This window comes from Mus musculus, chromosome 11, assembly GCF_000001635.26.
Source record: "Mus musculus strain C57BL/6J chromosome 11, GRCm38.p6 C57BL/6J".
In the NCBI taxonomy this organism is placed as follows: domain Eukaryota; kingdom Metazoa; phylum Chordata; class Mammalia; order Rodentia; family Muridae; genus Mus; species Mus musculus.
The window spans coordinates 110,908,429-111,049,120 of record NC_000077.6 but is presented as its reverse complement, the minus strand read 5'-3'; the positions used below and the strand labels follow the sequence as shown (position 1 = coordinate 111,049,120).

At 40.4% G+C, this 140,692-nt stretch overlaps 1 protein-coding gene across 5 annotated transcripts; it reads right to left on the bottom strand.

Moving 5' to 3' along the window:
- Positions 1-21,152: 21,152 nt before the first annotated feature.
- On the bottom strand, positions 21,153-81,088 carry Kcnj16 (potassium inwardly-rectifying channel, subfamily J, member 16). 5 transcript variants are annotated; one of them, NM_001252207.1, is made up of 3 exons: positions 81,026-81,088; positions 62,611-62,691; positions 21,153-24,712 (listed from the first exon to the last, which is right to left on the bottom strand). In NM_001252207.1, exon 3 carries the CDS (start codon positions 24,605-24,607, stop codon positions 23,348-23,350), a length of 1,260 nt encoding a protein of 419 aa, NP_001239136.1. In that variant the 5' UTR covers positions 24,608-24,712; positions 62,611-62,691; positions 81,026-81,088; the 3' UTR covers positions 21,153-23,347. The 5 variants fall into 5 exon arrangements, with proteins under 5 accessions (NP_001239136.1, NP_034734.3, NP_001239138.1 ...); NM_010604.3 differs by lacking the exon at positions 62,611-62,691; NM_001252209.2 differs by lacking the exons at positions 62,611-62,691; positions 81,026-81,088 and adding an exon at positions 51,524-51,634.
- Positions 81,089-140,692: the final 59,604 nt, after the last annotated feature.

Sequence of the window (140,692 nt, the reverse complement as noted above, 5' to 3'; positions counted from 1 at the left end):
TTCAGGACAAATGATGCTATAATAAAGACTATTATTTGCTTTTATCATGACTCTAAGTTATTTATGAATTCAAAAGCACTTGTGATCTGTATTTTCACTACACATTACCTTGGAAATAGTGACTGTTGGATAGGACCAATAGTAATTAACAGCCAACAATATAGGGAATTTGATATTTTCAAGAGTGATCTGCTGCCAACATTTGTCAATGAGCATAAGGATAATTGTGAGGCACTCTTACTTACATGTAATGACTTGTATTAAGATGTTCTCGACAAAAAGAACATGTAGAATGAATTTGTACCACATGGGGAGTGGATATTTGATTAGCTTTACTGATGGAGAATTTATCATCCAACCATTGGCATCTCCACACGAGAAGTCCAGAGAACTCAGTACATTCCCTCAGTCTGGGAGACTGAATGCTTCAGAAGTCCCAATTTGGTACTGAAGGCATGGAGGATTGCTGGAGAGTGGCTGGTCTTCAGTCCACATTGGAAAGCCAAGTAAGTTGGTTGTCATATCACTGAAAGATGGCAGCCACAGCAATAGGGTTGTCACACTCGAGAGCAACACTAGTTTTCCCCCAAACCTATTAATATCTAAGCTGTGGCCATAATGGGCTGTATACTGAGGGAGGGTCTTTCCCTTTTAGTTAATGCTATCCATAAATGCCCTAAAGACCCACCAAGAAGCATGTCTTTTGGTTGAGATTAGATCCCAGATCTAATCAAGTGGAAAACTGTCTTAGTTTAGTTTCCTTTCCTGTGATAAAGCAACCTTTATTTGACTTACAGGATATAATTCATCATAGATGGAATTCAGAGCAGCAACAGAAGCAGAGACCATAGAAGAGCCCTGCTTCTTGTGATATGTCCTCGGCATTGCTGAGTTACCTTTCTTTTAATGTCCTGTGGACCGCCTGCCTAGAATTGGGACCACCCACGGTGGGCTAGACTCTCCCACATCAATTATCAGTCATAAAATGCCCTCACAGACTTGCCCACAGGTCATTCTGGTAAAAGCAATTCCATAATTAAAATTTCCTCTTCCCAAGTGTGTCTAGGTTTATGTCAAGTTGACAGAAATTATGAGGTCAAGATTAGCCATCATAGAATTCAACAAAGATCAATGGTATGCTGTAATTTTACTATAAGTACTGAATCGTGTTGTGACCAGGATGATGAATGCATTAGAGTTTTGTTCAGATCATAGCTAGTTTAAGCCATACATGGAACACTGTTCATCAGTCATCACAATAGCTGCAATGCAACAGTTGCAGTACATACCCTAATATCTACTTAAGCACACTCTGCATCATGAAAAGGTTGGTACAAGACTGGAACCCACGACAGTCCCTTTTAAAAGCTCTGCCAATGAAAAGGAAGCCTTTTCAGTAGTCTCATATTCTGGTAGGTACAGTGAAAGTAGTCAGGTGGGTTTGTCATTGGAAAGCGAGCCTCTTTTATGAGTCTCAAGTTTTGGTGGATGTGTTGAGAATATTCCAATAGGTTTTAACATCATTGTGTACCCTTCAAGAGTGGCTTTTGTAATCATGAAAAATACATTTAGAATCTTACTTTAAAGTGGTATTGTTCTAAAGGGATATGAAAGGGTATACAACAAACCAAGCAGTTGTACTTAATATTTTAAAATTTTCCTTCCAAAGTCATTAGGGGAAAGGGTCAATTGATCTGAATAATGAATCTTATTGGTGAATAATCATTAATGATATTTACAATAGGAATGAGATTTGAAGTGAAGAATCAGCTTTGTACTTACACAGCAATGTATAAGAAAAATGTTCATATCCATAAATGGCAAAATGTTACATCATCATGAAGGAAAGCAAGTATTTGATGTTGTGAGATGGTTGTTGCTTCTATCTAGTACCAACCCATGCTAGCTACTGTTCATCTTGTTGAGTTTGATTTAATCTTTGTTTTGTAGTTCATATATTCACACCTGAGATTCCTTTTATTGTGTTTTAAAATTATATACTTAGAAAGCTTCTGAAATAGTATACAAACTTGTAGGCTAGGGTAATCAAATCCATATACATTTTGCAATTTCCCTTCAACAGTTGGTTGTAATAAATGACCTAATAAAGGTAGAGTTAGAATCTCTGGCAGAGGTAGAAATTCTTGCTCATTTGGCTACTAAAGTCATGGGGAAAAAGTCTTTACTCCAATGGTAGTCTAACCCCTTATATCTAGATCCTTGCAATTAATGCTTCAATCACAGATAAAATCATTTCTTGATCACTGAAGTCTTAACACCCGTGTTACTTACAAAATATGAAACAGGAGCACATAGAATGTTAGATACTTTATTCATAGGATAAGTTTTTAGTAAGCTTCAAAAAACAAATAAAGGTGAAGGAAAATCCTGATCCCCAATGCTGGGGCTGTTACTTCAGGGATAGGAAGTAAGAGCCTTTTGTGTATAAAGCCCTGGTCTCAATCATTAGCAATGATAAATAAATAAATAAATAAATAAATAAATAAATAAATAAATAAATAGAGAGGGAATAGGGATGATGCTAAACCTCCCCCAAAATTGAAATTAGCAGTAACATTAAGAAATTAAGACTTATTTGTTATTTATCTATTAGTTTATTTACGACGTATGAACAGACAATAACGTGAGAAGAGTTAATGGGCAATGAGCAGAGCATGCCTTCTCTGTGCTGTTAGATAGGACATGGGTACAACATCCCCAATCTTCATCCCACAGTGACCCACACACATGAGGGCTGATTAGGTCCCAGACTCAAGGGTCTTGATCCTTTTCTTTTTCCTGTTTACCAGAGGTTGAAGTGCAGAAAAGCCATGTCCAGCTCTTTACATTTCTGTACCACATGTTGGTCAGCCAACAAGGTGGTTTATGGGTAGAATTTGTGTTCTTCAACCTCCATCCCAACAGTTATTTGGTGACCAATTTTCAATTCTCCTATCTCAAACTCAGAGCTCTGGGATTACAGGTATGACCTTTCAACCCAGTTCCAGTCTTGTTGCTTTTCCCTTAATCCACTCAAGTTCCAAATCTCTAGGATGAGTTTGAGTATGTAAATTTTGCCTGCCCCCTTACATTTCTGATGATTCTCTTCATTATCCTATGATTATCATACTCCTCGCTGAACTTAAAAAAAAAAAGAAAAGAAAAGAAAAAAGGAAGAAAGAAAGAAAGAAAGAAAGAAAGAAAGAAAGAAAGAAAGAAAGGAAGGAAGGAAGGAAGGAAGGAAGGAAGGAAGGAAGGAAGGAAGGAAGGAAGGAAGGAAGGAAGGAAGGAAGGAATCCAGCTGTTGATGTTGTTTCCTTGTGGTATCTGCAGCTAAGGTGGTATGCCACTGTCTACTACTTATGAACCAGGTCATTAGTATTCTTCCTCCTGTGTTCAAAGGGTTGTTGTTTGTTTCTCTTTCACTTTTTCTCCTACTTGAACTATTCTCCCCCAGCAGGTCACCGTTCCCATTTGTTCATAAATACAATACACTACCTCCCAACTGACAAGAGAAAGGAATTTAGAAATAAAAAGATGTAAGTGATCATCTATCTCTCAAGCATTGGTATTTGGGGGAGGAGGGACTTTTATTTTGATACCTGTATTTTTCAAAAGTTGTCTCCACATTCTCACCTCTCTGTCAGTACAGCTCTTCAGTCAGACACCTCAGGCATTTTTATTTCAAAGACAGTGTAGTTGTATCATATCAAGCCACTCCTCTCTATGTCGTATTGTATTCTTTATCTGGGTTTTAAGCAACTCTTCTTCTCTTGTGCCTCCTCATTGTTCTTTAATACATCACTTTTTGTCTGAATCACACAGCACTCAAGGGTCTTGGCTTATACATTTCTGATTCCCTTTTGCTATTAGATTCTTAGATCTAAACCAGACTTACATTGTTAGGCAAGTACTCATGCAAATACCTTTTAAATTTGTAACTTCGGGTCTTGCACTCTCCCACAATACCAAGTTCACACATCTTCTTTCTACTTTTACCTCCCATTTGGTATTAGCTACATATTAAAACACATCCCATTCAAAACACATTTCCCCCGGTTCTAGAGTCTTGAATTCTGCATCAGGCACTTGTTCTTGTTTGGAATTCTCAGGTCTCTGCACATTTAACTCTCTCATGTCTGGGTGTTTGAGCCCATTGTACCACAAATGGGTAAATTCCTTTAAACAAATAACTCTGACATAAATATGTATATTGTTTCTGTCTTTCTTACTTCAGGTTGCAAAAGGGCAAGACTTGTTTCTATTCAGTTCATTATTGCTTTACAATGTCTGTGAATGACTCAACATACTGTTTTCATACTTAATATATAATGAATACATAAAAATGGTATTATTTTTTAAAATTGCATACCCGTACCAGTTAAAGGAATTTCACTTTTCTTATCAGCTATGTTAAGTCCAACTTGTAACTCAAAGGTAAGAAAATGATGAAGTGTGAAGGTGAAGAGATGAAGGAAGGAACTAAGAATGGGAAGAAGGAAGGGGGAGGGGGAGAGGGAAGAGGAGGAGAGGGAGGACAGGTGATGGAGAGGAGAAGAGGGGGAGAAATAATTGTGCTGCAGAAAGATAATTTGTATTCATTGCCATGAATTCTGAGTAAGAATTTAGAAGTGGAAGGCCTGAATTCTTTAATTAGTTTTGCCACTTAATAACCTATAACTACAGGCAGGGCCTCCTTCTTCAGTATGTTATGTGGATAATGATAAGGCAACTGGTTGAAAGTTTAAATGGAAAGTTTTAATTCGAGATTCTCTTTTAAAATTCTTGAGATACAGCTCTAGTTTATTGTTATATTAGATCTATAAACAAGGCTGTTAGAGTGTCTTAAGATACTAAATGGTTGCGATTTTAAAACTCCTCACTTTTTTCATATAACAAAAACAAAATAGGCTTTATATATTAGGCAATTTCCCCAGTTTTTAAAAGTATGTTTTAATTTATTTTTTTAAATTTTATTTTCAGTTTTTTTGTATATTTTTATTTTTTAATTTACATTTTAGGTAAACTTATTTACATTTTAAGTAAACTATAATTACATCAGTTGCAATGCTTTTATATTTGATGCATCACTTTAATTGTCATAATCTTGTATGGAGTTGCTTTAATCCCCATTTAACAGAACAGAAAGGCTTTAAACATTTGCATTCATTTGCCTGAGGCCACATGGGGGATCCAAAGAGTTTGGATTCACATCAAGATCACTGACTATTATAGGTTTTAGTGTAAACTAGATGGTAAAAACAAAAAGAGAGCAACTGAGAAATGAAAATACAGAGGGAGTCTAAGGCATGCATGAACCAAATAGAGAGGGCTCACGATTCAGTTACATCTATCTGTAGCGGTGATTAAAAAATAAAAACACTTTAACAAATGCAACTTACGGGAGAAAGGGGTTATTCCAGCTCATAGTTAAAGGTACAGTCAACTGTAGTAAGAGGCTGAAGGTATCCAGGTCTTCCATTAGCCGGTCACATGAATCCCAGAGTCCGGAAACAGAGAGAAGGGAATATATTCTAATGCTAAGTCCTCCTTCTCCATTTATACTCTTTACAGTTCTAGTCAGGGAGTGGTCACCACCCGCTGTGGATGGATCACCTCCTCACTTAACACAACAAAGATGATAAACAGGCAGACACAAACTCACTCAGTGGTGATTCTAGTTTCTATCAAGTTGATAGTTAACATTGTCTCAAGAGGGAATGAACAGGATAGACATAATGTCAAAGAAACAGAGATAGAGACCAAAGATGGGTGGACGAACAGATGGATGGAGGTACAGACAGATAGACAGACAGATGGATGGACATGCGGGTGGATACTTAAAGTCAATGTTAACACGATAATATACCTGGGATGTTCTCTCTATATACCTCTATCTCTTTCTCCATTCTGTATCTCCCACACACTTCTCTCTTCTCTCTTTCCTCCATAAAGTGAGAGAGTTGTTGGACTTTACTGTTATCTAATACTTTGATCCTTGTCTGTATATGCCAAAGCAAACAGGCTTTGATGCAGTAAGACCATAACTATTTCATTTCTCAATTTGAAAATATAATATTTACTCCCTAGCAAGCAGGACTCTGTAGGCAAATGGACCGTCCTATCTTTCTCCACTCTTCAGCTCTGGATGCTGACAAAGTTGGAATTTAGAAGACAAGACGGAACAAAAATATTCTGTAAGCAAGTACTACAGATCTGTGAAGTACATACAATTTACTGGAGTGGAATGAGCATGCCTACAAAGCAAATCCTACTCAGTAATGAGAATTGTGATTTGTAAGCTATTTCCCCTCTGTGTGTGTGCATGATCATTCTGTAATTTACTGGTGATTACTACATACGTTCTGACTACTTTTCTTGTAATAAATAGAACTATTAATTATTAGATTCTCGATGGACACTATCCAGACATCCTTGACTATATATGTAGACCCAGAAAAACAGCCTGTGTGAACTCCAGTTTCTTCTTCTAATGTAATCTAGGTTGAGGAAGCCAAGGGAAGAGAGAGAACATGTAATCCATACTTAGACAGGGCCACACTTGCCTTCAGTGCGTACTACTTTCTGCCTTGAATGGTCACACTTTGATTATAGCTATTACTGCTAAAATGCACTCCAAATTGGAGAGGAGGGGAAAAAAACCAAGAAACCGAAAACCATACCAGATTTACTTCATGGGAAAACTTGTGTTGTCTTGTAACCACAAGGTGGCGCAATAGGGACCAAGAATGCTCAACCCCTAATAGAAAAGCAATTACTAGAGACATTTTCATAATAATTATTAATACTATTATTATCCCAGCATGGGAGGGGAACGATTAATTAAGCCCCACCCATAGCTGGGGAGCTACTGGCAAGTGGTGGCTTCTAGAAGAGGGAGAATCAGTTTGCTTCAGGGATGAGGACCGTGAGAGACTACCCAAGGCCCTGCAAAGGGTCCTACATCCATGTAAATGCAGTCAGTACTAAGTGGATGTAGTGGCTTTTAAAAGTAGCACGTGAAGTTGTCAAGGAACGATGGAGAGTTCTGGAAAAGAAGCTAGAGATCCAGGGCTGAGGGGTGGGTTTGGTCGAAGCATGTTACATGGATACATGAAACTCTCAAGCAGTAAAAATGAAATTTGAGAATAGCATAAACAGAAGTTTGTACGGTGGATGACCTCTCTTGGTTCATGTCACATATATAAGTTGTCCTTATCACAGCACTCATGCTGTTTCTTAGAATTTCCTCTCATTGTGGTGGATAAGCGGTATTCCCATCTTTTCCACATTCAGACTTTGTGGTCTTTATATAAACTACTCAAGGAACATAGATGTACTATCATAGAAAAGGATGGGAAAATAGATCAGAAAAACAAGATCAGCAATGATCACATTAACTACACTGTCAAGTTCTTACTGTGTACATTACATGATCAGATCATGGTAGGTTACTCATTAAAGGAAGACTCCCAACTGTACAGAGAGGAACTGGACACTGGAAATGTCCAGGTAAATTCACATTGAGCCAGAATTCTGAGAAGAGAGATCATAGGCTACATACTCCCTCTATTGGCATTGTCCTACCGATGTCCTAGAAAGTAGTTGGCTAATCAGAATTAGGAATTTATCTCTACAGGTATAGAAGTCCAAGATCAAGCCAGAGTGTATCTGACCCATGAAGAATGCTTCTCTCTGAACCCCACACAGTGGGAGGAGCAAGGAGTCCCTGGTCTGTTCTACAAGAGCACTGTCATCTCTTGTGAAGTCTCTTGACTTCACTTTGGACCAAGGACTCATCTCTCACTGCTATCAACTTGGGCATTGAGATCTCCTACATAGGACTATTAGGGGCACATAGACACATACACCAGAGGAATATACTAGCAACAGTCAGCATAAAGAGTGAGGGAAGGCAAGCAACAAACAAAGTGGGCAAGATGAGAAGTAGAGTGAGGAAGAACCATGACAACTGATGGCCATAAGGAACCCAGAAATATTCAAAGGAATATCTGTATTATAAGTATTCCAAAAGAGTTGAGCAGAGAAATTGGACCATTTTCCCTCAGATTCATAATTCATCATTGATAGGACTGAGACATGAATCTATTTCACTTGGAATCAGAGCCATCAACATCCATTTAGACACATGGCTTCAAACGTTAACCACTGCATCAAGAAGAAATCATGAACATTTAACAATTGTGACAAATATTACCTAACATTTTTATCATTTCGTCATTTGAGAATTTCATTCACATATATTATGTGTTTTGATCACTTTGCCTTTTTTGTCTCCCCTGTGCCCTGAGATGGCTTTCCCCTCACATCTCCATGTGCTGTCTCTCTTTTTGTTTTAGTCCACTGAATCCACTTAGTGTTGGCTGTATGTGCACAGTCATAGAACCATCTACTGGAGCATAGATACCCTTTAAGAGACTGAATCCTTGAAGGAAACTTCTTCTTTCCCTCCCAAAAGCAATCAACTGCTAAAGACATCTCTGCTAGGGCTGGAAATTTGTGGGTTCTTTCTCCACCCAAACATTACTGTTCAGTACCTGTCTTTGTCAGGGTTTCTATTCCTGCACAAACATCATGACCAAGAAGTAAGTTGGGGAGGAAAGGGTTTATTCAGCTTACACTTCCACACTGCTGTTATAACCAAAGAAAGTCAGGACTGGAACTCAAGCAGGTTAGGAAGCAGGAGCTGATGCAGAGGACATGGAGGGATGTTACTTACTGGCTTGCTTCCACTGGCTTGCTTCCCCTGGCTTGCTCAGCCTGCTCTCTTATAGAACCCAAGACTACCAGCCCAGAGATAGTCCCACCCACAAAGGGACCTCCCCCCTTGATCACTAATTGAGAAAATACCTTATGGCTGGATCTCATGGAGCCATTTCCTCAACTGAAGCTCCTTTCTCTGTGATAATTCCAGCTTGTGTCAAGTTGACACAAAACTTGCCAGTACAATTGACCCATTGTCAACTTGACACACAAACACATTACTAGTAAGCCTCAACCCTTAGTTTCTTATTCATCCCCAAGATATAAACAACTTTAAAAGTCCCACAGTCTTTACATATTAAAAGTTCAATCATTTTAAAATATCCAGTATCTTTTAAAATCCAAAGTCTTTTTACAATCAAAAGTCTCTTAACTGTGGGATCCACTAAAATATTTTCTTCCTTCAAGAGGGAAAAATATCAGCCGGGTGTGGTGGCGCACGCCTTTAATCCCAGCACTCAGGAGGCAGAGGCAGGCAGATTTCTGAGTTCAAGACCAGCCTGGTCTACAAAGTGAGTTCCAGGACAGCCAGGGCTATACAGAGAAACCCTGTCTTGAAAAACCAAAAAAGGTGGGGGGGTTGATATCAAAAGCAAAAATTAAACTCCAACTGTCCAATGTCTGGGATCCAACTCACAATCTTCTGGGTTCCTACAAGGGCTTGGATCACTTCTCCAGCCCTGTCCTTCATAGCACACAGCTTTTCCTCTAGGCTCCAGATATCTGTACTCCATTGCTGCTGCTCTTGGTGGTCATTCATGGTCCTGGAATCTCCAAAACACTGCATGACCCCTTCAGTCCTGGTCCATCAATTGAAACTGAGGCTGCACTTTCACCAATGGCCTTCCATGGCCTCTCACAGTGCCGAGCCTCAGCTGCTCTTCATGACCCCTTCATGCCTTCAAAACCAGTACCACCTGGGTGACTCTTATACATTACTAAGTCCTGCTGCAGCACAAGGTACAACTTTGGCCATCTCTGGAACACAGCCTCTTTGTGATTTTGGGAAAACACTTCCCAGAAAATGTCACCTCAAAGATTCTGGTCTTTTCTTAATCACAGCTAAATTTTTTCCTCTAGCTAACCAGCATCAATAGTCCCAGTAATGCAAAGTTTTTGCTTTAGTAGTTCTGGTATCTTGTTAATAACAGCTGATTCTTCAGCCCAAGCTAACCACAACCACAGAATCTTCACAATCAAAATAGCAATGGCCCCGATAAGAGTTTTTAATCTTCCCTCTGAAATTTCACAAGCCAGGCCTCCATCTTCTGCACTGTTCTCAGCATTATCTTCCAAGCTTCTACACAACATCCCACAGAGCTCTTAACACCGAATGGATATTCTAGCCCAAAGTTCCAAAGTCCTTCCACAGTCCTCCCCAAAACATGGTCAGGTTGTCACAGGAAGATCCCACTTCTGGTACCAACTTCTATTAGTCAGGGTTCTCTAGAGTCACAGAACTTCTGGGTAGTCTCTATATAGTATAGGAGTTTATTGATGACTTACAGTCTTCAGTCCAACTCCCAACAATGGTCAGTAGCAGCTGTGAATGGAAGTCCAAGGATCTAGCAGTTGCTCAGTACCACGTGGCAAGCAGGCAAAAGAGCAAGAGACAGACTCTCTTCTTCCAATATCCGTATATGGTCTCCAGTAGAAGGTGTATTCCACACCTTTAATCCCAGATGACCTTGAACTTGGAGATCTCCTTGTCTTAAACTTCTGGAATCCCTAGCCAAGATCTCCATACAAAGATCCAGGTCAGAAACTTCTATCTCCCAGCCTCCAGATTAGGGTCACTGGTGAGCATTCCAATTCTGGACTGTAGTTCATTCCAAATATAGTCAAGTTGACAACCAGGAATAGCCACTAAAGTACCTAATAGCTTTACTTTCAAATGTCTATGAAATACAGTATTGTTACTGATATATTTTGGAGTAACCAGGAATGTTGATTTAATGAGCACACACACAAGTTTCTCTCTGTCTCTGTCTCTGTCACTCTCTGACTCACTGTCTCTGTCTCTGTCTATCTCTGTCTCTCTGTCTGTCTGTCTGTCTCTCTCTCTCTCGTGTGTGTGTGTGTGTGTGTGTGTGTGTGTGTGTGTGTGTATAGGTGTGTGTGTGTAGACATCTTAAAATACTTCTCACAATCTATGTTAAAATCTGGTCATTTATTCCCTCCAAACCACACTCAAATGTAATTGACTTCATAACAGTATTACAGGTAAACCTTTACAAGGTAATTATATACAGGAACTTGACCTGCGTGCATGCTGGTATTATGGAAGTGGTTAACTATGCAGGGTAACTTTGGCCCATCTCTCTCTCTCTCTCTCTCTCTCTCTCTCTCTCTCTCTCTCTCTCTCTCTTTCTCTCTCCTTCTTTCACTCTTCTGCGACAGGGTGATACAACAAAGAAGACCCTTGCCAGATGTGGGGTCCTCAGTGTTACTTCCTACTTAGCAGAGCCATTCATTATAAATTTTCTAGCCACAACCTGGGGAGGTGGCTCAGTCCATGAAGTACTTGCCACACAAGCATAAGAGCTGAGTTTGATCTCCAGAACCAATCTACCAAAGAAATGGTGGCATGTATTTATAATCCCAGTGCTATAGAGGTAGAAACAGGTGGATCCTTGAGCTTCGCTGCCCAGCCAGCCTTCCTTATTTGCAGAGAATAAGGACTAAAAAAGACCATGATCCCCAAAACAGGATAGGACCTTGGGGACACAGTACTGAAGTTGGCAACAGTACTGGTCAGTAGAATGAAATTGTTCTCTATTCATTATGAATTCCACATTTCATTTCTCATCCTCTGCAGTGAGTATGGTTCAGGTGAGCTGCTGACCTTTGGAGATCAAGTGGACTTCGCAGGCAGTGAAGTTCTTCCTGATTCAGTGAGAACACTGTATTTGAGTAGTGATGAGCAGTTTGGGATCATAAACTTGCATTTCCCAGGACCTCTCCAAATAATTGGACAGTTTGACAGTCACCAAATGAAATATAAAATAGTTGAACAAGCCTTGGCTCTAATTTAATGTTCAATGCTACTTCATGCAGGCACGCTGTCCTGTATGAGGTTTGCACTCCCTCAGTTTGGCACTATTCGCTAGGCTTATGTATCTTTGTAGAGTAGAATTTCAAAGCACCGTTTTTTTACCACACAGTGATGCTGAGAGGAAACATAACACAGAAAGCCCGAAGTGATTTCGGTACCGCTGTTCATAAACCACTTACCTGCGGGTGGTAACATCTCCTGGATTTTCTACAATTGGTTGCATCTCAGTTCATTCTTAAAATTGTTTATGTTAGTTTTGTTTTGATTTGTTTCTGATCATTGTTAAAACTTACTGAAACACTAAAAAATATGGGGAGTGTTCTACTGGCACTACTATTAGTTGCTTGTATTTGGTGAGTAGCCATTACATGCTGAAATACTGCTTTAGTTCTTTGAAATAGTTTCTAAGTGAGTCTTACAGCAATTATGAAGTGGCTAGGATTGGTTTTCTTATTCTACAGTTGAGGAAATTTGCATACAGAAAGGTTTTCCTGAAGGCTTTTATTCAAAATATAGAAATAATAGCATTCAGACTTAGGTAAGTGGTGATTAATTCCACATTCTTAGTTAGAGCTTCACACAGCAGCTGTAAACACAAATGAAGAACCACAGATCAGCAACGTTAGCTATTCTGATCAAGATTGTACCATTAATAAGTATACAATTGTGGCCACCTCTTATCTAGATGACTCAGGTGATCTTATCAATTGTGTATATGTATATAATATATAATATAGTGTATATATAAATATATAGTGTTATATATTATACTACATATTATATACTATTATATATGTTATATATAATAGTATAATATTTGTCTGTGTTGCCCATTATGATAACTACTCTCTCCTTGCCTTTGGTGATTCAGTGTTGCCACCTGGTCCCAATTTTAAGCCCACTGCATTTAATTCATCTAACTGAGCAGCAGCATTTTCATCCCTAAGGTCTGACACGAGGGCATGTGTAACAGCAAAGCTCTTCAAATGTGCTGCTGCCCCTCAGCATTTTGCATCTTAGAGGATTAGTGCAGGGCATGTCTTCTGTGATTTCCCATTGTGGAGGATTAGGTTTCAAACGGCATAGCCACACCAGCATTGCAATATTTCTGACTCTTAAAATCCCTTCAGCAACACTATGTCAAAGGATATTAGGCCCCTCCATGTTCTTTTCAGTAGGTCATCTTTTGACAAATGTTTCAGCCAACCATTCAATCTTTTCCCCTTTCTTACTCAAAACCCTGGGTTCAGACTTTAGTACCAAAGCCAAGCAAAATATGACCCTAAAAGAAAGTCCCTGCAACCTATTATAGATTATGCAGGAGATTATCAGTAACATGAAATAAATGTAAAGTAAAATAAAGAAAATTATGTCCCCAGATGTTTGTATCACCATGTCTTTCATTTAATGATTAGCCTATACAGGTGTTGGCCAGGTCTTAGGCCAGGTCAGAGCCACTTGTCAACAGGTGTGATTCATCTTAGGTCATCAATCATTGGGTATCTCTCCTCTTCTGGTCTTTGCATCTGCAAAAGAAGAGTTCCTTATCTGTAATACAAGAGGCATCTGATAGACTGTGTTGACAGCATAACCGCCTTTAGCTGTGAATTAGCAGCTAGAAGAGTTGAACAATTCCATAAACTCAGCCTGAGGGCAGCCATCTCTTCGCCAGGCAAACTAAAGTCAGAAAAAAAATGTCAACCAGAAGTATAGCAAATAATTGATCTCCATCATGTGCTTCTAATTAACCTGCATCACGTTTACTCATTGTGAGGCTTATATTTAACGAAGTCTTTTATGCAGAAATGTGAAGACTTCTGATAAATTTTTTTTTCTAAAGAAAACTTCACAGTAAATCCTTCTTGAGTTGGGGCTCTTTCTGTATCAGGTTCAAGTTTCTTAGATAGTGTTTAAGGATATTTTATAGGCCCCTAGGGTCAACATGGCAGTCTCTACTCTACTCTACTCTACTCTACAAATCATTCCATGATTATGTAATTTAGCAAGAGAATCTACTTGGGTTTTCACTCATTGGGATTACAGAAAAGCTCAGGTTAACCATTTTCTCTGCAGCCTAGGAAGTTTTCAGAGTGATCAACCTTATAGACTTAGGTTGGAAACCTCTGTTTGCCTGTTTTATCTTTACCTCCCCCCTTTTTTGATGCGCATATAGGTATATTCCTATAGCTGTGTATTCATATGTGTGCAGGTGCACATGGATGCCAGGGGACAAACTTTGGGTTGGAAAAGTTCAAAAGGTTTTGGCTACATTGTTTCTGGAGACAGAATCTCTCATTCTCTTGTGGCTTGTGACCAATGAGTCCCAGGGACCAGCCTACCTCAGTATGCTGAGCACTAGAATTACAGATGCCCCATATCATGCTCGAAATTTTTTAGTTGGGTTCTGAGAGCCTATTTTGTGTCTTCATGCTTGCAAGACATTATGGTTTGCATATGCTTGGCCCAGGCCCAGGCCCAGGGAGTGGCACTATTAGAAGGTATGGCCCTGGTGGAGTAGGTGTGTCACTGTGGGTATGGGCTTTAAGACACTCATCCTAGCTTGCTGGAAGCTAGTATTCTGCTAGCAGCCTTCAAATGATGATGTAGAACTCTCAGCCATGCCTGCCCGGATGCTGCCATGTTTGAGTCTTAATGATAATGGACTGAACATCTGAACCTGTAAGCCAGCCCCAATTAAATGTTGTCCTTACAAGAGTTGCCTTGGTCATGGTGTCTGTTCACAACAGTAAAACCCTAAGACAGAAGTTGGTGTCAGAGGTACTGTTGTGATAGGCCTGACTATGCTTTTCTTTGGCAGAATGTATATTGTGGGACTTTGGATTTGGAAAGCAATAGAATACTTTAAGTAGGGCTTAAAGGGCCATCCTAGTAGGAACATGGAAGACTTTGTTGGTGAAGGTGATTTGAACTGTGGAAGCCTGGCTCTTAAGGTTTCAGAGAAGAATTTTAATATGCAGCCAAGAGACAGTTTTTGAGATATTTTGGTAAAGAGTGTGGCTGCTTTTTGCCCTTATCTGAAGAGTCTACCTAAAGCTATGGTAAAGAGATTTATATTAATTGCATTGAAAATGGAAGTCTCAGAAACACCCAACATAGATTTTGTTCTCTGGTTAAGTCTCATGAAGAACATTTGGAACAAATGTAGCAAGGTTAGAAAGAAAAAATATAAAATATATCATATACTCCCTGAAGTAGAATGGAGCTGAATCCTATGTTCTAGGAGATAGCAGATTAAGGGAGTAGGATTTGTAGGCAAGATCCTACCCAGCTAAATTTAGATCCAGGCATGGTGGTACACACGTTTAATGCACAGAGATAAAGCCAAAGAGATCTCTGAATCTACTTATCCAAGGCCAGCCTGAGACAGAGAAAGTTCTAGGTGAAGAAAATCTTAAGTCCAAGTGTGGTGGTACACACCTTTAATCCAAGCATTGATAAAGGTAAGCAAGGGGGGGGGGCATGTTCCAGTCCCAGTAAGCAGCAGAACTCAGCAGTTTGGGCCATTTGGATCTGACTTTAGAGTTAAGAACAGAAGGGACTACTGAGACAATTGACGTTGGTTATCTGGAGCTAAGAAATTAGAGGTGATTAAGAAGAGACCAGCATCACTGAGGGAAAATCTTATGCAAAGTGTTTTCTGAGAGCACGAAGAAGCTGTGTTCCAGAGATAATCAAAGTTGTACCTCATGCTGCAGCTAAACTTGGTAATGTGTAAGAGTCACCAGGTGGTACTGGTTTTGAAGGCATGAAGGGGTCATGAAGAGCAGCTGAGGCTTTGTACTGTGAGAAGCCATGGAAGGCCATTGATGAAGGCACTGCCTCAGTTGGTGGCCCAGGACTGAAGGGGTCAAGCAAAGGAGTTGAGTCTTGGTACCATGAAGAAAACCTATGAGAGGCTATTGATGAAGCCTAGAGGAAGACTCCAGTGTGTTGGAGATGCCAGTACCATGGAGTGATCACCAAGAAGAGCAGTAGAGTGGATCAACCTGAGCTTAGAGTGCTACAGAGGGCAGAGCTGGAGAAGTGACACTATTAGAGGGTGTGGCCTTGTTGGAGTAGGTGTGTCACTGTGGTTGTGGGCTTTAAAACCCTCATTCTAATTACCTAGAAGCCAGTATTCTGTTGGCAGCCTTCAGATGAAGATGTGGAACTCTCAGCCTATCAGCTCTGTCTGCACCATGCCTGCACTATGCCTGCCAGAATGTTACCATGTTCCTACCTTGATGATAATGGACTGAACCTCTGAACCTGTAAGCTAGCCCCAATTAAATGTTGTCCTTGTAAGAGTTGCCTTGGTCATGGTGTCTGTTCACAGCAGTAAAACCCTAATTTTTGCCTAAGATACAAGGCAAGCATCTCACCACTGTGCAATCTCCCCACAACTACCTGCCTTTTCTTGAGACAACAGGCACTCTCCAGGTATCACACTTCTTTAAAGTACTATTTTAAAGATTTATTTGTTTTTATTCCATGTATCTTGCCTGCATGGATATGTGCATACCACATGCATGCTTTGTATCCAGGTATAGGGCAGAAAAGGTGTTTGGTACCCCTGAAACTACAACTGCAGACTGTTAAATATCACCACATGTGTTGCAGGAAATATTTAAAAAGAAACAGCAAGTTCCTATGCTACTCCAGCCACCAGCAGGCCACATAGCACCATCAGGGTGTTCTCATCTCAACAGACTCTCTGGCCCGGAGCTCCACCCCATTTACTAAGTTCCCTTGACTGGTCTTTGCCATGCCAGCCCATGCAATGACCTCCCACTTCTCAGTTAGCTGTCACAATACCCAGTAACCCAGTAAAATAAAAACTCTTGAAACTTATAACCAATCAGTCATGTTTATATACCAATAAATTCTCAATTCACAAGATGCACACATAATAATTTCAGAGCCAGTTGATAATGATACAAGCTGTCCACCTAGTTTAGACAAGTTATCCCAATTATTCTATCTTTTATAATATTTATACCTACCTGTGGCTATTTAAAGCCATGAGAAATCTAGATCATCTTCCTCTTGCACCATCTTCCTTCCCCTCCTGTCTCTTCCATCTCTGTCTCTGCCACTTTTCACACTGCCTCCATTTTCTTTCTCCAGTCACAGGGTTCTTGTATTAATATTTAAAGTGATTGGACAGGGAAAATTCTGCTACACCATGTGGATGATGGAAATTTGAACTCAGATCCTCCGTAAATGCTGAATCACATTGACAGCACCAATTTTACAATATTTATATAAATTTAGAGTAAGATTGAAAGAATTAAAAAGTCAGAAATATTTTATTTATATTTTTTTATTTGATATTCTCTGTTGTCCATGTTACATGTTCCTCCACCAGAAAATCTGCTGAACTTAAAGAGTATTTTCTTTCTTTCTTTTCTTTAATATGGTTATTTTATTTATTTACATTTCAATGTTGTCCCCCTTCCCAGTCTACCCTTTGCAACATCCCCCCAATCCCATCTCCTGTCCCCTTTGCCTCTATGAGGGTGCTCCTCCACCCATTCCCCCACTCCCCCCTCACCACTCTAGCATTCCCCTATGCTGGGGCATGAATCCCCCACAGGACCAAGGGCCTCCCCTCCCATTGATGCCAGATAAGGCCATCCTCTGCTATATGTGTAGCTGGAGCCACGGATCCTTCCATGTGTACTCTTTGGTTGGTGTGTTAGTCCCTAGGATCTCTGGGTGTGTGTGTGTGGGGGGGTGTAGGTCCTATTAGTTGATATTGTTCTTATCTGGGGTTAAAATCCTCCTTCAGCTCCTTCATTCCTTCCCCCGACTCTTCCATTGGGGCCCCTGGGCTCAGTCCAATCATTGACTGTGAGTATCTGCATCTGTATCGGTCAGGCTCTGGCAGAGCCTCTCAGGGGACCAGGTTCCTGTCAGCAGCAAGCACTTCTTGGCATCAGCAATAGTGTTGGGGTTTGGTGTCTGCAGATGAGATAAACCCTTAGGTGGGGCGGTCTCTGGATGGCCATCCTTCAGTCTCTGCTCCATATTTTGTCCCTGCCTTTCCTTTAGGCAGGAATAACTCTGGGTTAAAATTTTTGAGATGGGTGGGTGTTCCCAACCCTCAACTGAGGGCTGTGCCTATCTACTGGAGATGGTCTTTATAAGTTCTATCTCCCCTTTGTTAGGTATTTTGGCTAATGTCATCCCCATTGGGACCTGCGAAACTCTTGCTTCCCTAACGTCTGGGACATTCTATTGGCTAAGCCCCAGTTCCACACCCCCTGCTACATATTTCTATTCATTTTTCTGAACCTCTGTACTTCTCTCCTGTGTCTTCCCATACCTGATCTATTCCCCATTTACTTTCTAATTCATACCTAATTATTTTAGAGGTTTGGTACTCAGTCTCTGGACACTGCATGGAGAACCTTTAACTACAGTCCTGAGCCTTCTCAAGGAAGGGTGGTACAGGATGGCAGGACAGAAGAAGAATCAGCTCAGCACCCATGAGACCTCAGAGCCCAAGCACGGAGTCCTGAAAGCAGAATCGCATTAAAGCATTTCAGTGATGCAAGAACAGTGGAAGAAACACTGGAAAGGAAGTTGCTATGGCAGCGCAGACAGGTATTCAATCCCCAGGACTGTATCTTTTCGAGAAAAGGCACTGCCGGGGACCTTGCTTGCTTTCTGCCCATCCAGCTATCTAACCCAGTCCAAACGTTAGTTTCCATTTCTCCGTATCCAGAAGACTCTTGGCAGGAGATGTGCTGAAGTACTTCCCTGCCGCTTGGTCTGTTCAAGTGCTCTGTGTGAGCCCTGCTTGTGCTTTGTGCATGTGGATGGAGGCGCTTCCTTCTGGATGTGAGTTAAGTGGCTCACTGAGAAGTGGGAGTGAGAGAAAGGAAGACGCACTAGCTACAGAGTGGAGATAGGGCTAAAGGGTGATGGGTACTCTGGGTGTGTAGCCATGGCTTCACCAAGTCCTCAGGTCACAGAACGGTGTCCAAGCCTGACAAGGCCTTCGGATCAGCTTCAGCAGGCCTGCCTGTTAAGGAGACGTTTCTGCCCCATGATGTAAATACAGGTAGATGTTAGAACCTGCTGTGTTCCTGTGTATCCTGTGGCCAACTCTGATATAAGAAATTAATTTTAGAGTATATCAAACGTGTTTATGTGTATTTCATAGTATACTAAACATATTTTGCTTGCAAGTCTTGTTTGTGTACCACGTGCTCACCTGATGTCTGTGGAGGTCAGAAGAAGGCACTGAGTCCCTAGAACTGAATGGCGGACAGTTGTGAGCTGTTAGTTGGTGAACAGAATCCAACTCAGGTCCTCTGGAAGAGCAACCATTGCTCTTAATCATTGAGACAACTCTCCTGCCCCTATTTTTTTTCTTCTCTACCAAAGATTTTCATGTGGCTCAGACTGGCAAAGAACAGGCTAAATACAGCTGAGTATGATCTTAAATTTCTAATATTCATGATGCTACCTCCTAAATGCTGGGGTTACAGGTATGCCCCACCATGCCCTGTTTAGTTTCTTTGTTGGAGATAGTAGAGATGTTTTATTTATTTATTTATTTATTTATTTATTTATTTATTTATTTATCTATCTATTTATTTATTTATTATATGTAAGTACACTGTAGCTGTCTTCAGACACTCCAGAAGAGGGCATTAGATTTCGTTACAGATGGTGTGAGCCACCATGTGGTTGCTGGGATTTGAACTCAGGACCTTTGGAAGAGCAGTCGGCACTCTTAACCACTGAGCCATCTCACCAGCCCAGTTTTAATGCATTCTGGGCAAGCACGTACTCTGTCCACTGAGCTACATACTCAGTGCCCCACCCCTAAAGTAGAAATGTTCAGAATTCAGATTCCTTAAAATACCTTTAAGGTTTCTTTGAATATCCTAAATTTAAGACATTTAATCTTGCTAAGGTCTACTGAGAATTTAACCAGGATTGAGGGGGACATTTTATTTATTTATTTATTTTTGTTGTTATCACTACAGGGCTTGTCAGGCTTGTATTTATTTCAGGTAATTAGCTCCATCAAAAGTCCCACAATGACACAGAACTTATGTGATTGGGTTGTGGGAAAGACAGAACATCAAGGCAGCCTCCTATCCACGCCCCATCGGAGGTCTGGTGAATCCTGCTGTAAAGATCACTCAGCCACCAGTGTCTCAAAGGGATTTCCAGGTCAAAGACAATTCCTTTGTGTTAGTTTTACAATAATGATGGCATTTCCTCAACTCCCAAGAAAATATGTAATTTCCACGGGGACCAGATACAGCAAATGTCATATACAAGTGCAAACTGGATTTAAGCTGTTCATCTTTTTCTTTTCTTTTCTAGCCTGTCTGTTTTCAAAGTCATTCCCTAGAGACATGATTTGCCCTGTGATGGTTAGACAGTGTTTATTTTTACTCTTGCATAAAGCTAGATCCAGCCGAGTAGTGACTACTGATAGCCGACAGCTACTGGAGTAGAGAGAGTCTGGGGTTTGTTTGTTTGTTTGTTTGTTTTATTTTCATGTCTCTGGTGGGTGGTCCCTATTCCAGTGGTAAATGGGCCCAATGGGTTAAAAAAGACAAGAGAGCATGAAGTCTGGAGAGGGTATGTCGGAGGGATCTGGAACAGAGGAAGAAATCGATAAATGAATGTGACCGAAGCACACGTATATCGTATGCACGGATGAATTTTTTTCAGACTACACAGACATTTGCACGTGGAGGTTATGGTCCCTCTGTCCCTCCATTCTGTCTCCAGGAGATGTGTTTCACTTATGACATGGCTGCAGAGCCAACAGCCGTCAAGTTTGAAGTTCATGAGGGAAAGGGGGTGACAAGGGAGAGTGAAGAGATGCATGCCTGCTAAATCTGCCTCTATAAAAGTGAAAGTCACACCGAGAGACTTGCACTGATAACAACATGACCCAGAATGCAGCTATTTAATACCATCTGTGACCCGAGCTCCCCTCCCACCAGAGGAAAGGGAAACTGAGGGGCACTGTTGCATGGTCTCACCTGAGCACACTGCTGCCCCAATTAGGAATTTGTTTGTGAGGGGAAAAAAACAAAACAAAACAATGAAGAGGACCTTTGTTAAATACCCACCTTACCATTTCATCATGGAGACTAAGTACATTTTGCACAAAGCCAGTCTGTGCTGTTCATAGAAGTGACTGTCTCTTTAGGTGTGGCTGCTCCACACACTGGTAAGAGCCCCATAACAGTGTCTCATGAATTATAGGAGGCACCATTTTCAGTTTGGGGAAGCAGAATCGACATTTACAGGGAGCAGAGGGATGTACACAGCATTTGCACCAGTCTAAGATCTTTATTAAGTAAGCCATCAGGCGTGTCAAAGCATGTTATAAATCTGCACAGAAGATGAGAGATGCATGGGACCACACGTTTCACTCTGTGTATGAACACACAGTGCACCAGAATCTGTTTAATCAGAGACCTGTGATCCCTGACCACCGCCACCCCATTCTGATCTTGTCATAGGAGGACAGAGCAAAGGAAGCCTGGTGCACTGGATTGTACCTGCCTTGAAGGAAAACAAATTTAAACTGGTGGAGAAAGCATGGTTAGAGCGATGTTTTCCAGCCTTGGAAAGGGTAATATTCTAATTTAGACAAGTAATTCCTGCTAAAAAATTCGAATTTTCTCTGTGTGTCTGTCTCACCCACCTCACCCCACCGTGTGTGTGTGCGTGTGTGTGTGTGTGTGTGTGTGTGTGTGTGTGTGTGTGTGTGTGTGCATGCCAGATGTGTGGGTGTATAAATACATGGCTCTATGGTTTAACTAATGGATTCTCCATTCCCAAGTATTGCAGGTTAAACATGATTTAGGTTTCAGATATTAAGAAGTCCAGGACAGTTTTTAACATGCCCCATGAACAGATAGATCTCTTATTTATATGACAGCAGGAACGAAAGATTTATCTACACATGTGCATTAGAAAAGTTACACTGTATTCTGTATTGATCCTGGGTAACAAGGGAGAGGTAAAGAAAGAAAGGGAGTGGGAGAAAAAAAATAACAGAAAAAAAGAAGAAAAAGAGACCCCTTAGAATATCTATTTATTTGACTTAGCTTGGAAGTCTTGAATTGTGTGATTCAGTTCAGTGTGCCTATGGGATTAAATTTAAGTGTGTGTGTGTGTGTGTGTGTGTGTGTGTGTGTGTGTGTGTGTGTGTGTGAGAGAGAGAGAGAGAGAGAGAGAGAGAATAAGAGGAAGAGAGAGAAAGAAGGCACCAAAAGAATCAAAATGTGTTTGTGCTTAAATTCAATACCAGCCATATAATGTCCTCCTTCCTAGCTCAGCAACAGTGGGAAAAAATTGCTCCAGTGATGCCAAGCCATGGCTAATAATTCCTCAGTTTATAAAGCTTACGGTCTCTGTGGCTGGGTTCGTGCTAAAAAGGAATCAGCAATTAACTTAATCCTTTAATGTGAAGACAGAGAATAAACATGCATCTCTTGTCCTAAAATTTAAGCAGCCCCATAATATTCAGTTTATTCCTCTTATTTACAATCAAATCAACATCATTGTTGACAAAAGTATTCAGACCTGCAACTCAGGTCACCATACATACTGTGATCCTCTGCCTTCAGGAAAGGTTCTATCTCTTTGAATTCTCCTCAACCCACACTGTAGCCTCTCAGGATCAGGAATCAAGAGCATCTAGCATCTCTTCTCCAAAGGTCTGAGGATGCACACAGCTGCTGCCCACTCCTGCATCCCACCTTGCCTCTTCACAAATGCTTGAGCACAGTGGGATTATGAGCACAGGAACCTTCTCCAGGGAGCACACAGAAAGGCCACCGCCTCCCTTCTGCTCCCCAGTGACTCGGTTGAACCAAGGTATTTAAGAGAGAAATACTAATTTACGTAATGATGTCCCTTTTCTTCTGTCACATGGTTGGTTCTGGCTTCCAGCATTCACTAATAACACTTTAGGCAAGCATCTCTGACTTGATAGCATTTTCACTTTCCTAAAGCCACACCTCTGTCTGCAAGATACTATGAGAGGCAAATGTGGTAAACTCAAACTTCACTTGGTTTTACTTTCTCATCTCAGTGTTTCTGAGCGGAGGCATATTTCACCTGCTGTGCTTAGGTGATACAATACGGTTATAAGTTCTCATTCCATAATTAATTTATTTTTATATGCAAATATTTAGCTTATCTGCTTCTCTATATTTATCTGGTTTAACAGCCTCTTTTTCCCCCACTCCTAAATATTTCACCTTCAAGAGGAGACACAGGTATATGCAATAATGAGATTAATTGTAATCAATTAAGCTTCATAATCACTTCCCTAATACAAACTCTACTGCCAAAGCCAAATTTTAATATTGTAAAATTGTGGATTTTTTAGATAATAATTCACCAAGTTTAACCTGCTCTGCTTTCTATTCCTGTCCCAAATCACAGAACTAACACTTTGTTAAAAATCATGCTTACAGCTTCTGGCCCTTAGATAAGGGTCGGAGAGGAGGGCTACATCTGGGATTCCATGGAGATCCTATTTAAAGTCAGGAGGGCTTTCTGATAGGGCATCTCCTTACATTCATCTTGTGGGGACAGGACGGTCTCCTCTGGGTTCTCACAGCTGCTCACCACGGCAACTGCGCTGAAGGACCGCCTCCTGGTGTTGGTGTCAGAATTGCAGGATCCTCGGGCAGGGGACGTTTTCTCCAAGTTGTTGAGTTGTTGGTCCTTCCAGTCCAGTTGTTTGGCACTGCAAAAGGGGGCGTAGACTTCCACGCTTCCTTCAAACTGCAAGCAGTTCACCTTGTAGTACTTTCTCTTCACTTCCAATACATCATGAAACCTGTGGCCCCAGAGAATTTCTCTGGGGATGTAGGAACTTCTGGACTGGTGGGATGTCCCAGTGGAATCACCAGTATAAATAAATGTCACCAGAATCTCGAAATTATCTTTGGCCACTGCCTTGCGGTCAAGGGCATACAGAGGGCTCTCATGGTCAATTTCATGGACAATAGTCACTGGAGTTACCAGGATTATCTGGTCATTGACGAGTTTGAGGTCTTTAAACGCCATCGTCATCCTCCCTTCACTGTCTTCTGAATAGCGCAGAAGTTGGGCTCTCACCGTGCCCTCTACCACATGGTTTGGTCGGAAGTCACCTATGCGCCACATGAGGCAAAGCTTCCCGTCTCTCATACCAATGAGGGCAAAATAGCTGAAGCGTATGGTCTGGGCTCTCTTCCGGGCAGTTGCCATCTTTGCCAAGGCTGCTCCAATGATGAAGGTGTTTATGATGCAGCTGAGGATGGACTGAAGGATCACTGTCAGTACAGCCACAGAGCACTCTTCGGTGACACAGCGGTAACCGTATCCAATGGTGGTCTGGGTCTCCAGGGAGAATAAAAATGCAGCCGTAAATGAATGCACGTTGTCAACACAAGGGGTGATATCTGGATCGCTTAATAGGTCTCCGTGATGAAAGGCTATGAGCCAAAATATGGAGCCAAATATCAACCAGGAGAGAATGTAAGACAGAGAAAATATTACGAACATATGGCGCCACTTGGTATCCACAAGAGTGGTAAAAATATCAACCATGTAGCTCCCCCATTCTCCAAAAATGTGTTTAAAGTACACATTACAGCTGCCATCTTTGTGGAGCAAGCGCCTTCTTGCTCTTCTCTTCTCAGCGATGGCATGCTCTGGAGGATAGCCTGGATATTTGGAGTCCACATTGACGATCCTGTAGCTACTTCCGTAATAGCTCATTCTTTCTTGGTCCTTTAGGGCATTCAGAGGAGTCCGATGTCAGTTAAAAGTTCCAGGTGTATTCTAACTTCTACTTTTTTTTTTTTAAAGATTTTCTGTTAAAGCCTAAAAGTACAGAGCAAAAGAAAACAGACGATTAAACACCATTTTAGCTTTAGATTCCAATTTCCATCTTAGCAGTCTGACAAATTGGAAGCAATTTTCTGCTATCTAAAGCAGCGAAGACTTCATTTGAACCATGGAGACATTCAGTATTGATTCAACATTTTGGTAGAGAAAGCGACTCAGTTATTAAAAAGAACGAAATATCCAATTAGAGAAAATAAGATTTTTCTGTTTGCATAGTGTTTGAGTAAACACTGTGATTACTCCAAATGGTGCCTCACAGCCCAACAGGTAGAGAGAATAGTAGGTTTATATTGATATATTTTTTTTGCATGAGAAAACAAAGCAATCTATAATATACAGGGACGAAGCAGGATTTAGTTACCAGATTTCCAATTACTAAATCCAAAACAGTAAATAGTTTCTACCTTTGGCATAAAATGGGGTGTTTACCCTGGTTTCTGGAGTAGGCAGCCCCTCACTGCGGCTTCTTCTTTGTCCCACTTGGGTTTTCTTCTTGTCTACTTCCCAAAACAGAAGAGAACTAATACTGACATTGACTTCAGATTAAACTCCTTTTCACCTAGCTCCGCCCTTAACCTTGATTGGAAACAAAAGGCTTTCTTAACCCCAGAGGAGTTCAAACCACTCCCAGGTAGGCTCTAGGGTAGGTGTAAAGTTGCCTCTGCCTTTTTTTTCTCCCAGCCTCAGTCCACCCTACCAGCTTTTTGGTTTTTGACACTAACAGCTCTTCTCTTTACCCTGAATAGAAACAGAAATGTAGCCAAAGTTGCCAAGCTTGCATCACTCTTAAAGGGAGCATACTGACCATCAATAGACCACCCCCCACCCCGCCCCCTTAGTTCTGAGTGTTTTCTTTAATGCACAAGCAACCTTCCCTAGACAGAACCAGTTGGCAAGCAGAGCCATACACGTCTCATTTCAGGGCATCCATGTCTAAGGATACTCAATTCTGAAAGTAGACATCAAAAAATGTGATTGTTAAAGTAGTCCTCAGCTTTTTCTGGGTAGCAAAACCAACACATTTAATGGTTCCGTAGTTATTGGAATCTGTCTTTGGCATGATGCACCTGTGCCTAACTGAGGGGTACAGAGAAACAGGTCATGATATCTCAACGTCAGTCGCATGGGAACAAATATTATAAAAAAGACTACTCTCTGCAACTCATTAGGGGATTGATCACTTCGGATCAACTGCCTTCCCCACTGCCGAAGAGAAGAAAGAGTTAACATCTGCCCAGCCAGAAAGAATCATTTTCTCTCTCTCCAGGGATCAGAGCCACTTTACAAAGAACTCTTTGTCTAGGGGACCACTCACAAGGATGGGCTGTGCTTATGGCCAAAAGCCCGGGAAAGTATTCTCTCTCTCTCTCTCTCTCTCTCTCCTCTCTCTCCTCCTTCTCCCTCCCTCTGTCTGTCTGTCTTTGTCTCTGTCTCTCTGCCTATGCCTCACATCCTGCAGGTCTGTTTTGAGTGGTTTCAGCTTCTCTATGGGCAGTTCTTGATTTTGTTTAAGGAAAGATGTTCCAATAATTCCACGGTATCACCTACATCTCCCAAAATGCTTATAGAAAATGCATAGCATAAAATATTTTCCCAAACACTCTCTGTGATATCAGTTCATTGGTCATCAGAGGTATTTGCCTAATTAAATGTTTAATGACTCCAAAACAGAGGTCCTCTAGCGTTGCCCGTTCTTTCCTCTATACTGACTATAGAAGGCAAGAGTCTGGGGTAAATTATACTAAGTATCAGATGAGTTCAAACTAAAGAACAGATGTAGAGGCAGAATTATCTTCTTGTTAAATGTTTTCAACCAAGAAAGTTTCTTAAGGAGAACTGCCCAACACCAGGGGAGGCTGAGAATTAAAAAACAAAACAACAACAAAAAAAAAAAACAACAACAAAAAAAGTTCACAGATCAAGAGCTACTGTGTAGCTGCCAAAAGGGAGGGAAAGAGTTTTACTTGAAATGGTGTGCAGTTGGCATCTGATTTGGATTCCAGTGGTGCTAGGAACTATTATAAACAAGCCACTTTACAAACACCTTCCAAAAAGGATAATTGGTGGATTAATTTGCAATTAATACAATTTACAAGCAAGCAAAGTCTAGTATGTGGAAAATTTGTTGCTGACTACTGTTAAGAATGTCAGAGATTCAAGTTATGACTGAGAATTCTGCCCCAAATTCCCCAGGTCCTTGATAGGGTTGCCCATTGCAACCACATAGTTCAACATAGTCAGAGATACAGGCATGCAGATGCTGTGTAGGTCCCCATTCTTTCTTTATATATTTTTGACTCTTTAAACATGTCCATGAGACATGTTCTGAAACAAATCTCTGCCATCTAAAATGATAAATTATGGGACAACTTCATTCAGCCTTGTGCAACCCTCGTCTCAGCCTACAGAAGAAATAAAGGGGTTGATGGAGGGTCCATTGTCAAGACGGCTAAATGAAACAAACATGTATTCATCTCCTGGTAAGTATGTTGTGTTAACTTGTGAAAAATTTTCAAATGTTTGCCAGTAACCATCAGAGGAGTGTGATTCTGAGTTCATTAGGATTCTATGTTTAATATGTGTTTCTTAGGATGAAGATCAAGCTTTTGAAACGGCCATAATGCTCACTAGAGAGGATGCCTCAAAGATGCTTGCCACCAAGAATGGACTACTTAACTGGATTCCTGGGATACACAGGACAGAGCGGAATACTGACTTCTGCAAGTTATCCTCTAACCTCCACATAGCACACAGCACAGGCACAGGCACAGGCACACAAATAAATGTAAGCAATAAATTTGAATTGCTTCGACGTTCTTATAGTCATCTTGCCACCACAAATCCCATCCAGAGAAAGGAGATGGAATCTCCGAACTCCAGCATCTGCCCTGCATATCACTCTCTAGAAAGAAAGCAAGATGGAAGACAATTGTAAATGGATGGAATATAAAGGTCAAAGGCAGGTGCTGATTCAAGAGAAGCCCATTTTCCCACGTGGTGATTAACAGAGGCAGCAGGGGCATCCTGACTCTATAGTTGGGATTAAAACAAAGGGGTCCCCAATCACAATCAGAATGATGGATGCTTAAAATATTATCAGTGTTTCTTAAAAGATCCAAAGGTTGCAGGTAACAAGATAAATCAGAGGGGAAAAGCACTGGCTGCTCTTTCAGAGAATCCTGCTTCAATTCTCAGCACCACGCGGTGACTCTCAACTTCTGTAACTCTCGTTCTATGTCTGCTTCTGGACATAAACACCAAAGAGGCACATGGTGCCCTGATATGCACGCAGGAAATATACTTACACATGGAATAAGATAAATCCATATGAAGGTATTTAGAAAACTACTAAGAGGTACTCCAACATACTTTTTTTTTTGTGGAGATAGCCAAGGGTGTGTGGGTGGAGAGAAGACAGACAATTGGAGAGAGCATTCCTCTTCCAGATAGCCACTTCTCTGATATCTTGCTAATTATATTGAGTAGACACTTGAAAAACATTTTAATCCCTTTGACTACTGGGCTCTGCTTTTAGACTTCTATTTTGCATTGATTCAAGTCAGGGGCAACTTATACTAATTCAGTGCATTCTGAATGAGCAGTAGATATAGCAGGGGGCATTTAGAAAACACACACGACACCCCCATATTTGTTCCTGTTTCTTCACGCATAAAATTAAAACATTTTCTCTTCTATTCAGCCACATCATCCCATATTTAACTGCTTGCCAAGTAAACCCCTTTCACAGTTAGGTCTTCAAAAATAAGTTTTTCCCAGCAGGTTGAGTGTACAGCACAAAGAGACTTTGCCACCTTGTACCACATTGATGCTAAAATGCAATCTTGCCTCTACCATCCTCTTTGCATAAACACATTCATTATCTGTCTTGCATAATTCATCATACACCACAAAAATGTCCTAAAATATTTTGGTGAGATCCAATTATTGAAGCCAGTGGCTTCTGAGGTTGACAAACACTTTTTTTTCCCCTGCATAATGGATCTGAGGCGGTTGACACTTAAGTCATCAGTAATCAAATTACTCTCCTGGCAACCATTAAAGAGATAAGTTTTGATGGAAATGTGAGAGTTGGTAGGGCAGAGAGGAGAAAGGATGGCTTCATTCCGCTGGAAACTCATTGCCTAGAAAATAGTCTCTTTTGTGAAGCAAAGCAGGGAAGGCAGGGTTGTGAATAAGACACTCAGTGGGCGAGGTTGTAGTGAGGATAGGGCAGGCTCTGGTTGAAGGAAGAAGAGGGAAGGGGCGTTGAATTTGACATCAAAATAAAGGAGGGCTTTTGCTAGTTTGTTCAAAACCTTTATCTTTCCTGGACTTCCTTTTTTTATTTAAATTATATTATTTATTTACATTCCTCTCTTGCCCACTCCTCAGCCTGCCTCCCACATTTCCTCATCCCATTCCTCCTCCTCCCCCTTGTCTCAGAGAGGGTGCTCTCCCCCCTACCAGACCTTCCTGGAGGCTTCAAGGCTCTCAAGGATTAAGCACTATCTTCTTGCACTGAGGCCAGACCAAGCAGACTTCTGCTATATATGTGCCCAGACCAGGCCATGTATATGCTCCTGGTTTTGGTTGTCTCTGGAAGCTCCCTGGGGTCTGGGTTAGTTGAGACTGCTGGTCTTCCTTTGGGGTTGCTCTCCCTTGCAGCTTCTTCAATCGTTCCCCTAATTAAACCTTAGGGGTCCCCTACCTCAGTCCAATGGTCGGCTGTAAGTATCTGCATCTTTCTAATTCGGCAGCTGGTAGGGTCTCTCAGAGGACAGCCATGCCAGGCTCCCATCTGTAAGCACATCATAGCATAGCAGTGTCAGGCCTTGATGCCCCTCTCCCCCATGAGATGGATCCCAAGTTGGGCCAGTCATGGAACCTCCTTTTCTTCCGTCTCTTCTCCATGTTTGTCTCTGCTGTATTTATAAGGCACGCGGACACATTCTGACAGAGCTCCCCATTCAGCAGCAATGCTTTATCTGGAACCTAACCGGCACTTTCCATCCTTCCCCCAGTCCCCTCAGCTCCCTTCTCAGTTTCTCTTTGAGGATGATGTTGGTTCATTCTCTTGTTTCCTTCCCAGCAGATCTCTTGTTTCCTTCCCAGCAGATTCACCTCTGACTCGAAGGACTCACGAGGGACTGGAAATGGAAGTGGGAATGGGTGGCTGGGAGGCTGGGAGGCTAGGAGGCTGGGAGGCTGGGGGCACTGGGGGGCTGGGAGGCTGGGAGGCTGGGAGGCTGGAAGGCTGGGGGGCTGGCAGGCTGGGAGGCTGGGCATTTGTGCAGGGCATGCCTGCAGCTTTCCATTGTATGAAAATGTCCTTATGATACCTAGTACATGGACAATAAAAAATAAAGAGCAGTAAAGGGGACTGTAATGTGCTAAGAAGTAAGCAAGCATCCTGAAGTGTGGGCCAGGTGAGAACATGGCATTACAGGATTTGTGGGGACATTGATTTGAGGTCCTGCTTCCATCCCAGTTTGTCCTTCTGTGACATGCACAACCTAATTTAAATCCTTCCTCACCCCGAATGCTGCTCTATGGTTTTAAACATTAAAAAAAAGAAACGTATTTCGTTATTTGTCCTGTGCCTATGTGCACTGAGTGTAAGCGCACAAACATGCCAGGGTGTGCTGAGGTCAGAAGACAAACGTTATGGCATGTACAGTATGGCGGTTCTCTCCACCCATCTTATTTTCAGGCATTTCTTGGGCTTTTGGCTTCTGACTACTGTCGAGAATTTCTTCTGATTCATTTGTCTCCACTTCTCATTTTGCTAAGCATGTTGGGATTTCAGTTGCTGCTTGCACCCCGGGCTTTCTACACAGATCTCAGGGATGGAACTGAGCTCACAAGGTTTGCACAGTGAGTATGCTTACACACTGAGCTGCCCCATCAGCCCAACTGCCTTGCTGCTTTATAAATAAGCACACACTTTGAGACAAGGGCATGTTTTCTAGTTTTCTTGATGTCAACATTACATTAAAGATAATTGGATTTTTACTGATTCCATACACATGCTGAAATATCACAGTTTATCATCTAGACTGACAACATGTCTTTAAAATCAAAATTAAAGTAAAAACGATATATAATTACAAACAATCTAACTTAAAATCAAGTTATGGAAATTGGAATTGTCTAACAGGCACTATTAAAGCCGGAGTGATGTATGAGTATGAGAAATGACTATAGAAGCAAAAAGGAGGGCTCAGGAGCCAGAGCTCACATAAAAAGTTGAGCATGTCCTTGCACATGCCTATAACTGCATCGCTATATGAGACAGAGATGGAAGGATCATGGGAGATACAAGTTACCCAAGAGATTGTGTTTCCAGCAGAGAATAGAGTAGAGAATGATAGGGCAGGATACCTGACATCTACAATATCTTTGTATGACTTCTGCACAGCCTAAGTGTATAGTGGGGAGTAGAGGGTTATCACAGGGAAACCCTAAGTTTGGAGACAGACTTCAGTTCAAGGTCTATCCTCTACTCCAAGAACATCTTGTATAAGCTGCTGTTCTGAAATCTAACGTATTCACTTATGATATGGGAAGATGTAGCCCATGTCACTGGGTTACTGTTTGAATGAAATAAAGGCTGTAGAGCCAACATGTACTGTTACAGGTACAGAGACACTGTGCAGTAATCAGTGCCTGGATAAGGATTATGGGAGGGTACTTTTCTTACTGTAAAATGTCAGAACATTTATTTTCATTCTTTCAAAAAATAATTCTTTTCTGGCATGTTAGTAGCAAATCGTATGTGGTTCCCAGACAACAATTTTAGGTAAATTCACGGGTAACTCCACTGTCTTTACCACTATACCACCAGAGCTCCTTCTCTGTCCTTCCACCAGCTCCTCAAAGCCCAAAAAGCCAGTGAAAGTTTTCCATAACAAATATCTTATATGGGAGATTGTCCTTTTCACATTGTACACACATATGTGCACATATACATGCATGCATAATACATATATGCACATATGGGCACATGCACACAACACATACTCTTTCAACTCAATTTGAGAATTTTATTGTTACTTTTTCTGAGAACAACCAAAAATAAGCAAGAGCTTCCAAAGTTGGAAAACTCAACAGATGGGGTCACCAAACTACCTTCAACAATTTTGACCCAGAATTGTTTCTGTCTAAAAGAAATGCAAGGATGAAAAGGGAGCAGAGACTGAAGGAAAGGCCATCCAATGACCTGCCTAATTTGGGATTCATCCCACTGGGAACCATACCCTGACACTATTACTGATGCCATTTTGTGCTTGCAGACAGGAGCCTAGCATGGCTGTCCTCTGAGAGGCTGTACCAGCAGCTGACTGAGACAGATACAGATACTTTCAGCCAACCACTGGATTGAAAGTCAGGAATCCCATGGAAGAGTTAGGGGTGAAGATTGAAGGAGCTGAAAGGGATAGCACCCCCATAGGAAAAACAACAGTATCAACTAACCTGAATCCCAGAGAGCTTCCAGAGACTAAGCCACCACCTAAAGAGCATACATGGGCTGGTCCACCGCCCCTGGCACATATGTAGCAGAGGGCTGCCTTGCCTGGTCTCAGTGGGAGATGATGTGCCTAATCCTGTAGAGACTTGATGCACCAGGGAAGGGGGGGGCAGTGAGGTGGGGAAGTAGAGAGTGAGAGGTGGGTGGAGCACCCTCTTAGAAACACAGGGGAGAGGGGAGACGATGAAGAACTCTTGGAGGGAGCACTGGGAAGGGTGGCAACATTTGGAATGTAGATAAATAAAACAATTTAAAAAAAAAGAAATTCTCAAGGTGATTCTGCCCTTATTTTTTGACTAGAATACCTGTTGGGGTAAAACCAATCGTTGTGGTTTTTCATGGTCTTATCTTCATAACAGTCGGCCCATCCCTGTCTTGGATGGATCCTTGCACATCCCTGTCTTGGTTGGATGCTATCCCATCTTTGTCTTGGTTGGATGGTAGCCCATCCCTGCCTTGGTTGGATGCTAGCCCACCTCTGCCTTGGTTGGATGCTAGCCTGGGTTGCTTATACCTCAGTTTGATCTGGATTGAGGTAGGTACAGAAGCCGGTTGTGATAAGATCAGATGTCCCTTTAAAAGACACATTTCAATCTCTGTTGTGTAATGAAAGCATTTCTCCTATGACTTCTAAATTTCCACTGAGAGTCTACTCAAGTGACTTCTACTATATACCAGATGTAATCACTTGTGAATATGGAAGGACAGCCTGCTATTTGTAGGGAGTTTACATTTGTGGGTTTCACAAACAATGGCTATGAAGGTGATATGGGAGACAATTTACGTTACTGATAGCTTCTAGGGAAAAGGAACAGTATATGTCACTGTGCAGAAGGAGCTGCAAAGAGCAAAGTCGCTAAATGACACGGGCCACCAGAAAGGTTCTGACTCAGAAGCCGTCATTCTGGTTCTGTGCTCTGTACTCTTTGCCCCAGGTAAAATCCTTCCGAACAGACCTGGCTCCCCATACTATTTTGTTTCTCTAAGACCTAGTCACTATCTGGTTGTTAAGGCTCTCATTATTTCTAGGGGTGTTTTGGCTGATGATTCTACATGAATCTGAAGAGCTGGTTCTCACAGGAACCAAATATTACAGGAATTCATCTGCATTTCACCCCTGAACACAGGCTTTTGCTCTCTTTCACCTGGTTTCACTTGGCTTCTATAACACCTGCCTTCAAACATGTCTCTGGCTTTTTTTCTCCCAGGGAACATTTTAGACCTGAAATAAAACCTCCTGCTGCTGTGGGCACTGTCCGAAACAACAATGCAAGCCTATGTAACTGTGTGTGAAGGATAGGAACATGAAGACTGAAGACTGGAATCTATCTTTGTCTTTTACCACATTAGCAAAATAATATCACATTACAAATAATTTAGCTTTATTGAATTTATATGAAGTTTAAGAATAGCACTTGATGTTTCTCAAAAGGTTTTCATGAATAGAGAATGGAAAAGTCACTGACCCCATGAGTATTTAGTTTTTATCATAATTTCCAAACCTAATCAGATGTCTGTACTCCAATCTCGCATCGTAGTGAGTATTCACCTAGTCTATAGAGATGGATGACTAAGCTATGATGTGAACTAAGTAAGAACAAACGGTTGTTTCACACGAGGCAGAAAATTCATCATCAAAAGCTCTACAACCCAATGATGTACGAGACAACTCTGTGACAGGGGCAGGGATTAGAGAGAGAAGAATCAAGAGATGTCAAAGAAGCCTCCACTCACTGTAATGTTGCTGGAGCAGAGCCATCTGATATAAGCGTAATCAATCAGGATTTCACAGTCAAAATTGAATTAAAGAAATTACATAAAGTTTTTGAGGCTATTATTTGAGACCAGTGCTTGGGGTCAGGAGGCCAGTGGTGAGGCAGCACACACTGCAGTGTTCTAGAAGGGCTACTGTCCACTTCTTAGTGGACAGCCTCCCCCATTGCATCTTGCTTGGTCTTTTACTTCTGCCCAGAGTTCCTTGCAACCATTCTTGGATTCCCTTAGCTGAAATATTTTTATTGTTTTTCACCTTTTTTTATCAACCAGTGACAAGTTTTGTTGGTTGAAAAATAGCAAAGCATTTAGAGAATCAATTCAATACACACAGAAAATATCTTCCATTGGGGAGAACGTTACTCTAGTCAGTTTCCTTAGTAACATTTAAACTATCAGCAGATTCCAGTTAATGGAATTCCTTTTCTCGCTGTTTGCCCCTCTTTTCAAAATCTTCATATCATCAATGGACTATGTCTTCAGTAGACCATCATGAAAGCCTCCTAATAGGTCTCCTTATTTTGTTTTCCATGCTATTGTCTTGTAAAAAGCAAATTCCAAACCTGTCAGTGTTGGTTTGAGAAACAATCTTCCCACTGAGATTGAAGTATTTTGCATAATCTATACACAGACTGCCAGTGGCTTACCTCTACCTATCTCTCACTATTCTTCAATAGAAGGAGCCCTTCTTAGCATCTTTAATTGTTTATCTATGTGTGTGCAATGCCATGTGTGACATTGTGTGTGCACATGTATGTGGGCATTTGTGTGTGCATGTGTCTGTATGTGTGTGTGCATCTCTCTCTCTCTCTCTCTCTCTCTCTCTCTCTCTCTCTGTGTGTGTGTGTGTGTGTGTGTGTGTGTGTGTGTGTGTGTGCACTCAGCTGTGGATGAAGGTCTGACTTTGACAATGGGATACCTTCATAAACATTTCTCCACTTCTGTTTTGAGATAAGATCTGTCATGGAATTTAGGACTTGAAGCTACAGGCTGGCGAGCTTCTCTCTGAAAGCTGTCTCTGAATACCCTTCCTCTGTGCCTCCATGCTGAGGATATGAAGTCTGTTCTTTGTGCTTTTGAAGCAAACTTTTGCTCTTTGAGCTATTTCTCAGCCACACATATTCTTTTTCATTAACATGGAGCTGTGACCCTCAGACTGGAATGGAGACAGCAGTGTAGACATTGTGTGTGCCCACATACTCAGCAGTAGTTCAAGAGGTGCCACCTCCCAATATAGTACATGTGCTGATTAATATGAAGTATACTAGTCTGGGAGACAGAGACCCCATATACAGTTTTATATAGAACATCCTAATCGATTCAGAAATAGGTTTCCCAAAAGAGACTTAGTTGCTACAGATTCTTTCCGAAGACTTTCATTAGTAGGGAAGAGAAACTCCTATCCCAGGAAAGTATGCTAGACACCCACACTGAGCCCAAGAAAAAAATTTCAGAGCTTACCAGCAACATAACTAATGGCTCACACTAGTTCCTCATTTACAGATCTTTGGAATTCTCCCATTTTCTATATGTGGTAGAAGGGAGGCATTTACCATTCCTGAGTTGTCCAGTACATGCAAATACTCTTTCTAGTGTTCATTTGCTTATTGTATTTCACAGACTCCACGATTCTGCTCCGAGAAGGATAATCTCCCTGCCTTACATCAGGCAACGAAGGGCAGTTGTCACAAAGGACATGCAATCTGTGAGGTCTACAGTCTCAGTCTTTGGCTTATCATAGAAGTGTCTCCAACCCTGTTCTAATATGTGATTAAATTGTTGCCCTTATACATCATTGAGTTGTTGACCAGAATGCACCATGGGAAAGACTGTAAGCTCCCAGACGAAAGAACCTCATTCATCTTTTCATCCCTATATCACTTATAGCTAATACAAGATATGGCAGGCATTGGCTCACTAATTGTAGCTTGGTGGATTGAGTGAGCAAACATTGGAAAGACATTATTATTTCTTATCAAAGGAAATAATCAACACCTTATCAATCCTGACACTATTCCAAATCCCAAATCCCAAATCCCAATGATCCTTATTTGTCACTCTTTAATTCTCAATCTATAAATTTAAAAATAAATCTGTTCACAAATTTCTTTGGAACGACCATAGGCCTCAGTGTCATAGTGAAGTGTAGCTGTGTTACAGAATTCTCTAGAAATATGGAATTGAAAAATGTTCTTGGTAGTAAAGAGAGTTTACCTAAGACTAGGAATGTAGATCAGTTGAGAAGAGTTCTTGTCCAACCTGCAGGAAACCCTGGGTTCAGTCCTCACCATCACATAAAATGGGTGTAATGATGCACACCTATACTCCTAGTATATTCTTAGTAGTGGAAGAAACAGAAGTTCAAGGTCATACGTGGCTACATAGGAAGTTTGAAGACAGCCTATGCTCTACCAAATATGTCTCTAAATAAGTTAAAAAAACTAGAAAATAAGAGGTGTGTAAGTTGGTCTATCACTGAATTTTTAGAAATAGGATACTCCTGGAACCAATGCAAATTATTTTTTATAGAGATATGTCTAAATCTGCACATTTATATGTGTACATATACATTTATTGGAACTATTTCTGAAGGACAGCTAGCTATTTGTGAGAATAATCTATACAATTAGAGTGGTAGAAATAATCTCCAGGGGTGAGCCTCCTAGTTGAATATCCAGTAACAAGAGTTCAGACCAGGAAACATACACACAAGTGACAGCAAATGGGCTCATCAAGTTGTATGTATATATTTAGCCAATTTTATGTTTATATATACACATACACATATATGCATGTATGTGATAAATATGCATATATGCAGATATAAGTACACATATATGCATATACACACATAAATATCATAGTTAAAAATATAGGCTGTAGCTTTAAGAGGGAACCAGGGAGGGCCACCTGGGAGGAGTTGGAGGGAGAAAAGGAAGGAAGAAAATGATATAATTACATTTTAATTCTTAAAAATTTTTTAAAAATGCAAATCTAAATTACAGAAATGTGGACTAATTCTAGAAATTTTACTGAAAAATTTCATTCTAAAAGTTTGTCATGGATGGGCACAAAAAATCACACCAGGACAAAAAGCTGTTTGCAGTGACTTTTGGTTTTTATCAGACCATCTGTGAAGCATGGGTTTGTATAGGTAGCCAGCAGAATCACATCTACTCTGTAAACATTAAAAGAGACACAAGAAAACACGTAACATGTGATTTGGCCCAAATACAAACCTTTTGAATGACATAATTTTAATGTATTTAAACATAGGACAGGTGTGATATACAGTGAAATATAAGTTGTCACCCTATGAGTTTAGTTTGTTTATTTATTCTCTTTTTTACTTATATTTGTCATTTGTATATATACATATCTTGAATTTTACAATAGAGGCTACAGAGATACCTGAGTGAGTAGGCTGCTTGCTATGCAAGCCTGAGAACCCAAGTTCAGATTCCAGGACCCACGAAAGCAGCCTGGAACATCTCAGTGCACTTTTGACTTCAGCACAATGGTTGGAGGGACCATAGACTAGAGGATTTCTGGGACTTGCTGGTCATCAGCCTAGATCCAGATTCAGTGGGACTCCCTGTCTCAATGGAATAAGGCAGAGTGCTACATCAAGACACTTGATGTTCTGCTCTATCATACATGTGCATATGATACTCAGTTGTATCATGCTCACACACACACACACACACACACACACAGAGAGAGAGAGAGAGAGAGAGAGAGAGAGAGAGAGAGAGAGAGAGAGAGAGAGAGAGAGAATTTTTACAGTAAACATATCCTTTGCAAAAAGAAATCCAGGTATTTTTCAGTTCAAAATTTGAAACCTACCAATTCTGAGGCTCCATAAAGAAAAAATATAAACCAATAGCAATCCCTAAGCCTTTATTAGACCTTTTTTTTTAAGGAAGCTATAAATAGCTCAGAGAAGCAGACAGCCTTACAGACATCTAAAGTCAGACATCGATGCGGTAATTTTTGCTGGAACAATCCACAGAAACAAATATAGTGACATTTAATTCCTCTAAGTAAAACCAGATCTCCTTTGAAACACAGAGGTTGGGGGAAGAGGGAGTTGATCTGATCTGGCCACTGAGAAGAATGGAGGAACCCGTGAAAGTTGTCGGTAACCTACCAGGGCTACATAAAAGCAGCATTGGTTCTAAGGAGTCATGGAAGTGCACGTGTCTATTTCAGTATCAACATTCCTACCTTCCCTCATTCCAGACCCTATTAAACTGCTAATACCGCTAATTCTTGACTCAATAGAGAGGCAGGTCTGTTTTCAGAATCTTTTCTCTTAAGAAATAAAATATTAAAAACGTATTCTTAATACAGCTAATAAATAACATTAAAACCCTTTGGGTAACTGTACGGCATTGTAGTCTATAAGGACAGCCTTTGAAACTCCAAAGCTTGGGAGGTGGAAAAATGCCAGTCTCAGTTACTAAGATGTGCATTTGTCTGTAGAGTCAAAATTAGGCAATTCTTAGTGAACGCATCTTAATGCAATCTGTCCTTGTGCAAAGCCACATGCAGGATGGCATCGCCGTGTGTTTAAATGTGTGGTCCTCTAATAACTTGCCTTTAAATTTCCAGAGGAGTCCATGCCCTTGCAAATTCTGGGGTTGACTTAGCTCTATCCTTGTGCTATGATGGTACCAAGCGATTCTTGTGCACCCTTAGGATTCCAATCTCCACAACTTTTTTTTTTTTTAAACTGAGACTAGCAATGGAAAGGTAAGATTTTGAGTTCAAGCGTTTGAGGGCTCCATGGGAAGCCTTGCCATTTTTAGACTAGGTTAGGATGGGCAGAACTGAATTTGTTTCTTTGTTCACTTCTTTGGATTTTACATTAACCTTTCTAAGCTAAGCTGCTGCTTGCTCACCTGCCTGCTCCTTTGGGGACTCCTAGCCATTATGGAACCTGTTCTCAAAGACCATGGAACTTAGTGCAGGTTCAATGGCAAGGCCCGTAGGTACCATTCCTTCAAGTGAATCAAGGTCATCTTTTGCAGAACCTCACCATATTCAAGTGTAGATTTTTATATGAAGAGCATTGGGAGCCATTAGTGCGAGCATATCCATGGTGAAGGTTATGATAGGCAACTTTGAAGCCTTGTTTAAAAGTTCCCTTTCACATCTAATTGTCTTGACCTTCAGGTTACTTCAGGAAGATTTGACAGAACAGTCCAGAAGAAGTCCTAGGATTGCTAAGAATAGAAATCATGTGGTACCCAGCACTTCCCCCCACCCCCATACTCCCAAGGATAAAAAAGCATTCTTCACTGTGGTTCCAATGCCAGGTTGCCTATGACTGACCCATAATAGATTCCAGACCATTTTATTTGAAAGCTGCTTTGATTAGACCTAAGAGTGCATTCCCAAACAAACGTAACTTATGGAAAGCACATGTGGCCACCACCTTTGACCTTCTCAGTTCAGAATTAATGGTATTCCAACAGAAACCGAACTCCCATGTCTCTGTTACTATTTTCTTGTTTGTGATGAGGGCCTGTGAACTGTCCTTCTTGGCAACAGGAAGGCTATTTATTAGTCTGCTGCATCTGCCGGGAACCACAGATGTGTTATGCTTGTGGACCAGGAACTCCCTGTATAGTGTCTACAACTTCTCTGACCTTTAAATGATTCAGTTTCTGTTTTAAGTTGTCAAAAAGAAAAGTCAGGACATCTTTATTGGGGAAGAAGATTAAGCAACTGTTATCGTTTGTTGGCTCAACTCCCATTTCTCCCATGGATACAGAAAAGTGAGAGACCTCAAAATACGAGATAAGATACTTTTCCTAGATGATCCAGATCCTTAGTCTCTTGAGGATTCTGTGTGCTGCATACTGTTAGCCATTGGGATTGGCTTTCTGTCAGTGTGTGCATTCTGAAGCCTGCCTAGATGGGAAGCATGACACCTGAATAGTTTACTGCTGATTTAGGTAGATGATAAGACTAAAGTACACTTGATGGACTCTCGAATTTCCATGAATCTGATTTTTCTATGCTTTATCTTCTCATCATAGTTTTATTCTCATGATGGAGCTGTAGATTAACCCAGCCTGACCTGATTTTGAAGGTCTGAATTCATTATTCGTGAATGTGTGCATGAAGTGACAACCCGAATCAGTGTTATTTTCCTTAGAAAGGCAAGTGATATATGTCTTGGTCCCAGTGTTTCTCAGGTTAGAATATGCATTATTTTGGTACCTAGAGAGTCAGGATAAGGCTTGATACAGGCACTTTTGAATTATGTCTGCAGGAAAAGGGCTAAAACGATCTCTTAAGCCTCTGTGTCACAGCCAAATGTACTTATGCCTACGGTGGTGTTAAGAACCACAAAAATGGTTTCATGTTTTCAACTGAATCAATATTCAACTGTGTCTGTGATGGTTTGGACTAAGGATTGAGATAATTCTTTTTGCCTCTAAGAAACTTCAGCCTTGGTCTCCCTGAGATGTTCTGTTCAAACAGCCCTCTCAAAAGGCAGAGCTTTGTGGGAGAATAGGACCACAGTAACTAAGGATAGAGCTCCAGGCAAGAGAAAGGTAAGTATGCTTGAGGCCTTCCCAGCATCTAAGACTCCAGTGTGTATCTTAACATATGCCTATGTGGTTAACTCTGCTCCCCTAGCTAATGAAGTTATGGCCATACATAGATAAACTGTAAGAGGAAAATAATTAGAAATTGCATTGTGTTTGTATAGAACACCCATCCGTGTACCTGGGAGGTGATTCACACTGGCATTGTGTTCCCTTAAGTCAATGATCAGAGAAAGACCTCGAATGTAAATTGGTGAGCAGAAAGCAGCTTAGAAATTTAAACTTTAATGCCTAAGTCTACTTCATTCAACAGGCAATGGACCTACGAAAATTTGTGTGATGCTTGGCTCAAATTAATACATTTTCAGCATGCCAATCAAAACTTTTTTTTTCCACCAAGAATTTACACAACATAGCAATCTGGTGAACAAATCCTAATGTGTTTTGAAACTTCAGAAACGTTTAGCTACTAACAGTGTTAAAGATTAGATACAACAATTTTAACTGTAGTCCATCTGCCTCCCCTCCCACCTCCACCACCACCTGGTCTGATGTTACCTGGGGAAGGACACAGAGATGGACCAAGTATTTCCCTTGGAAATAAAATTTGTTTTTGCTATCACTTAGCCAAAATGCCATTTTTTACATCAATGTGGGATGAATATTATTTGCAAGAAATTCATTTAATAATTTGCGGCTCAAAATATAACTGAAAAATACATTAAGTTTATTTTTTGATTATTGTTGTTTTTTCATTCATATAATTTAGGAGCAGAGGAAGAAACACTGTTTTGATGTTTCTCAGATGCAATACTTCACTGGAATTTTTGGCTCCTGCATCTCTCTTGTAACTTTCTAGAAGGAGCAAAGTGGAGACCTTAATTGAAAAAAAAAAGTGAATGGTTGAGGCAAAGCTCAAGGGCAAGGTACTTGCCTGGCATGCGTAAGACCATACACACATAATTAGAAACCAGCCCTACACAGCAGACCTCCAGCTGGTTGTGAATGTTCCCATGCCAGCTCCCACATCCACAAACAGTTTTTTTTAAAGGACACATAGCAGGCTAAGAAAATATTTGTGCTTTTATCCATTCATATTTGGCTAAATGGCACTAAAATCTTTTGAAAGCCAAGAACTATAAAGTTGACTCTATCACCCCCTAAGCCTCTGGGGTTTCCACTTGGATACCATCTCTCTCTCCCAGAGCTGCAAAAACACAGCAAGAACATGGGTCTGCTGACTCCACTGAGCAAGGCTGGTCTCCACCTCCCATCCTGAGAAGGTCTTCTCTTTGAAGACTACCTTGTGCGGAAACAACATATTGAGACCCTCGGTCTTGCTTCTCTGTGGCCTGCTGCTCTTCTCTTTTTCCCAGAGTACATTTTACTCTCGTTCTATATAATAGCACTAATCAAATATCAGTGTATAATCAATGATGGCCAGGATGTCAAAAAGTACAACCCAGCAATGTGGTACAGCCTGGTAGGTTGTTGGTGATGCCAATCAAAATTCCTCATCGCCTGTTTCTGCTTTTAAGGACACTGCCCTCAGCCTCAGCAAATCTTCTGCTCCTCTCCCGTGGTTTCAGTGCCTAGCCGCTTACTCTGACTTCCAAATGATAATCATACAATGAAAGTGTTAGTAAATCCTTGTTTTGAAGTTACAAAGCTTTCATTTTATGTTTGTTGTGCATGTATTTCAAGAAGGAGAAGGGAGGTGGTGCCTAACACAGCACAAACGTAGAAAATCCCTGAATTAACATCCATCATCCCTTTTCTCCCTGCTTTTCTCTTCCTTCAGCTCCTTTTTGTTCTCCTGGACAGTTTTATTTCATGTGTGTGTGTGTGTGTGTGTGTGTGTGTGTGACAGAGAGAGAGAGACGGAGACAGAGACACACCAAAAGAGACAGTCAGAGACACAGAGAGAGACACACAGAGAGAGACAGAGAGAGAGACAGAGAGAGAGACAGAGAGAGACAGAGAGAGAGACAGAGAGAGAGACAGAGAGAGAGAAAGAGAGAGAGACGGAGACAGAGACACACCAAAAGAGACAGTCAGAGAGACAGAGAGAGACACACAGAGAGAGAGAGAGACACAGAGAGAGAGAGAGACAGAGAGAGAGAGACACAGAGAGAGAGAGAGAGAGAGAGAGAGGAGAGAATTTATGTACCCATATAAAGGCTGGAAACCACACATGAAAAAATACTTATCAGTCTGAGACTAGCTTAATTTGCTTAATGTGATTACCTCTATTTGGATCAATTTTCCTACAAAAAGATATTCTTCTTTGTGGCCACAAAACTTCCACAGTGCACACACACAGTAGTTTACTTATTCCTCTCTTTTCTCTGCTGTTGGACAGAACACAAGTAAAGCCGGTCCCTATGGACTAACCTTACAAAGGACTGCTCAGAAATCAGCACAGAATTCATAATCCCATTTCTGAGGTATGATGCAGAGATGTATCCAGCACTGCAAACCCTCACTTGTGAGACTAGCACCTTTTAATTTTCTGCTACTATTATTGTTCTTGTTTGGGGTTTTTTGAGACCTCACTACGTAACCCCTGGCTGTTCTTGAACTCACTATGTAGACCAGGCAAAATGCATCTGACTCTGCCTCCTAAGTGCTGGGGTTAAAGGTTGCACTACCAGAACCTACCTGTATACTATAATATTTTATATGGTATTTATATTTGTACATGTTGGCAATTAACTATTTACAAACCAAATGAAGTAGTTTTATTAAAGAGTGTGCCAAAAAACTAGCATTGCAGTCCAGTTCTCTATAACTAGACAAAAATAATACAAAGAGATCAGTGTTGGCACCGTGGATAGTCAGTCTTTTGTGTATGAGGACTGAACCTGGTTCCTAGAATTAAACAGATTCTATTCTGTTCTTCTATCTCTGGGTACCAGGTTGTGGCAAGATATTTCAGCTTGCATGAGCTGCATCTACTACACCAGTATACACATATACATTGAGTAACTATCAGCTCACAAACCCTGAGTGGATCAAATCATTGAGAATCTAAAGATTGGCAAGAGAGGGCAAAGGATGTCCAGACCCCAGACAGCGTTATCACTGGTAGCTAATTCACTGATTCCCTTTTATGGACAGTGTTTTCACATGTGAGATTAACCCATCCAGTGACTGGATGAGAGGCAGGGCTCCTTTGGAGTTAAGCCAAAACATCTGAACACAATGGGAAGAACAATTCAATGTGGGTGATGTCATCAAGGATCCTGAGGAAAGTGGCAAGGAGAAAGCTTCCTCCTGCCCACACCCAAAGTCTCCAGCCTTATCTTGCTATGGATCCCTTCTGCAGGCTGTCGTTATGCTCTCATGGATGAACCGTGCCTAGTCACAAAGACTCAAAACTGAGTGGGGTATGGTGGTTCACACTTGTAACTCTGTACTTGGGAAATGGAAGAATTATCAATCTGATGCCATCCTGAGCTAAATAAAGAGATCTTGCATCACAAACAAATCAATAAAGGCCTGGAGAGACTCTTTTGCAGACCTCAGATTTGGTTTTCTGGTCTACATGGCAGCTCACAAGCAGGAGTTCCAGAGCTGATAGCTTCTCTAACGTCTTTGCTCATTAGGCATATACATGTTGCACATACACATGTGCAGGCAAAACACTCATAGACATAAAATAAAGCAGATGTCTGTATCTGGAGTGATACCTTAGGAGTTAACACCACTTGCTCTTCCAGAGGGTCAGGGTTTGTTTCCCAGTACTCACATGATAACTTATGAGCATCTCTGACTCTAGTTCTAGGGAACCTGACTCCCCTTCTGACATCTGTGGACATCAGGCAGGCACGTGTGCACATGTATGTATACACACACACACACACACACATGTACATGCAGGTAAAAGAAGAACATATTTAAAGTATTTAAAAAACATTAAAAACAATTAATGGTCAATACAATACACACATGTGGTATGTATATGTAACATGTATGTGTGTGATGTGTGTAATGTGTGTATGTGAATGTATATGTATATGTGTATGTGACATGGGTGTGGCTGTATGTATATATGTACATGTGTATGTGTGTGTATGTATATATGTGTATGTGTATATCGTATCATGTGTATATGTGTAGGTATGTGTATGTGTGAGTGACATGTGTATGCATGTGCATGCGTGTGATGTGTGTATGTGTGTATATGCATGTATGTGTATATGATATGGGTGTATATGTGGGTATGGGTGAGAAACGTGTGCATGTGTATGTGCATCAGTACATGGTGTGTTTGTATGTGTATGACATGTGCATATGCATGTGTGGTGTGTGTGTGTGTGTGTGTGTGTGTGTGTGTGTGTGTGTGTGTGTAGGTATGAAGGATGCCAAACTGGTTCTTTTTTTTACCACTTTATTTTCTGTAGTACATTACATCCCATCCAGAGTTTCCCCTCACTTCAGTCCTCCTAGTCCCTTCCCCTTCCTCCCCTCTCTTCAGATCCACTCCTCCATTTCCCTTCAAAAAGGAGCAGGCCTCCTGGAAAATCAATCTGACATGGGACATTAACATAACATGTTACACTAAGACCTGGTAGGAGAAAAGGAGTCCCAAAAGCAGGCAAAAGAGTCAGAGACACCCTCACATGTCCACTGTTATGAGTTCAATAAAAACACTAAACAACCATAACATATATGCCCAGTACTTAGTTCAGACCCTTATAGGCTCCTTGGTTGTTGGTCTAATTTGTGTTAACCCCCGTGAGCCTTGCTTAGTGGATCCTGTGGGGCGTGTTCTTGGGGTGCCTCAACCTCTCTGGATCTTACGGTTCTTTTTCCCCTTCTTCTTTGGGGTACCCTGAACTCAGTTTAATCTTTGGTGGCTGTGGATCTCTGCATCTACCCCCATCAGTTGCTGGATCTAGCCTCTCTGATGATGATTGTGGTATGTGCCAGTGAATGAGTATAGCAGGATATCATTAGGAATCATTTCATTGACCATTTCTTTGCCAGTCATGTTTAGTTTTATCCTAGATCCCCGGGCTATCAAGCCTCTGATTCATTCATCTTTACTTGTGAGTTTCAACGAAGAAGTAAATCAATTAACATCTCAGTCCTCCTCCACATAATCTGAGATTTTCTGTGACTAGCCAAGGCCATTTTCACTAAACTAAGAAGATAATCACCTTTCTTCTCCACGGACATTCTCAAATTGTATTGTATACCTTCTAGCTATATTCAATAATGTTTTAGCTGGACTTATTAGGGTTTTCTCTGTCAGTGTCAGCCTAGCATCATTTAAATAAAAACAAATTTACACCCTAACAGATAACTGAGGAGACACTGTCAGACAAAATTAGAGAATGAAGAATTCCTGAGATTATGTAGGTCAAATGACACAAAAGATTACTTAATGAGGTTGGCTAGATGTCTCAATCAATAGAGCCCTTGGGGTCAACATAAAGGGTAGAGCTCATATCCCTAGCACCCACAGAAAAAGCCAGGAGTAGCAGCACACACCTAGAATCCTAGGCCTTGGCAGCCAGAGACAGGTAGATTCCTGCAGCTCATGGGCTAGCCAACCTAGCCAACTTGGTGAGCTCTGGCTTCATAGAGAGATGCTGTCTCAGAGTAAAATGTGGAGAGCAATAAAGGAAGATACCAGATGTTGACCTCCACATACACATGCAACACCATCAGAAACATATGCACCTCAATGTGCACACATGCACATGCAAAGGTTTCGTTAGGAGAAAAAAATACAATCTATGAACCTACCGTACAATGTGGCGTCTATGGCAAGCAATGTAGTTTAGTGCTTGAAATTTGCCAAGAAATGGATTTCAAATGCTCTTATCACAAAACTTATGGAAAAAATTGTTATTCCACTGTGTGTGTGTGTGTGTGTGTGTGTGTGTGTGTGTGTGTGTGTGTGTGTGTGACTTGTTATTTGTCAATTGAAATAAACAAATAAAGCTGGAGGTTTGGTTATAATCTGAAGAGAGACATTTCCACCATCTCCAAAGACAATGTCTCTAAAGCGTATAGAAAGAATGCAGTCATCTGTGTCTATCTTTGGGAAGTCACTGCTGATGCTGGTGAACCACTGGTCATGACACAGAGTTTCCATGGCATCTTGCATGTGGGTTTAGAAAGCTGAGCATACTGGTGTGGGGAAGGGGCACTCTTGTTAGGAGAAGCGAATAATGCTTTTCTTTTCTGAGCTACAGATCTGAAGCATTTGGATTCATAGATGCTATCATTGCCAGCACACTAAAGGGCAATGAAATGCACACTGAAGGATATTCACTGGGCATACAGAAAATTTAGATATTGAAAGACAGAAAATTCATGCACCTCCTTGGGGAAAATATATGGAACCAAACCTGACAGGTCTTTAGTTAATGGACAAGGAAAATAAGAACATATAGTTAAGGAATTTAGAGGACTCACTACACATATTATGAAGATTAAGACCTGCAAGCATTACATATCACAGGTCCTAGGTATGCAGGTGAGTCTAAGATTTCCATGTATGTAATATATGGGGGTATGGTATAATCCTCAGCCAGAGAAGAACTTAAGTGTCAGAAACTTCATCACCAGGAACATGCTTAATTCTCCCAATGACCCTGAGAACCAGGCATCAATATCATCCTCTTCCTCTGATACAGAAATGATGCTTAACTGGTTTGGGAGGCTTTCCAGGATCAACAGGAACTAGCAAGAGAAAAGGAGAATAAAAAACTCATTTCATCCCATTGCTTAAGTTTTGTGCTATGAGAAACTTTAGCAGTGAGTCTCACTCATCCTTCTGTGATGCCACTACAGCTTTAAGCTGTTATGAGATAAGAAGCTGTTAGAGGTAAAATTATTGTTAAGTTGTCTTTAGGCATTGATTCCTAACTTCAGGCTTAGATTCAGGACAGAAGTAGCTGCAAGTAATGTTGGCTGTATCCCTAGAGATAGGCTACAGAGCCTTGCTGGTAAGTCTTGGGATACTTCTGCTCAGAACCTAGAGCTGAGAGGACCACATGTGAGATCAAATGGCCCCAACTGTGGGGATTAGAGGTCACGGGCAGGAAAATTAAAGGAGCTAGTCCCTAAATGCTCATCTGAGTTAAACCCAGATACAGAGCAAACAAACTATAAGACATGGACAAAGGGAAATGGAGAGAAAAACAAGCATCTTTCCCAGAAGAGTCAAGGCAACTAACTATACAACAGAGAAAGAGAAAGAATAGATTTTGATCCTCAAAGAATTTCCAGTGTAAATAATGAAAAGTTGTTTAAGTAGAGATATTTTATACATAAAGGTCTATTGGCACTCTTGGGTTTTTTTAAGACAGGTCTCTGTCACTTTAAAATGGAAATAATACAAGAATTAGTGAAGGAGAAACTATTGAAGATATACACGCTTGTATTTAAAATCTTTATCAAGCATTATAGTAAAAGAGCTTTTTTTTCTAGGTTGGAGATGCCCATCACTATCTTGGGGCTGAGTGGCTGTCAGCACCCACAAAAAAAACCTCTTAAGATCATGGTTATTGACACTCCCTACAGAAGGAGCAGGAAGGCTCATGGGATTTGCACCGGCCTCTTTCCTTCTTCGGGTTCCAGTGATGCCTGTTGATAATGTGGCAATTGATGGAGGTGGGCTTTCTTGGTGGAGGAGCTGCCCATCAATTGTTCAAGGTACCTCTAAGTAGTATAGCTGCCTTTTGAGTCTCCCATGTTCCTATAAGTAACTATAAATAAATAAATTAACTGATTAACTAATTAATTAATTAATTAATTTAAAAAAATCCCTCATAGTTTCACTCTTCTAGACTTGAAGGGAATTCTTTCTTTGGTCTGTAGATGATATATCGAGGCACATTCGTCCTTTCCTTATGTTTTCTTAGGAAAAAATACCCAACACGTATCAACTAAGCTCTATATTTGGTGGTCTAGATTTTCTGAGATAATAAAAACATGGCTCTGCTCTAAGTAGCTGGCATACTTTGCATGTAGAAATGGCAAATCCATATATTTATGCAACAGACACAGAGTCCCTGTTTTGCGATGTTCGTCTGAGTAAGAACTGCCTACTGAATTTACAAGGTTACAGTTTAATACCCATATCAACAAGAGTGTTTTGCCACTAATATTTTAACAATAGACACCATGCTGGGACTATTTGTTTGCAATTTGTATAATCAAAGGATTTGTGAAGGAATTTCCTGCGTTTGTTAAGGAGTTGGGCTAGACAACTCTGAAGTTCTCTTTTAACAGTAAAAGGCTAAACGTTTTTTGTTCACAAGCACACAGTATTTACTCCAGTATTAGAAGACTATTCAATGGTGAATGGATGCCCAAGAGGATTAAAAATGAAACGATATTACAGAACCTCCATCCGTTCATTAGGATCCAAGCACCTGGACCTTCCGATTTAAAACGAGAAGGCATGAGCTTTACTGTCATAGCCACAGGAAAATTGTCCCCTTTCATCTCTGCTTGCTATCTTTCTGCTTGATCAATGTTGACATTTATGACTTAGTTGAGGTTTGTTTTTGTTTTTGTTTTTCTCATTTTTATTTTGTGATCTGCCTGTAGCTCAAACTTTCAAAGCAAATCAACAATAGGAAGGGAAACAGTTCACATGTGATTAGGGATTTTCAGAGCAACCATTAAGGAAAAACGTAGGGAGCTATACATGGTAGCACGTAGTAATTGATTATCACAGTACATGGGAAACAGAGGCAGAAGATTGCTAACAATCCAAGGTCGATATGGTCTACATCATGGGTTCTAGTTTAGCTACGGCTGTACAAAGAGACCGTCTTAAACAAGACAAAACAAAAGTAATGTCATATGAAATGCTCAAGAACTACAAATGATTCTGTGTCCATAACTTGTGACCTCCAGGCGCCCCTGATCCTCTTAGGAGTACTGCCTCTTATAAATGATCAAAATCCTGTTTTTATTTATCTGTATACTATGAAAGATTTCTTGTGTTCTTATCATCTGACACAGAAAATACACCATTTCTCAAATCAAACAGTGCCTTTATTTTAGTTAATTTCAGAGTTAATTTCAATGGACAGACTGATTCCCATCTGAATCTTATTGTAACCATTGACTTCTTATAACCCAGACTAATTATTTTACTCCCTAAACATAACTAATTATAAAATTAAATCCAACTGCATTGTGGAATGACAGAGATCCTGTTAATGTTTGTAAATCATACGCTTAGCTTAAGTACTTGAGTCAAACAAGGGCTGATCTGAAAGAGCTATCTGATAGGCATAGAGAAAGCCACTGGCCTAGATTAATTCAATAATGGATGCTTTAATGTGGCGCAACTTAAGAGTTCAGAATATAAAATGGTTACTCTTTATTGCATCAATACACAGAAGAAAATTTGCCTGGCCCTAAACCCATCTGACCCTGTTTCTTCCTCATGCCAGCCCACTTTAACATACCAACTCTGACTTCAGCTGCAACCCTAGTTGCAGAGACTGGGCTCATCAGCAGAGGAAGGTCCAAGGTGGAACACAGCTATCAAAAAGCAAAATCCATGGCTGCAACATATCATAGTTGATATTTTTGTTGAAACTACCTCTTTATTTTATGTTTTATTCCACCTTCCCCATTACAAAATTACAATTGCCTGGTATTTTTCTCAAATACCAAACAAAGTTTGAGTTGCTTGGACCTGAGCCATTTGTTGGTATAGCACTTTGAGTTTAGCTATTGAATCAAGTGACTCTTTGCACCATGATTTCCCTCCTCGAGAAAATGGAGCTAATAACAGTTATCTCTGCTTAGTTTGTGGTTCCTATGTGCCAGGTACCATACCAACAGAGATTATATACTATCTAGGGACAGATACTGTTAAAGGCTTTTTTCAAGGAGGTGGTTTGAAGCTGAGAACTTAGAAAGGTCACTGCTGATAGGTAGCCAATTCTGATAGGATAGAAAGCTTCCATAAGCTCTGCAGACATTGTCTCCGCCTTTTCTGATTTCTCAGGATGACTTGAAGACTCATAGGAATCAAAGAAGAAAAAAAGGAACTTTGGAAAGGCAAAGACTCACATTCTCTATAAATAAAATACTTATGGCCATTATCCATGATCCTGCACCTTCATGGCCTTAGAATTTCCACAGTCAAACTATTCTAATTGTGTCTTTTTTAAAAGTGAAATGAAAAATTACAGACATGGGGTAGCCTGAGTGCTACTTACTCCATAGCAACTCTCAGATATGAAAATTGAAATAAAATAATTAATATAAGAAAAACATTAAATAGCAAAAAGCCTAGTGATTCTTTTTTTGTTTTTTTAATCTCTAAAGCATATTTAAGTGTTTGGCAAGTAGGGGATATTTCTCCTCACTAAAGACTTCTGAGTAGCTAAAATTTTTTTACATACATTTAATAATAACGTGTGCCCACATTTTTAGCGGTGGAGATGTAATTACGACAAAACAGTACAGAGCCTGAATCGTCTTACAATTTCGTGTCCTTCCTGTTGCTTTGTTGTCCCTTGGAGACAGTGGGAGGATGGCAAAGACATACAGCATGGCTTTGTTTTATTCATGCCTGTTTGCACAGGAAATTAAAGATTCACTTCTGCCACACCAGCCATGTCAATAAGCAGCACTGATATTCCACTGATCAAGTCGCTCCCCTTTTCGCTTTCCTCTGAATTTTACTTCCCTTAAGAAATCCCTAAATGGCACTTGTCTCAGACTGTTTGCTTCAGCCCTCCTTAGAGATGATATGAAAAGGAAAAAGAATCCCAGCCATAGACTGTGTAGTAACAAAACATGACTATCTAGCCCGTGGACGATGCAATACCCAACAAAAGCTTCCCCTTAGAAAGAATGAGCTTAAAGGAACAGATAAACGAGCAAGTAGCCCAGGCTTCGATCAGTTTGTACATGACAGCAAGGTCTTACCTCAGTTACAGATCCAAGCCCTGGGGCCTTTTGATCTTCAACACGACTGCCCAGACAGAACTCATGATCTCTTCTCTGCGCTCTTCTTGTTCCCCTTCTGAGGCTGTCAGTACCTACCACCATGGAGATGAGAAACCCCACAGCAGAATCTCGTTCTGTTTTGCCTTTCCGGCCACATTCAGCACAGACAAAAGCCAGAGTTCTCAGCGTTACTTGACTGAATCGACACTTTCTTTAACTGGTTCCCATGCCTACTCATGGTAGAGACGCCTGCCAACGGAGGCTGACAGAAAACAAGAAGCTAGGAGAAATACCCTTTCTCTAAGCTCCTTTACAACTCGGTCTTTGATCACAGCTCTAGGAGCCTGTTAAATCACAAGAATCCCTCAAATTACCAAGTGGCCACATGCTGCCCCCTAAACATCGCGTTGACCCAGAAGGCTGAATCCTCTCGTGCTGACATCTCAGGGCTGGTACAACTTCATCCAAGTCTGATCTTCTTGTGTGTGGGCTTTCTTACTGTCACAGTAGAGATTTCTGTGGAAACACACACCCTGCCTGACTATGTAACCCTATACCAAAGGCAAACAGCCTCTTGCCCAACATGATTTCACATGGGTTCCAAGATAGTAGGTGACCCTAGAGAAATTATCAACAACCTTGGTATTAGTTCAAGGACATTGGATGTTCTTCAGGAAACTGCTTTCATTTGTGGTTGTTTTCTTTGCTTTCTTTTCTTTGGGGATAAGAGAAGGAATGAGTCACTTACTCACTGTCCAGTGTTCATTTTCTTTAAATGAAGGCTTAGCATCATTTTCAATAATTAGTCGATGTTGAATTTTTTTTAAGTAAATTCTGGTGAATTCACTGAGACCTGAGATAAGGAATTTTGACAAGTGACACTCAATAGTAGATTTTTACCTAGCATTATAGATATATAAGTATAGGTATAGGTATAGGAATAGGTATACACTCTTCAAACAAATGGACTTGCCAGGAGATAATACAATGATTTGGAATTTAGAAGATTCAGACTAGAAGTTAGTGCTATACATTTGGCATTTGCAGTCACGGATAATGGAAGAGACCACACAAGAAGCCAGAAGAGTTAGAAGAGAGAAAAATCCCATTGACTGAGGCCTAGGACAAAACCCAATTTGAGGTTGGAAGGAGGAAGAGAATCCATAACAGGAAGTGAGAAAACCCTTCCATGTACAGCAAAACCGTGAGCTATGGTACACCATGAAAGTTTGGCAGGGTTAGGGAATGCCATCTTGTCAGACATAGGGGACACCCTGGCATTGAGAAGTTGTATTTGACTGTGGAATGCTATTAGTAACCTTGATGAAAAATGTCATAAATTTGAAGGTAGAACCCTAGTTAAATGACAAAAAATGGGAGCAGAGTGAGAGGTGTTAGCGAGAGGAGGCAGGAAGCTTTCACATGTTCGATGCCATAGATAACTGGGATGGATGGAAAGTCATGTAGGAAAGAGGAGTTGCTTGTTATTCCGGGAAAGAGAGATTTGTCTGTCTGTTGTTAATTAATTTGTTGGTAATTTGACACATGTCTATCAGAATGCACACACCCTGTTTTACACTCTCACACATGCTGAAACCTTTCTTCTTCCCATCAGTTCCCCTCCTTATTTTGTGTTTTTGCGACCCACTGGGTTTAATTGGGATTGTTTGCATGAGCCTGGGGTGGAGTTGAGGGTTGAGGCAGGGATAAGCATCCAGTGGTGACATCTCTGAAGAAAATGATTTCTCTCAGCTAGACATTAGCTGCCAAGGGCTTCTTGGATCCTCCTACCCATGAAAGAAGTTACAATTTGCCTGAAAATGTTTTCAATTGATTAACTTCCTTAATTAAGTTCTTACACACCCTGCCGCTTGCATATCATTTGTTTTAAAACCAAGTCTTATGCTGGCGAGATGGCTCAGCAGTTAAGAGCACCGACTGCACCTCCAAAGGTTGTGAGTTCAAATCCCAGCAACCACATGATGGCTCACAACCATCCGTAATGAGATCTGACGCCCTCTTCTGGAGTATCTGAAGACAGGAACAGTGTACTTACATATAATAAATAAATAAATAAATAAATAAATAAATAAATAAATAAAACCAATTCTTTTGGTAAATAAGAAGAAGGTATCGTTTTACCCTCAGGATTTCATTGCAAATTCATAGGGAAAAAAAATACAACACCGAAATTAGAGCCATCATTGGATTCTCCTAGAGTCTAATGTTACTAACCATCTGTTTAAATGTTTGTGCAATAAGTGATTAATCTCATTCACTGTGTTTTCTTAATGGTCTATATCTTATAGAAAATACTCTTCTTACTTCTTATATAATGATTTTTTTATACATGTAAAAATAAAACAGACTATAAAGTATACATTCCATAATTTTCATTATCATTAAGATAACCCTATTATTGATGTATAAATTGATCATAATCTTTTACTAAGTCATTTAAAATACCATTAACATAAAGTCAGTGCTTAATGCCTATTTGTCAAAGGCCAGAATAACTATCTGAATAAATCAGTATTAAAGTGATCTACGATTGCAATTATTTACTGGGAGAGTAGTCTGGTTCCTTTTTTTTAAAAAGAAGCTTAAAATATACACATTTAATTACTTGACAAACCAATTATATATGTGTGTGTGTGTGTCATAGAGCTCTTAGTAAAAGTAAATGAAGTAATATTTTCAAAACAGTTAAAACAGTAGCAAAGTAAATGCTCTCAGAATCATTGTGAAATTAGTCTAATGGAAAGACTAGAGAGAAGAATGCCTACTAGGGCGTGTGTGGGGGGGTGGGATTAAATTATTTTCTGTAGTTCAAAGATTGACAGGAAATGGGGATAAACTAAAAAAAAAAACCTACACAGCAGAAGGAATGGGCAGACAAGTATCAGGTATAATTAAAGTTATGCAAATGAAACACATTGATCATGAAAACACTGCCAACTATACTTCTGGTAATGCTATAAAAACTACATACTTTGTACAAAGTAATTCTATTTTTAAAGCAATTTTTGTTTCCTTTGAGATAAGGGCTCATGCACAGCAGGCTGGACTCAAACTTGCTATGGAGCCTTGGATGTTATTAAACTTCCTTTTCTTTTTAAAACTTATACTGCTAATCCTCCTGTCTCCACAGCCCTTGTGCATCAGCACTCTGGGTTTACGTGAACCTAGGAATAGAACCAGGGCATCATTTGTAGCAAGCTGGCATGATGTCCACAAATTGACCTATGTGTCAACCCTGTTTTGGTACATTTTCTCCAACATAATATTTGTATTGATTATTTGGGAAGTTCACATCATGCACCCCGATTACACTCCCTTCCCAGGCTTCCCTGGTCCATTCCCCAACCCTTGTGACACGCCTTCAAAAAAGGAAAAAAGAAGGAAAGAGACAGACAGACAGACAGAGAGTCAGGAACATACTCAAACTACCAGTGGACCACCCCTTAAAGAAAACTAAGATCAAAACAGAAACCCTTTTCCTGCTGCACAGTGCCACATTCGTATGGATAACAGGCAGAAATGTTAGCTTTAGCCAGATTTTCAACATCCAGCGAAAATGCTTAAGTTGTTGTTGTTTCACATAGTCTTAGCCCTTGCTGAAAGTTTCCTTGTGACTGGTTGAAACAAACTGCACAGGTGCCATGTTTTGCCTGCCTGAGAACTTCCTGTTATTCTAGCTGCCGGGGCTACCCTAGGATATGGAGGAAGTGGTTAAAGTTCTCATGGGTAAACAGGGTGTCCCTCCCTAACGTCACTCCCCCTGCTTAAGATCCTCAAGCCTGGTTCTCTTTCCTGATACATTTCCTTTCCTTTGACCAGGCTGTGCTGAAGTGAACTGTGTTATCCTGAGAGATTTTTGTCTTCTGAAAGCATGCATAGGACACTGGCGAGATGCTTACTTCCTCTCAGATGAGAGACAACATTTAATTTTAGAACCAAATACAGAAGTGCCCCCCACGCACTTCTGCTTGGATATTTTATTTAAGAAATTAAATGATTTTTTTTTAGACAGCTGGCTGGTATTCCTCACAGCCAAACGCAAAGTATTAGGCAAGGCCTGCTGAGAACTGACAGAATGGCAGATCAAGGGTGGAACTGAGATGATCCAAAATATCATAGGCATCATGAGAATGTTAATGGAAGAATTTATTATCTGAGCATCCTCTGTAATGTCCCTTCCAAATGACTCTGATCTATATAGTTTTCACAGGCCAGGATCTCAGTGGCACCCGTATGTTCTGTTCTTGCTTTGTGATGAGTCTACATAATTAAAGAGGAAGTCCTTCCTCAGGCTCTGATAAAAATGCATCTTCTTGTAGCCTTCACAAACTTTCCCGTATTCACAGTGTCCCCAAATTACTGCAAAACAAGCCTTATAGGACTTCCAAAAGCTGGCTCTTCAGCTAAATAAAGAAGAGACTGGACTCGTAGTCATGGCTTACCTTCTGACACAGACTTCATATCTTCCAGAAAGAAAGAATGCCCAGTCTTTCATTATCTTCCATATCCATAGTAATCATTTAGTCTTTCATTGTGATTAAATGGGATAAATGTTGTGGTCTCAAGTCACTAAGGAAATGGGTACCAACCAGAACTGCGGATTATATGGTCAATTTATTCATGAGTTGTGGCTAGGGCCACATTAACAACAGAACTCAAGATCTTGGTCAGCCCAGCCCAATGTCCTAAAGCTGAGCCACAACTCTAGGCTGATTGGTAAAGTTTCCAATGTCTGTAGTGTACATATTCAAGTCATGGCCAGTCACAAATCATTCAATATCGGTGTTGTATATATTGCAATTATAGCTGATTTTAAGATAAACATGTGAGATTTCAGGCTAGGGCAAGTGCTGGTAACAGATCTGAATTGGGTTTTGTGAGCTGATGAATTCTTGAGGATGCCCCTTAAACTAAAATGTAAGCTGAGCACAGTAGCACATTCCCATAATTCCCAGCTTTGGAATGCTAATGAAATGTAAGAGGGACATGCACAAAGACAGGTTACAAGTCTATAGAATGTCATGTGGCACTAGGTGTAACTAACAGGCTGTTTCGTTTTGTTTTTCCTGGGGGGAAGGAAAAAGAAATGAAATTTAATAAGAACTGGATGTGCTTGCAAGAAGCACATCTTGCAAAGAGTGATACCACAAACACAAAATCATGATTGAGCTTAATGTCTTAAAATGTTTCCATAAAACCCAGCTAACGCTCAAGCCCTTATCATGAGTTATGGAAGATCCATACACATTGAACTTAAGTGTCTCCTTATGACTAATCTTATTTTTTTTATGTCCAGTCTTTTCTACTCCGGAGTAGGCTCCTCCATTCTCAAAAGCTGTGGATGTGTTTGTCTCTGCTTTCCAGGGTATCCACTCTCCAGTAGCTGCTTGTTGAGTCACACTTTCCCAAGGGTGCAATTCACACCCTTCATACTGAACAGAAATGATGGAGACAAATGGTGTGGGCCCTGAAAAGGAATCAGCAGGCAAAAGCAGCATGCCTATTTGGTTTCATCTCTAGATCAGTTAATGGGAGAAGTATCACAGAGAGCTGAGGTGGTGAGCAGTCACTGGTAAATCGTCCTAAACTGCTAAGATTGGGCTCACAAGGAATGGAAGGCTTTGATCAGGAGACTAGGGCAATCTTAACAGCATTGTGGTATAAATATCTCTCTCTGTCTCTCTGTCTCTCTGTCTCTGTCTCTGTCTGTCTCTGTGTGTACATGTGGGGTGTGTGTGTGTGTGTGTGTGGAAGGGGTGGGGAAGGTTGAAGTATGTACATGTTTCTATGGTTGTGTGCATTTGTGTACACTGAAGCCAGAAGTCAACATTGGGTGCCTTCCTCAGTTGTTTCCCCCCTTATTTTCTGAGACAGTTAACCTTGTTCAATTACTTGTCTATTGCTTGTGCAATGAGCATCAGGAATTCACCGACCTCTTCATTTCTCCCAACCAGCATTGGAATAGAGACTTTACCACATAGCTTTTTCTGTGGGTCCCAAGGAATCCCTTCTTATGCTTTCACACCAGGAAGTTTATTGAGTATACCATCTTTCTAGCCCCAAAAGCAAAGTATTAACGAGTAAAGTTACACTGAGAATTCTGGGTCTAAAGGGGTCATTAAGCTGATTACACGAGAGATGGCGATATGAGTAGGAGAATATAACATAGCTCCAGAGAACAAAGAAAGAGAGATAAATTCTAAAGATGCTTGGGAGTCAGCTATGGACTCCACAGCAGGCAGAAATCCATAGGGAAAGGAGGCAGAAGGGAAAGGCAGTGGATGAGCAGAGAGAGTAGAGGATGTGATGAGGGTCCAGATGATCCCAAGAAACTTGGTTGAGAATGTCTACAAGAGAGACATTTCAAGACAAGAGTCAGTATCTTGAAATGTAATGGGTTCAAAAGAGAACAAAGGACATTAAATAAATTGTGATTGCCATGTCTTCAGTTGGCTATACCTCTCTGAAGTTCTGAAATATCATATTTCAAATATAGGTTTTGTCTAAAGTCCAAAAGGAAGAGAAGTCCACCTGACCCACAGGGTGAGGAACAAGGGGTTCATACAAGATTCTGTGCTGTTGTAGGAAGGATATTGAACAGACGTGAGAAAGACATAAGTTTAAAGAGAAGGAAGAGAACTTGAAGAAGACAGGTTTGGAAAGTTGCCAAGTCCAGTCCATGATTCTCCTTTGATGCCCTGCACTTAGTCAGATTCCAGGTGTTTGCCCCTCCATCACCATCATGCCTTCCACATTGTGGGAACCCACCAGACTAAATTTTAATAGGTCACACATTCTGTTTTCATTTTCCAGAATGTCCGTAAAATAGCCTTTGTGACAGGTTCAACAAAACTCCCACAATCTATCTGTGGGATAAAAATTCTTGCTAAAGATCCCTAGGCACAAGCCTCTGGTGTCAGAGAAGAGGTGTTATCTCAATGGAAGGCCCTGTGACTGATGCTGTCCTCTGTGAGGAAACTGTAATTGAGTAAAAAAGCAATAACTCTCCCTGACAACCAGGTGAGGTCCTGTCTCTTTTAAGATGGAATAGCAATTTGTATCTGGAGTCACAGTTGCAGAAAACATATATAAAATACCCAGAAATGCTTCCTTTGTTTTATTCAGAATTTAAATGGGCATGTATCACGTCTCCAAAATGATCATTTTGTGGAATATGATGATGTGTTAAGTTGCTGCAGGATTCAAAACAGAATAGATGTTTTGTGCGTCAGGACATGCTTGACACTGGTTGTCTGTGCTTCTCTATTTTTCTGGAACAGTGTGTTTCAAAAGTAGGTTTGTCTCCATTCCAAAGGGTAAAGCTATTATCTAAATATCTTGACCAAAATATTGCCTGTCATTTGCTCAAACAATAGAAGCCACATAGAATGTACAAGTTAAACAAAAGACCAACAGCGTAATATCAAACTATGTTGGTTTCAAGACTGAATTCACAGTATAGTTGAGGGTCTGCCTGGACAAAATTATGTGCACAGTAAATTTATACTATATATCATGCAATATGTAGATTTTCTTTCAGCAGTCTTGTCTAATACCTAAGAAAACCCAACACATTATTCAGCTAGTGGAAAGTTTCAGGTATAAGCAGTTCTCAACTCTGAATACCGAATGAGTCACTTCAAAAATATGGCATTTGGAAATGTAAACATGGCTTCTGATGTGATGATAATATGAATAGGAACAGCTATTATTTATTTGAGTAAGTGCTGCATATTAGAACATAGGTCACTGGTTTGCACAAATTATGTCTTATTTCTTTAGAAACCTCATATACCAAGATCATTGTCACATTTTTTTACATGAGCAACACAAGGCTAAGCATATTAGTACACTATTTCTGTGTCACACAATGAACAGAAGTTATTGACTGAAACTGAATTGAAGCCATCCGATAGATGCCATACACAAAATTCTCAGTTAATAATGAAAGATCAGACCTTCTTTTTAAAAAAATAGAGCCTATCTTGTTTAGAGTTTTGATAAGGGGTATCCAAAAGAACCTTCCAAGTTAAACAGATCATTGGTGTTGTACTTGTGCCTTCCAGTAAAAGAAAGTACGCTCTACTGCTAGACACCACATGCTTCAAACACTGGACTTGGAGGAATCGTTCTGAATCTGATCTGAAGCCCTCCTCTTTGTGGGCAAGAGTTCACAGTGCTGTACAAAGTTCTATGCAAACTGTCAATGGAGAAAATAAATCAATAATCAATTCCTACCTAGCTGTACCACCTTTGAGCCACAACAGTGACAGTATGGTAAGATTCTAAAAAGTACAGTAGTGACATTTATATTCTGGAAGTAACCAAATGCTATCTAATATGACTTCCGGACTCACTCAATAGGAAGGAAGCCAATCCTGGTACTTTAAACTTCACCAAATACCCATGAATGTCAAGGCCGTGTGACCTAGAAAATACTGTCAGATTCCCAAGCCAGTGAAATCCCTAATTGCATGCTAAATTATTTATTCTTGTTTTCACAGATAAATGTAACCCTCTTCTCTTTTTCAGCAGTGGAGACCATTATAGAAAATGACAACTGGTCAAAATGCAGGGATGAACTGATCGTGGGAGACCTTCCTCTATTGCTGTATTTACAATATAACCCCTACACCTATGAATCTGGGAGCATGGAAGAGAGAGGGCTCAAAGATTGTGAAAGACAGAGGGAAAGGCCATGTGCTTTGAGATAGTCTCCTACTGAATAATTTTTTTAAAAAGATCTAAAGTAGAGGATGGAACTTAGGGAGGAAAAGGTGTATCTGAGAGAGGTTGGGGTAAGGAATACAAAGGGATGTGATCCAGATAGGATGGGTGAATTTCTCAAAGAGTATAAATATTATATTATTAAAAATAGAAATAGAGCCAAGTTGTTATTTACAGAGGACTTTCTTACAATCTCGAGTAATTCTACAAATAGCCTGTCAAATAATATTGCATGTAGGAAATTCACAGACATGTAGTTTATGCAGAGATATCTAGGAAGTCAACTGAGTCTATAAACACTAAATAATTACAAACCTCAGCTAGTCCACAGGAATCTTGTTCTAAAGGTGAACAAATTCCATCCATTTCTGCCTTTTAAAATTATTGATGCCACATTTGATATCCAATTGGCCCTAAATTATTCTCTGACTTGGTCAGAGATAATCTCCCATGTATATATTTCTGTGCAAGAAGCATAATAGACTGCAAAAATAGACAAAGACCATGCAAATCAAGACAAGCAGGGGTTATTTATTTACAGTTTGCTGTCCCAAAGAAGCAGGTATTACTTCATTCGGCAAAAGTTGCAAATGCATTTAGAGGCTTGGGAAAGCTTAATATCGTGTGTGTGTGTGCATGTGCGTGTGCGTGTGCGTGCGTGTGTGTGTGTGTGTGTGTAATCTGACCTGAGGTTCATGGTTCTTTCACAGCAAACACATTGTCCTATGAGCCATCTCTCTATTCTAATTTTCTGATTTTAAGAAATCTATTATAACAGTGATCAATGACTCTGGTATTCTGGGGACAAATTCTACTGCCCCTCCATGAAATATTTGAAAAGCAGTAGCTCCTGCTTTAAAACTCCCCCACGTCAACATGCCATGTTATTAGAAACATAAATTGCCTGGTTTGCAGTTTCTTTCAAGAGTGCTCCTGTAAAACAGACCCAAGTTCATTAAAAACCTGTGGAGGGCCATAGCATGAAAACCTTAATCTTCATAAAATCTATCAACTGAACAATTTAAATCACACAAGTTATGTAAGTCTATGTTACCATTTCCACCTTTGTGATAGCTTTTGGTCTGATTGTTTTTCACTAATAAATATGTGAATTGGAGGGTTATAATTATTCCAATTCTTTGAAGGTCTTTTTTTTCCCCAACAGATGGTGTCACCAACCATGGTTACTCACTATGATCAGCTCAAGTTCTTCTAAGTTCTGTAATTTCTTCTGACTTACAGACTAATCCCTGTGGATGCTATCTCTCTCAGGAATACTGGTCATAGTCTATCCTCATCTGGCCTGTACTGTCTACTTTTGCTCCTGTGAAAATTGGGTCCCCAAAAACAGCCTTGTCCAACCAACTTGCTTGGGAGAGGTACTCCATGCGGCATTCCTGCGAACTCAGTTTGAAGTTTTCCAAAGACTTAAGCAAATGCCAATGTTATTATTGTCATTTCTCTTTAGGCTGCGGATAGAAAATATAGAGGAACCTTCACAGTACTGGCTGTGTGAAAAGTTACAAAACAAAATCTGAGTCACGGGTACTTAAACAAACATCCAAATCACAATTTTCTCTTTCTCTATAGAAGAACTATTTAGGAGAAAGTTTGATGTGTCCCCATGCAATTGGTCATGTGTTTCTTTTATTTTCCATTTTCATTTACTCTGTCCGTGTCCTTCCATTTTGTTTATCATCATAATGAAGATGGTTCATTGACTACTAATCAGATTCAGGTAGTTAGGAGAATTACTGAAAAAGGACTCCCCTTCAAAAAATTAAGCCAGAGGTCGGAAAAGGAGTGTTTCCATCTAATGTTACTTTACAACAAAGCTAGGCTTTATTACTTGATATTTATTATCAAATAAATAATAAGTAATATTATCACATTATTTGATATTTATTTTCTTTTTATTGTGTGCTTATGGGTGCTTTGCCCAACCATAAGGTAGATAGCTGTGAATTTTAGGTCAGCATGCTGCACCTAGCATATTCTAGCCAGCCAGAGCTACATAGTGTCATAGTCCTGTCTCAAAGGTGAAAATAAAAAAAAAAAAATAATAAAAAACATATGGGAGGAAGTTACAAAGCGTCAAAAAGGGTCAAAAGAGTGGGCGGCTATAAGATTGCTTAGCATTTGTGTGAAATCCTAAGAAGGACGACAAATTACTTTTTAAAATGTTAGATGAACATATGCTCACTGCACATGATGGTTAGTACATAGGACTGTAAGGCAGAATTCAAACCAGCCCCCCCCCCAAAAAAAAGAAAAAAGAAAAAGGACCCAGGGAAATACCGTCTTAGCGCTTCATTGACCTTAATTTCTTAAGTATTTGTGTCCAGTTCCAGTGAGCCAACAAGCAACAAGGATGATCTATTTTCCCCATCATCGAAGGCCTGTGAGAGAATAAACAGTGGTGGCTTTTCCTTTATCTCAGAGCTTTCAGGCTTGTAGAATTTTCTTTAAAGGGAGAAAAAAATTCCCTCAGAACAACTTCCCCATTCAGTCACGAAATCACTGCCATCAGCCTTTCTCCCAGTCCCCTTTGCACACAAGCAGCCAAAACAGGCTCAGCCCAGATTGCCTGCCCCATTTCACCAGCTCAGATTCTTTGACAGGGAGGGTTGTAAGTGATTACATTCTAAGTGGAGTCTAAAGGCTAAGTGCCCCAGCAAATGTTGGGGCAGCATTCTTTGGGCACAGTGAGCCAGCCGGCTGAGGTCAGGCAGAAGTAGCTTCGACCAGTTTCCCTCTCAAGGTCTTTTCCATGAAAGCAGCAGGGTAGATTGTAGCACTAGACCCAGAGGAACAGGAACAGGTGTTTCTAGTGTTAACACATCAGTGGTATCATATTCTCCTTTGTCATGAATATAATGTTAAGATTAGATTCAAATCAGTTAGAGCTGTGTGTTCTCTATAAATATTGGAGTAGTAAGTTTTCATCTCTTTATCTACACATAGATTTAATAAACAGAGATTAGAAAGAGTTGTTACTTGCAGTTGAAAGCCTAGTTTATGGATAAACATTTCCCCTCATTCCAAGCAAGTTAAACTTACTTAATAGTATGCCTTCAGGTTGTAGACTACCAAAGTCCTGGAAGCACGGTAGTTTTATGCTCCAGTAATTTGGACACTGTCTTCCCAAGTCACTTTAGAGTGCTACTGAATTGAATAACAAATTGATGTGGCAGGAGGGTCTTAAAGTGTTGTTTCTTGTCCAACAGTAGAAGCCAGAACAACAACAAAAACATAAAACTGCTCTTACTTCTGGTCATCACAAAACTACTACTTAAACAATACACAACTCAATTCCAAAACAAAAGTGTAGGCAACCAGTTGGTTTAGCTTACCACCTCCAGCTTATCTTTTGGAATACCTGAAATTAAGAGGGACATATAAGTCACATAACATGGTCCTTAGCAAACAGCACAAAGCCTGATGTGTGCTTGGCATTTAACAACCATTCTATGCCTTTGTAGATCCGGAAAGATAAGTCAGAAAGAAAAACAGACAGGCAGACAGACAGGCAGAGAGAGACAGAGAGAGAGAAAGAGAGAGAGAGACAGGAAGGAAGGAAGGAAGGAAGGAAGGAAGGAAGGAAGGAAGGAAGGAAGGAAGAGAAAGAATCAGAAGCATAAATTATTGGCTTGGTGTGTGTGTGTGTGTGTGTGTGTGTGTGTGTGTGTGTGTGTGTGTGTGTGTGTTTGCATTTACCCTGCACCACCATCAGATGCTAGGCTCAAGGAAAGCGCAGACACACTGCTCAGAAGGTGGGAAAATGCAGCCTAAGATGTGGGAGGCTGAAACCGTGGTTCCCTGACCAGCAGCTTCCAGACTCCACTCCCCACAGCCATTCTTGATGAGACTGTCCATGGTTCCAAACTGTTTATTGATTGTTCATTCTGAACAAGGGGTGCATGCCACCTCCTCAGGGTGGACCAGAGATTAAATACCTTTTGCAGGAAGGAGTGTCCCGGAAGGGAAGTTTATTGGATAAACCCCCAGGGTCTAGAGATACCTCATTAGCACCGAGAGCTCTGTTCTGATCTACATGACCACATAGGAACATTACTATGTGGGGAGTGTGGTCACATGGCAGGGGCCAGGTAGGAAGCAGGCGCAGCTCCTATCGTCCTCTCAGAGGTTCCCTTTCAGATATTCCTGGGCTTCTGACCTGCTCAACTTTACCAAGTTTCCTGGCATGGTCCACTGACCCACATGTGTGTACATATGTTTCTGCATTCCAACTTGCAACATTACTTATTTTACTGAATTTTCCTATTACACCACCTCAAAATACCAATGAAATTACTACTATTGCTGTTGGAGTGTGAGGATTGTAGGCAAGCACAGTAACTGTTTGAAGAAAACAGATACCTACTTTGTGTGTTGGGAGAAGTAAGACTATTTTTTTTTTAATAAGAGTTTTCAAACTGAATTTGTAGGTTTTTTGGTAAAAAAAAAAATGAGGACTTTTAACTCATTGGGTCATATTTTGGTTTATAAATTGCAGATAATTCGAATCATGAGACTATAATCTGCCTATTGAGCAGAGTTTTAGAATTCAAATGCTGAAATCACATAAAGAGTACATGAGGTAAAGGAAATGAAGAAGAGTCACCTCTCCCTCATGCTTTCCTACCTCCACCTGTGTTACAGAAAGGAAGGAAGGGAGGAAGAAAAGAAGGAAGGAAGGAAAAAAGAAGGAAGGAAGGAAGGAAAGAAGGAAGGAAGGAAGGAAGGAAGGAAGGAAGGAAGGAGGAAGGAAGGAAGGAAGGAAGGAAGGAAGGAAGGAAGGAAGAAAAGAAGAAGGAAGGAAAAAAGGAAGGAAGGAAAGAAGGACGGGAGGGAGGAAGGAAGGAAGGAAGAAAGAAGGAAGGAAGGAAGGAAAGAAGGAAGAAAAGAAGGAAGGGAGGGAAGGAGGAAGGAAGGAAGGAAGGAAGGAAGGAAGGAAGGAAGGAAGGAAAAAGAGGGAAAGAAAGAAAACAAAGGCATAGATCAGTGAGCTTCATTTGCTTCTTGTTCAATAGCAGCCACTAAACACGTTGAATACAGCCAGTGTGCCCATAGATAACCAAGATTGATAGAGGTCAGCATTAGCAATCAATTTCAACTTTAGAAATGCTGCTGTGCCCAAGAAGGATGACCAGGTGACTGCCTTGCTCTCCTTCTCCATAGAGACCAATGTTAAAGAATTCCTTAGAATTAACCCTTTCAATCCACTTGGGTGCCTTGGGATGCTTCCATTTCTCACCTGCTGGTTATGTTTCTCTTCCTAATCATGTCCCCACCCTCAGAGCTCTGCTGCATGGTTGCCATGGACCCAGTTTCTAAAGAGAGTCCAGTCTCTGTAGAAGTACTTTGTTGCACACCTGTTTTTCAAACTTTGGTGTGTACCACAGTCCTGTTGGGGGTTGGTTAAACTGATGTGCCAATCCCTGCCCCCAGAATTGTGGATGATCAGGTTATAGGACCTAAAAATCTGAATTTCTTACAAGTTCCTTAAAGGGTTTAAAATACTGCTTTACACTGAGAACAGCTAAATTTGACCATGTAGCTTATAAGCAAGGAGTATAGATCATACTCGATTCTGTCTGATTCTAAACAGCATTCAAAGACCACAACAAAAAGCACCAGTTTGCCTGTAGGAGTTCTTTAGTGCAGAAGTTAACAGAGGAGGAAAGGCACTGTCGTGTTTAGATGGTAAATGGAGGAGTAGTAGATACTGTAATTTGGGCTCCTGTGATATATCGTCACATCATTTAATTGATCTGATCATTAATGTTTCTGCTAAGGAAGTAAGAATTCTAACACTAAGAGTTGTTTTGATATGAAACGTGTCAAGTTAATAATGACTAGTAGGGACAGGCCTTACTGGACCACGGCCCTACCTGAGGATCTAGAGACAGATAACGGCTTCTTGGTGTGAAGACATTTTCTTCAGTAGTGTGGCTGCTGTTACATTGCTCACTCTCCTATAAGCAAGCCATTGTCCATGTTCCTGTAAGCAGCTCTAATGAAATTAATTAACATAATTGGATAACACACACAAGAATTGGAAGGGGCTAGTGGAGGCTCAGAAGGAGAGAGAGGGACAAGAGAGAGCTAAAGGGGATAACTATGATTTTTAAAAAAGTATCTGTACGTATGAAAATGTTACAATGCTAATTTTAAAATGTGCCCATCAGTGTTAAAGAACTTCCAGAGCTCTGACGTGCCACCACAAGTGCCAGTAGTTATTTTCAGTAGGAAATCAAAACAACAATGAACTGAAGATGGACCGAAAAGGAATGCCACTATGCCACTAAAGGAACTGATCTTTAGTTTAAAAGCCGGGGTGACGTAAAAGGAAATGACAAAGAAGTTTATTAGAACCTCAGAGGTTGTGCTATCTTCAAAAGCACTGAACTAATGGTTTTCAGGGTAGACAACACAGTGCCTCTTCCAATTATTAACTTCTATTTTCAACTGAAAATATAAACATCCTTACTTTGCCCCGAGGTGACCATGTAAGTGGAACGGCTTTAGCAACCATTTGGATTCCGTGCTGCTTGCTCTCCTAGGTGCTATAGCTTTCTGACCATCTGAAAGTCTTTCACCAAAACCGTGTTTTCTCTTTTGTAGGCTGTTGGCTTTTGTTTGAGACACACTGAGAAAACATCAATCTGACTTCATGGGTAATATACTCTGAGACATCATAACTATAAGATTCATGTGTTCAGAGGCAGGCAAAATGTTAGCAGGCTGCCTGCCTGCTACTGTTATTCTCTAATATCTAACTGTCATATAAAGATACAAAGTAATATTTGTCTTTATTTTCTCATGAAAATATTAAGGTAAAAACCCCAAACCAACAACTTTCAAGTAATATTCATGAACTATTAGCACTGGGTTGGATTAGGGAGGGACTTTTGACTCTAAACTAAGCAACTTAGCAGACATTGCTGCATCTTACATTTGTGATCCTTTCTTTCCCCACAAACGCTGTTGCAGGTCAATATTTGATCTTCGGCCCATCAAGGTGGCACTCATCATTAAGAACACAAGGAACAGTGGATTTTTCCACATCAATGAAATATTATTTCCTTTTGATTGGATACTATATTTGCTCAGTGAGGCAAAATTCTCATTGATTTATGTTATTGAAGGTTTCATTTGTTTGTTTGGTTGGGTTTTTGTGCTTATTAGCTTTTGGTGTAAATGACAAGCCCTGTTCTGGTACATCAGAGGTTGTAACTATTCAGTAAAATACAGATGTACCTTTTTCTCTCTCTGATATAATTGTTTTATGCTTTGTTTTCAGTTTCTAGGAGAGGTATGAACTATTCAATGCTTGGTATGTGCTATGATTTGAAAATGTAATGTCCTTTGATGACTATGTTTTAACCAATCATTTCCTAGCTGAGAGTGTTATTTTGGGAGGTTGTGAAGTCTTGCTGAGGCCCAGCTGGTAGAAATAGGTTACTGGGTGTGGGTATTTGCAGGTTATAGCCTACTCTGGTCCCAGCTCCTACCATAGTCTGCCTTCTCCTCCACTGTGATGTGAACAGACCCCACTACATGATCCCAGTGACACAGATGAGCTCTCTTCTATGATTTTATCAGCACTCTCTGAAATGATGAGACAAACGAATGATTTCTTCCTTTCTATCTTTTCTGCAGTTCGTAGTATGTGGATTTGACATCCGATTTTGAGAGTACATTTCCTACCTCCCATCCTTAAGTTTCAGTTATTAATTGTTAAGGAATTTTGATAATGTTTTCTGTATACTTTTGTTGCTTTCATTGATTAAAATAAATATAAAGTGTATAAACATGGTGGGAAAGTCAATGGTGGCTTTCAAACATGCACATGCGTGGGTAAAGCAAAGCATCAAGGCTAATGGAGCTGCTGGGTTGCTCTCCAGGATTCCATCAGCTGACAAGTGACAGGGCAATCCTACAAACTCCAAGCTCAGTAAATTGTCTAAGATGGATTCATACCCCAGTATTTCATCTTTGAAAATGGAAATAAGATCATATAGCCAGGATAGCTCTCTAGAAACTCATTCAAAATTTAATAGCTTCATTTTTTTTAAGTTTTCATTACTCTCATTTCTAGTCAAGAGCAGGGTGGCCTTGCTACCATCCAGTCAACCCTTCGATGGCAAAAACTATGATCCATTCGTTTGCTTTTGTTATTCTGAATTTGGCTGTATGCAAACTTTGATCGTAGAGGCTCAGAAGGCTGAGAATGTTTTTCCTGCATACTTCACAGTTAGACTCCCAGTTAGCCCAGGCTACAGGGAACATGCTACTTCTCATATGCAGGGCAGATGAGAACCAATAGTTGCATTCTTCCTGCATCAATGGGTCACCATAGGACATGAGACTGTGACAAGTATGCAGAGTGTAACTGCTTCACCAAAGCACACTCTTGGTATGTGTCAACAGATCCTGCCTGTCGCCCTCCAGTGCTGTGCCTCCAACTCCTCCTGATGAGTACCTTCATTATCAAGTTGGAGTCTTTAAAGCTGTGAGAGAACAATGTAGGTGTACTAATGCCTTAATGGCATGGACAATCATTATCTTTATTCATTGCCTTCTTCCTCTTCACCTCACTGGCCCGTCCAACTGTTTGACTTATAGCATCAGGGTCTACTGTCAGATAGAAGCAGCAGCTTCACCTAGGCTGTGCATCCACGTGGAGAAAGCCAGCTGACACGACTATTTAACTCTGTGTATGTCAGACTCTTTTAACTCTGCTTCTGTCCTTACAGCAAGAACCTACACGCCAACCATGTTGAATGTTTCATAGATCCGAAACCAAATAGGCTGTTCACAGTCAGACAGATAATTCTTCTCCTGATCTGTTAAAAAACAAACAAAAAATATGTTCCCTATGAAGCGTTCTATCATCCCTAGCACTGTGCTTTTTTTCTGGACATTTACAAACAATTGACCCTACTGATGCTAGGGACTGAATGGGTAATCTAACATCCCTCCAGTAACCAACAGAGTGAGTCACTGTACATCTTAGCCTCCAAACGATGACACCATTGCATACACTAGCAAGCATTTGCTGAAAGGACCCTGATATAGCTGTCTCTTGTGAGACTAGGCCGGGGCCTAGCAAACACAGAAGTGGATGCTCACAGTCAGCTATTGGATGGATCACAGGGCCCCCAATGGAGGAGCTAGAGAAAGTACCCAAGGAGCTAAAGGGAACTGCAACCCTATAGGTGGGACAATATGAACTAACCAGTACCCCGGAGCTCTTGACTCTAGCTGCATATGTATCAAAAGATGGCCTAGCTGGCCATCACTGGAAAGAGATGCCCATTGGACAGGCAAACTTTATATGCCCCAGTACAGGGGAACGCCAGGGCCAAAAAGGGGGAGTGGGTGGGTAGGGGAGTGGGGGGGAGGGTATGGGGGACTTTTGGGATAGCATTGGAAATGTAATTGAGGAAAATGCATAATAAAAATATTTAAATAAATAAATAGAAAAAAAGAAAAGGAAGTGACATTTGCTCACATCAGGGAAAATAGCATTTTGCCTACAGAGTAGCAAAATGATTACTAAACATTATTATTTTGATGTATAATTAGCCAGGGCCAAAAATTATACTTGCTATATAGCAATTATCAGGCTAGAGCTTCATACATTAAACAGACATCATTTTATATATACTCATGCATGCAAGACATTGTAATTGAGCAACACTATCCCTAGGACACAATGTGCCACTCCTAGCCTGCTAGCTTTGCTTATTCTGTGTTCCTGTTCCTTTGTACAAGGTGACCCAGTGGATGACAGCCAAATTCTATGCACAACTCAAGGAGCAGTGCCCTCTATTTACATTTACAAACAACAGGCACGAGCTGACACATCTGTGCAGGAAAGAAAGCTGCAGACACATTCCGTCAGCATCAACTCAAAGTAGAGAAACAGTATCCCAAAGCCCAATGTTGTTAATTTTCATGAGCGTAAGGCACACTGCCTTTTGATTCTTCCTGGTTTGCTATGGGTCTGTGCGTCCTGTCTAGACCATTTACTATGCTCTTACTTGTTGCTCCAACTATTCTTTATCATGTAAAACCCTAGAACAAACTAAACTTATCTTCACCTCAACAGCATTACTAATACAATTTTAGCCATGAGTAAAAGAAACAATCTGCTATTCCCAGAAAGCCTAAATTTAAAAATGAGTAACTTATAAGTCTTAGATCATTTGAGCCAATTAGCCACCATGTTCTCCTTGCACCAACTTGCAAGTTGAATCATTTCTGGTTCAAACAAAAATTGAGCTAATAGTCTGGAACAGTCTGGAAATGTTTCAAATTCCAGTTGCAAATCCAGGAAGTTTTCCATGGTGTCACCTGTAAATATAACTCAAAATACAATTCTAGAGAGATAAAAGTTAAAAATTACATTCCTTACTAAATGAACTACCTAGAAATGGATTTGTCTTTTAGGTGCTAGCCAGCTAGAGCTACAGCAAATCACCATCCTGCCTTCATTTGATAGGAGCACTGAATTATAGATCTTATTTTATAATGTTATTCCAGACTCTTAGAGTAAAGACAGAATATCCTACAGGACCCATTGATTGGGCCAGTCTCATTGTAGAGGAGATGAAAATTCGGTTGTAAAAAGACTGGCCAAGCTCTTGGATGAATTACTACTTTTTTGAAGGTGAAACCAAGCTAATTAATTAATTACTAATTCAGCTCAAGAACTTTGTGTCAAAAACTCCATCCTGTGTTGGGAAGATGGGTTCATAAGCATGAGGATCTATGTTCAGGATGGTAGAACACATGTGAAAAGAAAATCATGGTTGCTGGCTGGCATTGAATCCTAGAACTGAGAGGTGGGGTAGAAACAGGAGGATCCCTGAGACTTGATGACCACCTGCTTACACCCAGGTTCAGGGAAAGACACTGTCTCAAGAGAATAACATATAGAGCTATGTGTACTGTAGTGTACACACAATATGCTATTCATATAGTTACAGCTCCTTACAGTCTTCTACCACTGAGAGAATAGCTCTTCAGAGGTAGGATTCATATGCATGAATAATATAGTACATAAAGGTACAGAGGAGAGAATGGCAATTAAAATATATAATAAACTTTAATAGCATGGAAGTAGTGTTGTTAGAGGGCAGGACCATGAATGTCTTTTCCATTAACTTGTCCTTTACCTCACTTGAGAAAAATTACTTTCCCATGATCAAGTTGCATTATCAAAAGCTAAACCTAGCTAGAAACCTTCTATTTGTCCTGCCTGAAAAATGAACTGGTGTAAAAGCGGCACAGAAATTGTGAGAGTGGCCAATCAATGACTGTTCCAGCTTAATACCCATTCTATAAAAGGGAGTCTATCCCTGACACTGCCTGGAGGGCCAGGAACCAGAGGCTGGATAGCCCAGATACCTAGGGTAGAGCCAAACAAAAAACAAAAATAAAAACTAAAAAAGTCAAGGAAATGATTCCTAATGCGCTCATTGAGTGGTGCCTAGCCCATTTGTCACCGGAGAGGCTTCACCCAACAACTAACGGAAACAGATGCAAAGACCCACAGCCAAACATTAGGCAGAGTTTGGGGGATCCTGTGGAAGAGGTGGAGGAAGAATTCTAAGAGCCAGAGGGGGTCAGGAAGAGCACCAGAAAACTCACAGAATCAACTAACCTAGGCTCATAGAGGCTTACAGAGATGGAACTGCCAAGCAGAGACCCCTACAAGATACTGGCCTAAGCCCTTCACACATGTGTTACAGTTGGGTAGCTTGGTCTTCTTGTGGGACTCCTGACAGTGGGAGAAGTGGCTATCTCTGACTCTGTTGCCTACTTTCGGGACCCTTTCATCCTCCTGGATTCCCTTGTTCTGCCTTAATAGGAGAAGTGCCTAATCTTACTGTAACTGGATATGCAATGGCTGGGTGACATCTTTGGGAAGCTTGCCCTTTCTGAAAAGAAAAGGAGGAGGAGTGGATGAGGGAGGGGAAAGGAGGAGATGGGGAGGGGGACTTAAGGGAAAAGAAAAAGAGGAACTGTAGTCATACATACATACATGCATACATAATACATACATACATACATACATACATACATACACACACACATACATACATACATACATACATACATACATACATACATACATACATATAACTGGAAACTGTTTTAAATGAGTGATAGACACTCCTACATTCAAACACTATTATTTGGTAGGTTCATCTGTGTCACGCAATTTTTTTTTGTTAAGTATTTTCCTCAATTACATTTCCAATGCTATCCCAAAAGTCCCTCACACCCTCCCCCCACCATTCCCCTACCCACCCATTCCCATTTTTTGGCCTTGGCGTTCCCCTGTACTGGGGCATATAAAGTTTGCCTGTCCAATGGGCATCTCTTTCCAGTGATGGCCGACTAGGCCATCTTTTGATACATATGCAGCTAGAGTCAAGAGCTCCGGGGTACTGGTTAGTTCATAATGTTGCACCTACAGGTTTGCAGATCTCTTTAGCTCCTCGGGTACTTTCTCTAGCTCCTCCAATGGGGGTCCTGTGATCCATCCAATAGCTGACTGTGAGCATCCACTTCTGTGTTTGCTAGGCCCCGGCCTAGTCTCACAAGAGACAGCTATATCACGGTCCTTGCAACAAACTCTTGCTAGTGTATGCAATGGTGTCATCGTTTGGAGGGTAATTATGGGGTGGATCCCTGGATATGGCAGTCTCTAGATGGTCCATCCTTTTGTCTCAGCTCCAAACATTGTCTCTGTAACTCCTTCCATGGGTGTTTTGTTCCCAATTCTAAGAAGGGGCAAAGTGTCCACACTTTGGTCTTCATTCTTCTTCAGTTTCATGTGTTTTGCAAATTGTACCTTATATCTCGCTATACTAAGTTTCTGGGCTAATATCCACTTATCAGTGAGTACATATCATTTGAGTTCTTTTGTTATTGTGTACCTCACACAATTTAAACATATACATAAAACAGGAGAGTATGGGCCTCATTTCTTTAGCAGATTCTGAAGCTTCAAAACGCATCATATTTCATAGCCCGATTGCAAAATAGCTTAAGAGAAAAGTGCCCAAGTTAAATCATGGCTAACCTATGTGTCAGCTTGGCTAGGGAATGGTGCCTACTTTGATGAAACAACAATCTGGATATTAGGAAGCTATGGATTAGATTGTGTTTTGAATATTACTGATCAGTGGATTTAGGATGAGCAGATTATCCTCCAAAATAGGGGTGGATTTCATGAGATCACTTGAAGACTCCAGGGGTAGGAACAGCCTTCCTGAGGAATCACCAGCCAATTCATCCTCAAAACTGCAATTTGGAAACTAATAAGTCTCCTGTCTGGTTCCACTCATCAATACTTATTACATAACAGGTTTCAGACTTGTCACTTTCTGTCTGTAATCCAATTCCTTAAAATCACACTACCATGACTATCTTCCTTCCTGCTTCTCCTCTTCCTTCCTCCTCCCATTCTTCTTCTCCTCCTCATCTCTAATTCCTTCTTTCTTCCTTTTTCTTCTCTCCCTCCTCCTTCTCTTTCTCCTCCTTCTGTCCTCCTCCCGCTTTTCCTTCTCCTCTCCTCTTCCAATTCCTCCTCCTCCTCCTCCTCCTCCTCCTCCTCCTCCTCCTCCTCATTTTTCTACACACCCTATTGAGTATGGTCTCCAGGAAACCCCACTTGGTAATTGTGACTGAGCTTAGAGGGGCAGCAAATGTAGGAGACTTGTCAGGGTGATCCTGTGATGATGGAGAGGTTCAGAGAAGAACCTCTCAGATTTTCAAAGTGCTCTGAGTTTCAAAAGCACACTCTGGACAACCTAGAAGGCCACAGACTCTTGTTTTTCTGCTGGACAATGCTCAAAAACACTGTCTTCCGTTTACCTGTTGACAAATTAGCCTTTCCCTCCACAATTTCAGGGCAGAGACTAGAACATAGCCATTCTTAGTATCAAATATTAGAAAAATGGGAATCATTGAGAATTGATGTCATGAGAACATGGTTCTGATATGAAATAGAACTTAGTGAGAATTTAAAACTTGAACTTAAGATTATATTTCTATAACATGCAAATGTTAAATTATCTTGCTGTGAACTAGGCAATTTTAGGGCATTTCTTCCTCCAGATAATTATCTTTTTCCACACTCATCCTCTGCATCTATGGATGGTTTCAGGTATATTTTTAGGACATCTTTTGTAGAAGGTACTTGGAAAAGTTGCATTGAGTAATGAATGCTTCTACTGAGTGCTGTATATATTTCATATAGAATACTTGCTTTTGGAATACTGAAACCCTGGAAGAAGCAGAGGAAAAAGTTGATTTCATCTTTTTCCTTTCACTTAAAAGCAGTTACATGGAGTGCAGCCATCTTCACATTTGTTAGGTAGAGTTAAACTCATGAGCCTGGGAATGGACAGCCTGTGAACACAGAATCTGAAGGATGATGAAGAAAGTAGTCTGGAGAGGATAGCCAGCTCTCAAGGAAGAATGGAACCCTCCTTGATCAGGGAGATTTCATGGAATGCATTTCCAAGTATAAACCATCGTAAGCCCAAAGCTGGACTTGCTTATAAGAACTTTAGCCCAAACCCCCTATCAGTTTATTTTACCTTTGATAGAAATCCCAAAAGAACATCTTTTAAAAAAATTATTATGGTTTCCAACAGAGTTGATTTGGAGGCGCTGCAGCTGATGGATGTACTGACTGGTCACAAATCACTCCATGAGAACACAGCATGTCTCCATCAGGAGGGCATTGAAAGAACATCTCCTAATTTTGCTTAGTAGACCTGAAATCCATGTTCACTTGGCATTATCTTGTGCATCCAACATATGAGACAAGCCAGAGGCTGCCTGGCTTCTGGGCTGACTAGATGTGCATTCATACCAGTTTCTTTGTGGTGTCTGCAGCATTAACTTCAGCCAAGTCTTGGTTCTATGATGGCACTGGTTTATTGTACTGGGCAAGCAAGAAGAGTTAAATCTTCAGCTCTTGTACTGCCTGTATGAATTCTGTTTGTTATTATTTATGCACTTTGTGCATCCACATCATTTGCCTATCATCCATGAACTTCTCACTGCCTTTCCATCTATCGCCTCAGAAACTTGCTCTGAAACATCTGGGTTAAGACAAACTCAGATTTGCACTCTTCCAACTTTGCTTTTGTCCTATCTACTTCCTGTTTCTTGGCCATGATATTGATCCTGTGCCTCAGGGATTTTTTTCCATGGACCAGAAAAGTTCTTCTTCAAGGAATCTTGATTCCTACATGGTTTCTTACAACCTCCAAGTTTTCACTCAGATATCTCTGTTCTTAGGGAATCTAGTTGTTAATAGAATCTACAAATTCCAAACCATAGTTAGAACTGTTGAAAATGTTGTCCCATTCATGATTCTGATTAATAACTACTCCTTCAGTGTGATCTGCATTAAGAGACCCATTTTAGTGGGTTTGAATTTACTTAATTTCTGTGTCTGCATGTTTTGCCTTCGTGTTTGTGTACCAATGTGTGTGCTTGGTTCCCATTTGCAGATCAAAAAAGAATATCATACCCCCTAGCACAGTTACAGATGGTTGTGAGCACCCATATGGTACTGGGAATTGAACCCAGATCTCCTCTGAAAGCAACAAGTGCTATTAACCACGGAGACATCTCTCCAGCTCCACAATTACATGGAAAAGAATTCTGCCTTCTATCTAACTTTTCACTTGATTACTGCAATTGAAACCCATAGCTGTGCTGTGAGAGAGCTTATAAGGAAGCCTATTTTGTAAAAAAAAAAAAAAAAAAAAAAAAAAAACAAAAAAACAAAAAAACAAAAAAACTGGAGGCATGATCTAGCCAAAGAGTAGAGAGAGTGTCTTAGTCAGGGTTTCTATTCCTGCACAAACATCACGACCAAGAAGCACGTTGGGGAGGAAAGGGTTTATTTGGCTTACACTTCCATACTGCTGTTCATCACCAAGGAAGTCAGGACTGGAACTCAAGCAGGTCAGAAAGCAGAAGCTGATGCAGAGGCCATGGAGGGATGTTCTTTACTGGCTTGCTTCCCCTGGCTTACTCAGACTGCTCTCTTATAGAAACCAAGACTACCAGCCCAGAGATGGTCCCACCCACAAGGGGCCTTTCCACTTTGATCACTAATTGAGAAAATGCCTTACAGTTGGATCTCATGGAGGCATTTCCTCAACTGAAGCTCCTTTCTCTGTGATAACTCCAGCTGTGTCAAGTTGACACAAAACTAGCCAATACAGATAGTTTACCCATTCACTTGTACATGAGGAAGCTTGTTAAATTCCAGATGATGAATCTTGAAATAACTATCTCAGGTGAAATGTTCCTGTAGTCACCTTGCCTGCAGTACATAAAAAACACTGGGCGTGACCCAGGAGAACCGCAGAAGCTGAATGTCCTAACTCACAAATACTATGGGAGGGAAAATGTTTGTTCTTCGTAACCACTGTGTTTTGAAATCACTTGTTACACATTATTAGAGGATAATATATTATTCTCAGTTCTTTGTCCTTTCCATTTGATCCCCTGTCTTATCAGGTTTTCTTCCATACCAGCTATGGCTATTGAATGTGCAGATTATTTATTGTATTAGTTATATTAATTATAATAATTATATAAATACTTTATTATATACTTTTCTCACAGACAGGTTTTCAAAGTCCTACTAAAATTTGAGATTCAGCAAGGCAGGGTTCTTCTCTCTATATTAATATATTGATATTGTTATAGTTGATCAATGTTTATTACAGAATATGTAAATAAAAATATTTGTTAAAGACAAGGAATTATTATTCTATGACATATATTTATCCTTGACTAGTCATACATTTGTCAAGACAATGGCTTAATTTTAAGAAACAATATTCCGTTTAACCTTCATTCCTTGACACTGTGGAGTCTGTTCAGAAGAACAATATGCAAATAAATTGTTGGGAAAAATTGTACTATTAAGTACTGTACCAACTAAGTCAGGGAAATAGCAACATAGCCCATTATATCAATTTTAAAGTTTATATTGAACAAGAACATGAGACTATTGTAATTTTTTTAAAAATCCTATAATTTTAGTGTTTCTGTTTTCAAAAATATAACACAGGTATCATTACTCTCCTTAAAAGATGTGGTAGCACTGAGTTTGTTGACACACACCTTTAATTCCAGCACTCAGGAGGTTGAGGCAGATGCAGGTGGATCTCTGTGAGTTCAAGGCCTCCCTGGTCTACAAAGAGAGTCAAGGACAGACAGGGTTGCACAGAGAAACCCTACTTTGAACAATGAAAATAGAAGAAAAGAGAAGAAGAGAAGAGAAGAGAAGAGAAGAGAAGAGAAGAGAAGAGAAGAGAAGAGAAGAGAAGAGAAGGAAGAGAAAATAAAAGATGTGGCAGTAAATTGAGCAGGTAAGATCAAACCATATCCTATCCATACAAGAAATTCTCAAGGAATAAATAAAAGCAATCCCTTTTTCTCTTACAAAATTGTAGTAGTGGAGAAAATATGCAGTCTACTATATTATTAGAAAAGTTATTTTCATAATTAGGAATTAAAAATAAATGTATGGTAAAAACATAATGAAAGAAATTAGGGACAAGTCTTGAAACCTAAGGCTTTAGAAATGGAAAGTGATGAAGCTTCGTAAGCAATAGGCACTCAATCAATTGTTAAAATCTGTTCCCATGAACAAAAAGTCACCATTAAGCTCAGAGAGAGGGGAGGGGAGGGGAGGGGAGGGAAGGGAAGGGAAGAAGGGAAGGGAAGAAGGGAAGGGAAGAAGGGAAGGGAAGAAGGGAAGGGAAGAAGGGAAGGGAAGAAGGGAAGGGAAGAAGGGAAGGGAAGAAGAGAAGAGAAGGGAAGGGAAGGGAAGGGAAGGGAAGGGAAGGGAAGGGAAGGGAAGGGAAGGGAAAGGGAAGGGAAGGGAAGGGAAGGGAAGAGAAAGAAGAGGAAGAGACAGACAGATAGACAGAGAGAGAGAGAGTTAGTGGTCCATTTGAAGTACCAGATACATCAGAATACAACAACCAATGTCAGATATCTTGCTCGATACTTTCGTTGTTCTCTATAGTCAACTTTTTTTCCTCTTGGAGACAATGAATAAGAATAGAGAAGTGAGGAAGTTGACTCATGACAAAATTCAGTCAACAGTCAGTTTACATCTTAGAGAGTTGAAGAGGTTAAGCAACTGTTCCAAGACTATATACATCCTGAGTAGAAAACCCAGGCTTCACTCATGAGATGGATATAACAGAACAGGTACTTACTAAAATGTCTCTGATGAGAGCTCTTCAGCAGCAGGAACACAGTAATCCACACAAGTATTTCATCCCCACCTTTCCTCGCGCATATGTGTGTGTGAAATAATCAAATTATTCACCAAATTTTTAAAACTAGGCTTGTGGCCACTTTGCCTAGCACTAGAAATCATCATAGGGTATTCAACTATAAACTTCATGTTGGGCAAAATTTCAACAGTTTTCAAGTGGTAGGTTTTGTTTTTGTTTTTGTTTTTGTTTTTGTTTTTGTTTTTGTTTTTCAAGACAGGGTTTCTCTGTGTAGCCCTGGCTGTCCTGGAACTCACTTTGTAGACCAGGCTGGCCTCAAACTCAGAAATCCACCTGCCTCTGCCTCCCAAGTGCTGGGATTAAAGGCGTGTGCCACTCAAGTGGTAGGTTTTACACAGAAGTTACACAGATTGTTTGACTACCACATAGTTATTGTATTTGATCTTTTTGCACCTACTCTTATTTTACCTATTCTTAATTATATCTTAATTGAAGTCTTCACCATTAACACATTTATGTATTATGTAAGAAAATCATTTTTTTCTAAATATCCTTGAAAATTCCTCACTTGAGTCAACTTAGCAATTAAAACAATACATCAACAGGGCTGAAAACGTGCTTCATCAATTAAGAATAACTGTTGTTCTTACAGAAGACCCAGGTTTGGTTCCTCAAAGTAGCTAACACCTCCAGTTCCAGGCAACCAATGCCCTCTAAAACCAGTAGGTACCAAGCATACTCATGGTGCACAGACATGTATTTTATTTATTTTAATATATTTATGTATTTTTATTTATTCGGGGAAAGCACTTGTACACATAAAATTAATTAACTAATGCATCAAAATAATATATTGAATGCCCTTTGAATTCTGATTTTATGCTTTCAAATGTCAAGTTTTGTTCTGATTTGGTTTTGTTTGCTTGTTTATTTGATTGCCTTTTGAAACAGTGTCTCTCTATGTAGTCCTGACTTACCATTAACTGGCAATATAGACAATGCTGGCTTCGAATTCACAGAATTCTGTCTGTCTCTGCCTCCTGAATACTGAGATTAAAGGCTTGCATGCTATCCCAACATTTTTGTTTGAGACTGATTTACCACAATTCCCCTGTTCTAAAGTTAAATTTATATAAAATGAAATCCATCAGATACTTATCAAGTCTTTTCTTTCCCTCTTTCTCAGTCTCTCTGTGTGTCTCTGTGTCTCAGTCTCTATTTGTCTCTATATGTCTCTGAGTATCTCAGTGTGTCTTTATCTGTCTCTGTCTTCTCTCTCTTTCTCTGTCTTTCTCTGTGTCTCTTTCTCTTTGTCTCACTTTGTGTGTCTCTGTGTATCTTTCTCTGTGTGTCTCTGTCTTCTTCCTCTCTCTCCCTCTCTCTCCAGCCTTTCAGCTTGTCCACTGTTGTCTCCTAATTTGAATTGAACTCTGAACCTTGTTCACTTTTAGCCTTCCTTTTTGGCTTAAATTCAGAATACCCTTACATTTGTGCTACAAATCAGTTGCAATTCAAACACCTCATGCTATTTATTTTTATTTGGAGGAAGGACATTAAAATTATACATAGAGAGTGTGTGGTTTACATTTACCATAGTAACTGTATGGTAAGAGAGAACACAATGTGAGAGAACACAAATACATTATTTTGTTTTAAAGAGACTCAACTTTCAGCAGCATTTATCAAGCTCCCTAGCCCTATGGCTCTTTAATATGGTTTCTCATGTTGTGGTGATTCCAAACATAAAAATAAAATTATTTTTGCTACTTCATAAGTGTAATTTTGCTACTGTTATGAATTGTAATGTAAATATCCAGTGTGCAGGTAATCTGATATGCAGCCCCCTCAAAGGTCACAACCCTCAGAATGAGAACTGTTGCTTTACAGGAATGAAGGAATGAGTTCCTGGTATAAAATTCATGTTAAAACAAGACTCGAGAAATAGATGCTTTATTTCCTCGTGTATCATTATAAATGCTTAAATGAAAAATTCTTAAAGCTCCTTGGTTGATATACAATATACAATTTTAAGGCATACACATTGATAAATATACATATATACATTTTGGTTCCAATAATCTGATCTTGAAATAAATATCAGAATACCACAGGTGGGATCAACATGATATGTGGCTTTAAATATCTACCTGTATAATTATAGATGAGACAAGTTTCATACACTCTACAAATGCTAGTTTGAGACTGCTTTTACCCAAAGCCTCAAAAGAAATTCAGGAATGTGACATACCCTTATTAAATCACTTTAATTGCATTTAATTCAACATAAACATTTGTACTTATGATCATGGAGCCTTGAAGGTCCCACTCTTGCCCTCCCCCCACCCACCAAAATTTAGTATGTGTAAACTGTCAATGTAGCAGAAGATTGTATAATAAAAAAAAAATATGAAGCAATGCTTACCTTCATTCACTCTTCCACAGGGAGGTAGGAGCTGCTTGCTCTCAGCTTGCAAGGGTTATGAATGCTCGTTAGTTAATAATAAAGGAAAGAAAAGTCTCCGATATCAAGAACCCAGGTTAACCATTGACACCGGTTTGCTCCTCTGGTTCCACCCTGGAATCTACATCAGCAGCCCCTGGCATCTTCTGAAGCAGGCAATAACCAGTCAGCTGAGACAGCAATGACCTCACTGGTTCTGTTTCTCTGAAGGTCACTCAAGTATACCCTGACAAGTTTCTCTTTTCTGTTTTCTTTTTTTTTTTTTTCAGGGATACAGACGAGGAAGAAGAGCTTGAGCTTTGGAGCCAGAAGTATGCCCAACCATGCCAGTAAATGACTGATGTTTACAAACAGGCTTATTGAGAAATAACCTACAGAAACAAACGATCCCGTCTGTCTTATGGCTTTGAACTGTGCCATACAATGAAACTCTTCTCAGCAGAACTCTTTGTCCGTAGCCCAGTAGGTGAGGGCTGGGATTGTATGCCGATGGACAGTGAGACAAGACAACCAGATATACCCAAGTCTTCATCCTGCTACTCCACATAAACCAAACGTAGTTCATCCGGGCAATGCAGTAGACTAGCCCTGATACGGTGGAAGACAGTGGGTTGGAGCTGGGAAGTGCTCCTTTGCAGGATCCTAGGGGGTCACATCTTAACAGTGAGATGGGGAAATAGAACCCTGATTGTAGTACAAGCCCTGAAAACACTTTCTGATAGTCAGGTACTGTTCGTGGAAGTGTGTCCTAGAAGGTAAATAAAATGTTCTGCGGTTCCCTAGCAGACAGAACACAGCCTCAACGGGGAACACATGGGTTAAAATGCAAGAGGAATGTAAAAAGCAGCCATGAGGAACTAAAGAAATCGCCCCCAAGCTCCTGAACCTCTCCCTGCTCCAGGAGAGCTGTTTTCAGGAAAGGTCAATGGAGTATATTTTTCTAGCTGGGAATTTGTCTTATTGGGTAGAGAGAGAGAAGGAACCCCATAGCTTGTTCATACTCCAAACTTTGGGGACATTTTCTAGATTCTGATCCCTGGTTGCTGTTTGGTTTTTGAACTCTATTTTCAAAGGCTCCAGTGATTGGGGAAATTGAACACGGGTGTTGTCAGCTCTTCTGGGAGATTTCAGATGTTTTTTTTATAATTTAATCTCAATTTTTATCTCAAATATCCCCATTTGTGAAAGAGGGAGGGGCAGTGAACAACAGCGGCAGCAACACCTCCCTCAGGTAGATAAACATTGTGCCAGACTGTTAGCTAACTTCAGGTCTTGACATTCTAATATAAACATCTCCTAGGCAAACAGCAACCCAATCCCTCAGACGAATCTCAACCTTCCAAGAGACAGCAATGGCTGGCAAACAGTGGGCCCAGAGCTTGCTTTCTCTGCAAAGAAATTGGAAAGCTAGATTCGGAGTTCCTGGGTACCTTCATTTCAGGATTAACCGAAGTCACAACTTTCCTTTGTGATGTGTATGAAATCAGTCTGGCATCATCATCATTGGCTAGTGGGTACTAGTGGGTATGATCACTTACACTGATCAAAAGCTGAGTTTCCTTTTAAAAAATTAGATATTTTTCTTTATTTACATTTCAAATGTTATCCCCTTTTCTGGTTTCCCTTCCAAAAATCCCTTATCCCCTTCCGCTCCCCCTGTTCCCCAACCCACCCACTCCCATTCCTGGCCCTGGCATTCCCCTATACTTGGGCATAGAACTTTCACAGGACCAAGGGCTTCTCTTCCTATTGATGACCGACTAGGCCATCCTCTGCTATATATGAAGCTGGGGCCATGATTCCCACCATGTGATTTCTTTGGTTGATGGTTTAGTCCCAGGGAGCTCCGGGGGTACTGGTTAGTTCATATTGTTGATCCTCCTATGGGGCTGCAGACCCCTTCAGCTCTCTGGGTAATTTCCCTAGCTCCTTCATTGGGGACACTATGCTTTTTTATGCTGCCTCAGACTTTGAGTTTGGGCACATGTATATGCCTGGCTATATGCATTCTCTTGTGGTATAAATACATGAGTGTGTACATGTGCGTGGATGTCAGAGAATAACCTTGGATGCTGTTCCTTGGGTTCTGTGAACCTTCTCTTTCATCCTCAGACTTTGAGAGAGTTTCTCTCACTAGCCCAGAGCTCACCTCTGGCAAGCCACAGGGACCCCCACCTATCACCTCAGAGTGGAGGTAAGGTGACCTAATAATTTGTGATTAATAATACCTAGTTTGTTGTCTGATTTTGTTTTGATTTTTGTTTCTGCTTCACAGAGGGTCTGGGGATTCAAGCTCAAGTCCTCCTGTTTACATGATATCAATATTGTTAAAGCTCATACCCTGGGACAAATGGCTGAGGTGCCTATTTAACATACTAAAGTCAAGCTGGCTTCCAGGTTCTCCCAGCATCCCCCACCCTCTACCTCTTACGGGTTATACCTAGCAAACGCTTCCCTCCACACCAGAACTCTCCAGGCCCTGGGGTTGCATTACTCTCTCCCAGAGGCTCTTACTTGTTTTTTTCCATTTACAAGTCATCTTTGAGGCCCTTGAGAGACTTTTAAGTGAGTGTGAAGATAAATTCTGGGAGGATAATTTCAAGGAAGCTGACTGTGTGCAAGGGCTTGGACTGGACAGAGAGGACAAAGGATCTGGTGTTTTAGCATCAAGAGAAGCAGGACAGGAGGGAAGATGGAGATGATAGCTTCTTGATTCCAAAAGTCATCCCATGACCTGTAATGTCATTGCTTTATTTGAAGTAGATTCTGGGAATGTCAGGTGTGCCCCAGCTGACCAGGAAGTTCAAAAACACACCCACCACACCCACAGTAAAGCCAAATGATATTTAAATCAGGTTTTGTGATGTCCTGCTCTGCTTCTTCCATTCACAACCTCTGAATATAAGTTTAACTGAATTTCAGCCTCTGGGTTCTGCAATTCAGAAGCAGAAGGAGAAACTGAGGGAAATAGGGGGAACAGGTCTTCTTTAGGATCTATTACACAGCAAAATGATGAAAATACTTGCAACTTGAATGTATATGCTGCCATTGGGAAATAATTTTCTTTTTTAGTCATTTCTTGGTGAAGCTCTCATGGTGTCATGAGAGGAGGCTGTGCCATTCAAAGGGACTTTAGAGGCTAGGGAGGTGGCAGGGGTTAGATCTCTGCACTCAGGTCAAAGTCAGGCATGGGGGTGATCTTCTCTAACCCCAGTTGTAGGTGTAGAGACAGGTAGACTGCAGAGCTAGGCAGCCAGGCAGCCTAGCCAAAGTGGTAAGCCAAGTTCAAAATAACAAAGAGTAAAAAAGACATCAACATTGATCTATGGCTTCTACACTCTTTGAACATGTGCATGCACACACCCACATACACACACCAGCATACACACACACACACACACACACACACACACACACACACACACACATGGGGAGCAAGGGGGTGAGAAGAGAGAGAGAGAGAGAGAGAGAGAGAGAGAGAGATTCTGTGGTATGTGGAAATGATATAAAATTTCAATCTCACTGCTCATAAGTAAAGCATATTGGAACACAACCAGGCTCATATGGTCAATAAATTTTATGCTCCATTGTCTTGATTCAGTGGCTTACAAGGACTCGTGGATCTCAACTCCTAAAATATCCTTTATAATAGAAAATGTTTACCAACTTTTGATGTAGGCACATCACATAATTCCCTGTTCTCCAAAGGCAAAGGTACAGTTCTCTGATTAATTTCTTCCTGTGGTTGAATGCAAATGCCCCACCTTTCTATATCACAGGGTCCTATTGCTATGGGTAAGATTTTTAAATATCTATCAAAGGTCATATGTTCCTGTGTTGTCATTCATAGTTGAACCATCAGGATAGGGACTCTTTGGAAGTAAGTTGGGTTATGTTACCGGGAACATACCTATAAAGGGAATGCTGGGACACCCACACTTGTTCTTTTTATGTTTGCTTCCTAGACACCAGGAGTGAGCAGCTCTGTTCCACCAAGACCTCCCATCACGCTCTTCTCTCTTCCCAGCATCTTAAACTATGAAGATACTGACACTGAATCCACTGGTACCTCCCAAATATGAGACCACACAATATTTCTCCCTTCAAACATATTTCTATCACAGGTATGTCACAGCCACAGGAACCTGAATAACTGCCCTTTCAGATATACTCTTGACAGGTGCTTACTTGTTCATTGTAAATATCAATGAGTGGAGTCTTTCTTCAGGCTCGGCTGCTCTCACTGCACAGATGCCCACCCAGCATCACACTGAGTACACAGTGTGCCTGGGCTGCCTCTACAATCATTTTGTTCATAAAATTTCTTCCTGTCTCCTTTCTGCATGACAGTCAGCATTTGATTGTGCCCCCAAGCCCTCGGAAACACAGTAAGCAAGAGTCAGAGGGATAAGGAAACAAATTTCTATTTTCCTTGTCAAAGAGCAATCTATTTTGTTGGCAGTTCCTTAAGATGAACTTCATTGTACTTCATTGGTGGCTGAGTCAAGGTCATAGGATCCCTACATTATTAGAAGTGTCTGAGAGGTTGAATTATGTTTCGTTTGCCTCTTTCCTCATCACTATGACCAAATATCTGACAGTGAAAAGGAGTAGAACCTGTCCTCTGGAAAACCATGTCAGGGTCAGCGTGCATAGCGGTGTAAGCATGTGGCTAGGATGGCTTGCCTCTCCTTATCCCGGTGAGCCACAAAGCAAAGATAAGCCCCATGGAATCAGAGCTGAGATGCAGCCCGCAAAGCACCTCAACCTGTGTACTCTTGCCTTCAAGGTTCTTCAACTTCCAGACAGTGCCACCATCTACTGACCAAGTGTTCAAGCACGGAGATTTTAGGGAGCATCTTATGCCTAAACCATAATGAACACAGAGATACACAAGTTACATTTTCCAGGGGATTAGAATGAAGAGAATATTATCTAAAATCTCTCCTGGATGTTAAAATTATCTACACATTTATTATGACTATTATGACTAAGATGACCTCTGTTTTTAAAAGGCTCACTTTCCCTGTTTCTCATTCTGTGTATGTCTGGGGCTTGGGGGGGGGAGGTATACACATAAGGAAGTGCAACTGTCAGTGGGAGTCAGACAAGGGTATCAGATCGGCAGAGCTCAAGTTAGAGGTGTTTGGGAGCTGCCTGACCTGGGTACTGGGAAAGCAAAGCCCCGTTCCTCTACATAATCAGTGCTCACCTTTAATCACGGGGCCTGCCTCTCTAACACTACTGCTCTCAAGATCTTTTTTTTTTTTTTTGGTTTTATTCACATTTATAGTATTACAGCCATAGTCTCCTCACTGCCTCCTTGACCCTCCTCGTCCCTTCTTCCCTACGTGTTCTCCTGCAAGTTGCATGTTTGTTTTGTGTGTGAGCTGTATCTCTTGCTTGTGACTGCAAGGGCCATGCTACATGCAGAGAACTGTTCACACCAGTCCTCTCTCCCACCCCACCTGTGTCCCTTTTAAGCTTCCTGTGTCCTCTTCTGTGACACTTGCTGGGCCTTGACAGCAGTGATGTACATGTTCTATGTACGTCTGAGCATTAATCAGTCATAGTCTCAATAAATACCTGATCTTGGAGATGATTTTGTGTGTATTTGCCCTGTCTTCATCTCTGAGAGATGGCTTTCGATCACCACTTCAACATTGCAAGTCCTGTGTCCCTGACCCCATTACTGTTTTCATTAGGTAACATTGGAAGGGAAGAAAGTGGCGTGCATCCCCTCCTTTATCTCGCTTCCCTTTTGTTCATACAGAGGTGCATGCTTTGCCTCCTAATTTAGAACCTTCTGCTGCTGTTTCAAACTTCAAGAATGAACTGCAAAAAGGCAAGACCATGTTGCTTGGCGCCCCTTCCAAGAATTTTTTTTTCTAATGCTTTCCTTTCCCCAAAATAAGAATCAAAAATGATATTTCTTTTGACAGCTGGTAACTAATCCTGCTTTAGCAGGAAGGAGAGCAGGAAGCCAGCAAAGGAATTTTCCATTCCTGTCTCTTTCAATTTTTTTCCACATCAGGTACTTTTCAAAACCTAGACGTTTCCAGTGAGTCTGTAAGTCTTCTTGTTTTGTCTAGCAGAGTCACGTGCCCTTTAACTCCTGCACTGATGAGAGCCTGACCAGGTTTCTGTTTGCATTTGGAGAACTGAGAACCTGAGAACTTCTGAATCTCCACGGGGAGTGCAGCTGTGCTCAGATGCCCAGCTTATGCAAATGGAATTTTTTTCCCCTCCTTTTGTAAAGACAAAATTCACACAGCTAGTCCATCAGATCACAGATCAAAATGTCCCCGATGGTAACAAGAACCGCAACCTGGACTCCTATAATAAGTCACTGCTCAAACATCACTTCTCTGCTTGACTGCCTTTTGCTATTTCCTCTCAGCTCCATCCCCCAGCCTTTTCTTATCCCAGGCTTTTGCCACTCATTACCCAGCAGTTAGTGAGGGTGCTGAAGGTAGGCAAAAGCAAATGAAATTAAGGAAAAAAATAAAGGCTTTATGTTATGTAGCAGGACAGGAATGAGAAGTCAAAAATAATTGTGGAGTTTTGTTATCTGAATATATGGGATGAATTATTTTAAAGATCTTTCACATCTTTGTGAGAAGAAAATAACTCAGTGGAAACAATCAAGTATATAGGGATAACATGGTCAGAGAAAACATTATAAAGTAGAATTTCCCTTAGGGCAGAGGAGTAAAGAGAGGTGTGGTCTCTGTCAAGAGGTTTTATGTCTGAGGATCTGTGTTTTCCAAAATGGAAAGACTTGGTTAATCTCCATTATCTTTACAAATAATGTATTATTTCTTTTGTTCATATTACATTGAAATAAAGCTACATAGTTGAGAACAAGAATTGTGTCCACACACATCGGATAGTGCCTAATGTAGACCTTATGCTCACTAAATGTGTGTATATATGTTAAAGGAACCAGTAATTAGGTTGTTCTTTCTAATGTTAACTACTCATGCCCTTGAGGATAATATTTAGTGCAGGTCACAGAGCTTGATTAAGTTGACAATCAATATAACACTGTTTTTTTTTTGTAGTCTCACCTATATAACTCTACCATTGTGTGTGTGTGTGTGTGTGTGTGTGTGTGTTTGTGTGTGTAAAGTGTATGTGTATTACAAGCTTGTATATATTCAGGGGAGACACAGTGAGTTTGTCTAGTCCATGTACATATGGAAGCCAAAAATTGACTCTGTGTGCCTTTTTCAGTCATTTTCCATCTCACATTTTAAGAAAAGGTCTCCCACTGTACTTAGAGCTTACCTTTATGAATCCAGGAAACACCTGAGATAAGCATGTCCTTGCCCACATTTCCCATCCCCCATTTCGCATCCCCAAACCAGTGCTGTAGTTACAGGTATACATTACTATGCTAAGATTGTGTGTGTGTGTGTGTGTGTGTGTGTGTGTGTGCAGGGAATCTACACTGAGATCTTCATGTTGGCACAACAAATACTTTACCCACTGAGCTACCTCTTCAGCCAGAGTTCAGTTGTTCTTATTTCAGAATAATAGATATATAGTGTTATATATCTAGTACTCTCATGTCCATCTCTGCAGGTTATCAATACATATCTCACTGCAGAAACCATAGATCTCTAGCCAGGCTCAAGCCAAGGAATTTCCTCTGAAATTTTGCAAGCTCAGAATTCTTGCATTTTGTTGTAGATTTGTGTAGAGCTATTTTAAGATTGCTTCCATTTTCTCCCATTTATTGCTCCCAACAAACTGAGGGATTTTATTTCTCTATTTATAATGTCCAGTTGTTTCACTCTCTTGTATATGGTCCAGTTTAGGAAGCAACATATTGTGCACTTGAATTGTGTGTTCTGATTAATAGAAAGCATAAAATAACAAGTGATCCAAAATTTAAAGTATTACACACAACCATTCCAGAAGTTTATTCTGTATTCATGATTTCCAGGGCCCTGTTATGTGTGTTTCAAAACCAGACTTGTAAATCCAGAAAAAGTATTTCTTAAAAGTAGTATGTTCTCATGTGTTCTCTCTCTCTCTATCCCTCTCTTTCTCTCATTCTCTCTCCATCTTTTTCACAAACACATACAGGAGTACTTGTATTGAATAAATTGTAGATTGATTAAGCAACAGGAGATTTAGTGTATGTAATTTTAAGTTACATTAGAATATTAAAATCTGTGCCAAAAGTGTGTTCTTACAGTGCTCAGGAACAAAGTTCGCAGGCTAATTTCAATATTTTTGTGTCACTTACATGTCACCTAATATGTGAATATTTAGGACTCTAAACAAAATTTCAAACTAACAGTATGAGCATCAGATCAAATGCCAAACACATTCAAAAAGTTCAATCCACGGTATAAATTTTAATTATCATCTTCAAAGACTGTTTAGATTTACCTAAAAAATTAAATATTCTATATGTTTCAATAAGTATACAACACAGATTCTCTTAATAGTACATGTAAAATAAACTAGAAACAAAGGGCTTATTATGTTGTCTAGCCATATTTCATTCTAGCAGGTAATTTGGAATAAGTTTAAACAACCTCATATTTCTCTTACTTGAGTTGACCCTTCCAGGACAGGGGCTGGGGGAAGGGTGTTATGTTAGTGAACTTGAGCATGTGTGTGTACTCCAACTTAGAAGCTGAGTATAGCATTGATTGAGCAGGTGAAGCGATTGGGCTCTGTGGAAAGTGAAAAACAGCACTACACACCCTATAGCTTGGCTTCTTGGGATCACCCATTACCCTTTCTGAGGTCCCAGAACAAAATAGACAGACATTGTTCTAACAACCCTCTCCTTCCCCTTGATTCAAATTTCACAAAATGGAATTTAATGAAAGAACGCACAGGGGTTTCCAAACACACACTGAAAACTAGTCCATCCCTCACTCATCAGATAGCGAAACTCAATGACTCGAGTGACCCAACTTCACTTCCCCGTGGCCTCAATGAAAAGGCCAGTTCATTCCGTCAGGAAATCAATGAGATGAATCGTAATGAAAACCATGAAATTCTGCCAGGACTTAGCGAAGGCTGTGAATAGCCCAGCTTAAAAGTTGAATTTCTTGTTTTCCTTCCTGTGTGGCTCTCTTTGAAAAGGCAAGGGGAAAAAAAGGTACATTTTGGTCTTTGGAAAACCCATCACAGAGTATGAGGTGCTGCCGACTGGTTAGGTTCATACTAGGTAAAGGCTAGGAGGATTAGGAAGGAAGCAACCAGAGGACAAATCATAAAGGGAGACAAGGTAACATGACTAGATTCTCTTGCTACCTAGTGTGGGTGATAAAGACGTCCTACGACACTGGAAACAGCATCTCAAAGCCCTTGCGGGTTACTACTTAGATCCACACATAGCATACACATCAGACATGTACACTCAGTGTTCTGCTTAGAGCTACCCCCATCGCCTCAGTTCTGCTATAACACATCATTGTTGCTGTTAAAACTCACCAAACTACTCATGGTTCAAAAAAAAAAAAAACCTACAGACAGAGATTGAAGAGAGGACTCGGGGATAAGATGGCTTGCTAAGCTACCATCAAGACCTAGCTTTGAATCTTCAAAACCCATGAGGCACAACCAACTGTAGCTGTAATCTTAACACTGAAAGACCAGAGACGTGTGAATCCTGACAACGGCTGGCAAGTTACTCTAGCCAAAAGGCAAACCCTGGGTCTAACCAAAAGAACCTGAGAAATGGATCTAAGGCAGAAAGCAGCAAAGGAGAGCACTGGGTGGCCATTTCTGGTATTGTTGTGTCTGTGTGTGTGTGTCTGTGTGTGTGTGTGTGTGCGCGCGTGTGTGTGTGTGTGTGTGTATACATTGATGAATTTGCTTAAACACACATAACAAAACACACAGAGACACAAAGGGATGGGGACTTAAAAAGTATAATTGGGATCAGAACACGGAAAAGCATTATCAGTGTTGACATTAAAAATGGCACCCAACCAAAAGGGCTATGGAGTTTTACACATGTCAAATATAAATGAATAAGTGCATATAACATGAACGGGAAATAATTTGTAGAAATGGGCACTGGAAGAGGTCTTGCAGCTTGTAAACTCTTGGAACCAGTAGAAGGAAGTGCACTTATAATTTGAGTAAACATTGCTACAACAGGCATAAGACACCTCATGACCTCCACACTGACGTGGGCTACAGGGAAACAGTTGCTATCTCACTCTAAGTGTTTTCTGTATAGTAGCTCAGCTCATTGGTGTCTTCTCCTGCCTAGTATTTCTCACAGGTAGAATTGCACATAGCATCTACAGAGTGTTCAAACTCCCTGGCAAGTTCATGTAGGTACCAGAGATGCTCACACATATTTTCTGTGCCCTGGAAGTGATTTCCAAGTACCAGTGTGTGCTACAGAAAACCGCACTGCATGTCTCAGATAATCCTTAATATTGAATAGTCGAAGCTTTTTCTAAGTTTGAGAAAGGGTTTCAGATAGCTCCTTAGTGCTGTGTAGACATAAGAAATTATACTGTGATATTTTCCACCCATCTCAATAATACTGTTTGTCTCCTCTAAGCAGAGAACTGTGTGTGTATTTATTTGTCTAAATTGCCCAAGCACCACATTTATTCTCATGTGATGAAGTGCTTTACAGACACTGTGGTCTTCCCAAGTCACCCACAGTCATCTTCTCAGGATTTTAATTATCCCATCTGTTTCAGATCTCAATTACAGTATCATATAGTATATCAAGTTATCCTTGCTATAATGCTGGAAATTTACCTGGCAACTCTCTATCCCTGAAATGCTGGCTCCTTGTTCAATTAGAGCTGTAGTAGGCTGCTATTTGGGGCTTTGTTTAGTTCAAGTATTTAAAAAAAATCTTCAAGCAAAAGCTTTCCAACATTCTCATAAAAAAAAAAAATACAGGCTCAGAATCTTCTCTGTCTAGGAATCTTGCTGATCCCTTGGAAAAGATTTTGCAAGGATCCAGAGTAAACACAAAACAACAGGAACAAGCACAAGGTACTTGACCTCTTTTCAGCTCTAACCCTAGAAAAACAACCTCCAACAGCACACGCGCAGGCATGTACACTGCAGATCGTCTTGTAAACATCCCTTCTGTGATTAAATTGATTCCTGAGGAATTGTCAGAGGCAACCGGGACCAAAGGTCATTTAAAAAACTTCCTGTGCCCCTCAAAATGTTTTGTGTTGCTACTATGCCTTGGTTTTATAGCCACTTAAGAAGTCTTTTACCTCAAATTAGAAACAGAGCCAAGACAAAACATGGGGGTTAATCCCGTCATTTCTCAGCATCAAATAAAGTAACAGAAAGTGAAGGTTATATTAAAAGGCTCACTGCCATGATATATTTTCTTCGCTGCCTACATGCGTAAAGCACCAGGAAGCTGTCTCCCTCATAGCAGAGGCCATGGATTAATCCACATATATGAGAGGAAGAACAAGCAAAGCAGAATTAAAAAAAACAAACCAACCAACCAAGACCAAAGCAAAATGAAACAGCGGAAGCAAAGAGCAAGGGTGTTCAGAAGCTTACCAAACACAGTTGATTTGTCATTTTAAAAAGTCTAAATATTTTGGAGGTATCTTTTAAATAACTTCTTACATAATTTAAGAAAATATGTTTGCTTCTTTTTTTTGTTTCAAATATAATTAAGTAGCTGTCAATCAGCCAGTTTTAGGTGCTTACGGAGGCTCTTCCTACTGTCATGTGGGGTCTTGGAATGAGAATGAGGTTAACCTTCTAGAAGTAAAATGAATCTGCATATTTCACATAGAAAAGCATGATTTCCTTGAAGGTCTTACACCTTCTTCTTTAGACTTTATTAATGACACATTGCCATTCCTTCACAAAATAACATAGAGGCTCCTCAACTTAGGAGGTGGTTTTATCTTGACAAATCTGTTATAAAAATGAAAGTATAAGGAAAAGTTCCCAAATTAATCATATTACCAAAATATGCCTAAACTATAAAATGTATTATAGGCTAACCTTTCTAATGTGTGTTTGGAATTTACATTAGCTAACAGATGGGCATTATCAGCTGAGACAAAGGCAATTTTATAAGGAAGAGTTCTGCAGTTCTTGGGTTAACTGAACATAGTGCCCTGAGCATCCTCTGTTGCTATGATGGCCTGACTGACTTCAAGTTGCTACATCTTGACCATTATCATGAGGCAGTATTTTTCTAAAGCCAGACTTGTGTATTCTATTGAATGTATATTATCACACCCCCCCCCATTTAAAATCAAACATAGCTAATCAACCAAGGCTTGTCAAAGATCATTTGTATTTTGCTGTCTCATTGTAACACAGTACAGCCTTCTAGCCCATAGGTTTTTAAGGAATCACTAGGCTCAATTTGTGCTGCTTGAAAATCAGGGATCCACTAACTTTGAATCCTACTTTTTATGTAACTATCCTAACTCCAAAACCCGAAGAACAATATCAATAAGAAAAGTTACTTCCTTCTGAAGTCTAAAGTAAAAGAAGAAAAATAAGCTTTAAAAAATATGTCACGGCCTGGAGAGATGGCTCAGTGGTTAATAGCATTGGCTGCTTTTCCAAAGAGCCTGGGATCAATACCCAGCATCAACATGGCAGCTCACAACACTCTGCTACCTCAGTTCAAGGGGATCTAGCACCATGATACACAATACAAGCAGACAGAACACCAATGCACATAAAAGAAAAATAAGGAAATCAGTTTGAAAAGTAAATAAAATTGGGGAAAACTAATAGAAAAAAATTATCACATCTTTTATAGCGGGAACTCAAATTACCAATGTCCTACCCTTATTATGTTACTATCAACAAACACTAGTATTCTGACCAGCAAAATAACCAACGTATTTTTGTGTAGCATCATGGCTCACCCATGATGCTGTCCAAGGTAAAGGCTTGTTAAAAGAAGAGCTACAGATAAAAGTGCCATTGGAAACCAGAGGCAAGGACTTTGATGTATGGTTATGCTCCATTTGGCAGCACTGTCTGTCTGTACTGTACTGACTTGACTCAGCCCAAATGTTAGAAAACTGGAAACAAGCAGAAAATGGTGTTATTTGTTAACACTATTCGTATCTTATCATTCTCGGTTTGGCAGGTGACACGTGTTTGTGAGGTGCCACGGTTTGAACAAGGAATGTCCCCCACAGGCTCCTGTGTTTGAGCATTTGTTCTTCATCCAGTGATGCTCTTTGGGAAAATGGTGGAAACTTTAGGAGGTGGAGCCTTGCTGGAGGAAGTGAGTCACTACGGGGAGGGAGGGAAGGCTTTGAAGTAGTTAGCCTGGCCATGCCCCTTGCTCATTCTCTCTGTTTCCAGAGGCGAGGCAATATGATGGCTTGGCCTCATGCTTCTGTCACTATGCCTTCCCAGAAATGATGGACTGCATGCCCTCTGTAACTGTAATCCAAAGTAAATACTTCCTCCCTTAAGCAGCTTCTATCAGGGCATTTTAACCCAGAAATAAGAAGTGAAACTAAGATAGGGGTCTTAAACTGAAGATCTATATCTTCTGGTTGCTAAGACAAGGTACTACTCTCTAGGAAACAGAATACGTTGCAGTGGAGATTTTTGTAATTATGTTATCTCTAACAATGAGTATCACCACATTAAACCTATTAGATCACAGAAGACAATAGCCTACCCTATCCTGAATCCTTTGACCTTTCTCTTTAGATGACCATTAATAACAAACTTTCGTGTTACACAATTTGTGTCATGAGAATATTTTTTAGTGACAAGCTTATTTCATGAGAAGAAAATAAAAGCTAGGTTTACTCTCTTTGTTATCCATTCTTCCTAATAGATATAAAGTGTTACAGCTATTAAGGTAAAAGAAAACCAGGTTGTGGAGAAAGCCCACAAGGAAACAACCATCTGGAGGTATTAATCCCTGCTGTATTCTATGTAGTATTTGCTAAGGGCTGGGTGAATGCTACGTGCTTTCAGTGTCTTACCTTGTTTAATCCCAACCTTGTAAGTCAACACAGAATTATCACTTCCATGGTACAAATAAAACCAGGAGGCTGGGGTTGACCTAAAGGTGGCAGAGCCAGTGGGAGTTCATGTTCTCTCCATCACTAGATTTTCTCCCAGGCACCATATTCTGCATATGATACTTGGGGCCAACTGGAATGATCTTCATAGGAGAAATTTCCTCCTGAATTGCAACCGATAACTCTTCTGTTCTACATGTAGAAAATATGCATACTTAAAGTCCATCTATGGAATGCAAGTTATTGTCTCAAATACTACTACTACCTTGAATGGAAATAGAAACCAACATGCTTTGTGCTTCCCTTTAGGTCTCCTCTTTATAAGAGGTGGACCAACATGTGTTCTGTGAGATACTTTCTTCTTTGAGTTCCTACATTCAATTAAGTATTTTTTTTCTTCTGTCAGGATGAAGGCACATGGTCAAGGAGGCTTCTGTGAAAGGGATTTTCACAGTCATTTGAGAAAATGCCAAGCGATCTTGAGCCAGACACACTGACTGGAAGTCAGGAGGGCCCTGCATACATTTCTTGGAGTTACACTGAGCACTTGACACGGATATTCATCTGCAAGTTCCTGGATCCTCTGAAAGCCCAAACCACAGTACAATTGTGGAACGTGAAAGTTACCAAGTGGTTCTACTGGATTATCCTAAGAGGATTGTTTTACTTGCACTATACTGAGCAAATTGAAATCCAAGAACTTGAGGAGATCTCAGGAAAAAAGAAGAGTTAGAAGGCTAGGAAGAGTAAGACTGTCTTCAAGCCTAAGGTATACAGCAGTTGCTCCAGTCTCTTTGATACAGTTGGATGTTTAGCAATCCTTTAGAGTGACTTCTTCAAAGATTTGCTTTCATTCAGACAATAGGTACTATGAATGCTAAAATAATCAAAATGTTGTAACATGTGCTTCTTTATGCTACTATGCTAATTGGTAAAGATGCATTCAAAAGAGTGTTTCAGATTTATGTGCCTACATGCAAGTAAACCAAATATAATCATTCATTTCATGAATTGACCTTACTGAAAAAATGTGTGAGGGCGCATGGCCAAGGTACCTTAAGAATTAATCATCAAGGGGAGACTTTTCTAAATGTGGAGTAAAAATTAAAGTCTGTGCAATTTCTGGATCCTAACAGAGAGAAAAGAAGGGTGGGGGAAAAGCTTGAGAAGTGAGGGGAGGAGAGGAAACAAGTAGCAACAAGCAATGTCACCTTGAATGTGAGGCGACACTTTACACATTTAACAATGGCAGTACAAAGTTGAAGCAATTATTTGATTTAATAATTTAGTAAATATTTAGTAAGAGAGATAATATTTTAATCATCATTAGTTACAGCGGTTTGAAATCCATACCTCAAGTTTGGTTTTAAAAAATACAAATGATTCTCAGGAGTACCACAGTTCCTTAACCCATCTAAAGGCAAGTTTTACATAGTTTAGAAAGTCTGCCTCTGTAATCCACTGCTCAATAACATCCTCATGGAAGGCCAGAAAGCCAGAGGTAGAACTTGTCCTTGGTACTATTAAGCAGGTATAATCATGTTCCACACCATAGGCTTTTTAATTTTCTCCTCTACTTCCTTGTAGGACTTGGGCACATGATGTGCCAGGAAGATGATTTCCACACATCTTTGGAGCAGTAAAAATCTGAAGATGAAGAAAGATCCTGGGAGAACCAGGGAAGTAAAAACACCCATAGCTCCAAGCTCACAGCAAACAAACTCAACCATAGGAACTGGCAGCTGCAAAGGAAAGTTGCTTTGCAAAACCATCCGATGTGAGTTATTTCCAGAGGACAAACCTGAGTCCTTTCTGTTGTGCCTCTCAAGCACTGACTGGATCTGTACTCCCAGAGTCCAGAACCGACAATGTCACTGAAGCCCAAAGGGTCTTTAATATCTCCTACTCTTAATTGGTTTGATGTTGCTAACGTTTGGCTGCTCCTAGTAGATTAAATTATCATTCATAAAGGGGTATAGGGTAGAACAGGTTTGTTGTGGTATGAAAGTATTCAGACAAAATGGGGTTGTTATATGTCTCTTACACATGGACTGATTAGTATTGACTTATGAGAGTGGAAAGCCCGGAACAACTAGATAGCGCAGGTAACTGACTAGAAGCCCACACATCTTCAGTAAGATCCTCTATTGCTTCTCGGCCTTTTGCTAAGATCAAGTACAGTAAGATCCTCTTTCTAGGCCAACTATAGGTTTCCATAAAATGTATTTCAAGATCCTCCAAGGACAGTGAACACTACAAAATCTGAATATTTATAAGTATTCATAACAGGGTGAATTTCTCAAGTCTCTATCTCCAATCTAGGCCCTTGGTCTCTACTTATACCCCTCCCTCTTCATAAAGAAACAGAAAAAAAAATGGACATTCAGTGTGGATTCTCAAAATAAAGGTGAAGGTGAATTAAGGTGAATACGTCTTGGTCACCCTTCATATGATTTATGACCATATTCATAACAAAGAACATGGTGCTTACAATTTTACACCTGTCCTTCATCAGAAACTAAGTAGTCACAATGAGGCATGGATTGCACACCATTTATACTTTCTTCATGACTTTGAAACAAAAAGACTGCAAATCTATTTGCTAAGGAAAAATCTATTTGAATTTGAATTATTTTGTAGCCTGTTTGTACTTCCTCAATGATCTTATTTGCACACCCCTTGTATACTTTGACCTGGGTACCTTTAAAGAGGAGATCTAGGTTTTATAGACTGTCATAGAGCCTCAGGAATAACTTAGTCGTAGAACATCTGCAGGCCTTAGGTCTGTATTTGATTCCTAATATTGCAAAATAAATAAGCAAAACAGCAAGCAAAGAAAAATGAGCTTCTTGCTCCTCTGGAAGGATGGTGGATTATTTTCTTTACCTTTTAAATTCAGAAGGCATTCATTGTTGAGGCACCTTGATCATATTCCACCCAGAATCAGTGTTTTGAAGCCATGTCCCGAAGCTCAGGAAACAACAGAATGGAAAGTAGAACAATTTTTATTTGGCAACTAGATGCCTGCCAATATTTTATTTTATTATTGCTATCACCTAAAATTAAATTTTTATTAGGATCCAGGCAGATTAAAATCCAAGTGAGGTTTCCTACACAAACTATAATTTGTATTAGGATTTTAAAAATTAAATTAGCTATTCTGAACTCTCAAAGCTTCAGTACTTGTTTAGTAAGTGGCAGAGGCAGAGGAGGTGAGTACTGCAGAAATTGAGAGAACTGGTTAAAGAGGAAAGCCCAAAGATCCAGTTTCAGAATTGCCCACAATTGGGATTCCCATGGACAAAGGACCTGCTGCTCCAGGGTAAAGAACTGACTTGCAGAGAGTTAATTGATAAGAGAAACTGGTTTCAAAGGAAAGGCAATTAATATTTATATTGCTTAGGATGAATGTAATAGCTGAACCTTTCCAGGTGTCTTCAACAAGAGTAGATGGAGGGATACTGGGAAGCTGAATTTTTAATTTTTTAAGATTGCAATAGAAAATATTATGAGTGAATTTTAAGGAAGATCTATAGAACTGCCAAAAGGTTATGGGGGTTGTAAGGAGGAGTTTAGCCTTTGCAGAAATATAGTAAAATGCTCTCTCTCTCTCTCTCTCTCTCTCTCTCTCTCTCTCTCTCACACACACACACACACACACACACAGAGAGAGAGAGAGAGAGAGAGAGAGAGAGAGAGAGAGAGAGAGAGAAGGTATAGACACACATAGAGAACAAATTGATCTTAAGACCTACAACAAAAAAGCCCTTTTTGAAAATATAGAAAGTTTTTAGTGATTTCAAACAATTCTGTTTCATTTTACAATTTTCACTCCATTTTTTATCATTACTTATATGTGTGTGTATGCTCATGTGCATATCATGTGGGGATGAGAGAGACAAATTGTAGGAGTTTATTCTCTTCTTCACTTTTACCCCAGTGCTGGGGCCACACTCCTAAAGAAATGTTAAATTCCCCTCTCCTGACAGCTAAAAGGGCTTGGTATTATATCAACCCCTAGTGACTTCTATTTAGACCCATAGACCAGTCCACCTCTCAAAGTTCACCAGAGAAGCATCTTTCCACGGTGATCGTGATTAACGTAGAGATGCACATCTGATCAAGGAGCAGAGAATAAGAGATTGAAGACAAGACATAGCTTAAGCATAGATGGGACATCGAGCACACTAGTCTCTCCTCCGAGGCTCAGGGATCACTGCAAAAGAGAGAGCAGAAAGACTCTAAGAGACAGAGGTGGTAGAGGATTACAAACAAACAAACAAACAAACAAACAACAACATCAACAACAGTGTATTCCAGATACAGCATGGTTGCACAAATGAACAGAGAGCAGTTGTGAGACTATACGCAAAATCTATGCAACCTCAAGCCACACAAAATACCAGCACAGAAACACATAGAGCATAGCCTTACTTTAGGAATTTTAAATGATATGATCTTCATGGCTTCGTATAGGTACTTGGGTCCCTTGTAATATCATTAAATTCTGCATTGGACAGTAATGATACAAAATTAAGGACTAAGATCTACAATCTTGGAATGTTACTATAGTTTTAAATATACTATAAGAAATAGCCTTATATTTCTAGAGTGACTTGGCTCTGACTTTATAAGATAAAGAAAATTTTACTTTTGAAAACTTGAGGTTATTCTGAGCATGGAAAGAAAGAAAGAAAGAAAGAAAGAAAGAAAGAAAGAGAGAGAGAGAGAGAGAGAGAGAGAGAGAGAGAGAGAGAGAGAGAGAGAGAGAGAAAGAACCCACCAACCCTGAGCAAAGTGCAAAAGAAATCTGTGCCACTTTGATCCATCAGAAAAGTAAGGTTGCAGGGAAAACCACTGTCCCCTACCAACACTTCCAAAGATTTGCTGGTGAAAACACAAAGCCAAAGCCCACCAGGGATGGAATGGTAGAATGAACTGACCCTGGGGAAGGAAATATAGACTGTGGTTGATGAGTTGATAGAGGCAGAATGAGTAAAGATTCAAGGAAATCGAGTCATGAGGTAGGTAGGGCATGGACGAGATCATCTTCTAGGATTCCCCTGGTTCCACTGTGTTCCTGGAAAGAAGAATAAAAGGATGCTTCTGGGAGAGGTACTTGGATTCTGAGTGATAACTCTACATACAAATGCCCAACTTCATGATGTCAAGTATGGATATTTACATTCTTTTTACCTGCATGTAGGTATCACGCATATCTCATGTTCATAAGAGACATGAGATAACCAGTACATATTCAACACAGTCATTGTAATGAATCATTTTCTCAGCTGGGCGGTGGTGGTGCACGCCTTTAATTCCAGCACTCGGGAGACAGAGGCAGGAGGATTTCTGAGTTCGAGGCCAGCCTGGTCTACAAAGTGAGTTCCAGGACAGCCAGGGCTACACAGAGAAACCCTGTCTCGAAAAACCAAACAAACAAACAAACAAACAAACAAACAAACAAATCATTTTCTCCAGCGGTAAAATAATGATGTATGGATTCTGAGCATATCTAACATAGAAGGTTTAGGTGTGTTCAATGCATTCTTTTTTATTTCAACAGAAATGTCAACTTGTGATGGGTTTGTGAGTGTATAACCCAAGTATGAATTGAAGATTATTGTAAACTAGAAAACTCTGCTCTTAGTTTGGTTTGCCTTGTGAAGAAACTAGCAGTGACAGAGGGTTAAATCCTAGCAAACCCATTCTAAGTTAGTGTCATTAAGTTAAAAGAGCAATTTGTGCACGCAAGCCACATAACCTAATTTGTCACAGTGTCATCATAGCCTAACAAACATTGAGAAAGGAAAGCACTTGATTTCAGCCCCTGCTGGCCATCCTGTCACACCAAAGGGGAGGAAAGACTGTGGAGAACATGTGGATTTAAGTCCAGAAGCACAAGCTTATTAAAGATCGAATACTTAGGATTATAGAATCCCCAGCTCCACCCCACAATACTAGACTACCACATTTCTAAAGATTGATCTAAGACATTTCCTTTTATACCATATAGAATTCCCAGCTACCAAGCCAAAACTACGAAGTGCTTCAAAATCAAAATTCACACACACTGAAAAAAAAAAAAAAAAAAAGACTTCAATATTGCCGAGAGGTTGGGATTACCAGGACACAAATTTAGAACATCCACCCTTCATATGGTGCAGGCTCCGAAGGATAAAGTGAACAGCATGTGACACAGGCTGCAATTTGTTCAGATATGGAGATCCTAGCTGCAGATCAAAACCAGTATAATGGAGATAAAGAATTAAAGTATGCCTTTGATAGGCCTGACTGCTGAGAGAATAATCCCTGAATTCAGCGATCTAGCGTTAGAAAACCCAAACTGAAAACAGAAATGGGAAGAAAAAAAACAACTATCCCAGAACTACATAACAACTATTAAAAAAAAAAAAGTATAGCATATGCTAGATGAGAATTGGGGGAAGAAAAGACATGAACGGAGGAAGCATTTGAAACAGTGGAGAGAGAATTCTCCACAAATTAGCACCAGGCGCTGATTCACAGATGTGGTCATCTTAAGAGAAAGTCCCTGGTAACAAATTGGACAGCCTATACTCCAGGTCAGATACATGGCACTATGGGTAAGGGTACTTGTTCTATAAGCACAAGGACCAGAGGCTGAATCCTCAGCACCTATGTAAAAAGCCAAGCTACACCTTTGCATGCCTAGAACATCAGCATTGTTGGTGGGGTTACAGGGACAGATTCCAAGGGCTAGTTGGCCAGCTAACCTAGCTGGAATGGTAACTTTGGGTTCAGCCTGAGACTGTCTTGAAGCAATAAGTTGATGGGGGATAGAGGATGCTACCCAGCATTCTGTTCTGGCCTCTATGTGCACACACATAGGTAAACAAATGTTCGTGTGAGAGACAGACACATTGACAGAGAGACATAGAGCGACACAGGGAGACACAAAGATAGATTCAGAGAGAGCTAGAGAGGTACATGCAGAGAGAGAGAGAGAGGAGGGGGGAGGGAGGGGGAGAGAGAGAGAGAGAGAGAGATACAGATACAGAGACAGAGACAGAGACAGAGAGACAGAGACAGAGACAGAGACAGAGACAGAGACAGAGACAGAGGCAGAGGCAGAGGCAGAGACAGAGACAGAGCATATTCTTTTCCCTGAAAGAAATTAAAATTTGAACCTCATTCCTGATTCAAAGGTGCTCTGGAAGGTGTGGAGGAGGGCACCGTGTTCTCATCTCAAACCCATAATTCTTTGTGTTACTCAAACAAATCATTTCCTGCTTCCAATTCTTCATTTGCTCATGTACAGAATGACTAAGGTCCCCAAACCATCTTAAAATTATCTATCCCAGATTTAAATAAGTTATTATAGAAAATGAAGAATCAGAAAGAGTCCTAACTATTAACCATTTTAAAGACAGTATTACAGACGGTACAATTCCAGCAGAAATTGCTAGACAAGAGCCTAGACCATTAATTCAATACAATGGCTGCAGAAGGATGTCTCCTCCAATCTAACAATAAATTGTTTCAGTGGTTGAAATATTGGGTTCCTCTTTTGAGTTTCCTTGATTCTGAAGTTGAACAGTTTTTACCTCAGCCTCTCTTCCCTACCTGTTATTCTCTGAACATCAGTCTAATGTTCCATTCAGTGGGGCTCTTAGGAGTCAGTCCAACTCAAAAATCAATACTATAACAACACACTTTTAAAGAAGTGTTCTTCCGTCTTATTAATCCACGTGGTCACCAAAAAGATGTGGGGACGAGTCACAGGAGATGGAAGCATTTAAAGAAACACTTAATGACTCCTAGGCCTTCTTCAGGGGATCAGCCTGGAGACTCATACCTATCTGGTCATCTCAGACTGTGTAAAGAGCCTCCAAATTATGATGATCAGCTTCCTGTGAGCCTCAGGATGGTTTGGATGTTGACACATATGAACTTGCTAGTGTTCAGACTCATAGACCAGAATTGGCATACCCTTGCTCCTTGCCATGTTTCTGTCATTTTTCAACCCTAGAAAACTCTTATCCACTTTTCTATGCTCCTCTTCTGGACCCCCAAGTCATAGGTGCCAATAATATGTAGACCATTGATGCTTATGTATAAAATCAGATAAAATGCAATGTAATTACTAGATTTTCAAAGTTTGGCTCTTCTTATAGACAAGAACATCTGTGGTAAGTCCCATGAATTAGTCTTTCTCTACCTAGCACCCCAAAATGAATGATTGACGCATAGATGGTCCATATGAACTATGTATGTGTGTTTCTCTCTCTCTCTCTCTCTCTCTCTCTCTCTCTCTCTCTCTCTCTCTCTCTCTCTCTGTGTGTGTGTGTGTGTGTGTGTGTGTGTGTGTGTGTATTCTGTGTGTGTATGTATTTTTTTTGAAACAGGGCCTCTCTCTGGATCACTGGATAATCTGGAATTAACTCATTACATACAGAAAGTTGTACTTGAACAAGGAGTGATCCTCCTGCCTCAGCCTGCTTGATGCTGGTACTACAGAACTAAGCAACTGTGCCTGGAAATTATTGGACAACATATCTCCTTCCTTGGCTTGTATTTTCCTTTTTGGAAAGAAAGAAGCAGATTAGGAGAAAACAGAGTGGCAGAGAAGGTAAAAAGAGAAAAGTAAAATAAGCAGGAGAGAAATGTTTCAGTAAGGAAGGCTCCTGAGATAAGATGGCCAGCAGCACATATAGAAAGATGAAGGAGACCGCAGAAGCAGCCAAAGCAGGTGTCCATGACCACTTCTCTGACCCATCAATGTTGAAACACTTGTATGTTGGGTTTCTGCCCTACTACTCTCTCCCATATAGCTCCCAAGTAAACAACACAGAGATACCAGAATTTACTAACAAACTGCAAATCTAAACTGGGCAGGTTCTGAGACTGTTATAGCACAGCTAGGTACTAATAACCAGATAAATGTCCCATTATTTGCCAACTGGGTCTTGCTCTGTTTTATGTGCATCCTCAGTGCAAGCTTCGTTTAGCCACGTACTCGTGGTCCATCTTGCCTCATGCTGACCTTCTCCCCTCTGTCCTTCTTCTCATGGTCCTCTATATCAAGTCCTGCCTTCCACTCTCTCCTGCCCAATCACAGGCTTTAGCCTTTTATTGTCCAATCAGAGATTACTGGGAAGCAGTCTTTATAGCACATTGGTCCAAATAATGTCTGTGTCCAGAGTACAACCTGATCTTGAGGCACAGAACTCAGCATCTAAATACACATTGCACAAGACCAACCCAAACATAGTTATAAATGGCAGTGTGTTTCCTGGGTTTATGTCATTCTAGCACAATCAGAGACATTTTAGAAGACTGAATCTCAACTGAGAAAATGCCCTATCAGACTGTCCTTTGGGAAGCAACCATGTAGTGCATTTTCTTGATAAATGATTGGCTTGGAAGGGCTCAGGTCATGTGGGTGGTGCCCCTCCTGGGCTGGTGGTCCCAAGTGCTATATGAAGACAGCTGAACAAGGAAGAAAACAGCACTCATGCATGGCCTCAGTCCCCACATCCAGATTTCTCTTTTGGGTCCCCACTCTGACATCCCTGCATGATGGACTACGAGATGTAAGAGAAAATAAACACTTGCATCCCCGAGTTGCTTTCAAGCATAGTGACTTATCACATTAATTAGAGCAATAGAAGTGAGCTGTATTGTTATTACCTTATCACAAAGCCATGAAAATCTGTCTTAAACTTTTAAAATTTAACATGCATGCATTATTAAATACATTTAGAGGAGGAGAAAATGGTAAAACAACTAATGAGAAATGAACAATGATAAAAGCACTTTTAAATAGATGATAGACAAGTGTCTTACATATACACATAAACACGTGCATGCGCGCGCACATTCACACACCACACCTACACTACACTAAACTACACTACACACATGCCTTCTTTGGGATACTTTGATATACTTTTGAGATACTACTTAAAGCCAGCCCATGAAAATTATGAAAGATTTTGTTTGTCTGTTCATTTGTTTTGCTTTCTAAAGAATCATACTTGGAACTAGTAAGATCTTGAAGAAAGATCTTGGAAAAATTGCTTTCTAAATGAAAAGTGACCAAATTTACATTACTTTGTGTCAAGGAGTCAGAATCCTTTAATAATACTTATAGCTTTTGACCTAGACATTTCACTTCTAGGAATATACTCTGGCGGTAACTTGAAGGTATAAAATCTCAGTCAGAGAAACATTTATTGCAATGTCTCATTAGAATAGAAAAATTATTTCAGTAATCTGATCATCCATCAGTAAGGGGTGAGATGAGGAATTTCATATGATGCTGCAGCCTTGGGGCCTGTATGTTGGATGGCAGACAAAAGTTCAGCCCTCTGTATGGTTATAATTTTTATGACTTTGGTGAATAGATGCTGCTCAGAATTTAGCTGTCCTCTTGTTTACATACATTCCTAGTGATTTTCAACCTGCAAGGGCCAAGCAGAGGAACTGCTCAGGCCTCATGTGGACTGCATGCTCATGGTATTTATTATTTACCACTGAACAGGAAAGTCTATTGATCCCTACTGGCTCCCATCAATTTCATGTATAATGAGTGTTGAATGGCAAGGTTAAGTGTGGAATTTGTAATCTTAAATGAAGCAAACATAGGTATTTATTCAGATCTGGTCTACTGGCCCAATCACTTACTAATAATAGCACTTACACACAATAATGCCATGAAAATGATGACATCTTATTTCATAATAATTCATTTCAAAATGGAGTGATTCCCTGATATTACGCGAGACTCGTTTAAACCAAAACTATCTTTCTTTGTTACTTCATTCTTTCCTAGTCCTAGTAATTCCTACAATGTGCATCATATCTTTCTGCCTTTCTACAAACAGTTCTGCACAAACATTCATCTGTGATAATTTATGAAAGCCAGAGTCTCCAAACATCCCAGAGGCCACTGTCAGTGATGATGTCATCCGTCTTAACCTTAAAGGGCACCTCCACCCCCTTCCCCTGCCGACTTCCTGAGCCAATGGCCATACTTTTCAGAAAGTATCACAGGCTGAAACTGGCTGTCTGACCTATTGGGTAACGGATGCCTGGAAAATTAGGTCACTGTACTAGAATGTCTGTCTTGGGGGTTTTAAGAAATCACAGAGAAGAATAGAGATCACTCCAGCCCTGCCAGCTTTGAAAACAAACAGTGCCTCCTAAGTCACCAGGAAGGAGCATGGTAGCCTTGAACTCTGTACTATCTCCCTCCTCTCTGTTGTTTTACTGCTTCAGAAATCACTAGCACCTGATAGCGGTTTCAATGCTCACCCAACGGGAAGGGGCAGTTCCTGAGTCAGGTTTCTGTGAGACAGGAAAACAAGCACGACTGACTGAACTTCGGGGGCTTGCAAAGTATGGGAAGGAAGCCCAGCACCTTAAGAGATAGAATTGTCAATCAAGACTTCACCATGGAAATTACATGAAACAGAACTTCCAAGATGAGTCCTTCTGTAAAATAATTAGATGAGCTACATCCTCCCGTCCTCATTCAGGAACTGGCAGCTTTAACAAACACTTGCAGGCAGACCCTTACTGTCATAAAGCAACAAAAGAGAAGGCGGGACCTACCTGCATTCCAACTAACTCTAAGGAAGCTGAGATCTGGAGGCGAGTTTAAGAGCAGCTGAACTACATAGGGAAACAGGACCTCAAAAATAAACATATCAGTATAAAAAGGAAGCATTTATATCATTTACAGTTGACTCTATTAATGGACTTGGAAACAGAAAGTTCAAAATTCAGTGTGCATTCAAATACCAGTTCTCATATAGGATGTCCTGATAATATTTGAAAATGTATGACACACATTTGTTTGATTGGTATGTCTCAAGTCGTGGGTTTTCTTTTTTCTTCTTCTTCTTTTTTTTTTTTTTAATAGCAATGCAGGCAAAATGCACATTAATTTGTATTATTAGTTTGGTTTACCAGTATGTGTTTTAAAATCTCCATTCTAGTTCCCCTTTAAATATGCCACACTTTTAATGTGCTACAAATACTTTGATACATATGGTGAAAATAGATTGTAACAAATGATGAATAACATTTTGGTAAAGAGAGAGACAGAGAGACAAACAGAGAGAGAGGCAGAGGCACAGAGAGAAAGACACACACACACACTGAGAGAGGGGGGAGAGTGAGAGGGGGAGGGGGGACAGAGACAGAGACAGAGAAAGAGAAAGAGGAAGAGAAAGAGAAAGAGACACGGAGAGAAAGAGAAAGAGACACAGAAAGAAAGAAAACTAACAAGTAACTAGAAAGCAAAATAAGAGCAGCAAGTGAAAGCTAAAAGGAGAGGAGGGTAAATGTCACCCAGGCAACCTAAAGAGGATGCTGGGGATAAAAGAGGAACGTTTTGGGTAGACTGGAATAAGAAGAGGTCATTTCAGGTAGAGGAAATCCATGCCCTAGAGCTTAGAAGCATGAAATAGCTTTGAGTAGTCAGACCCTATGAGGGATGAAACAGAGAGTACAAAGACAGCCTGGAGCCCTATGAACTTCTAAAGTCAAAGAGCTATAAAGTGTGGAGAGGAGACAGGACTTATCCTGAGGGTGGTGGAAAGCTAATTAAACGTTTTCCCTAACATTTTAGGACCATGGACCAGGCAAGAGGGGATGGAAATTTCAGAGGGACAGAGGTCAGTAGGGTACCATGGCAACAAGAGGGAAGGGAGGTGGCGATGTCCAGACATAAAAGGATAAGAGGCATGTATAGAATGACACCATCCAGTAAAGCTATGGTCAGACTCAGGCTGGAGATACAGCTCAGCGATAAAGTGTTCGCATTGCATGCATGTACATGGGTCTTCTTTCCATGCACATGCCCAGAAAGAAAAAAAATGGGCATTTTTAAAAAGGCATTTTAAAATAGGAATTACGATCCAATTCATTTAAGTAATTCTGAGTCTCCTAGTTGTCAGACTGCAAAAGTAACACTAAACATGTGTCATTAACTTTGACAATATAGCAAAATATATAGAAATATCTCGATACGAAATTAAAGATTATTAGAACTGTTCTATTCTTTTTGATAAGCCTGTGTGATTTTTCTATCCATCTGAATTTTGACTCACCATATTTTTATTTATTTATTTATTTATTTATTAGATATTTTCTTTATATACATTTCAACTGTCCCTATACCCTCCCCTACCCTGCTCCCCTACCCACCCACTCCCACTTCTTGGCCCTGGCATTCCCCTGTACTGGGGCATATAAAGTTTGTAATACCAAAGGGCCTCTCTTCCCAGTGATGGCCAACTAGGCCATCTTCTGCTACATATGCAGCTAGAGTTATGAGCTCTGGGGGTACTGGTTAGTTCATATTGTTGTTCCACCTATAGGGTTGCAGACCCCTTCAGCTCCTTGGGTGCTTTCTCTAGCTTCTCCATGGGGGCCCTGTGTTCCATCTTATAGATGAGTGGACTCACCATATTTTTAGTGTTCATATGCCACACGGATTAATGTCTGCTGGTGTGAGGACTTATAAAATAGAATCTGCGGTCAGCTAGATAAACAATGGAAGAGAAATAGCTAGCTGAGACAGAATACACTAGATATTGCTAGTTAAATGGATAAATGATTAGATGGCTGGATGAGTAGGTGGGTGGGTGGGTGGGTGGATTCATGGGTAGATGGGTAAGAGGGTGGATGGATGGATGGATAGATGGATGGATGGATGGATGGATGGATGGATGGATGGATGGATGGATCAGTAAATGGATGAATGGATAGGCAGGTAGGTTGGTAAGTGAATGGATGGTTGGATGGCAGGGTGCATGAATGTGTAGGCAGGTGGATAGATAGGTAGATAGATGGATACTTGTAGCATGCATAGTGAAATCATTCACTAAAAATTTTTGACTGGAAGTAAAGCTTTGGAACAACCACAGTTAGGTGATAAACATGTGATGCCGATTGAGAACACACATGTAAACAAGAAAACTCAGAAGAAACCAAAGTTACTTAGGGTGGTAATTCAGAAGAGTATCAGGCTAAGGAAATCAGCGTGAAGTAGGAAAAAAAAAACAAAAGGACAAAATAAAAAATTCAAACACAAGAGAAATGTGTTAGTCATCTTCCCATCATTGTGGCAAATATCTAGGGCAACTTCCAGGAGCTAAGTTTATGTATTATCAAAGAAGCAGGGACAGTTCCTGTAAGATGCTGCTCATTATATTAAATGATCTCTTTATTTTCTGAACCCAATGATTTCCCTTGTCAAGTAGAAAATAAATCTTACAAGAAGTTTTCCTCCCTCACCCTGCAGTCATTTCTTAGTCACAGAGTTATTTAGTAGAATGGGATAAAGGCAAAGGGGATGGAAAGGAAGACACCCAGCCATGTGGATACTGTAAACTACACATTGTTTATCTGGCCTGACTCTCTGCTATGTTTGTCCCTTTATTCTGTATCTACTGAGATTTCTATACACCTACTATATCCTGGCTACAGCCTCTCGTGGAGAATTCTCAAGAAGTGTTCCCTTGGCTCAAGTTCCATTCAACTTAGACATTTTCCTGCACTTTCAGAATCCATATCATTTATAAGAACACAGCTAAGGCCAATCCTTCTCATAGGCCAGTGGTACCACAGGAAGTTTGCCTAGACACAACACTCTCCTAGTTCACTTTTATTTCCATTAACTTTTTTTACTGATCATACAAATATTGGGAATTAGTAGGTACAAAAGCCAATTTCTTCCTATTCTTGGGCCTAAACATTTGGGAGCTCTCGACCTCCCCAATTTCTAAGTTTGCTTCAAACCACCACAAGCTTGATCATTTACAACTCTCATTCCTTAGGTCCGTAGGAATCCTAGATACAATGGCCATTGACATGCCTATGGCTATGGTATAAAATGTTCAAATGCACATCCTTGAAAGAATTATGACCTCAGAAGCTCTTTTTGTAACCTTCAGTACCTATCTCTTGGGTTTGTAAGTGTCTTGGCTTCCACAGTAACAGACACATGAACAGGCTTGGGATCAATAGAGTCTTTCTGAGAGAGAAGAGGAGGCTATGAATGCAGCTAAAAGAGTATCAGATAGTGTCAAGGTGAGTACAAAAGAGTGTACAGAGGAGAAATATACTCCTAAATACAGCAATGAATTGTCTTCCTAGAGCAGGCACCATCAATGACATTGTAGTTTAAAAAAATCCAGTGAAATAGAATATCCTTTAAGACTTATGACATTAAAAGCAAAACATACACTACATACAATAATATGTACAGAAATGGGTGTTGTATACTTCTAAAGTATATGCCTATACATTAAAATCATATACAGTATAACAGCGATCAACTCCCGTTGTTGAATTCACAATTCCTCCTTTTCTTTTCCATTCTCTATTCCTTCATCTTCCTTCCATAACTATTCTGTTTTTATATTTCATGTACTAAAGACATATATCCTTGCGGTAAGAATACCCTCAGATATTTTTTCATGGCCACAGAGAATTAGAGTACAATATGAGTTACATAACTAGGAGACTCAAGGAGAAAGAGGAAGGTGGTTATAGTGGGAGAAATGCCTTCACATTTAGAGCTGAGAGAACAGAACTGGTGTAGAAGAAAATGCTGGATATTTGACAGGACAGAGGACAAAGGTTAAGAGATAAGACCTACAAACAAGATCTTAAGTATGGGCAGATGCAAGCATCTACAGAAGAGTAGCAACAAGTCCTTGGATAGGATGGGAACGGTATGTAAACCTGCATCTTCCTGGATACAGAGGCTAGTCTCTGCAGAAGATCTGAGACCGAGAGCCACCAGAGCTGTTGTGAGACTGGAGCAAGAGACACATTGCTACAACACTGACATGGGCAGTGCACTTTTCCAAGGTAGTTTTCTTTGGCTATGCACAGGAACCTGGAAACGGATGTAGAGACAAGTTCAAAGTGCACATTTTCAGGACTCACATAGGCAAGAGGAGTGGGGGGGGGAGGGAAGAAAAAAAGGAGGGGGAGAGAGAGAGAGAGCATTGCATTTACCTCAGTGCCTCATCATCCCACATAACAGCCAAATAGTATACATGAAACCTTTGCAGAGAAGTGCCAAGAAGCACAAGAACTTAAAAGCATTTGCGTCTCCCTTTTTAATCACTGAGATCAAATCTCTCTAGAATCATTTAAGTGACCCATAAATAACTAGGCCCCTTTTGTACATGATTGTCTCTGGGCAGCATATGCTATTCTAAGAAAACGGCCATCCTTTCTAGGAATTTCGGACCTCGGAGAGGTCTATAAAATAGTAATTGCAGTGCGCTGGCTTCCCATTGTTCACAGGACTCTTTCCCTCTCAGCAGCAAAGGAAATCCTTCAGGTCTGGCTTTGACCTTCCTAATCACAATGAGCAATGCCTTCCTCTGCAGGGGATGCTCTCGAGGCTTCCCCATGCTTTCCTGGAGCCTGTTGATATGAACTATCCACTATCATTGTCCTTCAGAGATCCTGCCTTCTGATGGAGACATCTTTCAAAATAGGACAGTGAAGTCCAGAATCTGCCTAATTCTTTAGTTTATCCACTTCTCTTTTCTTAAATCTTAAAGCCACTGGAAAAACAGCTCTAGTCAAAAGGAATATATATACCCAGCATCTTACATCATTATCCAGCTGCAGGCAGATAGCACAGCACCTTCAACATGTACAGAGGTCTAGATGACACAGCAATGCTTTATAGATAGAAACATATGAATCAGGCTCAGATTCACAATAGACTTTAATTTTGTCTCATACATGCCATGCCCTTTAAGATACTGTCTCTGAAACATATTATTTTAAATCACTGATGACATAGGCCATTCTTCCTATAGTCAATGATTTTCCTATTGTAAAGACTAGTCATCAAACTGCATGGTCTGCACTGAAGAAGTGGCAATTCTATCATGGTGATGTGGCCAGTCTGTTTAAATAATAAATACTGTTTCTCCCTGGTAAACTCTGGATGCCAGATGATCAGCTGCATTTTTGTTGCTCATGAATGGCATCGAGTGCAGCCTGTGTGTGTCTGCTTATGCAGAACTTCTTTGGTGCCTTCCTACTCCAACCTTCCAGTCCCAACACAAGCCCACTGGTTGCCTGTTTCCTATGACCACTCCCTTTTATAGACAGTTCCTTTTTTCCTTTTTCCATGGTCATGTGTGTATCTGACATGTATGTGCATGAATGTATATGCATGTTTGCATCTGCATGGATGCATGTGGAGGCCTGAAGTTGAAGTCAGAAATTACTGAGGAGGGGTTTCCCAATCGAACCCAGAGTTTGCTGGTATGGTGACACTTGATATCCAGTATGCTCCAGTGATCCTCTATCTCTGCCTATAAAAGCTTACATTATAGAGAGGCCACCTTGTCCCTCCCACCAGCATCCATGTGACCTCTGGGGATTTGTACTCTTGTCCTCATGCTTGTGTGGAGAGGACTTTAGCTACCGAGCCATCTCACCAACCACTGCTATGAACAATTTATTCTAAGAATTCTCTGCAGTTCTGTTGGAACTCTACCCTGTTGACAAGAGTCTGGGGAAGCATAAACGAAGACGATATCACCAAGGACACAAAACTCCTAACTACAATTAAGACATTGCCGTCTTGAAAACTGTTAAGGGAGGAGATGAAATCTTCCTAGCCTCTAAAATGACAACTGTGTGAAATAGTGAAAAACATTTTTCATAACTTTCTAAAGTTTTAATTTCATCTGTATGAGTGTTTGGCTGATGGTAGCACCTCTGCCCCTGGCCTGGTATGAACAGAGTTAAGAAGAAAGTCTCCGGTCCTTTAGAGATAGAATTACAGAAGGATGTAGGTGCTGGGTATCAAATTTGGATCCACCCAGTGCTCTTGCCAGAAAGAGCTGCCTTTCTAATACCCGGTGGTACACTTGTTAATTAGCTCAATTCTTTATTTCCAGGATGTATTTTCAGAACATGTACAGAATAATTACATGCAATTTTATCTGTCAATTAAAATAAATGAATAAAAAGGAAGAGAAACAAAATGCCAAGAGCTGTTAACCATCCCATTAGGGTGAACTACATTTCTGTAGAGCATCACCCTGTCTGAGGCATCCAGTTCTGCAGACCAGACTCAACGTTTTTGTCCATTTGAGTCACACCGAGTCTGTTTGAGTCTGGAATGAATCACATTATCCTATGCTTCTGGCATAGATCCATCGCTGCACTACACAGAACTGAAGCAGTTCCACTAAGCAGTTGTATTGTCACATATTTAAGGAACAATTTTTAAACAATTGGCCCAACAGAATAACTCTACATGCATTTATGAAATATCTATTTTACTACATGCCCACTGTGCATGTTCTCTGTCTCTCTGTCTCTGATCTGTCTCTCTGTGCCTCTGTCTCTGTGCATTTCTCTCTCTCTCTTTCTCTCTCTCTCTCCCTCTCCCTCTCCCTCTCCCTCTCCCTCTCCCTCTCCCTCTCCCTCCCTCCCTCCCTCTCTCTCTCTCTCTCTCTCTCTCTCTCTCTCTCTCTCTCTCTCTCTCTCTCTCTCCCTCTCTCTCTGTATTATATATACCTGTTCCTGTGTGTTTGCATGTATGTGTATGGAGTTCAAAGAATATCAGGTATCTATATTCATCAGTGTTCAGCTTACTTTGGAGACAGGGTCTCTCACTGGCTTGTAACTCACTGAATGGCTAAAGTATCTAGCCAATGAGCTGTAGAGACCCTTTTTATCTCTGTCTCCCTAGTGTTGAAATTAAAGGCAGATTCCTCTCTTGAGCAACTTTGTTTACCTGCCTTGGTATTGTTTGGTGCCAGGAGTCTTGAATCTCTTTGTTCTCACCTGATTGCAGGATAAGGAAGCCAAATGCTTTACTTTTTGTGGTCCCCTCATCCCTCTGCACCTGGTTTTGAACACCTGACATGTATAAAACACAAGGTTAACATGGATTTTATGTGTCCTTTGGGTAAACAAAAAGTAAACCTGAGCTCCAGGCATGGCATGTACCATGATTTTCTTGGTCATAACGTTTTCATAGTGAGAGCAGGTGGCATCCACAGAGACCCAGCACCAATGAGCCCATTCCATGTGTCTTTCCTAGTCAAAAGTTTTCTATGATGAAACCACGTCAGAGAATTTGGGTGCAACACCCTTTTCTGAATTCAAATGGACTTCTTATGCAATTCAGTGGCTTTCTAATGTACAGGTGTATGTCTGCCATAATTACAGTTATAGCTTTTTAAATATGGTAATAAGACTTCCTGCTGTCTTTTTGACTGTTTTCTGTTTCCAGTTTTGCATGTTTGGGGCATTATACAGAAGCTAAAATACATGACACCTGCTCTTTGGCAACTGACTTATTTAACTTAGCAGAGCATTTAATTTGCAATGGGCGAGACTAAGTACCTAGGATTTTATGTTGTTGCTGATTAACTAGATTTCATGAAAACAGCATGCATTGTTTAGTATTTAATGGACAAGATTTTCCACTTTCCAGTTTTATAAATGATGCAGCTATAAATATGCTTTATCATGCTTTTGCAAGAACACATGTTTTATTCCTCTTGGACAAAAGATGATAGTTGAGAATCCTAAGTCCTATGATGCATCTAACTTTTCTTCATCGAGACACCACGAATCATTTCCTAGAATGACTGTGCCATGTGACTCTCTCACAGGCAAAATATCCGAGTTCTCACTATTTCTCTACCCTCTGCCATGAGCATTCTGCTTTAGTTTGCCCCTGTCCTGATGAGATAAGTTCTCCCCATAGTTTAAGATATTACCAGTGAGTTACGATATGCAGGCTCTTTTCATGGCTACTAACAGACCCTCTTTGATGAGATGTTTCAATTTAGTTGGTTTCTTTTTTCATGTAAATGGTTGTAGTGGCTCTATTTGTACATGGATGGCAATGGAAAAGTTACAGACCAACTCTGAAAACAGAAAAGGACTTAATAAGTTCATTGTGAGCACAGCAGTAAATACATTTTAGGTAATTGCTGTTTCATTTTATAGTGTGTGTGTGTAAATGCTTTTACTAACGTGAAGGTTTTCCATTAATTAAATTGAGTTTCTATTGGCAGGGTCAACTTTGTCAACTTTTTAAAAACTTTTCCTAGGCTATCACCCCCTCCCCTCCCTTACCCCTCATACTTCTGAACACCAGAGAATGCTGTTAAAATGTTGAGAAGGCATGAGAAAGGTTTACACAAATGAGAAAGGCAAACCTACTTGCCTGAGGTGAGGTGAATAAATGGGGTTCTCATGGGTGCTGAGAAATGAGATGAAGTGCTTGGGACAGATTAAAAGTAGAAGGTATGACCGCTAATCTTGTTTGGGAGGAAGAAAAACTTTAGAGTAGCCTTTAGAGTAGGGCTAACAAAATGTGTCTGTAAGGTGACCTTGTTTTTATTTACTCTTGTCATACAACCATACAAAATTGTTGAGGATGGAAAGCAAAGCATTCACAACTAGTAACCACGTACATATGATTATATAGTCAAATTATTAACAATCTGGGATTTTATAAGGAGGTGATTTCCATGTTGTTTTCTCTTAACAAAAATATATTTTAAAATCCAAGGAGCTGAATGGGTCTGCAGCCCTATAGGTGGAACAACAATATGAACTAACCAGTATCCCCAGAGCTCATATCTCTAGCTGAATATGTAGCAGAAGATGGCCTACTCAGCCATCATTGGGAAGAGAGGCCCCTTAGTCTTGCAAACTTTATATGCCCTAGTACAGGGGAACGCCAGGGCCAAGACGTAGGAGTGGGTGGGTAGGGGAGTAGGGTGGGGGCAGGGTATAGGGGACTTTTGGGATATCATTTGAAATGTAAATGAAGAAAATATCTAATAAAAAATTACAAAAAAGACCAATTCCATCAGTAAACAAGGAAATAATTTTTATCTTTCTCAACTTATTTTGTGGATCGTCCCTATTAAGAGGATCCCTCCAATCCTTCTGTCTTCCCTTTATTCATAAGAAGAATCTCAGCCATCTTGGTTCCTGGATCCCTCTGAGACTAGTCTGCACAGGGGAGAGTGTGGACTACAGAAGCTAACAGCTTCTGGGACAGGCAGAAGCCACACAACTTCTGAGGCAGACCCCGTTTTAGGCTCCAGACATCTGGACACATTTCCTGCCAGAGGAGAGGTGTCCACCCCGCCTGGGAGGGCTTTGCTGGAGCACCTGGGGGAGACATCTTGGTTCCCAGATCCCTCTGAGGCTAGTCTGCGCAGGTGAGAGTGTGGACTACAGAAGCTAACAATTTCTGGGACAGGCCAAAGTGACACAGCTTCTGGGACAGTCCCTGTTTTGGGCCTTCATCTTCTGCCAGGAGGCAGGTCCGAACACCAGATATCTGTGCACCTTCCCTGCAAGAGGAGAGCTTGCCTGCAGAGAGTGCTCTGACCACTGAAACTCAGGGGAGATCTAGACTCCCAGGTCTGCTGATAGAGGCTAACAGAATCACGAGAGGAACAAGCTCTAACCAGAGACAACTATAACAACTAACTCCAGAGATTACCAGATGGTGAAAGGCAAACATAAGAATCTTACTAACAGAAACCAAGACCACTCACCATCATCAGAACCCAGCACTCCCACCTCAGCTAGCCCTGGGCACCCCAACACACCCAAAAAGCTAGACCCGGATTTAAAAGCTTATCTCATGATGATGGTAGAGGACATCAAGAAGGACTTTAATAACTCACTTAAAGAAGTACAGGAGAACACTGCTAAAGAGTCACAAGTCCTTAAAAACAGAAAAACACATACAAGCAGGTGATGGAAATGAACAAACCCATACTAGACCTAAAAAGAAAAGTAGACACAATAAAGAAAACCCAAAGTGAGGCAACGCTGGAGATAGAAACCCTAGGGAAGAAATCTGGAACCATAGATGTGAGCAGCAGCAACAGAATACAGGAGATGGAAGAGAGAATCTCAGGTGCAGAAGATTCCATAGAGAACATCAGCACAGCAATCAAAGAAAATGCAAAATGCAAAAAGATCCTAACTTAAAACATCCAGGAAATCCAGGACACAATGAGAACACCAAACCTATGGATAATAGGAGTAGATGAAAATGAAGATTTTCTTTTTTTTGGTTTTTGGTTTTTGGTTTTGGTTTTTTTTTTTTTTTTGGTTTTTGATTTTTGTTTTTTTGAGACAGGGTTTCTCTGTGCAGTCCTGGCTATCCTGGAACTCACTCTGTAGACCAGGCTGTCCTTGAACTCAGAAATCCACCTGCCTCTGCCTCCCAAGTTCTGGGATTAAAGGCATGCACTACCACTGCCACATAAAGGGCCAGCGAATATCTTCAACAAAATTATAGAAGAAAACTTCCCAAACCTAAAGAAAGAGATGCCCATGAACATACAAGAAGCCTAAGAACTCCAAATAGACTGGACCAGAAAAGAAATTCCTCCTGAAACATAATAATCAGAACAACAAATACACTAAGTAGAGATAGAATATGAAAAGCAGTGAGGGAAAAAGGTCAAATAACATATAAAGGCCTATCAGAATAACACCCGACTTTTCACCAGAGAGTATGAAAGCCAGAAGATCCTGGACAGATGTTATACAGACACTAAGAGAATACAAATGCCAGCCCAGGCTACTATACACAGCCAAATTTTCCATAGATGGAGAAACCAAAGTATTCCATGACAAAACCAAATTCACACATTATCTTTCCACAAATCCAGCCCTTCAAAGGATAATAATAGAAAAAAAAAACCAATACAAGGACAGAAACCACACCCTAGAAAAAGCAAGAAGGTAATCCTTCAACAAACCTAAAAGAAGACAGGCACAAGAACAGAATGCCAAATCTAACAACAAAAATAATAGAAAGTAACAATTACTTTTCCTTAATATCTCTTAATATCAATGGACTCAATTCCCCAATAAAAAGACATAGACTAACAGACTGGCTACACAAACAGGACCCAACATCCTGCTGCTTACAGGAAACCCATCTCAGTGAAAAAGACAGATACTACCTCAGAATGAAAGGTTGGAAAACAATTTTCCAAGCAAATGGTCTGAAGAAACAAGTGGAGTAGCCATTCTAATATCAAATAAAATCGACTTCCAACCCAAAGTTATCAAAAAAGACAAGGAGGGCCACTTCATACCCATCAAAGGTAAAATCTACCAAGAGGAACAATTAATTCTGAATATCTATGATCCAAATGCAAGAGCAGCCACATTCATTAAAGAAACTTTAATAAAGCTCAAAGCACACATTGCACCTCACACAATAATAGTGAGAGACTTCAACACACCACTTTCATCAATGGACAGATCGTGGAAACAGAAACTAAATAGGGGCACAGTGAAACTAACAGAAGTTATGAAACAAATGGATTTAACAGATATCTACAGTACATTTTATCCTAAAACAAAAGGATATACCTTCTTCTAAGCACCTCATGGTACCTTCTCCAAAACTGACCATATAATTGGTCACAAAACAGGCTTCAACAGATACAAAAATATTTAAATTGTTCCATGCATCCTATAAGATCACCATGGACTAAGGCTGATCTTCAATAGCAACATAAATAACGGAAAGCCAACATTCACGTGGAAACTGAACAATGCTCTTCTCAATGATACCTTGGTCAAGGAAGGAATAAAAAAAGAAATTAAAAACCTTTTAGAGTTTAATGAAAATGAAGCCACAACATACCCAAACTTATGGGACACAATGAAAGCATTTCTAAGAGGAAAACTCATAGCTCTGCGTGCCTGCAAAAACAAACTAGAGAGAGCACACACTAGCAGCTTGAAAGCAAACCTAAAAGCTCTAGAACAAAAAGAAGCAAATTCACCCAAGAGGAGTAAACTGCAGGAAATCAACCAAGTGGAAACAAGAAGAACTATTCAAAGAACCAACCAAACAAGGAGCTGGTTTTTTGAGAAAATCAACAAGATAGATAAACCCTTAGCCAGATTCACTAAAGGGCACAGGGACAGTATCCTAATTAACAAAATCAGAAATGAAAAGGGGGACATAACGACAGATCCTTAAGAAATCCAAAACACCATCAGATCCTTCTACAAAAGGCTATACTCAACAAAACTGGAAAACCTGGATTTAATGGACAAATTTCTAGACAGATACCAGGTACCAAAGTGAAATCAGCATCAGGTTAATGATCTAAACAGTCCTATATCCCCTAAAGAAATAGAAGCAGTCATTAATAGTCTCCCAGCCCAAAAAAGCCCAGGACCAGATGGGTTTAGTGCAGAGTTCTATCAGACCTTCAAAGAAGATCTAATTCCAGTTCTTCACAAACTATTTCACAAAATAGAATCTGAAGGTACTCTACCCAATTCATTCTATGAAACCACAATTACTCTGATACCTAAACCACAGAAAGACCCAACAAAGATAGAGAACTTCAGACCAATTTCCCATATGAATATCGATGCAAAAATACTCAATAAAATTCTCACTAACAGAATCCAAGAACACATCAAAACAATCATCCATCCTGATCAAGTAGGTTTCATTCCAGGGATGCAGGGATGGTTTAATATACAGAAATCCATCAATGTAATCCACTATATAAACAAACTCAAAGACAAAAAAACACATAATCATCTCGTTAGATGCTGAGAAAGCATTTGACAAAATCCAACACCCATTCATGATAAAAGTCTTGGAAAGATCAGGAATTTGAGGCCTATACCTAAACATGATAAAAGCAATCTACAGCAAACCAGTAGCCAACATGAAAGTAAATGGTGAGAAAATGAAAGCAGTCCCACTAAATTCAGGGACTACACAAGGCTGCCCACTTTCTCTCTCCCTATTCAACATTGTACTTGAAGTCCTAGCCAGAGCAATTTGAGAACAAAAGGAGATCAAGGGGATACAAATTGGAAAAGAAGAAGTCAAAATATCACTTTTTGCAGATGTATATATAAGTATAGTATATATAAGTGACCCTAAAAATTCCACCAGAGAACTCCTAAACCTGATAAACAGCTTCAGTGAAGTAGCTGGATATAAAATTAACTCAAACAAGTCAATGGCCTTTCTCTACATAAAGGATAAAAACAGGCTGAGAAAGAAATTAGGGAAACAACACCCTTCTCAATAGTCACAAATAATATAAAATACCTTGGCGTGACTCTAACTAAGGAAGTGAAAGATCTGTATGATAAGAACTTCAAGTCTCTGAAGAAAGAAATTAAAGAAGATCTCAGAAGATGGAAATATCTCCCATGCTCATGGATTGGCAGGATCAACATTGTAAAAATGGCTATCTTGCCAAAAGCAATTTACTGAATCTTTCAATGCAATCCCCATCAAAATTCCAACTTAATTCTTCAACGAATTAGAAAGGGCAATCTGCAAATTCATCTGGAATAACAAAAAACATAGGATAGCAAAAACTCTTCTCAAGGATAAAAGAACTTCTGGTGGAATCACCATGCCTGATCTAAAGCTTTACTACAGAGCAATTGTGATAAAAACTGCATGGTACTGGTATAGTGACACACAAGTAGACCAATGGAATAGAATTGAAGACCCAGAAATGAATCCACACACCCATGGTCACTTGATCTTTGACAAGGGAGCTAAAGCCATCCAGTGGGAAAAAAGACAGCATTTTCAACAAATGGTGCTGGCACAACTGGCAGTTTTTATGTAGAAGAATTCGAATTAATCCATTCTTATCTCCTTGTACCAAGGTCAAATCTAAGTGGGTCAAGGAACTCCACACAAAACTAGAGACAGTGAAACTTATAGAAGAGAAAGTGGGGAAAAGCTTCGAAGATATGGACACAGGGGAAAAATTCCAGAGTAGAACTGCAATGGCTTGTGCTATAAGATCAAGAATTGACAAAGGGGACCTCATAAAATTGCAAAGCTTCTGTAAGGCAAAAGACACTGCCAATAAGACAAAAAGGCCACCAACAGATTGGGAAAGGATCTTTACATATCCCAAATCGGATAGGGGACTAATATCCAATATATATAAAGAACTCAAGAAGGTGGGCTCCAGAAAATCAAATAACCCCATTAAAAATGGGGCTCAGAGCTAAACAAAGAATTCTCACCTGAGGAATACTGAATGGCTGAGAAACACCTGAAAAAAGGTTCAGCATCCTTAATCATCAGGGAAATGCAAATCAAAACAACCCCGAGATTCCACCTCACACCAGTCAGAATGGCTAAGATCAAAAATTCAGGAGACAGCAGATACTGGTGAGGATGTGGAGAAAGAGGAACACTTCCCCATTGTTGGTGGGATTGCAAGCTTGTACAACCACTCTGGCAATCAGTCTGGTGGTTCCTCAGAAAATTGGACATAGTACTACTGGAGGATCCCGCAATACCTCTCCTGGGTATATATCCAGAAGATGTTCCAACTGGTAAGAAGAACACATGCTTACTATGTTCATAGCATCCTTATTTATGATAGCCAGAAGCTGGAAAGAATCCAGATGCCCCTCAACAGAGGAATGGATACAAAAAAATGTGGTACATTTACACAATGGAATACTACTCAGCTATTAAAAAGAATGAATTTATGAAATTCCTAGGCCAATGGATGGACCTGGCCGGCATCATCCTGAGTGAGGTAACCCAACCACAAAAGAACTCACATGATATGTACTCACTGATAAGTGGATATTAGCCTAGAAACTTAGAATACCCAAGATACAAGATACAATTTGCAAAACACATGAAACTGAAGAAGAACAAAGACCAAAGTATGGACACTTTGCCCCTTCTTACTATTGGGAACAAAACACCCATGGAAGGAGTTACAGAGACAAAGTTTGGAGCTGACATGAAAGGATGGACTATCTAGAGACTGCCATAACCAGGGATCCATCCCATAATCAGCCTCCAAATGCTGACACCATTGCATACACTAGCAAGATTTTGCTGAAAGGACCCTGATAAAGCTGTCTCTTGTGAGGCTATGCAGGGGCCTTGCAAACACAGAAGTGGATGCTCACAGTCAGCTATTGGATGGATCACAGGGCCACCAATGGAGGAGCTAGAGAAAGTACCCAAGGAGCTAAAGGGATCTGCAACTCTATTGGTGGAACAACAATATGAACCCCCCACCCCCAGAGCTAGTGTCTTTAGCTGCATATGTAGCAGAAGATGGCCTAGTTGGCCTTCATTGGAAAGAGAGGCCCACTGGTCTTGTAATCTTTATACGCCTCAGTACAGGAGAATGCCAGAGCCAAGAAATGGAAGTGGGTGGGTAGGGGAGTGGGGCGTGGGAGGGTCTGGGGGACTTTTGGGATAGCATTGGAAATGTAAATGAGGAAAATAACTAATAAAAAATTGATATTGGCTAAAAAAAGAAGAGTCTCCATGAGTAACCACAGATTCTGTAACATGAGTTATTTCTCTGAATCATACAAAAGATTTCTCAGTTCATTTTCCTCTTACTATTATTGTGGATGTTGCTTGACTTTCTTATTAGATTTCCTAATGTGACACTGGGTTCAAATAATGATGTAAGATTGACTCAAATCAATTCCTTTCCCGTGACTAGTTGGTGAACTATCAGTTCATTCTGATGGGATGAAGGAAACTTATAATATGTATATACTCCTTGGATCATCTGACCTCAGTGTATGAAGATGCACCTAATCCTGTAGGGAGTTGATGTACCATGGAAGAGGGATGCTGGGGGCAGGGAGGTGGTGAGGGTTGGGTGGGTGGGTGGGTGGGTGGGTGGGAGAGCACCCCCTCAGAGGCAAGGGAGAAGAGAATGGAGTAAAGAACTCTGGGAAGGGGGACCAGGAAGGTGGTCAACATTAATAAATAAAATAATTTATTTACACACACACACACACACACACACACACACACACACACACACACACACACACACCTGTGGGAATAGGGGTATGTCTGACTCTTTTCCCTACTCAAAACACTTTTCCTCCTACTGGATGGCCTCATCTAGCCTTGATATGAAAGTTTATGCCTAGCCTTTTTTTTTAACCTATTCACTTTATATCCTCATCACTGTCCACCTCTATGTCACCCCTCCCACAATTCTTTCCCCCATCCTCTTCCCCTTCTCTGATTAGGTGGGAGGCCCCTCGGTATCCCTCCACCCTGACACATCAAGTCTCATTGAGGCTAGGTACATTCTCTCCCACTGAGACTAGACAAGGCAGCCCAGCTAGAAGAACATATCCAACATATATATAACAGCTTTTGGGATAACCCCAGCTCCAGTTGTTCAGGATCCACATGAAGACTAAGCTGTACTTCTGCTACATATAGGTGAGGAGGCCTAGGTCCAGCCCTTGTATGTTCTTTGGTTGGTAGTTCAGTTTCTGAGAGTCCCAGAATTCCAGTTTAGTTGACACTGTTTTTCTTCCTATGGAGTTCCTATCCCCTTAGGGCCCATAATCCTTTCTCCTATTATTCCATGAGAGTCCCCAAGCTCCATCCACTGCTTGACTGTGGGTCTTTGCATCTGTCTGAGTCAGCTGCTGGGTGGAGGCTCTCAGGGGGCAGCCATGCTAGGCTCCTGCCTACAAGCATAACAGACTATCATTAATAGTGTCAGAGATTGGTGCTTGACCATGGGATGAGTCTCAAATTGAGCCAGTTATTGGTTGGCCATTCCCTCAGTCTCTGTTCCACCCCTCGTGCCTTCATTTCTCATAAACAGGATAAATTTTGAGTCAAAAGTTTTGTGGGTGTGTTGGTGTCCCTATCTCTCCACTGGGGTTCCTGCCGGAATAAAGGAGGTGACCTCTTCAGGTGCCATATCTCCAATGCTGTGGCTTGCAGCTAAGGTCACCTCCATTGATTCTTGGGTACATCATTTATCCTAGGTCTTTATCTTATCCTGCAGATGCTCCCTACCTCTGTCAGTTTCAGATTTCCAATCATTTTCTTGCTCATCTGGCCATCTCTCCTGCCCCTCCCATATCTGAACCCGAATTCCCCCATCCCCCTCCTCAGCCCCTCTCCCTCATAGTTCCCTTTCTCCATCTGCCTCTTAGGCTATTTTATTCCCCCTTCTAAGTGAGATTCAAGCATCCTCATTTGTACCTTCCTTCTTGTTTAACTTCTTTGTGTCTGTAGAGTGTAACTTGGTATCTGTATTGACATACTCATGAGGTTGGCAAAGGAAGAGGTGTAGAACTTTTTCCAATCTCTGTCTAATGAAACATTGTCCCTTAATGTGGGGAACTGAATGATAGATGGAAAAGACTCCATTCAATAATTTTTCTGTGGAATCTAGTGCTTTTCATTTTGTAATTCCTCTTAGTTGGTTTTTTTTTTAAAGATATGTGTGTACTAGGGAAACATATACTATGTTTTACAATTTCCACAATAACCCATTTCATTTAAAAGCCATTTCTATAACTTGATCAACAAATATTCTCACAGAGTACAGCTTATAAGTTAGTACATACCATGCATATCCCTTTCGGAGTGGGTTACCTCATTCAGGATAATATTCTCAAGATCTATCCATTTGCCAGCAAAGTTCATGATGTTTTTGCTTCTAATAGCTGAGTAGTATTCCATTGTGTAGATGTACCATATTTTCTCTATTTCTTTTTCAAATGAGGGTCATTTAGGATGTTTCCAGTTTCTGGCTATTATAAAATAAAGTGTCTTTGTGGGATGGTAGAGCATCTTTTGGGCATATGCCCAGGAATGATATAACAGTTCTACTTGAAGTAGAACTGTTCCCAATTTTCTGAGAAGATGTCAAATTAATTTCCAAAATAGTTGTACAAGTTTGCACTCCCATCAGCAATGGAGGAGTGTTCTCTTTGTTCCACATACTCACCAGCATGTGCTATCTCTTGAGTTTTTGATCTTAGCCATTCTGATGGGTGTAAGATGGAACCTCTGAGTCGTTTTGATTTGCATTTCCTGGATGACATTTTTAAAGAGCTTCTTGGCCATTCCAGATTATTGTAACTTTATATGCTGTATTTGGTTGATATCCCTGGGAGACCTGCTCTCTTCTGAAGGGAAGAAGAGCAGTGGATCTGGGGAACGGAAGGTACTGTGATGAGTGGAGAAAGGGAAGACTGCAGTTGGGATGTATTGTTGCATGAGATAAGAATACATAAAAAGAAAAAGAATAATATTAGAAATGTTTGGTTTGGGAAGAATATCAAAGTAACTTCACATAATGAATTCTATGATAATTTTAATGCCCTAAATTATTTTCAGTTATAAATGTAGTCAAAAAGGGGGAGGAGAAAGCACAGCTGTTAAGCTTGTGTGTGATTGCCTCTCTAATAACCAACCCATCCCTCAGCTGCACTCAGTGATAGTATTTGTTGACCAAGTTATGGAAATGGCTGTTAAATAAAAAATGGGTTATTCTGGAAATTGTAAACATAGTGTATGTTTCCCTAGTATACCAATATTTTTTTTGTGGTTTTTGGGTTTTGGGTTTTGGGTTTTTTTTGTTTGTTTGTTTGGTTTTTGTTTTGTTTTGTTTTTTGGTTTTTCGAGGCAGGGTTTCTCCGTACAGCCGTGGTTATCCTGGAACTCACTCTGTAGACCAGGCTGGCCTCGAACTCAGAAACCCTCCTGCCTCTGCCTCCCAAGTGCTGGGATTAAAGGCATGTGCCACCACTGCCTGGCGTATACCAATATCTTTAAAAAATAAACAACCAAGAGGAATCACTAAACCAAAAGCACTTTACTCCACAGAAAATATATTGAATGGAGTCCTTTCCATCTGTCATTCAGTTCCTCACATTATGGGACAATGTTTCATTAGGCAGAGATTGGACAAAATTCTGCACCTCTTTCTTTGCCAACCTCATTTCTACAGACTCAGTGGATAGCAACAGTGATGAAGTGATTCATTATACTCTCTGTATTATGCAGACTGAAAAGAAAACAGTGAGCAAATATCAGTCAGCATTTTTACTATGGTTTCCAATAACCATATGTTGTTTCTACATATCTACCCTACCCTGTATCAATTACTACATACTCACTAATAGATTGTAAAATGTTATAGATTATTCTTTCCATTGCCAAATGGTTAGTAGTAATTACCAACATGTGTTTCTCTTTCATACATGATATATGTATGTCTATAAAGCTCAGATTACCAAATGAGCCATTCTAGTACCCATTTATAAAATTCAGAATTTTGTTACATTAACATGCAGAAGAAGAGGTGACTAACTCTGAAAGCAAATGAATTTCAGTGCTACTTTGGTCTTGAATTCAATTTGCCTTCCTTTTTATGCCTGGCCCTGCTCTCTAATTATATAATTAGGATAGTGTTAAGGGGTCTATAATTGATATCAGAAAGAAAAGGAGAAAAATATAATAGACTGATCTGAACTTTGAGGTTTTACAACTGTTCTTTTAATCACCAACTTGGATAATGACACATTGCAAGAAGTCACTATACATACATGGCATGTATGATGATGTAAATGATGGCTATTATTAATAACACCTTCCTTCTGCAGGCTGCCCTATGTCTGAAACTCCCAGGAACATTACTTCAAATGTAACATATACTTTTCAATACAATGGTGGTAGTTATTGTATCCATTTACAGACTGAGACTGGTGGAATTAACCAGCTGGGAAAATTTGTATGTAGGAAGCTGAGGGTTAAACTTATCTGATTCTAAATGCTCTATACTTTTGAGATATATCTTTTGGTTTGCTGTTAGCAGAACTGTTCTACGTCTTTAGAATGATTAATCAGAGTGAAGCAAGGGTGCACAGCTGTAATCCTAGCACTCAAAAGGCTTGATCAGAAAGGACATTGCACATCTGAGGTCCGGGTCAACTTAGAAAGACCCTGTCTCAAGCACACTCACAAAGTGATCAACATTAGGTACTCATTATTATGATTTGCATTTACACATACAACACTACTCTTATGAGGTAAAAATGGAGAAAGAGTTCTTATGGATGTGTCACGTCATTGAGTTTCCCTGCGTCTTAATAAGAAAAAACGGAAACTTTAAATCTAAGAAAAGGTGAGACTTTATATTTCCATGTCCCCAAACCAATTTGCCTTACCCTAGTTTCTCTGTTTATACCAGAGTATCGTTTTCCTATGGCAATACATATACTTAAACTAAAATTGACAAGCAAGAACTCAGAAACACAGCATGAACAGGTGAACATTGAACTTCAGGCAGGGCATCAAGGGCCTTGAATTTCCAAATGGGCTCACTTCTACTTTCTAAGTAGAAGACTTCTCAACTCTACCCTTGAATGTACTAATTTCATCCCTAAGTTTGGACCATATGAACCGTGAAAGCCCAGGGCAATATGGATTCCTTGAACAGATGTTGTCTTTCCTATATTTTAAAATAACTTCTTCTAACTAATTACTTAAGGTATGGTTCTGCTGATTTCCACAAAGAAAGCAAGGATCCAAGCCTAAAGGCTGGAAACAAATTGAACTTAGTCAGATTGATGTATAACAAGAGACTGAATCCAGCCTGTAGCTTTGAGTATAAGGAAAAGTATACCCACTTAAAATACATGACTGTCCTCTGAGAGGTCCAATCAGCAGCTGACTGAGACAGACACTCATACTTACACCCAACCATTGGACTGAAGTTGGGAATCCCTGTAGTTGAATTAGATAAAGGCAGGAAGAAACTGAGGAAGAGGGCAACCCCATAGGAAGACCAGCAGTCTCAACTAACCTGGACCTCTGAGATCTCTCAGAAACTGAGCCATCCACCAGGCAGCATATAGGAGCTGGCCCAAGGTTGCAGACACATATACAGCAGAGGGCTGCCTGTTCTGGCCTCAGTGGGAGAAGACATACCTAACCCTCAAGAGACTTGGGTCCCTAGGGAGTGGGGAGGCCTGGCAGGGGGTTTGATGGGTAGAGGGGGAAACATCTTGGAGACAGGGTGGAGAAGGAATGGGATGAGGAACTGTGGGAAGGCAAACCAGGAGGGGAGTAATGATTGGACTGTAAAATAAAATAAAATAAAATAATAGTAATAAAAAATAATAATAAAATAAAATCCAGGTCCAATGATGAAGTGTCCATGTCACCATCTGAGTAATGTGCCATACAGATGACAGCATGGCAGAGTAGAAGAATTGTGACATGTAGTTAGGACATGCACAGGTGTTGAACATGAATCTTTGGAATAATACACAGAGTTCTTATCAAAGTCAGCTAAAACTCGTGACCTGGTCTCTCATGATGTCTTTCCTTCACCTACCACATCCTCTCTACATCTGAGCACTATACCTTCCATCAAGAGAAGATCTGCTTTAAAAGTATAGGGTTTTATTTTATTTGCCTTTTTTTATTCTGTATGAGTATACATTTGTTTGTAGTGTGTGCACGTGAATGTGGGATCTGTTAGAGAACAGAAGATGGACCTCCCAGAAATGGAGTTTAGAGGCAGTTGTGATGACTCAGGCTGGGCACCAAGAACCGCATTCTTGACCTCTGTAAGAGTAGTATGTGCTTTCAACCCTGAGATATGTCTCCAGCCAGAAAGAGATATTCTTAGAATGAATACCTCTGTTTAGAGAAGCTGACTTTTATCCACTCATCCTCAGAACTGAGTCTGTGACCATTAATTTAAAATAAAATTGCAGGCTGGGAAGCAGTGGCTGAGAGTGTGCTTGTGTCATAAGCCTGAGGACCTGAGTTCAGTTCCCAGGACTCTAAAATGTTGGGTGTGGTGCCATGTACTTCTTGGTATTAAGAGGGCATGAACAGGAGGATCCCTGAGGCTCAATGGCTGTCCAACCTAGACTACTTGTGAAGATCCAGGCCAATCAGAGTCCTTATCTAAAAAAAAAAAAAAAAAATCAAGGTTCCTAAGGAACAAGACCGGGGAATGACCTCTGGCTTTCACATGCATGCATGTCACACACACACACACACACACACACACACACACACACACACAAACTCGATGTGATAACTCATGAATGTAACCCCCTTGCTCAGGAGATTGTCATTGAATGCCATTGAATTCAAGGCTGTCTATCACTACCTAGTGCGACTAGACTCAAAAATTATATACAAGACGCAAGATCCAGGGGAGTGGCTCAGTGGTTAAGCACACTGCCTGCTCTTCCAGAGGACTCAGGGTTGAGCTCACAGCACTCTGTATCTCCAGTTACAGGGTATCAGATGCCCTCTCCTGCTTTTGACAGACACCGCACACACGTGGCACACAAACGTACATGCAGGCAAAACACAGAAAGAAGACACAGAAAGTAATAAAATATTTTTATAAAAAAAAAAGCAAAATAAAATATAGTAAAAATTCTTACCACCATTGCCAGTCCCTCAGACATCTTGGTCAGCATTTTCTGATGAATTCTATAATGATCTAATTTACATATTTATGTTATATTAGATGTATACTTGTTGATTTGCTCATCTCTATCCACACTCAACCCATTAACAGGCCACACTAAAAAAGAACATGATATACTCATTTTCCCTCCTGGTGATCAAGATTTCCTTCATGATTGAGTAAAAATTTGTTGAGTGATTGAATCAATAATTACCCATCTCATTATTTCAGGCTCAAGGCTAAAATATTAGTGTTCATGCCAAGATCATTAAGTCACATGCTTTACAAAACTATATGCAATGAGTGTTGTAAGCTTTCCTTGAAAGCAGTTGGATGGAGGCAGGTAAGTAGAAGGGGATGCCATAACGTAGCATTGGCCTTAGAGCTCTGGCACAAAATTAACATTGTGCCTCCATGTAGAAGGCTTTCCTGTGTGGTCACCAGCTTCTATGTTATCAGCTCATAGAAGCCGACACCTTTTCCTTTGAGTCACTTCCTGTGGGCTGTGCACTTGATTACGGTAATTAAGGAACACGTCTCCTTTCCTCTCTGAAATAAGGTGTGAAATTAAAAGTGGGGGGAGGGGAGTATGGTGAGAACATTTCTCCAAGCAAAACTAATTTCCGCTTTAAAATCTCACCTATTATGATCTCATGGAGGCATGTATTTTTAGTGTATCTCTTTCTCATGATGAAGGACAAAGTCACAGAACTGAAATAACCAAGGAAGTCACCACTACCCACACCCCCCTTTACTTGTCAAACTTACCAATCAAACTGCATAAGGTATAATGATTAAAACTCACACTGAACAGCAACCTGCAGGGTACAGTTTGTGAAGACCCTTTGCTGTGTTTTATTGACAGCAGACCCTATACATGGATTTCCCAAGGTGCTTTCTCTTTCTTTGTGAAATATTTTGAGAATTTGTATATAGTATTACTCATAATCTTAGGGTGTCACTTCTTATACAGATTCATTTTTCTAACCATCATTCAATGCAAGTTTGAGTTTTGTTTTGTGTATGGCATTGAATGCTCTTACAATTTAATAACAATATAACATATTTAATATATATATTATGTAATGAGAGAGTTTGGATAAAAATCACTATTTCAGGTCTAACTGGACAGTCATATAGTTTACTACTTCAAAGTGACCCAACACAATAGGTTGGGACAATTAAACTATATAATTTAGATAGAGAAAGGATAAACATAGCTGAGGTTAAAATTCAGTGAATGACCCAGACTGCTTGGAATGTAAAAGTAAGGAGAAGATGCTTCTGTAGCTTGTTATCTTGGTCACTACCTCAAGTGTGGGCAGAGGGAAAACTTTTGACCCTTTTACCCCATTGGGTAATAGTGGCATAAACCAATCTTCCTCCACCCAGCTGCTCTATCTACAGAGCATCTTTATTTTGGTACATCTTGCTTTGGGCATGTGGGTGATGCTACTTAATAGTAGACACATGTGTCACACATTTATTTTATAATGTTTGGCATGGGAGGATTAGTTGTTCTCATCTTTTGTGGCCCATCAATAGAGTACCTATAAATGGGATACTACACCAGTCTGTGAAGGATGCTGATCTTTGGGCTTATTTATAATGATATTTGCATTTCTGAGATGGATAAAGTTCAAAGTAACTTCAAGAGACAGTAATTTACACAAACATGTTTTACTCTTATTTTGTGGGGTGTCAAGATAGTAAGGAGTATATTTTGCATATTAATAAGAGACCAAGAATATAAAAATATTTTCTATATTCAAAATGTCCTATTAGTATTAGAGAATAATCCTATATGATTCAGCTAGACACACCAGTTACCATCCAAGCCTAGGCAGACTACAGATTAATGGGGGTGCTGTTAATTTATATGTATGAACTTCAGTGACTACCAGCAAAACAGGATTATGCTCAAACAGGTGATGGGTAGAAGTGGGGCACTACATTCTCCTACAAGGCTAAAGGAACTTCAACAGTGTCCTGCCTATCCCTTTAGAAGGCAGATTCCAGAAATATCAGCTAGTCTGTTTAATCAGACACCTAAGCTTAACCATTGAGGGAAGAAAGAATGAAGCATAGATGTGGACCCTGTCATTTCTCACTGTAGTGGAGAGATTTTTCAAGCCATTAATGTGGAATGTTCAAAGACAGTGGCACCTAGCAGAAAGAAGCTACTGTGCAGAGACGAAGATGCCAGGCTAGCAGTCACAAAAATCTACATGTGAACATTTAGACCCCCAATCTACTTGTGAACATGTTTACCGTAAATCTACTTGTGAACAAGTATACCCCCAACCTACTTGTGAACACGTGTACCCAAGAGACCATGAGAAAAATAACAGCTCTCTCTTCTCACACAGTAGCTTGCTCTCCAGTTTAGAGCTGGGAACCAATGTAGACCTCTAAGCTCATGCTTTGCTTTAGGCAGTTTGCCAGTTGTAGGTTCAGCCACACGCTCTAACAAAAGTTACCATACAATGCTAAATCCCTTAGTCATGCTGAGGGGGGTCTCTTTCTCTGAGTCATTTCAGCATAAATGTTTTACTTACTAACTGGGATTGCGCTGAAGATGCAAAAGAATTGTCTTAAAATAATCAAAATAATCTCATCTCTAAATAGCCAGGAATTTAGTAACCCAAACCCTAAACCCTTTTTTTCTAATCTCTCTCTCTCTCTCTCTCTCTCTCTCTCTCTCTCTCTCTCACACACACACACACACACACACACACACACCAATAAAAGCATTCAGATAAAATATAATGCAATCTATAATCTAAAAAGAGGCATGGATATTTTAAGAATTTACACACTCCTTTGAGAGCAAGTATTCATTGTTTTTGAAACTTTTGTCAAATTATTTAGATGTAGCAGCTGAAATACTGAAATAAACAAATATTCCTTTGGAAGGTTACAGATGGTGAATATTAATTGCTGCATATATTAGCTTGCAAGCTTTGTAATTACAGTTAATGGATTTCCTAATTGCTTTAGGCTGTAGGGAATGGGAGGAAAATGTAAAGAATGCTAGAGAGCCAAGTATGGTAAATATTTGTTGGATGGAGTTGTACAAATCTCTCATTAAAGTTTTCTAATTTAGGAGAGCATGAGAGGAAAGCGCATGGTCCCTGACGACTGAGTGATGGAGTGCAGGTGTTATAACCAGAAAACAAGAGGTGCAGCCTTCAGCCAAAAGACTATTACCGTAATAGCTCAGTCAGACTAATAAGAATTAGAACTTACATCTACTAATCTGCTTTATGAAACAGTTATTGATAATGATCAGAAAAAAGCATGAAGGAAGCACGAACAATACGTGTTCCTCCCCCTCCTCCCCGTCCTCCCCCTCCCCCTCTCTCTATATATACATACATATATATATATATATGTATATATATATATATATATATATATATATATACACACACACACACACACATATGTGTGTGTGTGTGTGTGTGTGTGTGTGTGTGTGTATCTGTACATGCATGTGTATGCACAGGAGTGTGGCAGCCAAAAACAACCTCTGGTGTCATTCCTCAGGCACTATCTACCTTTATTTCTGTTTTGAGAGAGGGTCTCTGACTGGCCTGGAGCTCAAAGGTACAGTAGGCTGACTGGCCATCGAGAGGCATAGATCTGCCTGTCTCTTCCCCGCCAGGTGCTGCCTTCACAGACAGCAGTCGCCGTTCTCACATAACTGCATGGATTCCAGGTGTGAATTAAGCTCTTGTGCTTATAAAAGACACATTTTAAACAACTACCTCCTTACACTCTGCATCCTTTTATTTAAGTGGAGAGAAAGAATGTTACGGAGCTCAGTTCTTAGGCTTTGAACCACTTTAAGATACATCCTGCTTACTCAAATAACAACATGAGACTCACTCAGCTCAGCTTTTGACCGCCTGCTAAAGATGAGGGACGCAGCAGCTGCCAACCCATGATCCAAGGTTAGTGACTGGAATTCTTTCCACTATGTATCATGTCCCGAGTTGGGGGACAGGGTGGGGCTGAACTATAAGACAATGTTGCCTTGGCACCAAGGGTGGGAAAATAGGATGTGATGGATATTTGGTACCACTTGTTCCTTCCCAACCATTGAAGTGACAGAAATAGGCATTTTCTTCTCAGAGACTGATGTTAAAAATGACTAGCCCATGAGGATGGGTTAAGGAGTGGAAAGACTGATTCCCTCACAGATGTTAATTCTAGTTAACTTAAACTCTATTTGGAACAAGAACTTAATAGGCACTTCTTCACAGTATACACTCCTAGGGCATAACTAATAGTGATAGTATTTAAGCAGCCCACCTGTTTTCAATCTTTCTATTGAGTAAGCATCTAGGCACAGAGCCTCCTGCCTGTATTCTAACCTCTTGGGAATCTGAGGCAGGAGGATCACTGTAAATTCAAGACCAATCTGAGATATATATTGAGCTCCAGGTCAGTCTGGCTATAGAATGAGACTCTCCACCACATCCCCACTCAAAAAAACCAACAACAATAACAACAAAAAGAAAGCACATGGTGGGGTGGTCAGAGGATGGAGATTAAAACTGGAACCCTTGGAGCCTTGCTGGGCTTCTTGCAGTCCCTTGAGGAGCCCTCTTTCTTTTGTTCAGCCTTGGCACTTGTGTTTATAAACTATGAGGTTGATTTGGTTTCAGTGTGACTGCTGGATGATCTGAAACCTTGCATTTTTTCTGATGTGAACAGCAAGTTGTTCATGTATGTTTATTGTATTTGTCTATTGTCATAGGCTATGACATCCAGGAATAAGAATTGTGTGCATTTTCATCCTGGATTTATTAATGTCCATGTGGAATATAGAAATCACTCCAATTTGTTCCACTGAATGGAGCAAAGAATGAAGCATGTTACGTATGTGTATCTTCTAATTTGTGCATATATGTCTATTTTTTTAAAGGTTCATTTTCAATAATTTTGTCACCTTTGGGTCTGTCTAGCCACTGACTCTGAGACAATGATGGAGTTAAAGTCATTTAATTGGAATGTGATACCAGGAACCAGGAGGAAAATCACAGTGAGACACAAAAAAAAGTGGTAGACTGTTACAGTGACCACTGCGGTGTGGTTAGATGGAGGGGAATTAGCTGGAAACGTATAGCAGCAATAAGAAATGTAAGGGGCGGGCATCCATTGTTTAGTCAGGAATTCAGGGAAGATGATCATTAATGCCTTTCATTGCTTCAGAGCTGAAAAGCCTGAAGAACCAGGGAGTCAAAGCCCCATCAGATAATGAGGTGCTTGTGCTAGCAGCTGTATGGTAGGTCATCATTTACTGCTACTACAAGTCCATAACATGACTTGTCGTCTTTCTTGTATATGCATTGCTCTGAAACCTGGTTGGGACAGGTACTTTCCTAAAATACAGTTTCTCCATTTACTGATGTTTATCCCTCATCGACCTGTAAGTTCCCTGAAGGCAAACAACATGACTTGCTCACTATTAGAAATGCAAGACATAATGCAGTATCTCATATTTATGCTCCTAGGATGACTGATAGAGCTACCTAAAGGTTGTATGACTACATAATCATATAGTGTACATAAAACCTTATTGGCTAGTGCAACATATTTTATTTGTCTGTTTCATGTAGCTGTAACACAACTTCAGAGGCAAGTTTATTTTATAAGGAAAAGAGAGTAGTGGACTCCCAGTTTTAGGGGGCAAAAGTCCAACATGTCTTTGGCCTGTACTGAGACTTAATGACAGATGACATCATGTTCGGTGCATGAGTGGAAGTGAGAAATCTCAATGCAAGATGGGAAGATGGAGAACAAATTGGAAATTCAGCTCTGCAACCAGAATATGCAGCCATATCAAAACAGCTTCAGTATAGCGAATACTACAACAGTTATCACTATTTAGGAGAGGTTCTCACTGGAGTCAGACATTTAAGCTTTATATAAGCTTCAGTTGTTCCTTTATATTCTTTTCCTTTTGTGGGTCAGTTTTCCAATTTCCTGCTATAATGATAGTAGACTTTGAAAAAAATTGTTTAGTATCTCTGCAGAATATTAAACTGTCTATATGGTCTCCCCCCCCCCACCAAAAAAAGTATGCAATATTCTAAGATTATATCACCTGCTGCTGGCAAAGATAGAATTGTAATGAGCATTCAAAGATCAAAGACTATAGCTTTTGGACTAAAAAGTAGGTCACCACACTTCTTATTCATGAGATTATTGCAAACATGGAAGCTAATGATGTCTTTAGGAGAGTTTAGACCTATACTGCCTTCCTCACATAGAGAAGATAGACCAAGTAGACATAGCCATTTGCTTCCTGCCAGGTATTTATTGTTCAAGTGGGGAGTCTTTACTGACTATAAAAGGCCAACAGACATGTGGATACAGAGGTTTTCTTTCTAGGGATGGCAGGGTCTAAGTGCAGGAAACTTGATTGGCTGGGAGTTGGGAGGGGTGGCTACACATGATGGGGACCATTCCCGGTCTCCTTCATGGACCTCTCCCTGTACGTGAGTGTTTGTTTTGGATGGTTTGTCTAGTTTTGAGTAGTAGAGGGTTTGTTTTATTGTTTTGTTGTGCTCTGACACAAGAAATATAACTTGATTTATTCTCTCTGTTCTATTTTCATTCTTTCCAGCTCCAGGCAAACAAAGCATATATTATAAAGAAAGGACAATTGAAATCAATAAAAATGCCCTAGATAAAAGATGTTTGCATCTTCTCTAGATGTTACACAGGACAATGCAAGATGAGAACAGGCAATCCATCAACACGCCTGAAATGGATGCTTGCCTGACTGTGAATCAAGTTCCTTCTGCGGTTCAGCTTTTGGAGTGGATCTAAATCAAATGCTGCTATGCTGAACATGTAACTCCATCCGGAGAGATTTCTTATCTAACTAGGCTAACGAAACTTGAAGAGACAAATTGCACTTGGAGAAACAGCTTGAATGTGCATTGATATCCAACAGTCTGGGAAAAAAATCAGATACTTAGTTCAGAAAATACAGTAGTTTGGATCATGCTGAGTTCTGCACAGTCCCTTCCTCCTCCAGTGTTAAAGAACATTCTGGAAACTCGTGTAGACAGAGAAAACAGTGGAGGAATTTGAGTGTTCCCTCTTCATCTTTGCTCACTAAGGAAACTTTTCTTCAGTGGTCTCAAAAATGTATGCTGATTAAGCTGTGTTACACATAAACTCTGACTTGCCATACCCTCCAGACAGTGCGAGATAATGTAAGTTTTGGACAGTTGTAGAGATACCAAGTACTAAGCTACTATTTCACAAGTATTCTCAACATCTCCATACAGTGTTCTAAGTCACAAAATAATGCAGACACAGGGGAGGGAGCAGAGACTGAGGGAATGGCCAACCAATAACCAGCCCAACTTGAGTCCCATCCCTTGGGCAAGAACCAGTTCCTAACACTATTCATGATTCTCTGATGTGCTTGCAGACAGGAGCATGTTGTCCTCTGAGAGGCTCCACCCATCAACTGACTCAGATACAGACACCCACACCCAAATAGTGGATGGAGCTTGGGGACTCTTATGAAAGAATAGGAGAAGGATTGGGTGCCCGAAGGGGATAGGAACTCCACAGGAAAACCAAAAGTGTCAACTAATCTGGATCCTTGGGACTCTCAGAGTCTGAATCACCAACCAAAGAGCATATACAGATTGGGCCTAGGCTTTCACACATATAAGTAGCAGATGTGCAGCTTGACCTTCATGTGGCTCTTGACCTTCACGTGGCTCCTGAAGAGGGGGTTATCTCAAAAGCTATTGTCTGTACATGGGATATGCTCTTCCATCTGGGCCGCCTTGTCTGGCCTCAATGGGAGAGGAAGTGCCTAACCTCACAGACACTTGCAGTGCCAGGGTGGGAGGGATACCCAGAGGGCCCCACCTGCTCAGAAGAGGAAGGGAGGGGAATGGATTGTGGGAAGTGGTGACCAGGAGGGGGAGCAGTGATCAGAATGTAAAGTGAATTAATTAGCTAATTAATTAATTAATATTTTAAAATCTCATACAAAGCACACTCTAAGTGTACTGTTGTAGGTATAATGCTTTTGTCTTAGAAACTGGAAATCCAATCCAGAGATACATTTCCAAAGCAGACACTTAAATAACTACCTTTTGGCAAATTTGAAAGAGTCAGATAGATAAAGATGGAAGTCCCAAGAGATTTTTATTTTTTTAACTAGTCAATTGGAAACCAGTGGATGCTAGGGACACTGTTCCTAGAAAATTGATTATTTCTGACAAAAATTGTAAATGCTGTCTACTCCTGGGAATAGTTATGTAAAATAGCTGTTTCTGATTGACTCTGAAATGTTCAGGCTTTTAATGCATTATATAAGACCTCTTGTCATCTGAGAACATGGTTTCTATTGGATAAACTCACTGCTTTGCGGTCCTGCATTTTCTACACGTTTGAATACTTGAGCTCCAGTTTCTGATGCTGTTTGACAAGGTTGTGCAGCCCTTAGGAGATGAGGCCTCATTGGAGGAATTAGGTCACTCAGGGAGGGGCTTGAGGTTTTATAACCTAGCAGCACTTCCTGTCTTCCCTCTCCTATGTAACTGTATGCATGGTGTCATGCCTTCTCTGCTGTTATGGACTATATGGCTTGGAGCTGTAACCAACCAAACCCTTCCTCCCTCAAGTTGCCCATTAGCAGATATTTTACCATAGCAATAAGGAGAGAAACTAAGGAGTTCTAAGTTAGGTTGATTCTAATGTCCCTGGGAAGTCCATTCGTCTCTGCGTGAATCTTGATCAAAGTCAAAAGGCAATTCAGACTGCCATCACATTACATTTACCTACATAACTCCCATCAAAATTCATTGTGATGTGAGACAAGAAATAACCATGAAAGCCAAAAACTGAGGCTTCACAGATAACCCGAAAGCCAAAAACTGAGGCTTCACAGATAACCCGCTTTCCTCACAAACGGTCATTACGTTCAAAATCACAGCGCAAAATCAGCTGCTAGGGGCTTCACGTTGGTTTTCTCATTGCCTTGGGAAGCCTGAAGGACCCCCTCAACTACAAAGTTCCTTGACTCGGCTTTGGAAGCATATATGAAGTCACTAGAGCAACGTGGATAAAATGAGATCTCACCGTGATTCCTTGCAGGTCTCGGGGACCACTGATTGCTTTTCGAAGAGTCCCAGACAGGATCTGAGAGCAGAGAAAAGTAGTTTATAGAAAATTATTCTTCCAGGAGTTGTTATCAGGAAGACAAGTTATCAAACAGTGAAGCCAGGAATCATCAAATTCCAGTAATGGAGATTCAAATTCATGTTCCAAGGGAGATGACTGTTATCTGCCATAACTGTAGGGTCAGTACGCAGTGATTTCAAATCAGCCCATGGCGATGGCTTTCTACTCAAATCATAATTAAATTGTTAAGCGTTTAATTTTTGAAACTTGATGGGTAAAATTGATGAGGGGAAAGCAACCCAGAGTGTGGCTAAAGTCGAGATGGATCATGTACATCTTATATCCTTCGGCAACCACGTCTGTCAATCAGTCACAGGGGATTAGAATCTCAGGGCTCCAGAATTTAGAGCTGGTAAAGATTAGGTGGAGTGTTTAGAACTCATTCATTATTCAGAGACAAGGAAAATGTCCTATCTGTCAGGTGAGCTGCTGTTGAACCTGGCTTGGGAGTTACTACTGCATCAAGTAAGGAACGAAAGCAGCTTTATAAAAAAGAATTAATTATACTGTGATTCATAGACCCTGGCTGTACTATAAATACTTTTATGGAAGTGTTTTTCTTTTCCTTCCCTTAGTTTTTTTTTTTTTTTTTTCCTTTCCACAAAGACTGAGAGTGGAACAGCATCGCTTCCAGGAATCATAATTGCATTTTAAAAATCATAGAATGGTAACATTTAAGGAACCTTCAGTAGGTCAAAGAGACTTAACCAGAAATTCACAGGTGAGGAGACTTCAGGCCCCCTAGAGTCCAGGAAGCTCCAGGGGTCATGAAGTTAGAGTGCCTGACAAGGGGAAAACCCAATGGCCGAATGGAGAGCCGAGTGCATTCCAACACACCTTGTCATTTTCCAGTGTGGGCAAGGGGAGTGAGTGCCCTGGACAGAACTCTGTTTCCTACAATTACAGCTCAGACCCGGAGGCCGATGGGGCTGGAGGACGTGGAGAATTCTGCTTCCCAAAGTTCACTGGCATCTCTGACCATGACTTTAACGAGAAGGCATTTTTAGCTCTTCTCGCCCCGTGAACATTCTTCCAGCGCTCTCTCCTCTCAGAACTGCCAGGTTCAAGCTTAAGGCTACAATAACTTTGAGCACTTTGTTATAACTTAAGAAAGTCATTTAGATAATCCTTTAGAGAATGCCTTTGATGCACACAGCATTCCACTCCATATTTTGAGCAGATAGCTATGGATGAAATGAAATCTCTAAGTGGCTTACAGGATATGTTAGCACCGAGCCTGATAGGCATCATGATATAAAAGACTCCAGGGAAGCCAGGAACAGAGAATTGTATCATAAGCCCCTGTTAAGAATCTGACAGGTTTAGATCGTTAAGTAATGCTTGATCACCTTCTAGCTGTGGATAAAAACGAACAACAAACTTAAATGTGCTGTGCTTCAAAGTCTTCTTCTGTAATGTGGGCTGAAAACACCTTGCTCGGGAGGATCATCCTGAAGGTTATATGAAGGGTGTTTGCAAGAGCCTGGCAAAATGCAGTGAATGGTTGTTATGAAAATTACTTGTAGCAAAGTCAGCTAGCGGCGATTACAGACTGGGGTCTGTCTAGTAGTTCAGAGACTATGGGGAAGAGTCAGGAAGAGAAAGTGCCCTTGAATTATGCTTAAGGCATCAATAGATAGATATATGAAAGATCAGAATAGAATCAACATCATAAATGCAGCACTTACTCAGGACTAATCGGGATTTCTAAATATCCAGACATGAGAAGACAAACCAAAAGAAATGGGGCTAACCAGTCTATCCAGAGCTCCATGGAACTAAGCCACCAATCAAATCAAAACAAAACAAAACAAAACAAAACACATGGTAGAACTAGTGGCTCTAGCTATATATGGAGCAGAGAATGGCCTAGTCAGTCATCAATGGGAGGAGAGGCCCTTGGTCCTGTGAAGGACCTATGCCCTAGTATAGGGAAATTCGAGGACCGGAAATGGGAATGGAAGGGTTGGGGAGCAGGGGGAGAGGGACGGGGATAGGAGACTTTTGGAGGGAAAACCAGAAAAGGGGATAACATTTAAAATGTAAATAAAGAAAATATGTAATTAAAAAAAAGAAAGATTAAAAAAAAACAG

What these genes read in the sequence shown, in the direction of transcription:
- Kcnj16 (NM_001252207.1), bottom strand. Translation starts at nt 24,607, where the DNA reads ATGAGCTATTACGGAAGTAGCTACAGGATCGTCAATGTGGACTCCAAA.